This window comes from Mixophyes fleayi, chromosome 8, assembly GCF_038048845.1.
Source record: "Mixophyes fleayi isolate aMixFle1 chromosome 8, aMixFle1.hap1, whole genome shotgun sequence".
Taxonomy (NCBI): domain Eukaryota; kingdom Metazoa; phylum Chordata; class Amphibia; order Anura; family Limnodynastidae; genus Mixophyes; species Mixophyes fleayi.
In genome coordinates this window covers 66,803,024-66,947,202 of record NC_134409.1, presented here as the reverse complement: position 1 = coordinate 66,947,202, position 144,179 = coordinate 66,803,024, and the positions used below count along the sequence as shown (strand labels likewise).

At 40.3% G+C, this 144,179-nt stretch overlaps 1 protein-coding gene across 1 annotated transcript; it reads right to left on the bottom strand.

Annotated features, from left to right (window-relative positions):
- Positions 1-31,902: 31,902 nt before the first annotated feature.
- Positions 31,903-141,433, bottom strand: COLGALT2 (collagen beta(1-O)galactosyltransferase 2). The gene is made up of 12 exons (XM_075182669.1): positions 141,097-141,433; positions 86,425-86,535; positions 75,930-76,047; positions 75,451-75,585; positions 72,705-72,909; positions 64,047-64,166; positions 56,535-56,611; positions 46,851-46,957; positions 44,551-44,683; positions 44,061-44,188; positions 36,545-36,751; positions 31,903-32,620 (listed from the first exon to the last, which is right to left on the bottom strand). Exons 1-12 carry the CDS (start codon positions 141,423-141,425, stop codon positions 32,347-32,349), a joined length of 1,944 nt encoding a protein of 647 aa, XP_075038770.1. The 5' UTR covers positions 141,426-141,433; the 3' UTR covers positions 31,903-32,346.
- Positions 141,434-144,179: the final 2,746 nt, after the last annotated feature.

Here is a 144,179-nt window from a genome sequence, read left to right as displayed (position 1 = left end):
TGAGCGCAAACACGCCCCCGGGGCGGAAAGTACAGCCAATACCAAAAATGTAAAAACTGTAACTAGTAACTTGTATGTTGTTTTAAGTAATGTTAAAAGTAATGCTTCAGGACAAAGAAAAGGAACGATCCCGCCAGCAGGGGCAGCGGCTGAAAGTGGTGAGAATAATGTAAAGGTTAACACAGGGGAAGACATCCATTGTACTGCAGCAGCAATTTCAGCAACTAGTTATAGTGATTTGGTAGACTTACATCCTGTCTGCACAACAACAGTTCCAATGGGAAAGCGGACAGAGATGGTGATGTTCCCTTAAAACATGTAGCGAAGCATGATCCATGCACTAGGTCTGAAACATTTTCAATTTTGTCTGATTTCCCTGATCCTAGGAAAGATTTGACCAAATGTCAGCAGTTTATTAGATATTATGGTAATGTGTATGAGCCAATTAATAACAATTGGCGAGTATTATTGAAGACATGTCTTCCTCTCAATACTGATATACAAAAGTTCATTAAGGATTGTATGTTGGAGGAGGATGAATCCTTAACCAAGGATGATAATCAGGACAATATTAGACACATAATCACACAGTTGGCCATATATTTTCCAGAGATAGTGGACTGGAGTAAAATTTTTACTATCAGGCAAGAGGATAGTGAAAATGCAACAGACTATTTTTGCAGGGCTCTGATAGAGATGGCCAAATATACTGGGGTATCATACATAAAAGATAATGTATACTACAGGGAGGTTGCTATTTCAGTTCTAATGGATGGCCTCAGAGAAAACTTAAAAAGAAGAGAGCAGACTTCATTACCATACTGGAGAGGAATCACTGTAAGTGCTCTCAGGGAGTCAGCTATAGGACATGATAGAAGTATGAATAAACAGAAAGAGACACTAAGTGATAGGGTAATGATGGTAAGTATCCCAGCACTAGAGGGTCTGCACACCCGACCACCAGCATACAATCCACATAATAAGAAGCATAGAATAATCAGGTGTTTCAAGTGTAGTGAAGAAGGCCATTTCGGAAGAGAATGTAAAAAGGAAAAAACACAGAGTGATAGGTTAATGATGGTGAGTATCCCAGCATTAGAGGGACTGCACACACGACCACTGTGTAATAACACCTGGGTTAAAGAAAAGAAACAACATGAATTGAGGAAGTGTTTTCAATGCAATAAAATAGGACACCTAGCAAAATATTGTGCAGACATGACAGGGACGTGTTTTTACTGCAGTAAGAAGGGACACATGAGTAGGAACTGTGTAGAGAGAAGAATGGATACCTGGGTTGGAAATCACATAGACATCCACAAAGGAGGCGCACACTTCTCTCAGAGGTTCCCCAACAATTGATTGCACACCCTGTAACAACTAATACTTGGGGGGAGAACTATAGCCAACTCTAGAGTAAAGGTCATACCTGTAGTCCTACAACCAGACAAGGTAAAGGTTAAAACTGTGGTAAGTATTAATGTGCAAGTTTAGAAAAAAAAACTGATTTAAAAGGTAATCTTTGTTGATTTTGCTTGTTTTGTTTTATGTTGTAAAATGCTTGTTTTCCTAATCGCTGGCCGAGGGAAAAGAATGGAAATGTTTGTTTTGTTTGCTGTTTTGAGATAATTATCTTGTTTCCCTCTTACAGATAAAGGGTACACAAAAGAAATATAGACTTAATGTTTACAAGGGTGGGATAGAGAAATAGGAAAAATCACTCTTGAAAGACAAAGTAACAATAGACAATTGGAACACTCTTTGTTTTAAGCTGCAGTGTCTCATGATAATTTGTTTGGGTGAGAATCATTATCCAACAATGAAGTATGTACATACTTTGCTCCAAAATATCGTTTTATGTATCTCAGATGAGTCATCAACAGTTAATTTTTCCATTTCTCTATCATAAGTTAGGAAAGTCCGTTGAAAAGGTATGTAGTTAATGTGATACCGAGTTCTTAATGAACAAATGACGGATGACACTGGATTACACAGTTAGGACCCCCTAGTCAAGTATGGGGAGGGGTCATAGTTAGCAAATAGCTAAGGGGATTAGTGGAATGAATACAGCCATTTTCCCATAGAGTCCAATCCAGCTGTCATTTGTGTTGTAAAATCTCCCTTTCTGCATGTATGTTTGTATTCAAATCTTTGTATTCCCATTATTCATTGCTTTCTTATTTCTTATTCTTTACACAAATGCTAGTACCCCTCTATCTTTCTCTGTCTTTCTCTCTCTCTCTCTCTCTCTCTCTCTCTTTCTTTTTCTCTCTCTCTCTCTCTGCTCTGGTAGAGATAAAATCAGACACAGTCTCATCAATGGGGCTAAGACATATTTTTTTTTTTTTTACATAAGACAAATTCAGAGATACACACACTAGATTGACATGAGTTACAGAAACAGTCAGGGGTTTTGTTTTCATGTGTATAGAAACTGCTGATTTTAAGCAGAAAGGTTCTGTTGTGGAAATACGATTCATGTTTTATAGATTGCATATCTGTTTCGTTTTTTTTGTTTTTGTTTTCGTTCGTGTCTCCTGTACAAAAATGTGCCTTTATATGGATGCACAAAGGGTGGGGAGGACAGAAGGACAGAAGAATGCTAGAGGTTAAGCATACAGATATGCATCTCTGTATAGAACATTGGAGTAGGATTTGTGCCACAAGATATGACATAATGTGAAACCCTAGAAAATTTTGAATTTTCGTGTTTTATATTTTTTTACTGTTAGACAGACATGTACTGGGTACTGTTATATTTGAAGAAAGTGTTATAGAAATAGACTCCTTTGTCTTTCTCACTTAGTCAAGTAGCTGAATATGAGGTACTGAGAAGGGCATGTGAGTTGGCAGAGGGAAAAATCGATTGATATACATTGGCCTTCAGGATTTTTCTAGTCTAGGGGGGTGATGTTGAGGTAACTGTGAAATCTTTTTATAGCAATACCAGCACATGATTAGGACACTACATAGAGGACTTTATACAGTGACACAGTTACCAACTGAAGTAACTGCTAGTTAAGTCCACACTTACACACACAACCATACATGGCTATCACACCAGGGCGAACATAGCTGTCAATTAGACAGCAGGGTTTTATGTGACAGCTGACAAATCTATGTTTTGTTTTGTTTTTTCGTTGCATTGTTTTAGTTTTAAAATGTGAACACACACACACAAACATGCACACATACACATATTGGTTAATATATGAAGATTTGTGTTACCTGAGGAATAAACTGTCTGGAAGGTGAAGAGATGTGGTGAGGAGTCTGGTGGACTCTGGAGAGATGGACAAGGTAGACCAGAAGCTCCCAGAGTGTATTTCCCAGTCCCAGAGGAGGCAGCAAATGGTCTGGCTCAGCTGGGTACAGAAGGTATGTGCAAGCTGGTAAGAGTATATTGGGGTGTACCAGATATTTTGTCTCAAGCTAGTAGGACGGCAACGTCCTATCTTGATTAAGAGAATGTCAGGAAAATGATACCAATAGAGCCATCCCATATCCCTCCTGCTGATGGGTTTTCCTCCAGGTAAAACAAATACACGTCATCCAATTACCACCATGCAGGATCCTCAAGTATACACTGGTGTAACAATGAAATATGTCTGGGTAAAGGTATATTGAAATGTGTCCAATGTATTACTGTGTCATACTCAAAGCTTTTGTTATTCAATGTGATAGTCCTAGAGTTATAATAGATAATAGGGGTATTCATGTTATTAATAACCGATGTATGATGTATGAGTAGTGGTAACAAATCACATACTTTCAATTAGCCATAAATCATTGTGAACATAAAGTAATGGTACTCGGTAGAATGAATTGAATAGAATAAGAGTTGGAACTGGATTGAAGTGACTGATAGCTTCGGCCACTAGTCCTGTCCCGCTACCAAAAGATCACTCCTGGGCAGACTCTTAACCTGTCAGTTTTTGAAATGTTCTTGACCCCTCGTGAGATGAGATTGTAACTGGGAGGCTAGGTTAGACCTTGAGAGAAGGTAAATAGTGAGACAGCAACCGAGAACGTCCAAAACACTGTTTCCTGAAAAGTCACACTAACTGTCAGGATGTTGGATCGGGAGAGTAAGTTGTGGAGCAATAATTTCTTAGGCTCAGGTTATTTGACAGACAGGTACTAGGTGTAGGCTACCAGCATCACGACTTCAAGGGTAGCAGAGACACACTGGAGCCCATTCCACTGCAGAGGGGCCAACACTCAGAGAAGGGTCCAAGGGCACTCATGAGTCTGTTCTGGAAGGCCTCGAATTCAGTTAGCAGCACCTGAGCCAAAGGCTAAGACAGTTGTCCAGCATGAAGTTGTAGTTTTCCTGTTTTGTGTTCTCTCATTTCATTCTCTTCTCAGGACGGTTAATTCTTTTGATTATTAGCAGGTGACAGAGGCTGGTTCAGGTAATGATAAGGAGGTATTGGGGATGAAAGAGAAGTTAGTAGCATAATCGGTCCAGCCAATTACTCTATTCAATTCAGGGGTAAAGGAAAATCTGGAAACCTTGGAGCTTGGAGAAAGTGCGAGGGTCTATTGTCTGAGTAGCATTACATCTGTAAGTACGGCGACCCCATGGTTAAAAAGAGGTACACCCAGCGATGCCAGTCTAGTAATATTCGGACTTGAGCAGGCATCCTTGAGAATGATTATCATTCTTGGGAGGGTAAGGTTTTAGACCAAACAAAGTGCTGGGCGTGCTCACACATGCCTCAGTGATTATATCAACTAGGACTAGTTCTCTTCCCACTAAATATTCTTGAGGTACCCGAATTATGGGTGGGAGGCCACTAGGGGAAAAGTACAACACCTAGGTCCCGTAGTCTGGAGTCTCCCAATATTAAACGAGAGTATTGGGAGACTGGGAAGAACGAACAGACAATAGCCCGCCCACAAATGTTGATGAAAATAACTGATGACATTATTAGATGTGTGTATATTAACGCAAGCTGAAGGAGATTGTATATGGCATTATTCATAGACATAGGATGATGCTATTTATGAACATGAAGTGTTTAAATGTATTCTGAGCTTAAAGACATGCGTTGGACTAATGAACCTGTTAGACATGAAGAACTGTAGTAGAGTATTCTGTATAACTGATACATGTTCTATTGTACTTTGTACCTTTCCAAATAATGTATTAAGTGTTTTACTGCACCCTTAAAGGGCAATACAAAAGGTTATCTCCAAGCTCCAGAAGTGTACGGTTTATAGTAAAAGCAGAAGTCGTTTAGAGGATTAAGACTCTATCTTATGATAACTTGTTTAGATCTACAAACAGCGTGGTCATACACCAAGGGGAATTTGCATTACTTAGCAATGAAACGTGGTACTGAGATCCTGCATATAACATCTTTAAGGTGATAGTTTATTGTACTATCAAAGGGTGGACTGCCGAAGTCGTATAATTGGATGAACGGAAGTATATTGGTTAATATTGTTTTGCCGTACGATTGCGATCCGCATGCCACGTAACACGTGGCATGATGCGATCGCACGGTAAAATACGCACGCACACACTCGCATTACAACATTTAGTTATTTATATAATTCATATTCATATTGGTTCCGTTACACTGTAATTTATGAGCAGATAGCATTTGGTTTATTATTAGTCTATATATATATATATATATATATATATATATATATATATATATATATATATGTATATATAATGATTATATGTACATTTTAGTGTTATTAAAGGTTTAGGTTATAGGAAAGGTGTCATGTCTGATATCATATTGATCCCCTAATCATCAGCAGCTGTCCGGTGCAGTCGGCGAAGAGATCGCACATTGCATACTTTAGTTATTGATATTAGGGAATAAACCTTTGTATGATGCTGGCTATGAAAGGAGCAGACCCCCCTGGAGAGATGACCCCCACCTTTCGATTCCTTAGATTGAATCAGCCTATGACCTGTTTACCTTGGAGCCACCCTTTGTCTGGACCTATAGAAACAATCTACGTCATCTCTATTGTTCTCTGTAACACTGAATGTGTATATATGATCATAGTCGGGCACCCAGTCTGCAGTCAACTCTGACACAGTATTCTAAGCAGATATACTGTCCATTGGGTCCTGTGGATGCGCAGTGAATGCATGCAATAAGAGCGCGGTATGTATGTATCTTTTGGTATTGGCTGTGCTGTACTGTACTGTATTATTTAATAATGTATTGAATTGTTAACTTTTTACATCTGCTAAAATAAATCACTTTGTGCGTTGGAAACACATACAATCGATTGGGCAATGCTTATTTGAAAACGATAAAAGTACTTTAATACTACATTTTGGCAACGGTGCTAGATCCTAGGTTTAAGATCTATGTCTTCTCTTTCTTTCCAACTGACCCAGATCTCAAGAGATGCAATGAGCTCTTGGTGTGCAAGTTGACAGCTCAAATGGTAAATGACATGACAATGTTTCCTCCTTCAGAATCTCAGGCAACTGCTGCTAGGAAAAAACGTAGCTTTTCCCAAGAGACCCAGGGATGATGCAGATGAGTCAGCACAACATTTTGACATCAGGTCTGGTCTGAAAGAATTGCCCAAAAATCGTGATATCTCTGCTGTAACTCCACTTGATTATACTATTAACATTCAAAGATTGGTGGAGGATTATTTTAATTACAGCATACAAATAGACAGAAAGTCCCCTTTCCTATATGGGGAGGAAAAGAAAGCAATTTGAAGACAAACTCACGTACAAACTCACTTTGCAATACCTAAGCTGCCCACCCTCCAGTGTTTACTCATAAAGAGTTTTCAGCACAGTCGGGAACCTTGTCTGCGATCGGCGTAGTAGATTACTTCCTAAAAATGTGGTTAAGATGATGTTCATCAAAATTAACTACAAATTCCATGAGGAAGGCCTTTACCAACAATTACATCAAAGTACAGAGACTTCTGTAATGGTGAAGTCCAGTGGGGGTGAATTGTGAGGATGATGTACACACTGATGAGGGTGAGGATGAGGGTGAGGTTGATTACAACATCTTGCCACTGTTGAATTCATTGATAGCACTGTTAGCCTACTTAAGCCCATTGTTAGCTTGTTTTGTGGGGGCCCAAACAAACCAAGCACTTCAGCCACAAAGGTGGCAGTCCTTGTCGCTGAATTGATTGGCTTGTTAAACTGTACATGTCCTTTTTAACATATTTCTAAGGACAATTCCATCTTGCACTGTTTGACATTTTGGCCTTGGTCTAACAGCTTGTGTAACATTCAACAATTCAGGAGTCAACAGTATTATTAGGTCACCATTTCACATGGTGGACAATATGATTAGGTAGACTATTCAATGTGGACAGTATTATTATAGGGCTAGGGATATGGATAAGGACAGGTCTAGGGTTAGGGATAGGGACAGGTCTAGGAACAGGGATAGGGACAGGAATAGGGATAGGAACAGGTCTAGGGATAGGGACAGGTCTTGGGCTAGGGATAGGGCCAGGGCTAGGGCTAGTTTTAGGGACAGGTCTAGAGATAGGGACAGAGTTAAAGTTAGGGATAATACTGTCTACATTTGAATTGTCAACTTACTAAATACTGACTACATTTCAATTGTTGTCCTAATAATATTGTCAATGTCATTATATTGTCGACTTTATAACCTCAATCAAACGTAAGGGTGGGTTGGAGGGCCCAAGGATAATTGCATCTTGCATCATTTTTCTTTTCTGCCACTTCTGTGTGGCAATTTTTCCTGCATGTGATATAAACTGCCATGAGTCTGTGTCATTGCTCTGTCTCTTAGTAACCAGCCATCTCGGTACAGTCTAAGGGGTAAATGTATTATCGTCCGGTTTTGTCAACTCACGGGAGTTCGGCGAGTTGACAGCTTAAATTTAAAGCGGCGCTGCCTTGTAAAGGGAAACTTTATTCATTCACAGCAATGTCAGCTTAGCTGCCTTAAGCCCAGGGGCAGTCTGGGCTGGGGGGCAGGAGGGCATCTTCCCCCCGGGTTGGTCCCATAGTGGGTTACCTTGGGCTGGGCCACCTACATTTTTTTCCATTTAAATGTTCCTAATAGGCTGCTGAGCCGAGTCTTGCCCCCCAGGATAAAATTTGCCACCTCTCCCCAACTTAAGCCCATTGGTAACTTGTTTTGTGGGGATCCAAACAAACAAAGCACTTCAGCCACAAAAGTGGCAATCCTTGTCGCTGAAGTGTTTGGTTTGTTAAACTGTACATGTCCTTTTCAATATCCAATATAAGAGTGGGTGGGAGCGCCTAAGAACAATTCCATCTTGCACCACTTTTCTTTTCTACCACTGCTGTGTGGCAATGTTTCAATGTGCTAAAAACTGCCCTGTGTTTGTGTCGTTGCTCTGTCACTTAGTAACTAGCCAGCTCATTGCACTCTTTGGCCTAAACTGGATGAAAATAATGACTGGAAATTAGTGTTATTGAACTTAATAATAATGTAGGAACAAAAATAGAGCCAAATTATGTGATTTTAGCATATTTTAACAATTTTTGCAAAAAAATACAGATCAAAAACCAAAACCAAAACACTTGAGGGCGGTTTTGCCAAAACCAAAACCAAAACACAAGGGACCTGATTCATTAAGGATATTAAATTTTATTATTATTATTATTATTATTATTATTTTTTATTTATAAGGCGCCACAAGGCGTCCGCAGCACCGTACAGAGACAAACAAATTACAATACAATGGGAGACAGTACAGTACAGTAAACAGTAAGCACATCAACTCAGTAAGCTCAATGCACAGCTAGAGAGGACGGGGAAGGGGGAGGTAGGATCCGCAAATGACGGGGCCCAAGAAGGAAGGTGCGGAAGACAGGGAGACCCCCAGGGGGGAGGGGGAGCGAGAGTGGACGTGGAGTGGAGCCTCGAGGAGGAGGGCTAAGTAGCTGGAGAGCAGAGTTAGAAGTGGTTGAAACAGGAAGAGAGATGGCCCTGCTCAGAGGAGCGTACAATCTAAGGAAATTTAAATGAAGAGGTATCTTATTTCAGTCTCCTGGACAAAACCATGTTGCAATGCAAGGGGTGCAAACTAGATTTCTGTTTTGCACATAAGCTAAATACTGACTGTTTTTTCATGTAGCACACAAGTATCAACTTTAAATTTCAGTGTACAAATAAGCTATCAAGTATTTGTGTGCTACATGAAAAATCAGGGAAAACATATTGTATCCTGATACTAAAAAAACTTAGGCGTGTTGGGGTTGGGGAGGATTTGGGGGCGGCGTTACCCCCTGCCTGGAGTTATGTCAGAACTGTTTAAAAAGTGGGCTGTCTGAGCGTGTAATGTTCATACCATCTGTACTTTTCTGGATGTCACTAGTACCTTCAACTGGTGACTATGAACTGTCCTTGTTAGGACTAATTGAGCTAATAAAACATAATTTTGCTTCAAGTACCTGCTTTGATGATTACTCACTCTGCTGTAAATTCCTGTGATTTACAGATTAGACCCAATTCTAATCCTTTCTCCAGTTGTTCTGAGGTGGACCCAGCATTCCAGTAACAACGTTTTGCCCACTACCTGTAGCTCTGGCCAGTGTGATAGATCAGGGGGGAACCATCCAAGAAAAGAGGTCAGGTATACCAGCCCAGTACCAGCAAGGGGGTATCCTAGCAGTGAGAGTTACACAGAAGGAAGCGGGATCTAGGTGCCGGTGTAGGAGCCTAGTGGTCTCAGTCCTTACTCTGGTCAGTTATGCTCACCGCCAAAGCTGGCATACTGCTAAAAACAGAAGCATCACCGGACACCTCCATAAGATCAGATAGACAGGAGACAACATCTTCTACGTTGCTAGGGGACGCAGTCTTTCCAGAGGCAAAGAGCTGGCTGCTTCCTGAAGAAATAGCAGATGGAGTCTTTTCCTCTGGGCTGGCTGAAGCTGTGGATGCTGGCAATGGATGTTGTCTAGCAGCTGTGATCTTTTCCACTGGGCTGGGTTGTGCAGGTGTAGATCCTGAAGCCTGTAGTAGGGCAGCTTGGCTCCGGGTAATGGAGTTGAGAAATGCGGTCACAATTCCACCCCCAACATCATTGCCCAAGATAACATCAGTCGGGGGGCCTTCCATAACTGCAACATCTTTCTTCTCCTGGACATCTCTCCAGCCACAATACATTCTTGTGACAGGCACTTCCTTCTCCAGTTCATCTGCCACAGTTTCTTTGGCAGTGCGACCCTGAAATACTGCAACAGAATCAATAAGATTGGGGCTCACTACAGTTATTGAGGCCCCTGTGTCTCTCAGCCCTTTCCCTGCAGGGGTCCCACTTGGACCGGCTGCAGGTTCCTCCACATGTTTTGGGGGGTCTTTGGATACACAGGTGACTCTTCCCTCCAAGTCACCATCAGACATGCCACACTCCATTGGGCTGGCTGGCAGGGATGGAAACAGTCTCTAATGGCTCACCTTTGGAAGTGAAGCAGGTCAACTGGGCCCCAGGACTCAAATTAGGGGCACAATTCTGGGGTGCAGGCGCTGTGGGACTGTCCATCCTGAGGTGAGCAGTCTTCCCACAGTTGTAGCACTTCCTCTCCAACCTGGGATCTGATGGTCTCTGATAACTCCCAGAGACAGGGCAGGATGGTGGCTGGCGAGGGGTACCTGATTGGTTGAATACTTGTTTTTGGGGGTGAGTAGAAGAGGGGTGCCCCCCTCATTGTACTGTCCTTTGGTGTTGGCTGTTAACCTGGTGCTTCTGCCAGTGTGGCCTTACTGCCACATACTGATCCGCCAACTGGGCGGCTTTTTCCAGGGTGCCTGGATTCCGGTCCAGCACCCATTTTTTCACCTCCGGTGCACATCAGCGATGAAATTGTTCTTGGTACATCATGTCTATTACCTCCTCCACGGTCTGGGGACCTGCTACGAGCATTCACTTCCTGGCAGACTCCAGCAGCAGGTTGGCAAACTCCTTATGGGTGGCATGGAGGTTCTTGGTAAGGTCCTGGAACAGACGATAGGTCTCTGGGGTAATAGTGTACCATTTAAGAAGTGCCCTTTTCGTTATCTCATAGTCCGCACCGTCCTCAGAGGGCACTCCATGGTAGGCCTTCACTGCGCTTCATTTTAGTGTGGGCATGAGATGCTTAACCCACTCCTCTCTGGATACAGCGTGTAGCCTGCAGGTCCTTTCAAATACCTGCAGGAGCTCATCAATATTCCCAACACAGTTCTCAAATTTAAGGCAAGGTAGAGATGACAGTCCTTATCCCCTAGGAGTTGCCTCCCGCCCCTAAGCTGCATGGCTGGAGCCCTTTCCACTTGGCGCCATGCCTCGATGACTTGTGCCCACTCAACTGCAGTTGCATTGTCCCCTAAGGCTGCCAGCTGGATCGTTAGCCCAACAGCCCTGTGTTCATCATAGGACAGAGGGGCTGGTTCCGTGGATACAGTCTGTTGAGAATAGGTTGTTGCTGTCTTTGGCTCCCGCTTGTCAACTGGGTGGCTGCCTTGGCCACTGCCGCCATCAGTTTCCTCTGCTTGGGTACCATGCTGTTGGTGCCATTCAATCAGCCTCTCTCTCATCTCCTCACTATTTGGTGAATGGCTGATGTCAATTCCATTGCCACTATGCAGAATCTCAATGTCCACACTGTACAAGTTGGTGTAATCAGACATCTTGTGCGTTCTCCTGGCTGTAGTTATTCCTATCCTGAATAACTCAGCTTTCCTGACTGGTGCACGAAAAGCCGCCTGGGGTTTTCCCACCGCTTGCCACCAAATATCTGTGACAGGATGGACCACTTATGCGCCCTGTCTGCTGTCGCTGGGGACTGGCTGGGCTTACTTTGCCACATTCCCATTTCTTTATCACAAATACGCTATTCCTGTCGCAATAGGAGGGGCCTGATGCCACCACTAGGCTCCTACAACGGCACCTAGAACCACTTCCTTCTGGGTAACTCTCGCTGCTAATGTACCCCCTTGCTGGTAGTAAGTTGGTATACCTGATTTCTTGCCTTCAGATCAGGGTTGCTGTCGATGGTTCCCCCCTGGCCTATCACACTGGCCAGGTAGTGGACAAAACTTTGGTAGTGGAATGCTGGGTGCACCTCAGAACAATCAAAAATTGAATTAGATTTGGGTCTAATCTGTAAGTTACAGGAGTTTACAGCAGGGTAAGTAGTCGTCAAAGCAGGTTCTTGAAGAAAAATTATATTTTATTAGCTCAAGTAGTCCTAACAAGTTACAGCAATTTGTTGAAAGTACTAGTGACATCCAGAAAGGTACAGATTTTATGAACATTACATGCTCAAAAAGCCCACTTTTTAAACAGTTCTGACATAACTCCTGGCAGGGGGTAACGCCGCCTCCTGATCCACCCTCACTCCAACACGTATGAGTTATTTTTAGTATTAGGATACAATATGTTTTCCCAAACATGGATTTACATGGAATGCAAAGTTAACAATATTTACACTACTCTGTTATATGCTAAAAGTTGCTGCTTGCATTATCTGAGATGCAGCCAAACCAGACAGGAAGGCAGCGCCCCCCTGTTGCGTATACAGGCTAAACAAACGTGTTGGCCACTGAGGTGAAGAGGGCTAATTAACATGAGTTTACCTGTCTCTAGACAGTTTCAAAACACATCCCCTCCATTCTATTATTAAATTGGGAATTTCCAAAGAAATGTTACAACTTTGTGATTTCCACTGCATTTTGATTTCAAGTGCATTTGTTTAAAGTGTGGAGTTAGATCCAGTAAGGAGTGCTGTGCTGTGATGTGAGTGATATACACTGGGGGAATTATTCTGAGTGCTTATTGAAGGGGATTAGCTTTTCTCTGTGCTTATTAAGTGTCTTTTTTTCTGTTAGAGCTAGTGGGTGTAGTTTAGTTGCATTAGTTGGTGCAGCTGGTTAGTGCAAGCTCTATTTAACAGGTGGTGGTAAGCAATTTCATTGAGTTTGTGATTTCCACTGCATTTTGATTTCAAGTGCTTTTTGTTTAAAGTGTGGAGTTAGATTCAGTAAGGAAATGAATCGAGGAGGGGTTTTAATCTGGTAAGTGGCTAGCAAAGGTTAGTACTTTCAAATTCACTGTAGGCTATAAGAAGTTAAGTTAGTCACAGTAAGATGAGTGGTAGCAGGCCTGATGATCTCACTCAATGCATATCTTGTCATATGTATGCACACCTGGAGCATTTGTTCCAAGGTTTATACCTCTGTGAGAAATTGGCCTCTTTGTAAGCCAAGGAAACTGATCTAAAGCAGACCATTGCAACATTGAGAGAGATAGTCAACCATTGAAGCGTTAGCTGAGCAGTGTGGAACAGAGACAGAGGAAGATGCACAGGTAGGCAGCTGGGTAACAGTTACTAGGGATAGCAGAGGGAGGAAGACGCAGGCCAGTTCTGAGCTAGGCAATCCCAGAAGATTTGCCAGATTGGATAAAGATACTGTGGAAGGAGGTTCAGAATTGGTAGAGTTGGGTGAGACTGCTTCCTCTAGCAACCAGGAGAACGGTCTCTCCAGCATAGGGGGGACCAAAGTTACTCAGGGACCCAGGCATACTGTGGAGGTAGGACATTCAATTATTAGGAAGGTAGATAAGGCAATCTGTTACCGGGACCGTGCATGCCAAACAGTGTGTTGTCGCCCGTGTGCTCGGGCTCGGCATACTGCAGATCAGTGGACAGATTGTTGGAAGGGGCTGGGAATGACCTAGTGGTTTTGGCACATGTTGGTACCAATGACCGAGTTAGAGGAAGATGGGGTGTCCTAAAGAATGATTTCAGGGACATAGGTCACAAACTTAAGGTAAGGACATTCAAGGTAGTATTTTCGGAAATACTACCTGTGCCACTCGCTAGTCCAGGGAGCCAGCGTGAGATTATGGAGGTTAATGCGTGGCTTAAAAATTGGTGTAGGAAGGAGGGATTTGGATTCTTAGAGCACTGGACTGATTTATCGGTCAATTGCTATCTTTATTGTCGAGATGGATTGAACCTGAATGAGGAGGGGGCTGCTGTGCTATGGGAGAGGATGGTTAGAAGGTTGGAGGAAATTTTAAAGTAGACTTCAGAGGGGGGGCAAGCAAGTATTTATGAGATAGACAATGAGAGTAGTAGTGAGGAATTTAACAAGTGTCAAATGGTGGAGATGGGGGACAGGGAAGCATAGTCGATGAGGAGAGGTCCCTTTTAAAGCAAGAAGAAATAGCCAAGGGAGATGCCATGAACGCTCAGCCTGTCCCAGATACAGCAATCTCAACAGCTGGCCGTGACTGGTGTCACCTTAGTCAGTTAGCAATGAATACACCTTTCCTGCTACCACAAAGGATTTATTATGGTGTCCTTTTGTTCATCTAAACCACTTATTAATGTTTCACACTTAAATCACATACACATGTATAATGAGCCTCCCTGGGCTTAATCCGAAATATGTTTCCAAGGCTGAGGTTACAAAAAGTTAATGACAAGACATGCAATAAGTTGCACAAGTAAGTTTCAGAAAATAAAATAGGAAATAAAACCAGTCACTACTTACTAGTTAAGACTTGGCGTGTGTGTGAGGGAACACAATTGAGAAATATGTGACCTTTCAGTCTTGATAGACCCCTTCATGAAAAAGCACACTGTGATGTCTAAAGCAGAAGGTTTTAAACGTTTTTCCAGATAGCTCTCATGCCCCACCTTTGGAGTTTAGCTGTCAATAAGGACAGATTGATCTCCCAAATGTCACAGGGCTTTTGAAGAGAGCTAGGGATGTCCTGAGATCGGGAATGTTCACAGGACCTGAGTTCTCTCCTCTGCTCGTTCAGCTTGGATGGTCAGGTCCACATCCCAGGGGCGCACGCAGGATTGTCAGGGGGGGACCCCCCAAAAAAACCCAAACCATGCGAGAGCTGCTGCGCATGCCCCGCGCATGTGCAGCAGCTCCGTTTCGGCTGCGCTGTCCTATACAGCAGCCGCGGCGCTGTCAAAGAAGCGTCCGTGGCGGTGCTGTATACAATACAGCACCGCCGCGGACGCTTCTTTGACAGCACCGGGGCTGCTGTATAGGACAGTGCCACTATGGTGGGCACTTAGTTAGCGGAGGGTGGGGTTCTTTAGACCCAGAAACCCCCCCTGCGTGCGCCACTCCATCCACTGCATGCCAAAAAAGTTATTTACAAGAATATTGGTGATAATATAGAGGCATTGTGGGTGGAAACATCCAGTGGAGGAAAAAGTTCAGAGAAGTTGCTGATAGGAATATGCTATTAACCACCAGATATTAGTATGATTGAGGAAGCCAAACTTCTATAGCAAATTGAAAAGGCTACACAACTAGGTCAAGTTTTAATTATGGGGCATTTTAATTATCCGGACATTGATTGGAGTACTGAGACCTGCGGTACAGCTAGGGGAAATAAGTTTCTGAGCACGCTAAGGCCATTACATGTCCCAATTAGTAGAGGAACCAACTAGGAACCGGACTATACTGGACCTAGTAATAACAAATAATGTAGACGTAATATGAAATATTCAAGTAAGGGGAACAGTGATCACAATATGGTCTCATTTAAAATTATTTTCCAGAAGCAACGGTATAAGGACTAGGATAACTAAGACTTTAAACAATCGAAAGGCAAATTTTAATATGCTGAAGAAATCTATAAAGTGCATAGACTGAGATAAAGTTTTTGAAGGAAAAATACGGAAGAAAAGTGGGCTGTCTTTAAAATGTTGTTGGAAAGATACACGTATAAGTTCATTCCTAAAATCCCTGAAAAAGAATTAAGTCTAAACCAATGTGGTTAATTAAAAAGGTAAGGGAAGAAATGCAAAGGAAGAAGCGTGCATTTAAATTGTTTAAGTCTGAAGGGTCTGAGGAGTCCTTCCGTAGGTTCAAGGAATGTAATAGAACATGCAAAAAGAAAATTAGATTAGCTAAATTAGAAAATAAAAAACAAGTTGCAAAAGAAAGTAAGATAAACCCCAAAAAGTTTTTTAATTATATAAATGGAAAAAGGATTGAAAAAGATAATATAGGACCCCTAAGAAGTGAGTTGGTTGATTTGATAAATCATACAAAGAAAAAAGCAGATGTATTAAATACTTTCTTTTCTTCAGTATTTACTACAGAGGAACAAATGGTAGAAATAATACATAAAAACGGAAATGAAACCGTACCATTTATTAATACTTAGCTGACAAAGGAAAAAGTCCAAAGGCGAATGAAGAATATTAAGATAAATAAAGCTCCAGGTCTAGATAGCATACACCCAAGAGTTCTTATGGAGCTGAACTCAGAAATAGATAGACCGCTATTCTTAATTCTTATAGATTCAATCTCATCAGACTCAGATCACAACCAGGGAATTATAGACCTGTAAGCCTGACATCAATATTGGGGAAACTACTGGAAGTTATATTAAGGGATAGTATTCAGGATTACTTGGTGCGCAATAAGATTATTAGTGGGAATCAGCATGAATTTGTGAGTGATAGGTCATGTCAAACTAATCTAATTAGTTTCTACAAGGAAGTTAGTGGGAACTTAGACCAGGGCAGCACAGTAGATGTGGTCTACTTAGATTTTGCAAAGGCCTTTGATACAGTGCCACACAAGAGGTTGGTTTGCAAAATAAGGGAACCGGGTCTAGAAAACATTATTTGTAGTTGGATTGAAAACTGGTTAGAGAATAGGGAACAGAGAGTTGTGATAAATGGAACATTCTCTAATTGGTCAAAAGTTTTAAGTGGAGTACCTCAGGGTTCCATGCTGGGGCCACTTGTTTTTAATATATTTATTAATGACCTTGGTGATGGTTTACAGAGAAAAGTTTCCATTTTTGCAGATGACACTAAACTCTGTAAGGTAATAAAATCAGAGCAAGATGTATCTTCTCTACAGAAGGAATTAAATAAACTGGAGGATTGGGCGGCCAAATGGAATATGAGGTTTAACACAGATAAATGAAAGGTTATGCATTTAGGAATCAAAAACAAGCACGCAATCTATAAATTAAATGGGATTAATTTAGGGGAATCTATAATGGAAAAGGATTTGGGAGTGCTCATAGACAGTAGGTTTAGCAATAGTGCTCAATGCCAAGCAGCAGCTGCAAGGGCATATAAACTATTGGCATGCATAAAAAGGGGCATAGATGCATGGGAAGACAGTATAATTTTGCGACTGTATAAATTGTTGGTAAGACCTCATCTTGAATATGGAGGACTGTTCTGGGCACCACTCTATAAAAAAAAGATATTTTGGAACAACTAGAAAGGGTTTTATCGAAAAGTGTATTGAGGGATACGACCGTTAATTAAAATGAATGATATTAGTGGATATAGGGAAAAAATAGGACTTCAATATTTGGTCTTGAGGGATTTTTCCAGATTTAAACAGATTGGCGATGCCTAATCTGGATCAAATTTAAATATAAGTGAGGGATCGCAGGAGATCCAAAATAGGTTGAACGTGATGAACTGGTGTCTTTTTTCAACCTCATCAACTATATTACTATGTAACCCCAAACAAGACATTTCCATACAAAACACATTCCAATGTAACACGATAAGTGCATTTGCAATTATATACATTGGTGCCTGCACCACTAATTGAAATACATTTCTACAATAAATTATTTCTACATTATCCAGCCACAAATAAGTTATTTTTAAGTAATCCAGCCACAGTCTCAGGTTCTCTAAGCAACATCATCCTCTGGGCCATAATGAGGCAGGCTTCCATTATATCTACTTGTATGAACAGCAATAAGGATAATATATGTATAAAAACCTTGGAGGTGTATGTAATTTCTGAGCATTGTGTTATATACTGGATTGAGCAGTAACTAATAATGATTGCATAAAACCTAAAAATATAACACAGGGAATAATAATAATAATAATAATAATAATAATAATAATAATAATAATAATAATAATCACCAAAGACACTGGCGAAATGGCATTGCATAGGTGTCCCAGAAATACTTAGAACTCTTTTAAGTATGAGGGACATTTGAACAAATAAGGAGACCCCAGATCCTACGAGGAACAGATATAAATCTTACCCTTGGTACTGTCCCTAAATTGTCCCAAAGAGTTTCCTTTCTTGCTGATAAATATCAAAATTGCATGTACAGTCATGGCCAAAAGTTTTAAGAATGACACAAATATTATTTTTCAAAAAGTCTGCTGCCTCAGTTTTTATGATGGCAATTTGCATATACTTCAGAATGTCATGAAAAGTGATCAGATGGACTGCAATTAATTTCAAAGTCCTTCAAAAACAAAATTTCCACTGCATTTCAGCCTTGCCACAAAAGGACCAGATGACATCAGGTCAGTGATTCTCTCGTTAACACAGGTGAGAGTGTTGATGAGGACAAGGGTGGGGATCACTTTGTCATGCTGATTGAGTTAGAATAACAGACTGGAAGCTTTAAAAGGAGGGTGGTGCTTGAAATCATTGTTCTTCCTCTGTTAACCATGGTTATCTGCAAGGAAACACATGCAGTCATCATTGCTTTGCACAAAAAGGGCTTCACAAGCAAGGATATTGCTGCTAGTAAGATTGCAACTAAATCAACCATTTATCGGATCATCAAGAACTTCAAGGAGAGATGTTCAATAGTTATGAAGATGGCTTCAGGATGCCTAAGAATGTCCAGCAAGTGCCAGGACCGTCTCCTAAAGTTGATTTAGTTGCGCGATCAGGGCAACACCAGTGCAGAGCTTGCTCAGGAACGGCAGCAGGCAAGTATGAGTGTATCTGCACGCACAGTGAGGCGAAAACTTTTGGAGGATGGCCTGGTGTCAAGAAGGCCAGCAAAAAAGCCACTTCTCTAGAGAAAAAACATCAGGGACAGACTGATGTTCTGCAAAAGGTACAGGGATTATACTGCTGAGGTCTGGGGTAAAGTCATTTTCTCTGATGAATCCCTTTTCAGATTGTTTGAGGCATCTGGAAAAACGCTTCTCCGGAAAAGGAGCCATGAGCGCTACCATCAGTAAAACATCCTGAGACCAATCATGTGTGGGGTTGCTTCTCAGCCAAGGGAGTGGGCTCACTCACAATTTTGCCTAAGAACACAGCTATGAATAAAGAATGGTACCAAAACATCCTCCTAACCATCCAAGAACAGTTTGGTGACGAACAATACCTTTTCTAGCATGATGGAGCACCTTGCCATAAGGCAAAAGTGATAACGAAGTGGCTTGGGGATCAAAACATTGAAATTTTGGTTCATGGCCAGGAAACTCCTCAGACCTTAATCTCATTGAGAACTTGTGGTCAATCCTCAAGAGGCGAGTGGACAAAAAAAACCCACAAATTCTGACAAACTCCAAGCATTGATTAGGCAAAAATGGGCGTCCGTCAGTCAGTATATGACCCAGAAGTTGATTGACGACATGCCAGGGAGAATTGCAGAGGTCCTCAAAAACAAGGGTCAACACTGCAAATATAGAGTCTTTGCATAAACTTGATGTAATTGTCAATAAAAACCACTGACATACCGTAGCAACATCTAACAAAAAGGTCTCAAAACACTGAAGCAGCAAACTTTGTGAAAACCAATATTTGTGTATTTCTCAAAACTTTTGCCCATGACTGTAGCTACATGTCTTATGTTCCATTCCTTGATGAATTCGGGAGTATGCAAATCCTAAATACGTTCATCTAATAATGAACGCAGGTTGTGCTCAGAATGCGTGACTAGATGAATTAGGCCCTATGAGTTTATTAGCTCACTTCAAATTCCAGTAACCGGCTAATTTAACATTCATTAATTTAATTTTATATCCTTGGTCAGACTGTCAGGTATATGGATTATCATACATTGTTTCTGTAGTGTCTGTGTATGTGCTCATTCATACAAGCAGAGCATTGAGACCAGGATATGCTTTGCATTCTGTAAAAATGTTTTACAGCAGACTGCAAAACAGCACAGTAAAACAACACAGTGGTGAAACATGGTACTGCAGGCATGAACAACAAGATGTATCTGTCAAAGCCAGATCACAATATCTAACAGTTTCCTTCACTATTCCACTAATCATTTTTATTGTTTATATTATGGTCTATGAAATAGCTTATCACAACATTGTTTACAAGATCTGCTACTTGTATATACATGATTCAAAAGATGCATTTCTAGATTGGATTATTGTTGGATTATCACTCCTTATGAACTATTAGGAATGACATGTCCTTTACGTTCTCATTAAGTTGTTAAATAATTGTACTATAATAAGGACAGCAAATTGACTAGGCGCTATAGTATTCTGACTAGTGAGCCGGGGAGTAGGGTGGGTGGAGCAAGTGCTATGGGCTCCAGCAGTGGGAAGGGGTGCCAGCAGGGGCGAATTGCCTGGAGGATATTTTCATTTTCTTTTTTTCCCTACCTTTTAATACAGTGACAAAAAATACTGTTTCCAATCCTGTTAACTATCAGCATGTGCCTACTATTTACCCAGGGGGCCTAGCCTCTTCCTGTGCACAGTGCACAGCACGACCCCTGCTCCTCTTCCAATGGGTGCTTACATCCTGAGCATCTCTGCTCTCCCCACTGCTGCCCTTATTGTTAGGCTGTCTGCATTCCTCCCTCCCCCAAACCACCCCCAGTGTGTATGTCTCTATTACTCCCTGTCTCTATTTCTCTCCTATTTTGTTTTCCTCTCTGTCTCCAGTTTTGTATGTGTAACCTTCTCTCCCATGTGTTCCTCTGTCGTGTGTGTGTGTGTGTGTGTGTGTGTGTGTGTGTGTGTGTGTGTGTGTGTGTGTGCGCACCAGGGTCATAAGAAAGGCGGAATAAATAAATATATGCTACATTAGTAAAATAAAAACATAAGTAAATAAATACTTTACTGAAAAAGACGGAGATGTGTTTATTATTAATAACACATTAATAATAATAATTTCTATTAAATGTGGCGGAAATTTGTAAGTCATTCATTTGATTGTGGGGCTGGTGAGGAGTAAAATGGATAGGTTTAGTAAACGTGAATGCTATTCATTTAATGTTGGGGCTGGTTTGGGGGAAAATAGGTCTGTTAATTAAATGGGAATGCAAGTAATTTAATGAAGGGAGTGATGCGGTGCAGGTATGTCTGTTTACTATATGTAAATACTAATCTTTTTTTTTTTTTTTTAAATAAGTTTTTATTGAGGTTTGACAACAAACACAGGTTATACATATGTATATTCAACAGTACTCATTTTGGATGGCGAGTGAAAAAGAAATTATAACATCATAACATCACGACGCTAGGTCAAAGAAGATTAAATGTTTCAAAGAGAGTATATATTCCCATCCACGAAAGGTGGGTATTGCTAACCTGTCACATAGAACACAAAGACAGACAGGGGGGTAAGAAAAAAAAAAACATAAGGAAAGAATGGGGGATGGCATGATGCAAGTCCTCATAACAAAAGGTCTACAGCATACACAAAGCAGTTATAAAACATAGCCTAATCCAACAGTCATACGTGGCTGATACACCCCTTGCACCTAAAGATACATGGTTCAGGTGGGTGTACCCAAGGCCGCTAACTCTGGTGAATCAATAAAGTTTAACCAAGGTTCCCAGATAGTAAAATATGTTACAAAAGAGTCCATATCTGACAAATATAATTCCTCCATGGACCTATAATATTCTAATCCATTAATCCAGTCCCGATTATTTGGAGGCGTGGTTGATCTCGGAAATACTAATAATTTAAACTCATGGCTAGTTGGAGGTAGGGATCCTTATTTATTAAACTTAAACACTATTTAATTTCGGCTGGTTAGGAGGAAGAAGGACTAATTATTAAATGTGGGTACTATTAATTTAATTTAATGTTGGGGCTATAGGGGGAAAAAATACGCATATTTATTAAAAATTAATGCTATAAATTAAATTCTGGGGCTGATTGAGGCCTGGTTATTGAGCAATAAAAGCTAATGATTTAATTTCGAACTGGTTGTGGTTATGGTGGCCCAGTGTTTAGTCATTGCTCGACTTTCCAGGAGGTGAATAGTAATTATTTTCCAAACAGGGGCCCAACATTCCAGGACACAACCAAGAAGCAACTGAGCTTATGACATTGGAAGCAGCACCAGGTAGCCATGTCCCTTCTGGCGGTGCGTTCCCATGCATGTGCAGGAAGGGGGGAAGCCAGTGCTGTCTTGACCAGTGCACTAGAAAGTCTAGCTATAGCTCTGTGTCTGCCTGTGCCTTTCTTTCCCCCTCTGTCTCTCCATCTGTCTCTCTTTGCCTACTTTGTGTTTGTGTCTCTGGCTCTGTATTGTGGGTGTCTGCCCTTACTTTCTCCCCTATGTGTGTCTCCCCATACCCCATATCATATCTATTCACCACCTTCTGCTACCATTTGACCCCACCACCCACTTTTCTGCTTGCCCTGAACCTTCTATGGTTACCCGCTTCTTCCACTTCTGCCTTCTTAAAGCATGTACCTTCCTCTTCCTCTTCTGCCAAAGTACATGAAATCCTGCTGTCTGCTGATCAGAAGCGACGTGGACAAAGCTGATGATGGCAGGTAAGCACACTCTTCTGATTTTAATTATTTATGCTCTATTATGGTAGAACTTGTACCCCCACTATATCTATTCTTTTAACAGATAACATATTAAAAATATTTAGTCCTTTAACAAATGCCTTCTTTCTTGAATTCATAAAGGTTTTCAAATATTTTTTTAAATAAATGTTATCTATTTTTTATTTATTTTTTCATTTTAGTGGAATCTGGTAAGCTGCCATGCCAAAGTCGTAGATTAACCCTTTCTTAGGAATCCCAAAATGGTTGCTGTGTAAAAAGCCATGTGGATCGGCCATTTTTTAGACAAGCATGGTGGAGATGTAATAGTATATTGTATAGTGTATGAAAAACTTTTCCTTCTGTTGGCATGTTTGATAAAGATATATATTTTAAAGTATTTTATAGAAATGAGAGGTAAAGTTGTGATATCATGGAAAAATGCAAAATGGTGACTAATTAGGAGAATTTTTAATAGATTAAGAACCTAAGTAATTTAAAATGGTTCTAAAGATGTATTTTTTGTAAAGTTTCAAATAATCTATAGGCAGTTGCCTATAGATTCATACTGATAGGTTATTTCTATAATCTCATAGTTAGCAGGCTTACAAGAGAGCTTTGCAGAGAAAACCTATGTTTAAAATCTGATTTTTTTTTTTTTTAAAAGGTTGTTTGTTTGTAACTATAAAAGAGAATTATACCTTGTCTTTGGAGGGTAGCTCAGTTAGTGTGTTTATTTCAGTTACAAGGTAAATTGGCAGTTTCTACTGTTCATTTAAAAATGTGACCATGTGGCAGATCTGGAATCCTGTAATCAGCATATCTTTGTCTTAAAACCAGTTTGTCCTCGCATAGAGGTGTACTGATTAGTATGATAAAAAAGGGTATTTAACTTAAAAGTAGCCTTTTCTTGGTCAATTGGCCATAGGTAAATATTAGTGAAGTCATGTTTAGTCTTAAATTAACAAGCTTTTAGCAACATATCTGTTAGGAACATTTTCCAAGATTTTAAATTGTTTTACTTAAATGTATCTTATTATTAAGATTTTAGTCAATTGTCTATTTCAATGCTAATTAAGTTAGTAAAAGCTTGTTAATTTAAGAATAAACATGACTTCACTAATATTTACCTATGGCCAATTTACCAAGTAAAATCTTACTGCTTTGTGCCAGTATTTTGGGGCAGCTGAGTATCACTGAGTTGCCACAGCAATATTTTTTTGATAAATTGTGGTTATAAGCAGGGCCGGATTTACCACTAGGCAACCTAGGCAATTGCCTAGGGCCCAGCGGTCCCCAGAGGGCCCTCCCAGGGCCGGTGGTGAGACCAACCTTTAAAAATGGGCCGCTACTTATGAGCCAGTGCTATGTGCTTGCCCCCCTGGGCTAAAGTCTGCCAGCCAGCCCCTGAATAGGGGTATATGTTATGCTAAAAACTATAGTGCTATGGATTTTTTTCAGGGAGGGGACCCAAACCAGTATCTTGCCTAGGGCCCTATGAGGTCTAAATCTGGCTCTGGTTATAAGGGATCTTTTACATATGCTACATATCACCACAAAAGGACTATTCATTAAAAATAGATTCCCATATCCTTTATGGGAATATCTTGCTTTAACCAGAATTTTAATTCATCAAGATTCTTGGCCATCTTGATAACATTACGTTAGACAAGCAAAATCAAAGTTAATCAATCAATCAATCATTTTTGTCAATATAGTTATTTTGGCATGTCCTTTTTAGTATAGTAAGATACCGTAAAATATCAGACTTGCATATTTACTTTGTATAGCAATACAAGCTTCCCACGTAGATGACTCCGCTCCCCTGCACTGCTCTGGACAAGCTACAAAGATGAAGCAGACTGAACTGAATACAAGCTGCAAGGTAGGTGGACCTTCAGTCAGTAACACTCTACTTTTATCCGTGCCTCTGGCTCTTCAGTGTTGAAGAACTATAAAGCACAGAATTTCCTGCCAGAGAACAAGATGGAATTTGTAGCTCCTAAAAAGCTGGAGAGCCGTAGATTACACTGGCATACAGCCAGCCACATAATGCACACATACTGTTTCATTGACATGCCCCCAGTGGGCCCTCGATGCATTATTCCAACGCTGCACCTTTTCCCACTTCCACCTGCTCCCACATGCTGGCCATTCCTCTCTTGAGCCTTTTAGTACTTGGGGGGGCAAGATGTGGGCACCATAGCATGCATTTTTCTGGGTGCCATAGTTCCAAGCAACACCTCTACTAATGAACAGCAGGTACAAAACTAATAGAGAGACATCTACAATTATTAATTGTATTTATGAAATTGACTAGGATTCATTAATCAGAACCCAGTCCAAAATTTAGAAGCTTTCAATAATGATTCAATCATAATTCACTCATGACACTGGGCAGGCTGTACTGAGTCTAAGGAGCACCCGGAAATTGATTGAATAAAAATGGCTGCAAAAAATGTTTCATTCAAATCCTTATCTCTAATTAACTAGTTGATAATTGGAGCTTATTTAACATGTTCACCATGTGAATATGATTATTTAATATACGAATACAATTAGGGCTAATGATGAACACTTTTTTCAACAAATCCTGTTGATAATCTCTGAGCAGGATTAAAGGTGACAGGGCTTTTATCCTATTTTACTTCTGCCAATGTTCTAGTGTATTAGTCTTATTATATGCAGGATTGCTTTTTATTAATGACACATTACAGTCAAATATTGGCCTTCTACTTTTATACTGAAGATAACACATTGATTGTTGAAATGCTATAATCTACCGTTAAATTTGTAAGTGCAATATATATGGATTGTGTCTGTTAAAATAAACAAACATGTGATCTATTGGAGGCGTCCTCCTTATTCCAGCAGTCCCCAGTACCTAAGGAAGCAGCATAACAGCAGTGATTGTATCATACTTTAAAGAAACTAGAATTGTAAGGGGAGGTTTTGGTAACCACTAACACGGCGCTCTATGATCCTGACTGCAGCCAAAATCTTGGAAAAGGGTATACAACCTAAAACAATCAAATAACAGTAATATGCCAAGACATTCAGCGCTATCTGGTTCTCACAAAACACAAAAAACAAAAAACAAAAACAGGTGCAGGTACACTCCACCCTAATCACAATGTGAACTTGTTCAGTCCTTCATATGCAAATATTGTGAAACAGTTCATATATTCATTCCTATCTTGCAGAGATGTTAATGGTGATCTTTTCACATCATAAGTGGTTTATTTCAAAGGAATAAGCACTTCCCCATCACCTTCGTGGTAACAATATAAGATGGACTCCTACCAGATTGTAGAATATTGTGGGCTTGTAAGTATTTAGAGGACTTCTCCCAACTTAGAATTCCTGTATATCAAAATATCTCGCTGTTCATCTCCTCTCCAACGTGGATGACATCAGTTTCTGCAATTCTGTGAATGAGCACAGTTGTCCATTGACCACCATTTGACTGAGTCTGGCTAAAGCCCACTTTCTGAACGTCCCATGGAAGAAACCAGGAGGAAAATTTGGGGTTCAGGGGAGGGCTGGTAAATTTTAGCCCCGGCTAAAATTTACCAGCCCTCCCCTGATTGAAGTTGACTAGACAAGGAGGACTGGCTGAAAGAGGAGGGAGTTCCCTTTTCCCTTGAGGCAAGCTGCAGACCTGTGAGAACCTCAGGAGTAGTATGAAAAATTTAGAAAGAGCCCTTGATTTACGAGAACATTAAATGCTTGAGGAAGAGGGGACTGAAGTTATTCTATGTTAAAATTAAGAATTGTATTAAAATCGTCTGTTACAATCATGTCTCCTTATTACAATGAGAAATTACAGCACAAAGTTTATGGGAAAGCGTATGTTGGTCTTGGGTGGGGGCATATATTAATTGTGTTCCTTATTCTTATCTCTTTATCCTCCTTTATACTGTCTCCCCTGCTTTCACCCCTTTCTCTTACTGACGTTTTTCTCTGCCCACCTCCCCTTTTTTATTTTTTTCCTCTATCACAGCGCCATTTTTAACTGCCGTTTTCCTGTCTAGATTCCCCCTCCACCAACCCTTTGTAAGAATGCCCATCCTAAAAAGACTGTCCTTTCCCCAGAACGCTTTTCTGATGGCTCTTTTCAGCCACCAGGGTGCCATCACTCCATTTAGCGTCCTACCCTCACGTCGGTGGCCATCTCCCCTTATGCAGTTACAGGCAGAAGTGCCATCCGGGGTCCAGCCGAACCTCATGCTCTCCTGGTCCTTCCATTGGATCGAGTGGGGTAGCAGCCATTGAATAAACCATTCAGCACGACATTCAAGAGCAAGGCGCTTCTATGGACGCAGGATCGTTGGCGTGTCTCCGGTGAGTATAATGTATGCTATGTATTTATATACACAGTACACTACAGGGCATGATAGTACAGTTACGGCTCTTCTGCAATTGCCCAGGGTCCACAAAATCTCTTGAGCCATTACACGGTAACCCAGCTTGGCTGGATAACAGATGCTCTAAAAAAGTGCACAGCCACACAGCTCAAGGCAGAGGCTTACAGGAAGCCAGACAGGCGGAAGGCTAAAACTGGCTTCATTGTCTCCATAAGAGGTGCAGCATTGTTATATATTAGATAGAATTAGTATGGTGTCCATAAGATAACCATTTTCTAGTCAGGCTTACCGATGACTTTTACAGATGTGGGCATCAGGTTATCCTTATTTTCACTGGCTGCAATTGCTGGGCTTCCCAGCATCCGGTCGACATTTCTCACACGAATGGTGGGCCTGATGCAGTTCCCCAGTCAAAATGTGTATTTTAATTTTAATACCCTTAATGATACTATGTCACCTCCATGCAATCAACACTAAGAGGTCTATGCATGAAGCATTTTTGACACTTAAAAGATGGGGAAACAGTAGTTTCCGCATCTATTAAATGTAGTTGCTATGCATTAATAACGCCATCTCAGGGTGGCGCTATCTGTCATTTCCTATGGGATTCTGCTGAAGCCTCTTCAGCTTCGCAGAACCTGGTACTGTGGAAGTGCTGTGCGCATACGTACAGCACTTCCTCCCGTCACCAGCAGCGCTAACCTGCCGATAAGCAGGAAAATATTTCGCTACAGAGGGGTCACTTTGCCGGGGCTCCCATAGTAGCCCCGGCATGGTGCATCTCAACGGTACATAAATATGCATCACTGCGATATGCAGCGATGCATATTTAGTTGTACCGCAGTCAATTGATGCATAGACCCCTAAGGGTGTGATTTTTGTAATTGACTATCTCGGGTGCAGGCATTTGCATGTTGTATTATTTGATTTATGGCGGATTAATATACAATTTCTCATACATGTTTAATGTGTGCACCTACCTTAAATGGATATACCCAGACAAGGTGGAGAGATGCATTTACCATTGTTACTCATAGATGGGGTGCTAATGGTAATAGGTAATATAGGAGGCAGGTACCCCTATAGCCTGCACAGGATTAACAGATTGGTTGATACAAGTGAAATCTACGCTGGCATCTCTGGGGAATTCCAGTTCCCATGTCAGACAGCTCAATTTGGTTAATTTCAATATATCAATCACTGGCAGAAGATACATTCACAGAAATGCACAGATTTTATTCTGTATTGGCATACAGGCACAGCTGAGAGGGATAGTTAGTTTAATATGACTACCCTCTGCTTCGGGGCAGGCTAACTAGGGAAAATAAGCAGTCTACGACTACGAGTATTTTTCTGTGTCTTCTTTTAGTAGTCTCTGCATTATAAATCAATCTAGACGCCAGTATAGATAATCTATAACCCCCCCAATGTTAGTCCTAAGGAATTCGTGTTAGCCATTTTTGGCTCAGTCTGATGTGGTTCAAATTGCCATGTATTCCGATTGTGTCAACCAATATCAACACTTTCGGATTTCATATTTTAGCTAGGGTCTATAACCAGTGTATGCTAAGGAGCTTTTCTCCGTTATTTAACCTGCACTGATTTCTTAACTTGTAGTCAGGCTTATATCAGTTTTGCTTTCCCTACACTGATTCCCAGTTTGTATTTATATGTTAACATACATTCTAGATGAGTACAGTACTTAACATTGGGATTGTTCTGAGGTCCGATTTTGACCCACTGCACACTGCGCATTTTTAAGGTCTTTGCTGGTACAAAATATTCAAGGGTTGCCAGTCTCTTTATAAGAGATAACTGCTTTGGGTTTTACGTGACCGCACTCAAAATCTTTAGCTTTTTGGGCCCCACATGGTATCACTTATATACAAACCCGTCCATAGGTTCAGTCAATTTAGGTGAGTGGTATGCTGCTTTAGTCCACAAGGGGATATCACAGCGGTCCTCTGCTGGCTGATCCGATTATATCTCCAGCCGCCTATAGACAGCTTTAGCTGACAGACCGCAGAGGGCTGTCATTGCTGCTTGGAGATGCGCCACCCCCCATTGAAAGGTTAATGTGGTGTCATGGGACAAATTATCGGGGTCCATGGGCTTTATCAGTCTTGACCCGCTCCACGTTAACACCCCTGGCTTCCATTGAAGAGTTACAGCACTTAGGGCGACGGAAGACCGATGCCTCTCTGAGAGGGGCATTTCCATTGCAGCCATTTAATCCCTGTGGTGATGGAAGTTGAAGGCCTACAAGAAGTACATCAGGCCTAAGCCCTAGGACACCGCTCAGCTCTAATGCTGCTCCTCCCTCGGTAACCTACGGCTTTGCTACTCATCCAAAACAAAGATCCAGATTTACCTGCACACTTATAACTTGCAGCAGACCACGGTATCTGAATGTCACCCTACAACATTTCCATAAAACATTATATATCTTTTAGCGGGGACATGAAGGGATTTTTTTCCCTGTATCAAGGCCTGATTAGCTATGTGTTAACTTCATATGGATATATTAGTATACAGAAATAGCCTACCCCTGACTGGAAGCTATTTGCTTTGGCCTGGGTTCCCCTGGCCACCATATTCAAAGTGGGTAATGGGCCATTTATACTGGTATGTGGCGCCAAGACATGTAAACCCAAGATAGGTCTTCTTTTATTCCTGCCCCATGGACATCAGGCAGGTGGGATGAAGGGGCTTAGGCTGGCCATCCCCTGTGCCCTTCTCATCTGCGTAGGTGGCTGTAACTGGTTCCCATGATATACTAATGTTACACCTTGGGGGTAATGGTGTAGGCGAGTACAAGTCATTGTACTTTCTGATTTCCATTAGGGAGGATCTAAGGGCCATTCAGGCAATGTGACCAGCAGTTAAATTGTACTGGCCCAACCTTATATCCTGACTCTCCTGGAGACCCACCATCCCCTGGGATGGGGGGAATAGTTATTGACCACCCCTTAATATTGGTGAAGCAGGCACACTTGTTTAGTGCGGTTACTTGGTGGCGGGCTATGAGTCCTTTAAAGGATCACAGTTATTGGCAGGAGAGCATTGCAGAAAGCGACTAGTAAGCATATGGTTCTACCACTGATTGGCCAAAGGTCACTGCCCCTTTTGAAGCAACCTGACTCTTGGTCCTTTTGTGTGAAGAACCTCTTGACCTGCTTTGTGTGGGCACATCATTGTTTAGTCTAGAAGGGACATAGTCACTTTGACACCAGATTTTAGGACCGGCCCATCATAAAGGATTATATCCTGGGACCAGTGGTTAGTGCTAAATGGCATACACTGTTTGGTTTTGCAAATTGCTTAGCTGTCTGGTTTGCTCTCACTACCACTATAATATCTAAATAAACAGTGACCTTTTGCCAAATTTATTCTTGTTTCTGTGTGGTTATTTCTGATATTAATATAGTAATATAAAATATGAATATTCGAAGGAGGTTAGGTGCATGAAAAAGGGACATCAACAGTATGCAATGTATATAAATGCAATGTACAGTGCTGTGCAAAAGTTTTACACAGATGTGGAAAAACATAGAAGAATGTATGCTGTTTTGAAGGCAGAGTGGTCACACCAAATATTGATTTGATTTAGATTTTCTTCTGTTCATTCACTTTGCATATTGTTAATTGATCAACATAAACTATTAACACTTCTATTTTTAAAAGCATTCTTACTTTGCAGCATTTGTTCCACACCTGCCTAAAACGTTTGCACAGTATTGTAGTGTCATATATACAAGACAATATTGACAGCTTTTAATAAAAGCCATATTTTCCACATAAAATATTCAATACAAACATTTCCACATTTGTTGTTTTCCCCTTTAAAAATCAAACTAGAATCATCTTTCCTACAGTATTCCAAATAGAATTGTCGATCAAATAATGCGAATAGATGTCCATGACTAATACAGTCACAACACTAATGATATAAGTACTATAAGCTAAGGGGGTCAAGCCGCAATCAGCCAACCAGAAGTGGCAAGACAGTGCCGAGGATAGTCATCATCATCATTAGTCATTGCACCATCTCTCCAGTACCTACAAGTGATACTCCTAAAAGACATATCTAGGTATGTGTCCATGTCTATTGTAACAAAGGGAGGCATTTATCTGACAAGAGGCAGAGAAAGTATAGAAACAGAATAAAACATTGGCACAGTTATGCACCTAGGTTGAGATTAAACCAGGTAATAACGTATGTGTAGTTTAAAGTTTGTTAACTTACATGATTTCCTATCGGCAAACAGACAGGGTGTGTCTGGACAAACAGAGCCACTGATGGGTGTTTTCTTTTAAAGAGAAGGTGGGTGTGTCACCTGTCCATCAAGCTAAGGCTGGGGGAGGAGTAACATGTATAAAAGCTTGATTGTGCCATTTTGTTCAGGGAGATCAATGCTGGGGAAGCTGGCTGGCCTTAAGAGAGTTAGCTATGTCTAGCTAGCGTTTAGGGTCTACAAGAAATGCTGTGAAATCTGTACGGTGTCAAAACATTTACCATCCTGACAATAAAACTACATAAAAGGAAGAAGTTGTTCGCGTGTGCTTCTGCAGTAGCGGGCTTTTGCCACACTATTTATGTTGCATTTATGTAAACACACCCACAGAATACCCAGCCTAAACTTGCCTTTCTAGTCAACAATATGAAAAAAATCTATTTACAGACATATGTCATTATTGGTACATATGCACAGTGCGGAAATTAGTATCTTATGCAAAAACAATGTTGTACATCCAATTCTAAATGAGCCCCTTAGTCCTTTGAAACCAGATTTTTTTTCTTTAATTTGCCTTTTAGCATGATGGGGAGGTTACCATGGACTATTGGCTTCTGTTTACTCTGTGGAGAGATTGGAGCTGCAAACACAAACTTAATAAAGTGGGTATTGTGAAGAAATTGCGAAAGTTCCCAGAGTTGGTGCATGTGACCCCCCAATGTTCTTCTCTATTAGAGAGCTTCTCCTTCAGTTTGATTTCATAAATCCTTCTTCTATTAACAGCAACAAATAACATGACCATTTCAGTAAAAAAAAATAATTTTATTCATATCTGTTTTCACTCCATATTTTACCTAAAGATCCACATAATCTACTTACATAATATGCACAATAATATGCACACAGATTTGTTCAAATAATTACTGATACTATTCCTTGTATCAAAGTCATTTTTTTTCAGTTTAAAAACAAATTCATTTTTCTTATTATCTGCAATCATTTGGACACACAGAACATATATTATTTTGTAATATACATAAATACAAATATGAATATATATTCTACAAAGGTTTTAACTGTATTCTTATCAAATTATTAATGGAGTAAGTCACTCAGGGAATTATTTTTCAAAGAGAGTTTTATACGCAATGTTCTATACACACTTATCTATATAAAATCATTTGTCATACTAAAATATTCACAGTAAACAACATTTTCTATACAAAATCTAGATGCTCTGTTTTTCAGTAATCATAGTTCATCCCGAGATGATGTGTCAAGTGTATTCTGAGGAGACAACGCATCCGTATTCTGTGCGTCAGTATGTATTTGACCCTGCTGCCTAGTTTTTCCTGAATATTGTCTGTCCCAGTCAGTTGTCACAGTTTCATTGTCCCAGATCGTGGATGTTTCCGTGTCACTAAAATATCCTGGTTGACCTGTATAGTGAGTTGGGTAGATAAGTAGGGGCTCCGCAGAGAAGGCTTTGAGATCCCGTGAAAGATAATAATCCTTATATTTCTCACTGTAAAAGTTAAGATAAAATTAATTTGCATGCAAACTAATATTAGTTTATAACACACACATAACATATATAACTTAACTAAAAGATAATTTTCACCAACACAGTGGAAACAGACAATTTCTTGACTTGACCAATATTCACAATAGTACAGATTATGAATACACTAGGAACCAATGGCAGTATTCACTAGCCGTTGGCTCTTATAATATACAAGTTAACCCGTGCATGATACTCATGCATTCTAGTCAAATCAAGCTACTTAAGGTGTTAAAAAGGTTCTTGTCATGCATTTGGGCCATAGCCCAGGCCTCCTCAAGGGAAGAGCGTTACTTCCTGACGTAAGCGCCCTTTTTTAACGTGGTTTTGTCCACATGTCACCACCTCATCATTCTTCTCCATCACCTCATCCTTGATTTTCATCGCCACATCTATCCAGATGTCTATCCAGACACAGGGATCTCTCTCAGCGGTCCTGAGTATCACACTCCTCTCACTCTGTCACCCCCGGCAACCACCAACCACTTCCCACTGTCACCCCCGGCAACCACCAACCACTCCCAACTGTCACTTCTCCTTCAAGAAATATATATATATATATTTTAAATCTTTATAAACACTTTTAACAATTAACAAATTAAATTAACAAATTAAAAACATCTTAATATACCAAATTTCAGCCCTTTCTGAATTTTTTTTTCCACACACACTAAGAATTTAGTAGGTCAGTGTATAACTCTGCCCAGCAGGTGGCGCTGCAGCTTGGTTTTATTTTTTCCACACACTCACACAGACAGACTAACACATGCCACTAGACATTTATATTATAGACAATCACGGTACATATTTAGATATTAGTTCACTTTCATGTGTTCATTTTCTATCTGAATAAAACAGTATGAAGAAGCCTTTATACGGCAATATTTTTTTACACGCATAGTTAGTTTTGTTGCTATACTTAAAGGATGTAATGTATGCAAGATTATATTTACAAGTGTTATATTAATTCAGTGTCATGTGGTGTGTTCTGCTCTATTTAATAGAAGCTTAACATTTTGAGTGTGTGATGAGTGATGTGCTTAAACCTTTCTCTGCCACCTTTATAGATTCTAAGTGCGCTGATAACAGGTCACACAGTGTTCTAAGCTGCGGTGTTGTCCCATGCATCTCAATGCTCCTCCAGTGATAGGCAGAAAAAATAAGTGAGTTGTAAAATCCAGATCATTTTTCCCGTAGTACCCCTGGGGTTAAAGCAAGTGTTTACATGCTCTAACATGTCTTTGAATGCACAGCCTATGGTATTGTATGTTAATAGATACCATGAAAATAGTAAAAAATAAAGAAATGAATTTCAGCTATGAGAAGAGTCACGAAAGAGCATTTTTTTTTTAAATAAAAAACATAAAATAATATAACACCCCAAGATCAAAAAGATATTTACTTGACCGTGGTACCAAAATAAAATTATTTCTAGGAAAAAGACTGTAAAAGTAGCTTTTGGTAGAGTAAAAACCATGTAGCACACAATCCTAGGGTGCAATTTTGGCACAGACCTAGCAGTAACAAACTAAACTATGAGAACCTCATGAGAGATAATGTCACACTAATTCAGCTGAAAGAAGAGTAGATTTAGTGAGCAGATTTTTTGAAACAAACATTGCAAAAGCTTTTGATATGTTTTCCACAAGCTACTAAAGAAATAAAATAATAGATCTGGGAAATTGAATTGAATCTTGGCTTTATATAGCACACACTCGAGCTGTTATTGAACAATATTCACTACTGAGAGCTAAGGATGTAAGCAGGGAACCACGTTCGTAGTACTTTGATATGTCCTTGTTTTCCCAGGATAGATCTTTTCACAAAAAATATCTAACAGTGCTCATTTTCAATATATTCTCCTCCATAACTGCTGCACAAAAATGAACATTATAAGCTGGATAGGTTCCTTTAGTTATTTTCAATTTTTTTAATTTTAGGTGGTGTCACAGCATGAATAAATAATTAGGTTTTGTGGTTTTTAATTGCAACATTAGCCTGTGTGTGTCAAATTTAGCATTTGCTAGCTATTCAACCCACTGAGCAGCTGATGATATTTAATCTGTAGAAAGCACAGTCTGATGTATCAGCAAAGCTTGAGAAGTTTGCCTATCGCCAGCACCCAATCCAAGCTGGTGACAGAGGATGGCTTTCCCCAAACCGGGAGACCCGCTGCTCTGATTTACCTGCTCCTACTTTAGAAATTGGATATGAATGGCTTTAGCATTTTATCAACCAACAATCAAAGATAATCATCAAGTGAACATTTATCTCATATCTGAAATGAAAAAAACACATGAGAACAACCACAGTAGGCGGATTCCTGGCACATTGTAGCCTCACGTTGCTGGGGCATAGATTCTATTCTGACCAGAGCTGTGATATACCGTAATCAATTATAATAATGGTGTTCAAGAATATATGTCTGAGCTAAAGGCCCAAATGACACAGTATCTCTGTCATTAACAAAGAACTATGGACAGATTTAAACTTCTCCCTTCCCCTTCCAATTTTATATTAAAGTGGGGCATGAAATCCTCATATTACTCTTGTACCTACATAATGGTTTTTATTGATGTATATTCGTTTAGCAACATGATGCAGAAATCGTATTCTAAACTAATTTTATGTTGGTATCACACTTATCTGGTCTTGAAAGCTACCTTTCTAGGGTAATTTCATCTGTCCTGAATAAGCAGCTTTAAGAGAGGAATAGTCTTCAATCTATTGGTCAGCCGATCTACAGGCAATAGCATAATATTATGGAAATGTAGATCTCAAATTTACATTAATACCTTTTGGCAGCTAATGATCAATGATTAATACATAAGTATATTTAGAAATATATTATGTCTTAATTTTAATATGAAAAGTATTTGCCCACAAGTGATATTGGCTGAATGGACGAAATAGTTTGAAATCAAATTCCAGTGAATGGCAAACCACTTGTGCAAGTGAACAGATGGTTTGTGTCTATGTACAGTTACGAGTTGATCAGATTTGTAGGCACAAGCCCTGTAACATATATTTTTGTACACCCAGCGCACAGCACTCCTTAAATTCTAGAATGTAGGATGCAAATTGGTACCAATAAAAATGTAATTGTTTTATTAACACAATAGATAAAATCATGCTATTTGTGTGAATAAAAGTCCCACCCTATTCTGTAAAACTCATTCTGTCAGTACATAAAATTGCTTCAATATTGACTGCAGTAAGACTGGTGATTACATAGACATGTGCAGATTATGATAGTAGCAACTCAGTAGATATCATAGATATCTGCTGCTTTGCATCTCCTATCGTTTTACTGAGCACTCCCCATAACAATGTATGGGGTGTGCTCAGTAACGATATTTAACAATAAATGTAATTAACTTTTCAAACATGTTTATGTACATCAGCTGAAGCTGGCATACATTATCATTAATGAAAAATTTCAGTGCTGTCAGCTCTGCTCCGAAGAGCAGAGCTGGACGGCGGATGTGTGGAGGGATCACATGATCCCTCCCTGTCACTCACCGCTCACTCTCTGCAACTATAGTTGCAGAGCGAGAGCAGAGATGTCTGTGCGCATGCCCGAGGGTTTCACTCGGCGCATGCGCACTGGAGTCAGAAGAAGAGCCCCGTTGACCGCATACTGCTCTGGGAACGAAGCAGCAGGGGTAAGTATGTTTTCCACTTCACAGGAACAGCAGTTTTTCGGAACTACTGTTCCTGTGTTGCTTTTTTAATAAATATGAGAAATAGTTCAATCCTTATCAATGCGATAAGGATTGAAAACTATTTTTCATATTTTGATTTTAACTAATTAAAGAAACATAGCCTAAAGGAAAAAGGAGTTTAACATTCACTGTTTTTATCTTTGAATAAAATGGATATACTTACACTGGATGCTTGTTATACATAACTGGGAGGAATTCATCCACTGGCAACATCTTGGTCAGGGGTTTTGCATCAAGAAGTTTCTGGGCTCCCTGCTGAGATATGGCATAACCCAGAGTCCAGTATGAATAATCTGCTTCAACTAAATTCATCACGTTTGGAACAGCCTTTTCCGGACGTTCCACCTGCATTCTTTTCCGTCCAATGTAGCTAGAGAAACCCAATAATAGGCAACAATATTACTACACATAAAACACTAACATGAAGTATCCTAATAAAATAATATGGCAAGAAAGTAATAATAGTTGCAAACTCAAATAGAAAATATATTTTTATTAATGATGATGAATTATAAAGTCGACGTCTGATTGGACATATGCGACGCTCCGGCGAATTGAGAGCCTAGTGATTTTGATGTGTTAGCCATGCCCCAATTACGCATTTGGCACGCCCCCAAATGCATGACCACACCTCCGAAAAATTTTGCGCCGCCGTAAGGCAGCGCAATTTTTTTTAGCATACTCGACTATAAGGGGGGCCCCATGAATTTGTTGTACCGGGGCCCTGAATTCCTCTTGGCAGCCCTGACTGCCACCTTAACTTCAAAAATATATATGTTTGTACAGATAATATAATATACATGATATAGTATATATAATGTACCTAGGCAGTTTCTTGGAAGTAGTTTCTATTCCAAATAAACAAACTTGCCACTTACTAAAATTGTTCAAAGTTTTTCATAAATTACTGACCTGAAATAATCATAACCTTGTGGAACCAGGAGTTTGTACTCGTGGTTTGATTTTTTTTTTATTTGATTTTTTACAGAAACCAATCTGAGCATCTTCTATGAATAGAATAACTTGATGCTTTCAGAGGTGTTTTCTCCGGGGTGCTGGTGGGAAGGTGGGTTACAGTGATCTGTGTTATGTGTAATCTAAAGAATGGACTCCAGTTTTACTGTGTAAATTCATCAGTGCTATTGTGCTGTACCCGGCTAATTTTATTATTTTTCCTAACCATAGAGGAAATAAACAACATAAGACCTGGTATCAGGAGGAAAAAGGCTTTGTTGCCTGAGACCATTATCCTCTGATTTATGCAATTTATTAATTCCTTTAGGAACAATATGTTTCTTTGTGTCTACTCTGGGCTTGCTCCAAGGATCTCTTTTCTTTTGTAATTTCATTACATAAGGCATAGTTATATAACAATGCCTTAAATTTACCATAATTGCTTGTTTCAACCATTACCTGTAGTAGCATTTCATCATTATCATCATCACCATTTATTTATATAGCGCCACTAATTCCGCAGCGCTGTACAGAGAACTCACTCACATCAGTCCCTGCCCCATTGGAGATTACAGTCTAATTTCCCTAACACACATACACACACGCAGACAGATAAACACACAGACTAGGGTCAATTTGTAAGCAGCCAATTAACCTACCATTATGTTTTTGGAGGAAACCTGAGCACCCGCAGGAAACCCACACAAACACGGGGAGAACATACAAACTCCACACAGATAAGGCCATGGTTGGGAATTGAACTCATGACCCCAGTGCTGTAAGGCAGAAGTGCTAACCACTTAGCCACTGTGCTGCTCACTGCAGAGCCGGAGTTAGACCTCATGGGGCCCTAGGCAAGATACTGGTTTGGGGCCCCCTCCCTGAAAAAATCCATAGCACTATAGTTTTTTAGCATAACATATACCCCTATTCAGGGGCTGGCTGGCATACTTTAGCCCGGGGGGAGGGCAAGCATATAGCACTGGCCCATAAGTAGCAGCCCATTTTTAAATGGTGGTCTCACCGCGGGCCCTGGGAGGGCCCTCTGGGGACCACTGGGCCCTAGGCAATTGCCTAGGTTGCCTAGTGGTAAAACCGGCCCTGGCTCACTGGAATGTACCTTGTGATAAGAACATAAAACTTAAACGTCCTTGGGAAAAAACTGGGTTTCTTGTACTTTAATATGGATTTAATTGTTTGAAGGTTAGTACCATGTAAAAATAAAACTGACCAAAATACAACTTGCTAAAAAAATAAAAAAGGGCTTTAGTGTTCTCCATTTTCATAGTGGAATTTTTGTTTCTTATATACATATTCAATATTGCATTTATAATTGAATGTAAAGATGCAACTTTTGTGCACATAATATATGATGTCTCAAAGATCCCTTATCCTTTCTATTAAGTATGTTTTTTGTGTGCTGTGTTTGTTTCTAGACTGTCTGTCTTCTGGTCCTGGATGGCCATTCCCACCACAACATCTGAGCTAAATACACTGTATTTACCTCATGGTGCATTAGTATTCTGGTATTTCCTGCATCATTACTGTACATCTGCTACAGTTCTGTTACTGTTTATGTATGTCTGCAAGCTATTCAAGGTCTACATCTTCATTGTTTTCATGTAAAAATCATTGTTATAGAGAGAGCCTCTATTTTGCTACGTCCATGTCAAGAAACTTATTGTTCATATTCTAAAATATACAATCACAAACATTAAATCCTGAAACAGTTGTGGCCAGGGGTGAATTGGGCAGAGGCCTTATGAGGCTGTAACACTTTTTGTTTTTCTCATTCTTAGAGGGGAACGGGGGGGGGGACTAGGGGGCGATCAAAATCATTGGTGGTCAGTGGACAGCAACAGACAGTCAATCGCTAGGCTACCTGTTGCTCTATGGGGTCCCAGAGTGCTGTGCAGCAGACGGGAAGTCTCACTTCACATCCGGTCTGCCTGATCTGAGGAGCGATGCCGGCCAGAGCAACTGAATGTAAGGGGTGGGGGGTGCTGCCTATTCTAAACTATAGGGAGGGAGGTGGCTGTCTATACAAAAACATAGGAAGGAAGATGGGGGCTGTCATGCAAAACTATAGGGACGGAGATGGGGACTGCCATACAAAACTATAGGGAGGGAGATGGGGACTGCCATACAAAACTATAGGGAGGGAGAGGGAGATTGCCATACAAAACTATAGGGAGGGCCTGCTATAATGTGTGAGGGGAAAAGGGATGTATATTGCTATAATATGTGAGGGATTGGGGGGGTTTGATATATTCTGTGATATGAGGGAAGGGAGGGGGCTGTCTTAATAGTACTTTGGTGGGAGGTAGGCTATTAATATAATGGTGTAGTTTAGATGGGGGCTAATTATTTAATGGGTGCTATTTTATTTGTGGGATGATGGTGGGGCAATTTAATTTATTGGTGGGGCCTATTAAATTAAGATGGGGTGACAGGACCTTTAATTTAATGCTGGGGTGGTTTGGGGCTATTAATTGAATGTGAGGCTGAGGTCAGGGAGGAGGGCTATTTATTAAATGTGAATATTAATTATTTAATGCCGAGGATGATTCTGGGAAATGATTATATTAAACGTAAATGCTATTCATTTATTGCTGGGGCTGTTTGGAGGGAGGCAAATCGGTTTATTTATTAAATGGGAATATTATTGCTTTGATGTCAGGGCTGGTTTGAGGGAAATAGATCTATTTATTAAAGGCAGAGTTGCGGGCAACTAACATTATAAGTATAAGGCAAAAAAACATTAGTCTTGCAAACTCAATTTAGCCCAAAGTCTGCAGTTACCATCTGCCTATATAGGCAAGATGTTGCTGAGGAACATTCTATAGGTACGAGCAACGTGGCAGTTTTGCCTGTGTATTTGTCTTAAATGTTTTTAAAATGATAACCCTCCTGTCTTAAGTGCCTCAGGCCCCCCAGAGCCTCATTTCAGCTCTGGTGATACTTGATTGGTTCTTGCATTGATTCCATTACCTGCCTTCTACCTTGCACTAGTCCCATTTCTAGATCACTTTGTAAAACATATGACCAGCCCCCATTGCACTGACAATATTATTAATCCTTCCACCTTTGTACTTAGTATATCACCAGCAAACTCTTGGAATAGCTATTCCCTTCACTTATACCATTGTCTGCCAAATCTCCCTGCACTGTTATTAATTGAAGCCACCACCAATCCCTGGGCACATTTCGGACTCATACACAATTGTTACAAAATAAGTGTTTTCTTGCAGATGTTTGCAAAACTTCTCCTTTGTGGTGATCACACTGGATGGCCATTTATTATAAGAATTATTTTTAATGTCTTTTTTTGAAACACACAGTACACATATTCATATATTATATATAGAGAAATTTGTCTGGTGGTTTGCATCTCAGGACATCAGGGAAAGATGCAACAGTGGGGTAAGGTGCTCATATGCTGCTTTGGCAGACTGATCAAATACAATTGTGCCAACATGTTTCATAATCGTTAAACTTATTAAACAAAGTCAGATATGTTTCTAAGAAGAGCATTATGGAAGTATATGTTAGTAGTCAACTAAACAGATCACCCAAAAAGGATTCATGTATTTTTATAGCAGAGGACTAGCAGCTTTTTCCCTGCATTGCTTTAGAGATGACCCACTGTCTCTTAAGTCATCACATCCAGGTTTTCCTAAATGTTACTACAACCAAATTCCAGTAGTTCTAAATCCCGCCTACTTTTGTGTTCGCCGCACCTCCAGTTGACTTGGTTCCACCCACATGAGGCCACTTTTAAGAATTTTTTCCAGGGCCACTTTAAGTTCCCAATCCGCCCCTGGTTGTGGCTCTCTTTAATCCATATTTCAGACAAAGGGTTATTTCCTGTGGCGACACTACCACCACGACCCTTCCGGATATGCTTTTAGAAAGTTGAGGCATAGATAACCCCATAGTGTTTGGGCTTATTGCATGAACAATGTCCAGCTGTTCAGCACTCAGGCGAAGGGGCAGGTTCGCTTTCTGTATCATCTGGGCCTGTTAGCGCAGTTGAAACGTGTCTGCAAACACTGTTACCAATAAACTTGATCATTTCCCTATTGATGGCCAGTTGTGTGCTATGTCACAGCATGTTGGACCATCATTAGTATCAGCTAGAGCCAGGGGACAACATAGCCTAAGGGAATAAAACAACAAATGAATAAATACCTTCTGCTTTCTGGCTGTGCAGCAAAAGTCATGGTTAAGCCTCATGAAAGTATCCAACAGTTACAACACTCACTAAACAGAACAGGTGTGTTTAACCAGAAAGCCGTAGCAGAATGGTAGACTTCAGTTAGGTAGCACTAAGGGCCTTATTTAGAGTATGACCCATTTTGACCTCAGAACATACACGTAAAGGATCTATTGCAAAAAAAAGTACTTGTGTGAGTGTGTTGAGTCCCACGTATCTCCATATGTCTTCAAAACTGAAGTATTTCTGTATGTGCCTTACAAATGTGTATACCCCCAATGACAGTGTACAAGTGCGACTTGACTGTGTAGTAGTAAATCTGCAAATCACATTACCCAATTTCTACACAATATAATAATGTAATGAAGTGAGTATATTGTCTTGACAGTTATTAAATGGTAAAGTTGCATTTTCCATGTTAAATGTAATTAAATACAAATGCCCCAACAATGTGTTATTTACCCCTTTAAAAATCAAAAGGGAATCTTCTTTCCTGCAGTAGTTCAAATGGACATTGGAAATGTCAAGTAAGTAATGCAAATAGATCGCCGTGACTTGATATAATATAGCCACAACGCTTATGTTTATATTATTAGCTGGAGGGGTCCACCAACAGAAGCGGCTAGTGCTTGTCATTATCATCCTTGTATATCACTGCACCAGTTTTTCAGTACCTGCAAGACATACTCCTCCTAAGAAACATATCTGGGGATGGGTCAAAGACAAATTATTTTGTATCTCCAGTAGGCATTGCAGGCCCTTACTGTACTCAAATAATGCTTACCTGCCCCCTTTCTGCCTCTCCAGGCATAAGGGGCCACAGGTCTAAGGTACATACAAAAAAATTATTTTTATGACCATGTGCAGTATTAGAATATATATATCAAAGCTACAAAAATTGATGTACCCCCAAATCTAAATGAGGCACTACACCAAGGTTGCTACACTGGACTCTCAATGTCATCACCACACTGAAAGTGCAATGGAGTCACAGCCAGAAGTGTGACTTGAATTTAGAATGTAAATCTGCAGGGTCAAGGAAGGAAGCAGAGTTCTGTGGTCATAAACAAAGTGACTGTCACCATTGTAAGCATTTACAGCAGCCCTGTTCTACAAGATCACTATAGTGTGAGGGGACAGAAGATGCTAGGAACACATTTTCATGGGCAGCAGAATCAATATAAATCAGACGTTTTATATGTATGTATCAATATAAATGTATCAATATAAATGTATTTACATGTTGATAGATGCTTCAGAGACCTCCTTTTATTCACCTAGCTTGATTGTTTGCAGAGATGGCTGGGGTCATAGAAGGCAATTTAATTGCACAGCCCACAAATGCTAAAATACTGGAACATTTCTTTAGGCACAAAGGCCAATAGCTGTGTCCATCCAAGGGCCATCATATTCACTTTAGGGGAAAATAAATCAAATCAATACTTTTCATAAGCCATGTTTGGGAGACATCTTTGTAGCCAGTGGAACCAGCCACATGACAGGTGTCATCAACATATACCATCCGAATATATGTGGAAAATGATACCATGCTTGGTGGACTTATCATATTTCTGCCATGTTTTAGAAAAAAGTTATGATGTTTATAGACTTCAGTATAAGAACTGTGTTTGAACAGAAAGCAACAAAACGTTTGTAAAACAAAGTAGCATACTAGCACATTTCTTTCAGTGATGTAACAGAGAAAGGGGGTAGGTGGGCAAGTAAGATGTTTTTTAAAGGAAATTTAATTATTTTAGAAATCAGTCAGTTTCCTACTGAGGATCTGTCCACCTTCTAACCTTCCCCCAAGTGTAAGATTACCTGAAAAGTATGCAAGTGTAGTTTTTCTGTTTCTCTGTTTAATTTTTGTGAAGTGAAGACTTCCTAAGAGTGTCAGTTCTTGAACTAAATCTTAGTGACTGAGAGATGTCATTTTCTGGGATTTTAATAATTTTTAGACAAACCGGGTTGTTTTGCTTTGATTAACTCTTTCTCAACAACCTGTGACACATGCCCAGGTAGATTTTGTTGTGACAGTCATTGATATGAATGAAGCTGCACTGACTAATAATTGTTTTCCCCCACATCAGTAGAGGCTAAGTTAATCCCTATTAATGTGTGGTCAGCCAGGGAGTCCCCAGGTCTCCCCTTATATCAGCCAATCACATTTCAGACATTTCATAACACAGCTTGTGACTGGCAGTGTCAATCTATTCTCCAACCAGGCCACCAAGTAGAGCAGTATGTGTAGTCTCGTATGAATTTTTATAGCCAGTGGTTTACAAGAAGATTATTTTCCCAAGGATTAAAAAAACAACAAGATTTATCTGTAAATTAAAAGAAAAAGATGTTTACCTTTGTAATGCAAATGTGAAACATTCCCCTTTGGATTACAAGGACAAAAGTTTCCCCTTTTGATTACTCACCTTGAAATACATGAATATATATATATTTTTATTAAAAAATTGGTGAACAATGTTTTTTATTTTAATAAAAGTGTATCACTTACATTAAGTCCCAGTCTAGCTCAGTCATTTCGATATCATTCATCAGCTTTATTAGTTTGCTCCTAAACTGGAACTCAAATCGGACATCATCCTCTATAACCAGAGCTTTCTCAAGGCCCCTTTCAGTTACCTGAAATGATATGGTCAGACAAAGGGTTATTATCAAAGTAAATTATATCATGTTGAATGTCTTAGACTCAATAAAAAGTTAGCAGCAAATGTAGATGGTCTGATGCTCACTGTAGCAAACAATAATTTTGTGTAGAATTTCTGAGCTGCTTAAGGGACAGTCGTATGAGTGAAAGAGCCACAGGAAAGACAGATAACAAAAAATAAATATGAAATAAGACTCACATGAAGCTTTAGCTAAAATATCGTAGCAATAGCTATGAAGTCCAAAAATCCTGTGTCCCAACTATATAATATAAATATAATAATTTATTCTGAATTCTGCATTATTGTCAGTGACTTATCAGAACTGAATGAATTTACCTCTTTCCATACATAATAATGGCTGAGGAAGCATCCAATTTCCCCCCTTGTCAGCGTTCTCCCAGAGTACGGGTCATGGTATCCTGGTATCATGTCTATATTCATAGTTTTTAGCTGACTTTCATTCAGTGCCCTGAAAATATATATACAAAAAAAGTTTAGTAATCAAAACACTTATTTGTAGGTGGTGAAAGTACCTTGAAGGAACACTTAAAAAAAGACCTCGGCTCTATTGAGGGGGGGGGGGGGGGTGGTTGGCGTGACCTGGCATTACTGGGCCGCCTAGCTGCACCCCTTCAATTTAATTTTGGGATAATGTGTTATATAATTTGCAGAGCAGAAGGAAATGGAGATGGACACAATTAGGGGGTGGTGTGAGCAACAGATGGACAAGTGAGAGATCCAGGGATGTGGAGCACACCTAGCGCAGACAGGGGAAAGAACACCAGATGCTAAAATGATTAAATCAAACTAATGGAGGGTGAGAAGGAAGGTGCAGCCTGAGGATGTATCTTTCTGGCATAGTGAGCATGCTAATGCACAATGTTATTTACTTGTCTATTTCTACAGTATTGTGTAAAAGGATGGTATATACATATTTAGTTATATTTAGCTTCCAAATAATATGTGCTACTTCAAATGAAATTAATAGGGTGATAGGCTAATTGTTATGTCACAGTAATAAATTAGTTTTATATATCCATTATCATGTCCTGGATAAAATGGAATTTCTCCTTATATATTGGTTTTGCCACAGTCTCCCAGGGTTCACTGTAATGAGTCAGCATGGGGTTCCCACAGCTGAATGGGGTTATTGTATGCAGGGGCTGGCTGTGCTGAAGGGGGGGGGGGGCATGGGGGCTTCTGCCACGCGGGCCGTTCCCATAGTGCGCTATCTTGGGCTGGGTCACTGGGCCACCTGCATTTTTCCCTTTAAAATAGGCTGCTGAGTCGGATCTTGCACCCAGGGTAAAATTTGCCAACCCTCCCCTGCTTATATGACATTATTTATTTCTGTAGGATGAATCAACATAAATAAACTCACTCTTAGATAACACCCTTTCTATTTGCTTGTTAATTTTGCTCAAAATAGCAGATAATTCAATTAAATCCTGTTTCAGAAGACATGTAGGACAAAGTGGCAGAGTGATGTGGTACAAGGGAAAAAACAGTGTTTGCAGTATAATGAAATGCTGAAACTTTACCTAGGACTCCATTTGGTCTTAATGCAACTGTTTATCAATTTCATATATATATTCTGTCTAAAACATGGATATTTTTACAAAATGTTTCTTTTTTAATCATTAAACCACCTCGCATTTGAAGTTTACTAGTATTTAAGAAGAGTGAGAAAAGATTTTCGCCCTAATTCATCTTCAAACTCACTGTGAATGCAAATTGCTTTTTTAAAATGAGTACGAAACCTGCGACTGCATTTTATATCCCAGTGATTGTCAAGATATGTTTCCATTGGAATCTGGATATAAATACTCCTTGCTTAAACAGTACTTGTCGTATGTTAACAGACAGAACAGGACACAGGATACACACAATCATATGTGCAATATCAAGTCCCATCAGAACGTATGCAAAAATAATTTTTTTTGCAAAAAAAAAAATGACCAACTCATAATACTATATTCATTAATATAAATATTGTGTTTTTTCTTTCATTTTTTTTACATTAAATACATAAGTAAGGATGTTTTTAATTTGTACTGTACATACAATACATTTTTAGAGACTTTCTTTCTTGCAAACACATGTCCTATACTGTGCTATCAATCGACACTCAACGTGTCATTTTTAAAGCAAAGAAAATGCCGTGACAGTCATCACTATCAGTCGGCTCTTACACCTGCCCTGTAGCTGGTATAAATGATTTGGCTAAAAATCGCATAGTTAAGAGATACCAGACCTTGAATCGGCCGCATCGGCACACCCATACTGTACAATGCCTATGTTCATCCACCCCTTTCCTCCCCGTTTCACTCTTCAAGTCGTAGGCAGTAGTAAGTGTCATCTGCATTCAGACATGAATTGCATGTAACTGCGTCCAGTGGCGTAAAGTCAGTTTCTGAGCATGTGCAGAGCAATTTCACGCAAGATACGGCACATGAAGGGACTTAGGTCCGAAAATGAATCAGGCCCTCTGTGTCACCACAATTTACTCATTGATTGCTTTCCAATCCTTTCTGTTTTATAGACAATGATATATAATATATAAATATAAGAAATGTTTTTCAATATTAAGCATACTAAAATGCAATATGATATTAAGCAGCATTTAAAAGACTCACTTGCCATCAACAGCATCAAATATCTTCACCTGCATTTCTTGCTCATACAGACTACGAAGCATTCGGACTCGACGATCTTGGCGACGTTTTAGATTGATCATGAAAATCTACAGGGAAAAAAAAAGTTAACTATGAATTTAATTAAAAGGTAACTATTTGTGTATATTTAATGGGACATCTTACATTTAAGACCAGTGCATAGTACAATATTATAACATATACTGGTGTACAGCGCTGCGGAATAAGTGGCGCTATATAAATAGATGATGATGGAGAGAAGGGGTGGCAAGCAGGTCTAACTGTTATTTTCAATAATCTGACATTCTGATCTTGCCACACATATACTATATGGACAAAAGTATTTGGCCACATCTGTTAATTATTGAGTTCAGGTGTTTCAATCAGACCCGTTGCCAGAGGTGTATAAAATCAAGCACTTAGCCATGCAGTCTTCATTTGGAACATTTGTGATACAAAATGGGTCGTGCTGAAGAGCTCAGTGACTTCAAGCATAGTAATGTGATAGGATGTCACCTTTGCAATAAGATGGTGTCAGGCGCTGACTCTGCACTGACACTAGGTGCGAGAGACAGCCGCCTGCTTGCCCCGATCTTCACGTCTCCTTGCCTAGCAAGGGGACGCTTCTGGCTTCCATTGTTACACTGCGCGTACATGCTAGGCAATGGGCCATTATTCGGCTTCCTGTCGGCGGTCAGCTGGTCTGATCGCCAATTAACGCCCACCTATCAGGGTTAATCCCTGGGGTTAAATAGCAGCCTCTGGCAGCACTAGGGTGCCAGAGTATTGATTCTTACACCTGCTCCGGCATCTTTTCTGTTTACCTGAACCTGCTTCCTTGTGAATCAGCTTTCTCCTTGAGCTCCCTTTGGATTAAGGTGCCAAAACGCATCGCTAGTGCCGGCTCTCTGACTCCTGGCTTGCTTTTGACTCTGCTTTGGACCACCCCTTGTACCTCGCTTCCCGGCTGGTTCTGACCCAGTTTGACTGACTACACAGGAGGCTGTCTCGGAGAACCACGACCTGCGCATCCTCCTTCAGCAAAGTAAAAACTCCCTTGCAGGGGTCCCTGGTCAACACCGGGGGTGCGTTAGACTCCGTGCCTCCCTGACTTCTTCGCAAATCATGACAGATGGTTCATGAAATTTCATCCCAGCTGGAAATTCCACTATCAATGTATCTACAAACATGATTTATACTCAAGACAGATTGCTCTGCCACAACATTTTTAATTCGGCTGTGAAAACAGAGGGTCAAAGCATTTTGAACATAGCAAAAGCAAATTCACTAAGTATCATCAATTGTTTTCGCCCAGGATAGTTCTGCTAATAAATTAGTGTGGCCAATAGCAGCAGAGGACATTGCCCCAGGTTAAATGGATTATGTTGGCAGGAATGCTATTCATTTATTCATTAAAGTAATTGAAAATCAAAAAAATAAAAATGAGTTGGCATCTGCAAAATTAGTGAATCAGCAACTTTAAGTTTAAGTTTTAACCATGGATGCTTTTAATGTATAAAACTAAAAACTTCACAGTGATCATCTTTTGATCCATAGCAAGAAAGCTGCCTTAAGTTTTAAGTCTTCTAATTTAGCTTTGGAACACCTGGGGATAATTAGTACAAGCCTATAAACAGCAACTCTTCAATTAGTAGAATTACATTCTTGCACTGGAATCCTTGGAATTGTGTACTGCTCACTACCTCAAACAACTTTTTAATGTCTACCCTGCAGTAGCCCCTCCAGCTTCCTCTGACCTTTGAAATTTTAGACTAAGTTATCCGTGTTAATTCTTTATTTTAACTTGCAAAATTGGATTCTAAAATGAGGTGCCTCTGGGGCACACACACATCCTCCCTTTCCTCTTGTGTCTATGTACCCTGAGCACTAACATTAATATAAATGATCCCCATACTATAACTGTATGTGCCTTGTGCCTGAACAGCAACACTATGGAACATATATAATATAAGCAGTGGACACCCATCAGGATGCCATTTGTTTTTCAAAAAAATTATCAAATGGAGATTCTATGGGGTCTAATTTTCAAGACCTGGCATAACGATAATTTTCTATTACTGCTTATCGCAGTGTGAAAATCCTTTTTTGCCCAATCTATGTAGACAATGTTGCAGAGACAACTGAGTGATGGTCGGACCAGTGTAGTGTCCCTCTGTGGATGGGTGAGACAGTTTGCTGGCTCGTGCATTCACATTTGAGCTTTCCGTTCAAGATTCAAGAAGAAAAGTTTTAAAAAATATATTTGTAGTTACCTGGGCTAATTTAATACAAAGGTAACTCTCCTTATTAAAATCATTATCCCATGACACAAACTCCTGCATAAGATTATATTCTAGTTTCCCATTTATTCTCTAAATTGGAAAGAGACAGGTTTGGTGTGGAATATTATAAAATCCGGAAAAAAAGGCTTTACACCACACTTTATAATTACATTCTCAACTCCGGCAATACTCAAAACAGGTTCAATGAAGCCAAAATCAGTGCCTAGGCAAAGACCACACAGAAGTTCATACAGGCCAATTTCCCTCCTACATCAGAATTTTAAAATTCTTACGAAACTCTTTGCAAATAGGTTACAAATTATTTTGCCACTTCTGATATTGTCTATTCCACCAAGCTTTGTTAAACATAAAGAATTAATAATGGGAATTAAAGCAGCCATCACAACCACTCATTCAAATAAAGCCAATGACAATATCATAGTTAATCTAGATGGTGTAAAGGCCTTTGACAAAATTGCATGGTCCACTCTTACTAGACTTTTAAAATTCCAACTTTTGAAGCAATATTTTGGAACCTCATCCGTATCATATATTCTAATCCGATAACACATGTAATGGTCAACAGCATTAACTCAAGCACCTTGACCTTAAGCTAGGTACACACTACACGGTTTTCGTCCAATAATCGGCTCAATCAGCCAACATACGACCGCTCGTTCAAAAGTCGGGTCAGTAAGTGTAGTGACACGATGGTCGAAAGTCTGCCCAGATGGACGATTATCGCCTCATTTGGTTTGTCGTACCGTTTAATATTTTTGTTACAATCTCGTTTCCGTTGTGTAGTGTGTATAAACTTCCGACCAATCCAGTGAGTACGAAATTACAATCATTGCTCACGACAACATGGCTGTAAAAAGTCGCTAAAGGGACGTCCGCTCTTCCCTTTATCGTCCTAAACAAGGCTAGTGTGTATGCAGTCCATGGACAGAGCGATCGGACCATCGATCGCATGTAAAATCGCTCTGAATAAAAAGTTGGTGGAAATTTCTGTAGTGTGTACCCAGCTTTACAGAGAGGGTGCAAGGCAAGGCTGTCCACTTTCCCCACTACTCTTTAATCTGGTCCCTTAATCAGACAGTAATCCTATTAAAAGATTTCTATGGTTTTGGGTTGGAAGTAGAGGACTAAAAGGTCAAATCATCTATTAATTTTTACTGCAAACCGTAGACCATCCCTTCCTGTGAAAATAGACATAATAAACAAATGTACATCTCTTATGGGATGAAGCTTTAGAAATGACTGGTCACGCAAGGTCTGGCTGGCATAATACATTCACGTTCCTCTGGGCCCAAAAACATATAACCTATTTAGGCATAAAATCATCATCACCTCACATCATAGCAATCAATACAACTACAACATCAAACTGGTCGTTTAGCAAATAACGGAGGAATTAAATGCATTGCAATACTTGAGCATTAATTTCCCAAGCCACTGCAACCTGGTCAAAATGTCCACCTTTCTTAAAATATTATGCAAACCAATGCCCTTCTGTTAAAAAGAGCAGACCTTCAAAAATTAAATAGAAGTTTTACAAACTTTATATAGAAGGGGGATTAACATTATATTGATTAAATTACAGCAAATTACATAGAGAAGAAAGGTCAGCTTGACAAAAAAAAAAATATTTTTCTACTGTCTTTCAACATTGATTTGCTGTGGACTGTATTAGAAATAAAACACATACACGGATACGATGTTTGATTCGATGCACTCCTGTATTGCTCAGCTATGCTTTGCATGCACCTTCCAACAAACCCAAACAACACAACATAGACAATGTTCTAATAACTTCCACATGCAGAGCCTGGAAACTAGCTAACTCAACAAATAAATTGCATCATACACAAACACTACTCCTCAGATTCCTCGGAAATCTAGAGGTCCAGGCAGAAGAAGCGAGACAACTTTTTGCCAGATGAGCACAACAGGGACTCACTAAGAGAAGGAGAGCTGAAGATCAGGGTCACAGGCCTCCAGTTCAGTAACAGGAGATCACAAGGACAATTAGTTAACAGGAACAGGCACAGTCACTAAAAAGCCAGGTCTGTAATGGGTATGCAAAATGCAAATAGTTAGCAGGACATTTAAGCACACAATAAATGTTGCTTAGACAACACGGTATGCACTGATCTGTCATTTTATCTCTGGAAGCTAAATTTAGAAGAGAGAGAAGGTGCAGATGCATGCCTATACAGCAGTGGGGACCAGGAGTGAGGACAGCACTGAAGTAACACTGCTGAGACTGGCATGTTATGAGTAAAAAAGAAAAAGCTCTCCCACACTACTATTCCAATAATTCTGAAATCAAAAATTTAAACCACCATGTGTCCTGACGTTTGCTCAGGCTATAAAACCCACCCCTTGCTTCCATTTGTGTGACAAATAAGATAAAACAGTTAAAGGAACCTACACCTACTTATCCTGTGCATCACAAGTTTCTACATTACTGTAACACGGTTTGCATGTAAGGAGAGCACTTAATATACATGCCCTCTATGCTGACAGCTCAACTAAATTTCCAAATTGAGCTTTAGGCTGTGTTATGCTGTCTCTCCAAGATCAGCATCCTCAATTCCTCACAGTTTACCTGCTGTAAGGCAAATGTCTCACAGCTTACCCTGCAAGAACGACGGTACAGCGTAAGCCCCCTTTTTATTTATAAATACGTAGTTATTACATGGTGGAGGACTTACTGCAGCTAGAGGGGAGGAGTTTATCCTATTTATTTTGGTGAAAGGCAAAGGTAGGTAACCTGTAACTGTAACACTGCATGCTGTCAATTGTAGTATCACAACAGCTGTCAAGCTGGAATATGTAGAATCCTGTACCTATAGGGTTAACTCTGAATCATGATTGCAGAGAAGCAAAACATTACTGACATCTGACCTCTGAAAGTTGAGAAGACAGGAGAGAGGGAAAGCCTGCAGGACACAACAGACAGGCCTGAACAGTACCCTCAGTGATCACAGGTAACCACAGACATAGTGCTTTACTGTCCATTATGGAGAACGGTGGCTGGTTCTTTTCCTTAAAGCTTCTCTTGTGTGTCAGACAGGAGTAACTTCCAGGGAGATAAATGATGAATGTTCTCTATAATAAACCATCATGCACCAATTGTATTGAGATGATTAGAAGCATACCTCTCAACACTGTAGCTCTGCTAATCAGGACATTGTGTGCATGCCATTCATAAGGGACCTATTGCTTCTGAAAGGCTACACCACTGCCAACCCAACCCCTCCACCCTCACCCCCCCAAAAATCGGAACACTTGATAGGTATGCTGGAAGCATTTGTGGAAGAGGGGAGGCTAATAGGACCTAGAGGAAAGAGACACTGCCGGGGCCACCAAATTCCACAGGGACCCTGGGCCCGTTCACAACTGCAAATGGCATAAGTCCTATTACTACATCACTGACATGGCTTCATCACAGAGATGTCATCCTGAAACATTTAATCTGGGAAATGTTTGCCTGGTCCTGTGTCACCACTTAATCTAGGAGATGTTTGTCTGGCCGTGTGTCTCCATTTAATGTAGGATATGTTTGTCTGGTCCTGTGTTTAGAACTGATGTAACTGAACATTGTTCATTATGTGTTGTAAAAGGATTGTTTTACATTTTTTTTTATTTAGCTGAGCCCAGAAGATCAGTGTAGGAGTACACATATATCTCATTTGTGGTGGATCAAAAAAATCATGTTCTGTTGGTAGTCCTCAACCCATGGCCCCCAGCATGTATAACCTCATGAATTTGTAATACACCTCCTGGATCACTTCACACTTTCCTTTTTAAGATGAACACCCAGCAAGGCTCTAATCTAAATAAAAAAAATGCAACAAAAGTTCTCAAATTCCAAGTACTTTGCAGTGAAGACCAAGAATATATGTAAGGGTTATAGTTGTACAACTGAGTGTGAATGGGGAAGATCACTGCCCCTTTACAAGACTGGGCCCTGAACAACTACCTTAAACCTTGTAATATACAGTATACAATCACTGCTCTAAAATGAAACAGGTGAGGCTTACATATTTGTCACTGCATTTAGTTTACCTACAAAGTATAAACAGCAGTCATGCAGTCTGCATGTTGTAAACTAATTGCAATGAATATGTTCATGTGTATATGTGCCTATATTTGCATGGCTACACACATTCCCTCTATCGCTCAGAGATTCTAGGAGTATAGCATTGCACATTGCTCAAATTTACACCATAGCAACCAATCTGACATTGGCTTTCATCTGCTTAATGCAAGTTAGCCAATAAAAGCAAATATATGATTGTTTTTCAGCTTTGGGTAATGAAAATAAATATTCCCATGCACAGGCTAATAAAAGCAGTTGCAACATAGCAAAGGGGAAAAAAGGTATAACTGATTTCAAACCTATTATGTCTAGGTACCTGGGCATTTTTCATTAGAATCACAGCCAAATAAATGGACTGACAATATAAATTCATATTAGAGCATACTAAACTGTGCACAGCAACAGCACCACAAGAGTTCACGTCACGTTAATGTTATGGTGTTGCCTTCCATGGGAGATGAGGCACAAGACCAAATCTACCAAGAACATGTTTGCGTACAACTTCAAAAATGAAGCTCCTGTGTACTGCAGCAGCCAAACTGATGGGAAGAGATTATGAGCCTTTGGCAACATTTTTATTATTTCTCTATGTAACTTATATTAAGCAGATACTGTTTCCTCAACTACAAAAGACCTTGTGATTGGGGGATTGCTATAATATAAAAACAATGATGTCCCCAAAAGCCACCGATGTGCGGCACCTACTAACTAACGTGCTCAGCATATGAATAGCTTGATTGAGCTTCCAAGTTTGGCTGCATACAGCACTATGCACTCTCCCAGGTATCTTCTTCCATACAGCTTCCCTGCAGATGGGGCCAATATGGGGAATAGTTTAAAGGTACAGACTGTGGTCAACAGTAGGTATAGCCCTTGAAGAGTTTCAAGTCTGCAGTTGGTGCGTATGATCTAAATATAAGGGGTTGTCCAAAGGGTGGACTCAACATTTCTACCTGCAGCCCCCCACCACTCATGTAGCATGACTGGGGGACTGAATCCATACAGTCCTCTTCAATAGAACTGAATAGGAGCATGCATACAACAAATGTATGGTGGCACAAAATATATTTCAGTATTTAAAGGGGGCAGACCGTATTCTACTATACTCTTAGCAGACAATTAGCAGGCAGGAAATTTTCATCAGCCCGTTCTTGACCAACTACAATTTGTGCGCAGCACTATAAACTATATTCAAAGACATTCTTCAATATCTACAGTACAAAGCTAATTATTCCCAGACAAAGATAAAGCAGGAAGCATTTATTCTAATTAGATCAACTAACAGAATAGCTAACTAGGTGATATTTAGGATGAAAAACATTACTTCTAATAGAAGAAGATAGGGCTTTTTTTTCTTTTTACTCTACCAATCAATGGGGTTAATAAGATTCACTGGGTATCCCTGGCGATTGCCTTTCCATGGAAAGCATGGGGAAGCCTGTTTAACAAGGATTGCGGTATTAATCCTTCTTCTTCTATTGCCATCTCAGGATGAAAAATGTTTTATTATTTAAAAAAGCATCTTTAAATTCTCAATTTTTAAAAATATTTTATTATATTTGTAACATCTTTTAACCTATTTTTCAACATTTGTTTTTACTGCTTTTTTTCTCAGTTCCACTGTGCATACGTGAACTGGTCAGTCGAATCACGCATGCGCTCATCCCCCATGACCGTCCCAACAAAGTGGTAAGTTAAGCCTTATCGTTCCCGGCATAAATGTTATTGATAAATTGCATCAATAACAGATTTTCTATTACTGTGATAAGCGACAATAGAAAGTCATTGTTAACATCGCACATTAATAAATAGGCCCATGAGTATCTATGTTCTATGCAAAATAACTATCTTAAGTTACAACTTTTATATAAAATTTTATTAATGTTTGAACAAATAAGGCACTGCTCATTTCTACACATGCGCAGAGCTGGTTATTTAAGTAAAGCTCTGGGGCTAGATTGATTAAACTACTGGTTTGAAAAAGTGGAGATGTTGCCTATAGCAACCAATCAGATTCTAGCTATCATTTATTTAGGACATTCTACAAAATGATATTTGATGGATGCTATAGACAACATCTCCACTTTTTCAAATATACCCCCTGGTGTTACTGAAATAATTAGTTCTGCTGCGTACATGGAACCCTTTAAATAATGGCAGGGAGTTACTTAAGGAGAACATCAGTTCTGTATATGTGCAGAATTGATTTCCTCTCCCTTCTCCTCAAGCGCACAAAGAAAAGGGCTGGGATGTCCTTGTTTCATTAGGGAAATAGGTTCAACTAAATATACTATAAGGAAACCTTACTGAACTGAATGTGTTTCTAAAAAGCCTGTTATGAGCTATATTGACATATCTACATGGATTAAAAGAGAGTTTTAGCTACTAAAGTGTTAGCACTTATTGTATCAGACCAATTGTATCCTCTCATCCTTACATTCTCTTTAAGTGTTATGTAATGCCAAAGCGCTACCAAAACAGGATTTGGGGTGACCTCAGTTATCTTACTGTAGAGCACAATCTTTAGTGTTAAGGAGACCTTAAAGGCATTATTGTCCTATTATTCAATAAGAGTTGAGATAATCATTGTTCCCTATAAAATATAAGCCATTCTATAATTAGCATTAAATGCTAAAACAAGACAAAGTTTGACTGCATGCACTTTCTCACATTGAATGCTTCTGTGCCAACACTTGAATCCCATATCAAATCAGGTAAGATGGTCTTCTGTTTAGGAAAGCCTCTATTCTGATGCAACCAACTACACCTCAAAGCAACTAAATATGGGTGTAGGGAAACTGCACATGTGTATGTACCTTAAAGCCAGTCTAGATCTTCTTGGCCATTGCGCTCCAACCTAACACAGAATATCATCTGTAAATACTGAAAACTACAGTGCCTGAAATATTCCATGGATTCCGCAAGTACAGTATGCATACTGCCATTTCTAATGACATTGCACAAAGACCCCACTGCAATGCACAGAGATCATATTGACAGTCACATTGCACAGAGTACCTAGCACAATAGGTGTAGTTCACAAATGCTCACATTGCACTGCCAATCAATGTGCTGCCTCCACATTGTCTTAAATTTCAGATCCGACATACTCCTGACATATTACCAGTTCAGTGAACTGGTCACTTTTGCGACTAATTATAATGGTATTCTATATAAATTGATTAGTGGTAAAAAAGAAAGAAAAACTTTGGACTAGTTTAACATAATAGTAAACTTTGTATATAGCAAAGAATAATGTAAAAAAAGAAACCAAACCTCGTCAAAGCCCATCTTTGTCAAATGTTTTGGTGGCACATAGACATATCGTGAGGTCTCCAGAGGAGGGCGATCAACTAAAAGACATTAAAGGTTGTATTTATGCACTTACACCATGTAGGAAAAAGGAAATCCATAAACTGTTGTAACATTACAAATAATAAGGTTCACTTGCACAGAAGGAACAGTGATAATTAGTGAAATTAGTTTGAGAGAAGAAGTATGAAAGTAGCTGTATCATAGAGCAGTATTTTGGCTTACTGACATCATATTTTTGCTTTTACCTTACCTTGGTGGTAAGGAAAACAAGATGTTCTTATACTTTTAACAGTAAGCACACAGTATCTCCTTTTAAAATGCTATTGTCACTTTACATTGAGGAGACGGTTTAATACATTTGGAAAAAAGTAGCTAAATACTTAGGTTAGTAAATGACATTCCCAGGGAGCAGAGATAAAAATAGTGAAAGCTCAAATGGCAAAATGTGTTTTCAATGATACACTTGTATACACTTACAGTGATGGCACCCACATGAATTTAAAGCTCAACATATACTGCAAAATGCCTCCATGAAGATCCCTAGCGATAAAGAATGAATTTATCATCTCATATTACAAAGTTATCTCACCAATAATCTCATTCAGATCTTGGTTCTGATAGATGAGGATTCCACAGCAAGTTGAGAATATTTGTATTTTAGAAATGCTTCACATGATTATGTTCCTGTGCACTTATCTTATGGAAGCAGCACTTATAACAGTTAGGCAGACCTAAAAATATATACTTTATATATTTTAACATTAAACCTACCAAAAAAACGTAAAAGGCCTTTTTTTAGTTGATATTGATTGACTGACATTGATTCAGATCAATCACTTTAAGGGGCATATTCAATTGTTGCTCCGGGCGCCGCTGGAACGAGCGCGTTAAAACTATTACCGTTTATACGGTAATATTGCGCGTAATTACCGTTCATACGGTAATTTACTCGCTCAATTTCAGCTAGCTGCTCAGGGAGCTGCGAGCTGAAATTGAGCGAGTAATTACCGTATAAACGGTAATAGTTTTAACGCGCTCGTTCCGGCGGAGCCCGGAGCAACAATTGAATACGCCCCTAAGTGTCTTTATGTGAAAATACATGGACACTTGTTTGTAAACACAGTTGTCTTACTTTATTTATTCATTCATTATAATAAAACACACCGTGACCTGTTTAAAAAATATGGTTTATTTGTAATGGCTATATAATTGAATTATGACATAAGCTATGTGTGATTAAACTTATTAGGTGTAGGGATGAGCGCGCTCGGATTTCTGAAATCCGAGCCCACCCGAACGTTGCGGATCCGAGTCGGATCCGAGACAGATCCGGGTATTGGCGCCAAATTCAAAAGTGAAACTGAGGCTCTGACTCATAATCCCGTTGTCGGATCTCGCGATACTCGGATCCTATAAATTCCCCGCTAGTCGCCGCCATCTTCACTCGGGCATTGATCAGGGTAGAGGGAGGGTGTGTTAGGTGGTCCTCTGTGCTGTTTAGTTCTGTGCTGTTTAGTTCTGTGCTGTTTAGTTCTGTGCTGTTTAGTTCTGTGCTGTTTAGTTCTGTGCTGTTTAGTTCTGTGCTGTTTAGTGCTGTGCTGTTCTGTGCTGTGCTGTGCTGTGCTGTGCTGTGTTCTGCAGTATCAGTCCAGTGGTGCTGTGTGCTGTGCTCTGTCCTTCTGAGGTCAGTGGTGCTGCTGGGTCCTGTGCTGTGTCCTGTTCAGTCCAGTGGTGCTGTGTCCTGTGCTCTGTGCTTCTAAGGGCATAGTTATTTCCCCAATATTCCCCTGTGTTTAAAAAAATAAAAAAATTTTTTTTTTATAAAATACCAAAAACTACTTTAATATTTTTTAATTACCACAAAATTTTCACAACCAATCCTGCAGTATAAGCCCATTGGTACTGCAATATTACCAAGTTCACACATTCAGCAGTAAAAGTCCAGTGGTACTGCAATATTACAAAGTTTACACATTCTGCAGTATCAGTCCAGTGGTGCTGTGTCCTGTGCTCTGTCCTGCTGAGTTCCGTAGTGCTGCTGGGTCCTGTGCCGTGTCCTGTTCAGTCCAGTGGTGCTGTGTCCTGTGCTCTGTGCTTCTAAGGGCATAGTTATTTCCCCATTATTCCCAAGTTTGTAAAAAATAAAAAAAAAGTAAAAAAAAATAAAAAATTAAAAAAAAAAAAAAATATATAATAATTATAACCAAATTTGCAAAACCAATCCAGCATTATAAGTCCATTGGTACTGCAATATTACCAAGTTCACACATTCTGCAGTAAAAGTCCAGTGGTACTGCAATATTACAAAGTTTACACATTCTGCAGTATCAGTCCAGTGGTGCTGTGTCCTGTGCTCTGTCCTGCTGAGTTCCGTAGTGCTGCTGGGTCCTGTGCCGTGTCCTGTTCAGTCCAGTGGTGCTGTGTCCTGTGCTCTGTGCTTCTAAGGGCATAGTTATTTCCCCATTATTCCCAAGTTTGTAAAAAATAAAAAAAAAGTAAAAAAAAAAAAAAAATTAAAAAAAAAAAAAAATATATAATAATTATAACCAAATTTGCAAAACCAATCCAGCATTATAAGTCCATTGGTACTGCAATATTACCAAGTTCACACATTCTGCAGTATCTTGTGCTACATATAATGGAGAGCAAAAATTTGGAGGATAAAGTAGGGAAAGATCAAGACCCACTTCCTCCTAATGCTGAAGCTGCTGCCACTAGTCATGACATAGACGATGAAATGCCATCAACGTCGTCTGGCAAGCACGATGCCCAATCTCCTAGTACAGGGCATGTAAAATCCAAAAAGCCCAAGTTCTCAAAAAACAGCAAAAAAAGAAACTTAAAATCATCTGAGGAGAAACGTAAAGTTGGCAATATGCCAATTACGACAAGTAGTGGCAAGGAACGGCTTAGGCCCTGTCCCGTGTTCATGACTAGTGGTCCAACTTCACCCAAGGATCAAAGCCCTCCTCCCCCCCCTACAAAAAATTTAAGAGAGTTATGCTGTCAGCAACAACAACAAAACAGCAAAGAACTCTGCCTTCTAAACAGATGACATCACAAATCCCCAAGGCGAGTCCAAGGGTGTTGTTGGTTGTGAACCCTGACCTTCCCATCACTGTACGGGAAGAGGTGACTCCATCCAGCATTTGCAGCACGCCCTCTGCATATGCTGGAAGGATCACCCACAGTCCAGTTACAGATTTGGCTAATGAAGGTGTGAATGTTGTGCACTGGGAGGAGGATATTGATGTAGCTGGCGCTGAGGAGGATGTTGATGATTATGATGCAGACAGATACCAAATTGCATTTCTCAATTTCTATTTATATTCTAGATTATATAACGGCTGAAAAGTTTTCTGTTTTACTCCTAGTGGAGAGGGGATCTGATGCAGACAGATACCAAACTGCCTTTGTCCATTTCTTTGTATATTTGAATTGCTAGTTCTACAGTCTATGCAGGCTGCTTTATTTATATTCAACTACAAGTGTAGGGCGGGGTGGGGGGCATAGATAGCCACCAAAGTAACGTGGTCCATTTAATTTCACTTTCTAGCTCCACAGTCTGTGCAGCCTGCTTTTTTTTATCTTCAAAGTATTTATATTTACAAGCCTTGCAATCTAAATTAACTAGAGGTAGTGACGTGGTAGAACTCCAAAAGGCAGTTTGGAAGCCCCTGTACAAACTGGCTCTATTTTACCTGAGTTGTCCCCCCTCCAGTGTGTACTCGGAAAGAGTTTTTAGTGCAGCGGGGAACCTGGTCAGTGAGCGGCGAAGGAGGTTGCTTCCTCACAACGTTGAAAAAATGATGTTTATAAAAATGAATAATCAATTCCTCAATGAAGTACAGCACTGCCCTCCAGATACTACAGAGGGACCTGTGGTTGTGGAGTCCAGCGGGGACGAATTGATAATGTGTGATGAGGAGGAAGTACACACTGTAGGGGGAGAGGAATCAGAGGTTGAGGATGAGGACGACATCTTGCCTCAGTAGAGCCTGTTTAGTCTGTACAGGGAGAGATGAATAGCTTTTTTGGTGTGGGGGCCCAAACAAACCAATCATTTCAGTCAAAGTTGTTTGGTAGGCCCTGTCGCTGAAATGATTGGTTTGTTAAAGTGTGCATGTCCTATTTCAACAGCAGACCTCTCAACTGCAGCTCATCCCTCCTCTGCGGGGATAATGTCTCCTGTGCTCTGACACGTCACTCTGTGTACTCTCAGCCTCAGGATCTGACACTACAGCTACCATGCCTCTTGTAGCAGCCCTCACTCCAGGGCCTCTTCCATGTGCAGTGTCCCCCTCTCTCTTGGGTTCACTATAGTGGCATGGAGTTCTCCCCCTCATCCAGGGCACACATTCCTTGCCCTGGCTCAGTCACCACGCTCAGACTTCCAGGCAATGCTGGGGGAGCCTGGGAGCTTCCACCCCAGGTCCCCAGCTACAACTCTCCTCTCCTGTGTCTTCTCTCTCTTTCTGACACTTGAAAGATCGTGCCTTTAAATGAAAAAGTCAGTCTTGATTGCACGACTATGTGCAAGTGCAACAGGGACATTTTTTTGGGTTTACAAAGTCAAACAATAACACTACGACCCTGTCTGTCTGGGGTCTGTCAATGACGAATTGTCCGGAGCATGTTTTGAGGAGGTATTGTGGCCCCGGTATCAAATTGGGTACCGGGGCCACCCCACTATGCAGTCCAGATACTTGTTTGGTGGAATTCCGACACGTGGAGGGTTTTTTAATTATATTGTGGCCTCGGTACCAAATTGTGTACCGGGGCCACCACACTACGCAGTCAAGATACTTGTTTGGTGCAATTCAGACCAGTTGAGGGTTTTATTATTATATTGTGTGGACCACTCTATCTATACCACACTACAACTCTATACCACTATATTTCCTACTTTAATTCTATTTAATTCTATTTCCTACTTTAATTCTATTACTAATTAATTACCATAAAGAGGAACCAAAAAAACCAATTTTACCAAAAGTATAATATGACTTAGACTTACAAACACTACACTTGAAAGATCGTGCCTTTAAATGAAAAAGTCAGTCTTGATTGCACGACTATGTGCAAGTGCAACAGGGACATTTTTTTGGGTTTACAAAGTCAAACAATAACACTACGACCCTGTCTGTCTGGGGTCTGTCAATGACGAATTGTCTGGAGCATGTTTTGAGGAGGTATTGTGGCCCCGGTATCAAATTGGGTACCGGGGCCACCCCACTATGCAGTCCAGATACTTGTTTGGTGCAATTCAGACCAGTTGAGGGTTTTATTATTATATTGTGTGGACCACTCTATCTATACCACACTACAACTCTATACCACTCTATTTCCTACTTTAATTCTATTTAATTCTATTTTCTACTTTAATTCTATTACTAATTAATTAACATAAAGAGGAACCAAAAAAACCAATTTTACCAAAAGTATAATATGACTTAGACTTACAAACACTACACTTGAAAGATCGTGCCTTTAAATGAAAAAGTAAGTCTTCATTGCACGACTATGTGCAACAGGGACAGTTTTTTTCTTTACAAAGTCAACTAATAACACTTGGACCCTGTCTGTCTTTAACATACTTAATGGGATCTCAATGACGAATTGTCTGTAGCATGTTTGGAGGAGGTATTGTGGCCCCGGTATCAAGTTGGGTACCGGGGCCACCCCAGTACGCAGTCCAGATACTTGTTTGGTGGAATTCTGACACGTGGAGGGTGTATTTATTTTATTGTGGCCCCGGTATCAAGTTGGGTACCGGGGCCACCCCACTACGCAGTCCAGATACTTGTTTGGTGGAATTCTGACACGTGGAGGGTGTATTTATTTTATTGTGGCCCCGGTATCAAGTTGGGTACCGGGGCCACCCCACTACGCAGTCCAGATACTTGTTTGGTGGAATTCTGACACGTGGAGGGTGTATTTATTTTATTGTGGGCCCGGTATCAAGTTGGGTACCGGGGCCACCCCACTACGCAGTCCAGATACTTGTTTGGTGGAATTCTGACACGTGGAGGGTGTATTTATTTTATTGTGGCCCCGGTATCAAGTTGGGTACCGGGGCCACCCCACTACGCAGTCCAGATACTTGTTTGGTGGAATTCTGACACGTGGAGGGTGTATTTATTTTATTGTGGCCCCGGTATCAAGTTGGGTACCGGGGCCACCCCACTACGCAGTCCAGATACTTGTTTGGTGGAATTCTGACACGTGGAGGGTGTATTTATTTTATTGTGGCCCCGGTATCAAGTTGGGTACCGGGGCCACCCCACTACGCAGTCCAGATACTTGTTTGGTGGAATTCTGACACGTGGAGGGTGTATTTATTTTATTGTGGCCCCGGTACCAAATTGTGTACCGGGGCCACCACACTACGCAGTCAAGATAGATAGATGCGTATCATAGATAAAGTACATTCAGTGGTGTGGGGCAAATTGAAAAATATTCAAAATGCACTGACATTATCAAAAACAAGAGGTTGTCACACGCTAAAACTCCAACATGTATATGATGGAGAGGATGGAGGAGCAGCCGTATGTGTAGTGTAATGCAGACCTGTTGAAGGTTTTTTATATATTTTATTGTGGTGCCCAGTGCCCACTCCTCTACGCAGTCCAGGTACATTTATTGGTGCGAATCAAACAAGTTGATGGTTTTCTTATTATATATATTGTGGTGACCCACTCCTCTACGCAGTCCAGGTACATTTATTGGTGCGATTCATAAAAGTTCAGGGTTTTTAATATATTGTGGTGACCCACTCCTCTACGCAGTCCAGGTACAATTATTGGTGCGAATCATAAAAGTTCAGGGTTTTTAAGATATTGTGGTGACCCACTCCTCTACGCAGTCCAGAAAGATACCTTTTTGCAACGTTTTGGACTAATAACTATATTGTGAGGTGTTCAGAATACACTGTAAATTAGTGGAAATGCTTGTTATTGAATGTTATTGAGGTTAATAATAGCCTAGGAGTGAAAATAAGCCCAAAAACTTGATTTTTAAACTTTTTATGTTTTTTTCAAAAAAAATCCGAATCCAATACCTTAAATCCGAACCGAGACCTTTCGTCAAGTGTTTTGCGAGACAAATCCGAACCTCAAAAATAACGAAAATCCGGATCCAAAACACAAAACACGAGACCTCAAAAGTCGCCGGTGCACATCCCTAATTAGGTGTCAGTGATATGATGATAAAAAGCATGTGTGATGAAGACAGGAATTTGACGGTGAACGTTCTTGTAGAATACATGGCCGTAACATGGTATTTGGAATGGGAAAGGCATTCATTTCATTCACTGTCTTACACACCAGGGTGTGTCATAGCACAACACCCACTATCTCAAACATTCTCATCTGCATTTATGATAACGATATGTTACCTAGTTACGAGTTTCCTGTTTGGTCTGATCAGATGAAGCAAATATTTCTTAAGCAAAGAAAGCAGTACTTCACTTACTCATTGCTTCTGTCAGTACATGAGTAAAGCTTTCAATGTCATCTTCTAGGGTCTGATGTGGTTTCAATGGCACAGCAAGATAGCCATAATGCTCCTTATTACAGATATACATCTGAATTCCTGGAAAAGACACAGAGCAAATCATTGGCAAACGATGCATTGTTTCAAACATGTTCAACCCTATTCCAGGACCGCAGCATAACGATGCTTCTAGGAGAGATTAAATAGAGCAATCCTGCCATTTGTATATTTCTAAGTCACAGATGTAGTTGTAAAATGTTCTGTCAATAGGTGACTTTGGATATGATTTCAGTCTTTTCTTATCCTGCACTAATAAGTTGGCTAAATCAGCTTAAATAAACGTACAGAAATATTTTCTGGTATTGCCATGTACGTATGCCACTATGACATAACTCTCACTTATTTTAATAAACGTAAACATCCAGATAATATCCTCCATGCAAAATAATCATCAAACATTTATTTATGAGGCGCCACAGATTCCGCAGCGTCATCAGTCTAGTTATAGTATAGAACATTTTAGGTGTAATTGAACAACAGAATTTGTGAGATTGACATTTTTGGGGCCACAAATTTTTTTTATACCCTGTGAGGCTACTTTAGAAACTGGGAATTTAGTTACGCCTTACTCTGGATCAGCACAATTAAAAATGATGGAAGGTTGAACTTGATAGACCTGTGCTTTTTTTAACCTTAGAATCCATTAAATTGATATCATTTTGGAGGTATCATTACTGTTTTTGATTGTAATTGTGTGTTTCTATTATGGTGGTTTTTATGTAAATATTTTCATAGCAGTGCTTATCATATATGTAGTGCAGTGGCGCACGCAGGGGCGGTTTCTGAGTCTCCATAAACTCCCCCCTGTGCTAACTAAGTGGCCGCTATAGCTGCACTGTCCTATACAGCAGCCGCGGCGCTGTCAAAGAAGCGTCCGTGGCGGTGCTGTAGTGTATACAGCACCGCCGCGGACGCTTCTAAGACAGCGCCGCGGCTGCTGTATAGGACAGCGTTGAAGAAACGGAGCTGCTGCGCATGCGCAGCAGCTCTCGCAGGGGGTGGTTTTTTTTTTGGGGTGGGGGGGGGTACAATCCTCCGTTCGCCCCTGTAGTGGGAGGAAAGGCCAGCCTATTAAAGGCTATATCCACTTTCAAACAAGTGTCTTTCATTAAATCTATTAGCCCATTCATGATTTATACATATATACTAACATGACATGGAACCACAACATGGTACATCTGAGCTTTTAGTTTAGAAGATAAAGCCTTCAACCCTGACATGCAGGGCCGGATTTACCGCTAGGCAACCTAGGCACCTGCCTAGGGCCTAGCGGCTCTCGGAGGGCCCAGCTGGGGGGGACAGGATCAATTTTAAAAAAAATGAAAAAAAAAAATTCGGCCCCTCCCCCGCCTCGCGGCACCCCCCCCCCCTCCCCCGCGACTCGTGCGGGGGGGGGGGTGCCGCGAGTCGGGGGAGGGGGGGAGGGTGCCGCGAGTCGGGTCCCGGCAGCCTCTTCTCCTCTCAGTGTCTCAGTGATAGAGAGAGGAGGAGAGGCTGCCGGGACCCGACGAGCGATCACGTGACTCTCTTCTTTTTTTTTTTTTTTTTTTTTTTTACATCTGGACTGACCGAGGAGGAGCAGCGCGCAATAGAAAGGTAAGTAAAACAAGGGACAGAAGTGGTGATGGTGAAGGGGCACAGAAGTGGTGATGGTGAAGGGGCACAGAAGTGGTGATGGTGAAGGGGCACAGAAGTGGTGATGGTGAAGGGGCACAGAGGTGGTGAAGGGCACAGAGATGGTGATTGGCACAGAAGTGGTGATGGTGATTGGCACAGAAGTGGTGATGGTGAAGGGCACAGAGGTGGTGATGGGCACAGAGGTGGTGATGGTTAAGGGCACAGAGATGGTGATTGGCACAGAAGTGGTGATGGTGATTGGCACAGAAGTGGTGATGGGCACAGAGGTGGTGATGGTGAAGGGGCACAGAATTGGTGATGGTGAAGGGGCACAGAGGTGGTGATGGTGAAGGGGCACAGAGATGGTGATTGGCACAGAAGTGGTGATGGTGATTGGCACAGAAGTGGTGATGGGCACAGAAGTGGTGATGGTGAAGGGCACAGAGGTGGTGATGGTGAAGAGGCACAGAGGTGGTGATGGTGATTGGCACAGAAGTGGTGATGGTGAAGGGCACAGAGGTGGTAATGGGCACAGAGGTGGTGATGGTGATTGGCACAGTGGTGGTGATGGTGATTGGCACAGAGGTGGTGATGGGCACAGAGGTGATGGTGAAAGGGCACATGTGATATTGTGAAGGGGCAAAAGTGACAAAGAAGGGGCACAGTGTGATGATAGAGGGACAAAAGTGACAAGAGCACATACTTGGATTTATGCGTATTATTTTTGCAAACACCTTAAGTAAGTATTTCTGCCCTGACTTCAATATTTATTATGTTGTTTTGACCCAACTACTTAAAAAACAGGACTGCTTGGTAATTATTTAGGGGTGCCTTTTTCTGCAGCAGGATGGCCTTGCTCTTTTCACATGTTAGGTACGCCCCCAAAGATGCAAGCCACGCCCTCACCTCCTTTGGCGGCGTGCCGCCGCTGCGCGGCGGCACATGCTTTCATGTCTACTTAACTATAGGGGTATATGGTAGGCATGCGGCGGCACATGCTTTCATATCTACTTAACTATAAGGGTATATGGTAGGCATGCGGCGGCACATGCTTTCACTTCTACGTAACTATAGGGGTATATGGTAGGCTGCAAAAATATAGTGCTATGGATTGTTTCAGGGAGGGGGCCCAAAAACAGTATCCTGCCTAGGGCCCTATGAGGTCTAAATCCGGCTCTGCTGACATGCATGCATTTAGGGTGGTTTCCAGTCCCAGAAACCCTTCCCCCAAAAGGAATGGGGTGGTCGTATATGCAGGCCAGGCCATTATCCCAAGTATTGGTATGGTTCCTGGTGGCTAGACCCTCTCTCGTGACTAGCCACCTTAGCGTATATGGCTCACAGACTTTCTCCATGTGTCCCCGCCTCACCCCTGCTGCCCCACTTCCCAACCTTTCCCCTGACAGCAGGTTACACACCACCTGACATGTGCGCAACATACCATTTGTGCAGGCAGCATTTGAGGCAGTCAGAGTTTGCCTCTGCAACATTCAGCACCAAATGGAAGAAGGTACATGTGGATACAGTAAGACTCTTAATGTAATGTGGGCGGTGGTGTGGACTATTAATTTAATGGTAAAGTGAATGGACGGGCTAATTATTTAATGGTGAGGTAGGGCAATTCATTTATTGTTGGGGCTATTCATTTGATGGTGGGGAATATTTATTAAATGGGAACGCTATTAATTTAGCGTTGGAACTGGTTGCAGGAGTGGTGGCCTAATTATTAAATGAGGGTTCTATTGATTTAATGTAGGGGCTGTTTGGGGGGCGATAGAGGCATAATGTGTTCCATATTTCATGCACCTATGTGCTGGCCCTAGCAGTTTATAGGCAGCTTGGTGATGATCTAATAAATGACATACTATTAGGCTGAAGGGTAATACATAATTGCAATGCATGATGGTAGGTGTAGTTTTCAGCCACAATGATTGCACCCAGATGTCATTGAATTTGTCTTCACCCACCAAGACTGAATTTTGAAAACATACAAAGCTGTAAAACTGTTGATGGGATTCACTGAAGTACCAACAAATGTATTTGGGATCTGGTTTCATAATTTTAATAAATAATAATAATAATAATAATAATAATAATAATAATAATTGCACACATTTCTTAGGAAATTATTAGTTTAGATACTATTAAGTAAATTTTAGTTACATTAGTAATGACTACTGGTATTTATCCCAAGACCAGTTCCATATGTTTTTCTCAACTTGGGAGACATGCAGCCATCATATCTAGCTGCTGTAAATATATACAGGAAGAGAGCCTAGGAAAACAGGCTCAGGGGCAAATATATACTAAGCTCAAAAGTTACAATGCAATACAAGTACATTTATGATAGGGTGGCCATACACCAATATACTTTGATAGTACAATTAATGTGGCAGATTGAGGCTTGCAAAAAAAATAAAGATAATAAAACGCAAATATGTTGATAACTAACTTGTCTGTCCATTATAGCCTAGTCCAGGCCTGGCCAACCCCTCACACTTCAAGAGTTGTGAAACTACAAGTCCCAGCATGGCATGCCAGTTATTGGCTGGCTATTATATGGCAAATCATGCTAGAGCTTGTAGCTTTACAATACTTGGAAAGCCACAGGTTGGCTAGGGCTGGCCTAGTCAGAGTATATTTTCCTGAACATTATATTATTATTATAATATCAGACCATTAATTATTTATATTAATGTTTTTCCTTTACCCATTGCAATATTTGCAACTCAGACACATATATGCCACTTCAAATCTGCAGTAACATCAACTGCCATGCTCTTTAATTTAAATCCATTATTTTGCATAACAGCTTATTTTTTTATTTTTATCTAGTAGGTTGCAACCATCTTGTCCAGACTTCTATAGCATGTCCCTCTCTCAAGCCAATTTCATAGTGACCAAGGCAAGACAGGGAAACTGAAAGTGCACACAGTGTGACAGGAAGCACTAGGGAAGAATACAGTAATTCTCACAACAATGGCTAAAAGGGACACTTTTTTTATCCATCATAAGCACACAGATAAAGCTTGGCAGACTTTGGATTCAAATGATCAAACAATTCAACTTATTGTACACAGCAAAACATATAGCAGAACACTAATCTAAATGATACATTTATAATAGCATTCGCCCAGTACTATTATGAGACATAATTTTGGGAGTCAGGGCTACAGACATTAAATGGGACATGTTCTGTGGGACTCAAGACAAGTACAGAGAAACTCTTCATATGAGATTATTTACCACTTCCTAGAATTATTGATGGTGTATTGCAAGGTTTCACAAATCTCCCTATCTTTGTTCTGATTAAAAAACATTTACTGCCATGTATAAATTTGCACTGGTGTTTTAGCAACATACTGTATAAACACAAACCACCACAAGATGGCAGTGTATTTGATTCTTAAAAGATTCTGATTCAGATAATTATTATTACTGTTTCCATTTTTGGGCATTCTCATGTTTATCATTTACGAGTAAGCTCTGCACCAGAAATGAAATGCGATAGATGAATATTCAGAGGTTAAAAACAGGAATAATGAAGACCTAATACATGATAAGTGATGATGATCTCTACTAAATGAGAAGAGATATACGTGGAAAAATCTGACTTGATAAAGGTATTTCTAACAATATCTGACAATGAAAATTAGAACGTGATATGTAAGTAATTTATCATTTGCAAACAAATTTGTCAGCTGTAAAAAGTCAAGATTAGTTGATATGAACTCGTTTGTGAACAAAACTATTTTGCACCTCAGGGGCCAGAATAATGTTTTCATGATGTATTGTTCTCCCAAAATAAACTTTTTTATTACTTAGATAATTACAAATATGTACAATGATGCCTTTCTATATGAGGTCACCTTCTGGCTGGATATTATGAACTGTGTGCCTCTTTGCTGAGTAGAGTGTACATCCATCCCTCATGTGGCATTGTCTGTGGCCCCTACCCCTGGATATTATACCACTAGTTCGGTCCCTGTGCTATTCCTCCGATGTTTAACTACTGACATTGTGCTGCAATCCGACTGATGCATAATTGACCCTTCGTCTGCTCCTTGGGCTCTCTCTCCTTTGTCTCCACTTCTCAATTGTCTTTGCACCTCTTTCAGTGGCTCTAAACCCATGGACAAAGGTTTCAGCTTGCGCTCAATATAACCCTTGCACCCCATTACCCTTCCAGGCTCTCAGTAGCTGTGTTGTAATGTTAGTTGCTTATTGTAATGTACTGTTATACCTTGTACTGTCTTGTTATTGGTCCGCTGCGGACCACATGTGACGCTCTATAAATAAAGGCTAATAATAATAAATAATACTCATCTCCCAACTTACTAACTACATCTAAGTTACTTCCCATAATCACATGCACTCCGTCTTGTGCAATAATAACACTATTATCTTTCCTCAACGTTCACATTGAATTCCTAGGAAGCCAATCAGATTTCAGACAATGACTTTGAAGAACTGTAATTGTATCTTATACCCTTTTATGCTACCCGTCAGCTTATGGTCTATCATTTCTAATTTGTTTTCCATTGTGACTTATTATAATACCAAACTCAACATGTAAATATATAAGCAGTGTAATTGTTGCAAATGCCTAGATGCTATTACCTTACTCTACATTACCTTTTTTAAAATCTTTCTGTAATAGCAAATGCCAAACTTACACTATTTGATTATAGCCTCATAAACACAGGATTACAAACAATTACAAAAGGCTTTATTTTGATTTGGGTGCAAATCCAGACATAGGGTGCAAATGTGTACCTGGATAAAACCATGTTGTGATGTAACGGGTACAAATGCATTTTTTTTGCATGCAGGGAAAATACTGGCTCCTGTTGCATGTAGCACACAAATACTGGCCAGCTCTACTTTCTACACTGTAACTTAGAATTGAGCTAAGAGGCGCCCTCTCACAACTCTAATTCTGTCTGCACATTTACCCCCCCCCCCCCCAAGCCCTGCAGCACAACACAGTTTTACCAAGATAGAAAATTGCACCATCCAGATGGATTTACCCTTAAAAGAGGCCCAAAGAGTATATCTCGCCATGCCTCTGTTAACATTCCTTAATAGTGGGTAAATGTGAAGACTCACATGTTCACATTTTATATGCCCTGATTACTGAGGTTAACCCAATTATAGTACAAAATATCCTTAGCGCAGTGTACAGCCAGGAATGTAACAAATGTTTCCACTTGCAGGTTAACTAAAGAACGGGAAGCTGCAGAAGACAATGTAATATTATTATCTAATTTCACAGTAAGGGCATAGAGTGTGGCAAGTGGGGTATAATTATATATGTCCTAACATTCTAAATTAAAATGCTGGGACAAATAGGCAATGCCACTGGTCCACCCAACAACTCACCCATGCATGGTTCTTTTACATATTTGAAGATGTGACAACAAATTATGTAGCTACTATATAAGTACACATATATTGTAGGTTATAAATAATCTTGTTTGTCCTTTACTGTAATATAAATGTTTTTATAAATGTAGATGTATAAATCCCATGATTGCAAAATAGCACAGGCAATACATTTTAATTTTGTCTTTATGTCAATGTACAGTAATCATGTCTGCATGAACGCACCAGTATAAACACTCACTATTTCTAGAGTGTGATGGTTTGTGTATGTTGCTTGGCTTAATGTTCAATGGGTAGAACAAATTGCTGTGACATCACAAAGGTATAGATTTAAATACATAGAGTAATATATATCACATCTGTAATCCTTCCTGACAAATTAAAATGTATAGAGATACATATAATATAGAAGAACCAGAAAGGAGGGAATCAAACCCATGATATGTCACACTGAGGAATAAAGTGGTTGAAAACTAGGGCTATGAGATGCTGCAGAAGGGGGGGTGGACATGCCGACCAATACAAAGCCACAATCATGGACCTTGTAGCTTCATTCTGGTCTGCAGGATGATCACACCCATATCAGCTGACATTTTAATATGGTGAGCCATAACCCCCATGGCCATAACCCCCCATGGCTGTCAGGTGGGACAGCTTTAGGAGCTGACCTGATAAATATTTGTACAACATACTCTTCCTACACAGAGCTATGCACGTGACATGAGAATATCTGTCTATTTGTCCCATTGAAAAATTCAGTCAGCATCCAGAAAGATGCACCCAGGCAAAACAATATTTTGTACACTACTCGACCACATCTGCATTTGTACATCCAAGTGGGGATGCGCTTACTTTAAAGTCCAAGTTTCAGTGTATAAATAATGTACGATAAGTAAAAATGATAGCTCTAATGCCAAATGTTCTCTGGCAAAATATTTTGGTATTTTAGTAACAAGTCACATACTGTGATTGCACAAGTAGGGATGGACCCGAGTTGAAGCCCCCTTGGTGTCTGTAAACCCCCCCTGCCCCCTTAGTGTGTCCTCCTGAGCAGTGATCCCAGAAAGTAGTACAGTGAAGTATTAAGCTTGTGTAGCGGACTGCCCAAATGTATCAATATTTAAGTAACTGCACTATATGATTATAAGCTGAGAGGCACCACCCCCCCCCCTCTGCTAAGGGGGGGTGGTGCCTCTCCCTCCTGCCAATGTTAAGAATACCTGGAAAAGGCCACCTTCTGTGAATACAACCAATGTAAGGACTCTGTGAACTGGATCCTTGCTAGATTCTTGATGTCACCAAAGAGGCTGCACAGCTTCTCTTAAATATTATATTAGGCATCATCATCCTTGAGTGTGCGTCAAAGTTTGTATCTGTATAGACCATCACTTCCTGACTGAGCAATTAAGAACTTTGTGGTGCCTCATTCCTGCAATACTTAATTGCGTAGACTATCCTCTCTTGCTTGTGATGGCTTCGTACAAACCCATATAATGGTGGTGTCTCCAGCCCTACAATATCCAAGGAGAGGAGTAGCTGGCATCTGTAGCCAAACAACGATCTATATATACATACCTGCTTGTCTACAGGAGAATGCAAATACAATGATGTCATCAAAAGTCCAAGTAAAGTCGTCATGTGGAGGATAGAACTGCAGATGCAAAGATGCTTCTTTTCGAAGATCTATGAGCATTGTTGAATGAATCATTGGGACTGGAAAACAGCCCAATCTTTTCCATTCTCTTATGAGAATATAATCAGGAGTCCTTTTATAATAACCCTGAAAATAAAACAATAGGGATATTTTAGGAAAAATAATAAATTAACTCAGCGGATTCAAAGAGCTAAATAAAAGAAAACAAACTGCAAACACTGTGTGTATTTTGTAAACATATATACATATATAGTATTGATCTACTTTCTATTGATTTGCTAAACGAAAAAGCTCTGTCCTCAACATTGTACTTATAAGGGAGCTTGAAAGTGGTAAAATAATGTCTCAAAATTAATAGAAGAACAGCAGATTGGCAGGGAAATAGACCAAGAAAGATATGAAGGGACAATGCGTGTAGGAGTATAGGGTAGACAATCTAGGAATGACACTAATGGGAGCTAATTTCCAAGCCTCAAACCATCCGAGGCTCAGCGTAAAATCCTGTTTGGTTTTTTTATTTGCAGAGATGGCAATCCATGGTAAATACAGATTTAGTGCATCACTGTGCATAGCTTTGTAGAGCAGTACCAAAAATATAATTTATTTTGGCTTGCAACCATTTGGGATATATTTTATAACATGTAATATAGACAGTCCTGATGCCACCTCACACTTATGGTTAATTTAAGACATGAATGACTGCCAGGATTTCTGAATGGACAACTTGAATTTCATTAAAAAGGTGTTCTAAAGCAGTAGGAAGGTAGACTTTGACCTTAAGTGTACCTCTTTGTATTGTTTCACCTACCTAGGCACAGTTTGGAGAGGCGTCTCCTTAGTGCGGAGCGTAGGCGTGCACCTTGAAGTGCGGTAGGTGGACCATGAAAGTGAACCAATACAAAATCAAGGCCATTCGCAGTATATATACAAAGCAATTAATAAATTAGGTCCAGAAGTTTAAACAGATTAGACTGCAAAACCAAGAACCGGGATTCTGGCAGAACATCATGGAGGCAATGGACAAAGGTGAAAGGCCATGGCAGAATAGTCAAAGCCAGGGGCTAGCTGACAAATTTTATCCCGGGGAGGGGGAGGGGGAGGGGGGGTGAGACTTGACCATTTAAAAAAAAAAAAAATGCAGTTAGCCCAGTGACCCAGCCCAAGGTAGCTCATTATAGGACCGGGTGCTCCCCTGCCCAGCCAGCCCCTGGTCAAAGAATGTCAGGAAGAGTTGATGGTACAGGTGGAGGAATCAACAATCAGTACATTTCTAAGAGCTAGTGACTAGTGTGACTGCTTACAGGAAAGAATGTACTTTAACATAGTGTCACCTGCAGGTGAATATGAAGTACTGCGTGTGTCCACTATTGTGTTAAACATGTAAGCTGTGTAAATATGATGGATCATCCATGAAAAATAACAAATGCACAGTAAAATAAAATGTTAACTTGAGAAAAAACAATGTAAACTTACTGTCCTGTGCGAACACTTGCAGAAATACAAAAAAACAAAAACTACCATACGATGACAAATAGTGTGTTGTAAAATGTAGGATATGGGTCCATTGAAATATAGTGAGTGATAAGGGGACCATGAAAAACAGAAAAGAGTAGAATTAGGTAATTTAAACTGGTGATTTGACTGTTTCCAAACACGTGACAGGAAAATGTATAAACAAAATATATTGGCAATAGTCAATCTGCAGAAATCAAAGACTGCTGCTTGCATTAGACAATGAATTGAACACTGGGATGTCCCCATGTGGCTGGGCAGGTATCAAGTAGGGGACATTTAATTCTGCCATGACATGCAGACCACAGAAGTAAGGAGTTGAATTGCTGCCAAGGACAGCTGGCTGGAGTGTATGCATATCTTTTGTTTAACAAATTCCACACAAAAGAAAAATTGCTTTGAGTGGAAAGTGAATTTAATATAAAGTTAATCACTAGCTATGAACCTTGATGAAACATTGCCCCAAGACCAAATTGTGATATACAATTGTGGAACAGCTCCTTAGCTAGGCCCTCTCATAAATTCTAATTGTGTTAATCCATTTGAAAGCAAAACAAAACCTTCAGTGTGACAGGAAAATATTTCCTTCTGGACACCAAACATGTCAATCAGATACATTCCCTGAATCAATCACCTGCATAGTGTCCTCTACCAGGGCCATAACTAGATATGTGTGGGCCCCATAGCAAAATGGTGTAAAGTCCCCATGTACTGGCCAATGGTGAACCTCTCCCATATAAACATGGGGTTTGACAGGGAAGGCTGAGGACCCCAAAGCAGCTGCACTCCCTGCACCTATTGTAGTTACACCCCTGTCCTCTACTAATTGTAGCTACAGATACCACTAATTGTAGAAAGTAATCCAATCAATTTTAGTGAATTTGTCATCACCATCTCATGTGAAGCGTAAAACGATAAAGAACCCCTTCCTACACTGATGGTGAAATCCCTTCTTCCATTCACAATTTATAAGTCCTTGTCCTCTCTATAACCCTCGGTATGGAAAGCTGACCTAAAACTGTACTTGCTTTGACTAGAGGAACAGTCCCGGGGAATTCTAACATGAGGGCTGATACAGAATTTCAACAGGAAACAAAATACATGATTTATTCATTTTGGGACTAATATTCATTTAAGATGATTTTTAATACTTGCCTGAGGTGTCATACCACACCAGAAATTTGAGTATAGTGTTCGCGATTCCAGCATTGGGGCTACAATTGTTTTGTTTTCTTCAATCAGCAGATTTAATGTTTGAGGATTAGTAAGAAAGTTGTCTGCATCTATGTACTGGATAAAAAAAAAAGAATAAAATAGCATAAAAAGGTTACCTATAGAACTATAAAATATTAGAAAGCTAATTAACTCTTGTAGTATGTCCCATATATTCCAAGTATGCCTTAAAATATTGTACTTGTTTGGTTTACACATATTTTACCTTAAATTCAGAAAAAGTTCATATACAGACAAAGTTCATATACAATATCACATTAGTACAGGATCATTGTGAAGAAGGACAACTTCTGTGGTAGATCTGAATAATATTTGTCTCAGAATGAAAACTAAATCTAACCAAGATATTTGTGTTTTTGAAACATTTATATTCTTGGCAGGAATAATACTTTTCCCCTTACAAAGATATAATCAGACCACTTCTCCCTTGCAGTCCGCAACGCAGCCTGACGAAGCTTCATCATATGGGCGAATCTGGATGTTGGCCAGTGTTTTGGTCCAAATTCATCAGAATAGTATCTAAGAAAAGAAAACAGAAAGATAATGATGTATGTTTCTGTTGTTTCATAGTTTGCTTTTGGCTAATCATAGTTAACAGTACATTTTTTCCTATGAAGAATAAGTCTGTCCATTACATAAGAACATTTGTTAAAGTGGTTTGGGTACATATATAGTGTACTAGTAATATACAAATGCTGATATCTTACACCATGGAACACTCTCTATAGACTATAGTGGTTTTTTTCTGTAATTGCCATCATGTGCAGATGAATACAATATTCAAAGAATAGAAAAAAGTAGAGTGGCACTTTAGAAATAGTATGTTACATCAATATCAGTCTATTTTGGGCCAGCCAGGAAATAAATACAAAGCAGTAATTGTTATATTGTATGCAGCACAAGCAAACAATATAATAATGAGGAATGGCTTTTGTCAGATGATTGTACAGTCCACTGATGCATTGCATGGTGAAAACACAGTGGGCCTGATTCATTAAGGAAAGTAAAGGAAATAAATGAGTACCTTTGAACCTTGGCAATACCATGTTGCAATGTAAGGGGTGCAAATGAGTTTATTATTTTGCACATTAGGAAAATACTGGCTGTTTATTGATGTAGAATGCAAATACTTGATAGTTTTATTTTACGCTAACATTAAGGGCTAGATTTACTAAGCTGCGGGTTTGAAAAAGTGGGGATGTTGCCTATAGCAACCAATCAGATTCTAGCTTTCATTTATTTAGTGCTTTCTACAAAATGACAGCTAGAATCTGATTGGTTGCTATGGGCAACATCCCCACTTTTTCAAACCCGCAGCTTAGTAAATCTAGTCCTAAGAGTTGATCTAGGAGATGCTCTACCCCAATTATAAATTTGTCCCCACATTTTAAATTTACCTTCCCCTCCAATATAACATGGTTTTGCCAAAGTAACTCATTTTTTTTTTTGCTTTACTTTTCTTAATGAATCAGGCCCAGTGTGTATTCACTGCAAACCAGTGTGGCTGCATAGATGGTATAATAGTCTAAGAGGTATATTTACTAAACTGCGAGTTTGAAAAAGTGGAGATGTTGTCTATAGCAACCAATCAGATTCTAGCTGTCATTTTGTAAAATGTACTAAATAAATGATAACTAGAATATGATTGGTTGCTATAGGCAACATCTCCACTTTTTCAAACCCGCCGTTTAGTAAATATACCCCAAAGTGTGTTAGTTATGAGTTTATTAAGATTGATATAGCATAATTCAAAGTTATACATCTTAGTTCTCTTTACACCTGACTAACGGTTATGAGAAGTGACTAATCTCTTCATCCTTTCTTTCACCAGCAGGAAACTTATACCCAGTTTGCACCAGTTCCCTGATCCTGAATTGCTCTAACAAAATAGTTTTTTTCTAATGAATACATGGCATGCTACTTTTGCATTATTTCTTTGTTTTTTGTTTTTATTGCTAGCTTCCTATGTGGGAGATTGCTTTGTACTGCCTGCTTATCTAGTGTTTGCTGCACACAGGGCCGCCATCAGTTGTAAGTGGCCAAGATAGATGAGCGGGCGTGCTGTGACATGCCTGCTCCACTCCTTTTTTTTCTCCTGTGATGAGGTAGCTCCCAGTCACTGATAGTCTGGGAGAATGCCACCAGGGCCATCCATTAGCACTAGCTGCAGTGGGATCTGCAGAGGAACGGATACAGATCATTTTCTCTCTTCTCCACATGGGTCGGCCCCTCCTCCGCAGCCGTCCTAACCTGTGCAACCTCCCACCCTGGGATACAAGAGCTAGCCTGCATGACCTTCCACCAAGGGTTGGATTAAAAAGGGGCTGCAACCCAAGGCCGCCCATCACAGATAGGCCCATGGGAGCATCGTGCCAGACACTAAAAGGCCAGTAATTAATCCATTTGCTTGTGACTGGCCTCTCCCGAGGGGCCAGTCATCTCATTACATATACCCAGAAAGCCCTTTGCTGAACCATGTCCTCCACCACAGAAGTATGTGTGGACCAAACGAATTGGGGCTACTGTCCACTGGAGGCACCCGTACAGATGGTCTTTCACATACATTTAGCACACTCGGAAGAGCTGCTGTGCGTTCCACATGAAAGATGCAAGTGCGCAGCTTGATTGCTGCAAGAAACGTAATCATACAGGTATAGCACATTACACTAAGGCACGGTTTTAGTTTTGAATTACATCTCTACTGACTGGTAGGTCTTACCGTAAGCTCACTATTAAGGACATTCCTAATTATTGACTGCCTTTGCTTTGATGTTTCTGAAGGGGCTCACTAGTCTCCCTTCTCCCAATTCATTTTACTACCTTCCTTTACGCCCAAATTCCTCTTCCTCCATTACCTACACCCATACCTCTTTCCCACTTTTCCCTACTGCCGATCCCCTTTCCCACTTTCACCTACCCCCAACACCCTCTCCAACCACCATTAGTTTCAAAGCCCGTCTCCCACCTCCTTGTTTTTTAATCTAAATTCCTACTCTAGAACCCCAGAAATGCCTCCTCACCTCTAGCAGCTACTGGTCTGTCATTACTCATCTAGGCTGGAGATTTTGACTGGCAGCAATGTGAGTAAGCTGAATTCACAGATTTAGTTTGTATTACCTTGCCTCCTTGATAACCCAAATAATCCTTCACAGTAGCTTAGTGATTGCAGGGTGTTATCTTGGCTTTGGGGAATGTTGACACAGGAGACAGGAGCAGTATGAAGGAGGAGGAAGAAGGAAGGAGTAGGAAAGTAACTGGGACCTTGCTGAGCACCTTCCATGGCGCGTATGGTGGGGCCTACGGACTGATCCATTGTAATGGAGAGTAGAAGGAGATAATGACATGTGTATCAAGGGCAAACACAGGATTTATATAGGGAGGTTTCCACACCAAGCTGCCAGTGGGTGTGACAAGCATGCATGGGGGCATGGCTATAATTTTAGACAGTGCTTGGCTGCTCTCCAACTCTTCCTATCCCCATAATATACATGGGCAATGCTGCATACACTACTGTTAGGTGCACACAGCTCTCCCTTATTCAAGCAGAGCTGTGTCCAGCCACCTCAATTATACACTACCCCAGGCTTGGAGGGGGGTTTCCAGGCACTAGAAAAAAAACCTCAGTTTGCCTATGCGTATGAAGCAGAGAGAAATGGCGGCTGGTTTCAGGTACCTGGAACAGGTGTGTAGTCTGTGTCTCTCCCCTGGTGAAAGGGTGGAAGAAACCTATGTGAAGTACAGCCTTAATTTATTATTTTATTATGCATAAAAGTATAATAGCTGTTTTGTGTTACTTATAATACATGCCTGTTATTTCTTCATGAGGATACAATGTTCAATATCCTGTCTATTCTGACACCATTTACTTCTCACTAATGATGGGTACCATGTTTATATGCAGTCTCCTGTCTATATTGTTTGATACCATTTATATGGAGCCCCGGTTTTGGAAGACTGTCTTGCTCAGCCAGAAACTTGAGGAACAGTTGCCAGTCTTCATTTTCCTTGCATGCTGCATGAACCAGCTAGTGGTGCGTACACCGTGTAAGGATAAAGGAGCCTCCATTGCCCTTCATGTTGCTGGCTACACCTTCTCCCACAGCATAATGTTGTTCACAATAGGCCCTTCATAAATTTCAGCTCCAGATCCCTGTGTCCCTTAATCTGGTCCTGCTCCCACCCCAAAAAACAGAAAAGTCTGCCTCTGGAAGAAGGTAATGGTGGGGCAGGGCTTCTATGTGGTCAGTACTCCAAGTTTTAAGCATGGCACCTGGTAGAAATACTAGGCTGTGGTTCCCTTGCCAATGCCACCATCCTTAATCACTCACTGATAGGTGCATCATATTGAAATTTCTTAAGAAGCAATGAGGGGAGAACTTAGCAAAAATTAAACAAACAGGAGTCTGGGAAAGAGCAGTATAGAAAGGGAATAATGACTGAAGATAGAATCAGGAAAAATGGAGGGAGAAGAACATGGTTGAGTACTGCTTTTTCTGTAATGGGGTGCGCCTGTTCATTTAAAGTGGCGTGATGGGACTATTTATTAAATGCTAGGGTAGTTCTGGGGCTATTATATAATAATATTCTGCGCTATACATAAATGGTGAAATAATGATGATTGTCCTAATGTGGTAAAATTATCTTTATCAACTGGTATTAGGTAATGCAGTCAATGGACTACAGAACATAAAAACATAAACAATGGTGCAAATATACATCATGTGTACATCATAATGTGAATTTAAAGCATAAATCATGGGGGTTAATGAGGTGCCATGTTCCACTGATGCTGGGAGATAGTGAAACAGACAGATGGTTGATCAATACTTTAACGGAAAAGTCCTGGAGATGTAAGATGTCCAGAAAAAATCAATAGTGTCCAAAACAGGGGGAGGAGGAGAGAAACATTGGTACTTGCATATGGAAACAGTCTCAAGTAATCCAGCAGGTTAAAATGTCCAGAAGGGGAAAGAAAAGAGAAAGAGGGTGATTGTACTTGCACTTGAACCAATCCGGGATATAGCGATGATCCGCAAGATATCTGATATAGTCCGCGTGAGGTCCAGATGGAAGGTAGGTAATCCTTGCGAAGAATATTCAATGCAGGATGCACGGGATCACGAGAATGATGAGCTTGGGGAACAGAGTGGCGAGCGGAATGTCGGCGTGCGTGCCAACCGTGGAACGCACGCTTCCTGAATGTCCACAACCGGATGTGCACAAACCGGAAGTGGTGGGTGATAGTCCGATGCGTTTCGTCACCTAGGTGACCTTTTCAAGGCAGTGGTATACGTGTAGAGGGAGGCGGGTCTTATATACGCTGTACAGGAGTATTCAAACATTCTGAGTCACGTGCTTCTTTGTGATTAGTGTTCAACATAGTATGTCCTGTCGCGTTGATAGTTGTTGATTGAGTCAAAAACGGCAATTAAAACATTACAATGTACATATATACAAAAATACACATATATACAAAAAACTGATTGTATGCGTTACTGATATATGTCAGAGTCCAGGGATAACCTATATACATGGCAACTTGAGTGAACTGACACCACAATATTGCTATGGAGTTCATGGAAAGTGGAGTGCCACATACTAGATATAAGGAAAGAAGGGGGAAGGGGGAAGGGAAAGGTGACTAATCGGAACATTTGGGGTGCGGTTTGGGTCATATGCCTCACATATCCCTACATGTGGACTTGTGTATATATACATAGAGATGCATCCATAAAATGTACACACGTATACAGATATATATATATATATATATATATATATATATATATATATATATATATATATAACAAAAATAGACATCTATGTCTATATATATATATATGGGTAGCATACAAATGGTACATATGTCTGTGATTTTTCACGTTGTTTTGGCTTCTGACGGGCAGGTTACGGGGCGAGTTGCCTGCTCTTACAGGAGTCCGGGAGACCTACATTAATTGGGGATTCTGCCACACATATTGGAAGAGTGGGCAAGTATGTGTTAGAGGACCCTGCCTGCGAGATCTTACATTCTAGAGGGAGGGGGTAAAGGTTTGTCCACTCTCTGTTGTCCTTGTTTGTAATTGTCATGTCTTAAGCCGAGTTGTTTCTGTATGCTATGGGGTTTGCTTCGTTATTTGCATCCATGCATTTACATTCTTCTCTGTAAACATGTAAATGTTATTATGTTTACTGTTTTCATGCATGTCATATCTATACTACTATATCAGGCACCACAAACTCTGTGCTATCATACAAATAAACATAGATGATGAAGATGATAATGAGTTACATAAAGTACAGTCACAATTTAATGCCTCTAGCTCTGGTGCTGCTTCTATCACCTAATATGGTATACATGTATCTCAGTGGCCGTATGCCTTTCTCACCCTTTAAGGCAGGGTTGTCCAACCCGCGGGCCGCATGCGGCCCAGCACGCCTGTAAATGTGGCCCAGAAGGAGTTTTGGTTGTGGCAAGGGGGCAGCGCTCTTAATGGAAAAAAAAATCCTGCAAAAAAAAAAGAAACTACTTACCTTGCGGCCACGTCAGCTGGTACTCCGGCTCCCTCCCTTGTCTCCTCCTCCGTGCGGCGCTCACAGTGAATGTTGGGCGTGATGTCATCACGCCCAACATCCATTGCGGAGCGCAGCACAGAGGAGACACCCGCGCGAGAAGAACAATCAGCAGCACAGAATTGGAGAAAAGAAGAGAAGAGGACAGGAGAACAAGCCGATTAAAAGGTAAGTTAAGGGGGATTTTTTTTATTATTTCAAGGGACGCTGACAAGTGAATAAAAGTCACCTGTTCCTGGAGCATCATGGACCTTATCTCCCTGCTACATACTTCTACTTGTAATACTAATGGGGCATTATATATTATTCTCTTTGGCCCATTATAAGTTGTTATCCCTTAACTAACATAGTGGTGTAATTATCAAAACAGGGCACAATTTGGGGTCACAGTGGTGTATATGTCAGGTACCGCAGGCCTGGTCAGGGCACCCTGATATACAATGCCTGGCTTAAATGATATTGCATCGAAACAATACAAAAAGTGATTATAGTATAATAACTAGAGAGGATTTTTTGAACAGGGCGATTGAAAGGTAAGTATAGGGAGGATTTGAAAAAAAAGTGATATCTATATATATATATATATATATATATATATATATAATCACTTTTTTTCTCATATATATATATATGTTAACTATGTTTTCTATGGTTTTTTGGATGATCAGCTATCGTTATTGTTAGTGTATCTTATGTGCGGCCCAAACCAACTCGTCGTCTGCCAATGTGGCCCAGGGAAGCTAAAAGGTTGGACACCCCTGCTTTAAGGTGTCATATATCAAAACAAAAATATATTAGAGGTTACATGCTTGCTTTGTAAAATGGCTCTTTATTATTTTCATATCCATCAGTCTGCAACTGCAAATTATATATTGAAGCCAACTACTCAAGGTTGATTAGTAAAAATACTGATAAAAATCAAATCAATTACCTAGTCGCAGAATCTATTAAATGCAAATAGAGCTATAAATCACCATATAACGAAAGCTGAGAAAAAAATCATTACTATCATCATAAAATTACTGAATCAGATGATTTGTCAGTGATTAGCACAGAACAGGGGAATCTATGAAGGGTCTGTTTAGTAAATCAATCTTGGAAATCACCAAAGATCTTTTCACAGGTTTCAGACAATCAAGTTAAAAATCAGTGACATGAAAAAAAAACTTTTATGCACCTCCAAGCATTGAAATTTAAAAGTTTATTCATTTCAATATTGTTTCCATAAGGAATGTGAAAAGTTCTGTCTGTGGAGTTTTCCATTCTATAAGTCAAGTTATAGAATAGTCGGACATATAACACCCCTCTGGAGTTGTCAGATGAATTCCAAATGGCCTTACTTTTTTGTGTATTCCCATGGCCCCTTAGCACCCCAGCAGCATAGTTTTTCCCCACATAAATAGATATTCAAAATACTTTAATTAAGTGGTTACTTTACACGTTTGTAGACTGAGTTTAAATCTTTCTAAAAAGTGCCTACTTTACAAAATTAATTGAACTGAAAAAAACCCAAAAGTGAACATTTCAACAAAGTGTGATTGTATGAGACTGAACCAATCAGAGCAAACATTTGTAGTGGAAAAATGATCAGCTTAGGTGCATGTGTTGGGTGATTGGCCAATCCAGACAACAGAAACAAAAGCAGGAAACTGTTATTTGGTTAAGAAACATAAGATCAATTTTTTATAACAGGAGTGCTGTCAACAAAGTGTGTAGCTTTTATGCTGAATACGTTCATGTTTTCTCACTAAACACTTTTGTAATGCTCTAGAGATGTGCACACTCTCCTGATGTGGTAATGAATTCCACCAATTAATGTTTTTTGTTTTTTTTATATTTAAAGGATGAAAAATATGCTCACATTGTGTAGGAATGGAGAGAGAGAGAGAGAGAGAGAGAGATCAAAAAACAATGTTATTTACCCTCCATATGAGGACCTGCAGACACTGGAGAGGAGAAACAGCAGAACTAGAGGAGAGTGCAGACACAACGCAGCGGGGCATGGCAGCGGAGACTTTCAGTCAAGATGTGCCTTTGACTTCTGCAGTGGAACGCATTTGCATTCCACAGACAGGAAGTTCGGTATTTGGAACGCAAATGCCAAAATTCCTGTCTCTGGAACGCACATACGTTCCACTGTGGAAGTCAAAGGCTTTTCTTATCAGTGGCTTTTCTTATCACTGACAACAGAGCTAGGTAGTGGGCGGCTGCTGCGCCCCTTTGGGCTTGCACCCTGGGCGACGGCACCGCCTGCACCACCCTAGTTACGGCTCTGCAGCAAGGCGAACAAATGTCTGACTATTTTATAACTAGCCTATCTGTCTATTAGTGTAGTGGCTAAGCATATCCAGCGAAACGCGCGTCGGTGTTTCACTGGATGCTTTTTGCCTATTGCTTTAATTTTGAATGGAGGTTTTTCCCATGGACTTGTGAATTTGCTCAATTAAGCCCAGAGTTAGTGGAGCAGTGTTGAGGTAGTCAGCAATACACCCCCCATAATTTGATTGAGCCGGGTGCTGTTCCTCCACTTGATTAACAACAATAGCCAAACATCATTTAGTTTGGTGGTTTATGATTATCCAGATAGAAAGGCTGTCTGGTTTCGTATCAGGATTTTTCTCCACTACTCTATATACAATTGAAGGAGGGTTATTATAGTGGTTATCCATCCATGGTTCTCCTTTTTAATATATAACAAGGCATGCATCCAGTTAGTTTTAATTATACATTGGTTTTAACTTTTGATATTTTATATATCTCGCTGTTTTAGTGGACTAAATAAAAGTTATATTTTAAGTTATTTCTGAACCCACTCTCTGAATTGGTGACATCTTAGCGAGCTTCAGTGCACCTCATTATTTCTTTCGTTTTCTCTCTCACTTTTTCATTATTAGTGTAAACCCCACAGAAAGTGCTGTTTTCCCATCTACATACAGTAAATGATGTTCCCATTCATTTCAAGTAGCAGACACATTGTAATAAATTGGTATACTGAAATGAATGGGCGTATCTCTAATATTTTTAAATTGATAAGTGGTGGATTCACCTGTTTTTAAATCAACAGAATTGCTAAAAAATGCTGCTTTGTAGATTAGATTGTTGGAAATTCCACTTGTGTTTTGGTGATTGCTAGCAATTTGAATTTTTTTAAAAAGTTTGAAAGATACACCTTCAATAGATCTCTTCATTGTTTCAAATTATTTTGAAACACTGTTAAAAAAAATAACAAATCTGTATTGATTTGGAGTAAACCTGGTGCTTATCAATAAATTTATGGGAGTATAATTGTAAGGCTGGGATTTATTTTCACTAAATGTGACTGTTACAACCACATGGAATGTACTGGATCCAATGTGGTCAATCTGCTTTTGGCGTATAACATGGTGTAGGTTTTTTACCAGTGACCCCCCCCCCCCCCTTTGCAATTAGGTATGGTCTTCACTATTTTCAGATGTGGCCCACATGTAATCCAAGGTGACTGAATAAACAACAACTGGAGAATACAGATGAGTATAGAAATAATACTGGAACTAACACAGAGGTAAGTATAGGAGGAGAAACTGGAGCTCTGGAAATGAGGGTACTGGAAGCTGGAACAACTATATAGATACCAAGTATCAGAGAGCCAAATGCTCAACGTAGTAGGGCTAAACATAGACTATAGATATGGCCCCTAATGGATGCTCTGATCAAGTTTAAATATTCTGCATACAATGGTGAATAATGGAGGTAATGGAGGTCATGTGACTACATCTTTTAAAGACAGGTATGCACTCGCAATCCAATATGGCGCTGGGCAGCATCAGCTAGCACCACCGGGAGGCTCCAGGACCATGCATTGGAAGGTCTGATGTTTGACAGTGACTATGCTGGTTCTTAGAGTCCAGAAATATTTTCCAAAATCTTGAACAGTTTCAGAAGATTGTTGCTAGTGATATGGAGATACAAATGACCATATATGCTGACAGGTAAATCACAAATGTTTTCCCACATTTTCCGCAGCTCTCAAAGCCCTTACCCACTAGGAATAAAATAGAGTGTTTTTTAACACTAGTAAAAGCATGATAACAGGAATGGAAATGGAACCCATAGATATCAATGCCGCAATATCCACTAACATTTGATACCAATTATTAGACATTGCCTACTCCAATTACCTGGGTTTACTGCAAGTGAAACTAGTGGAATCCCCCATTGACCCCCACAACTACCACATCCGACTTTAAGTGAAAGTGCTTGTTCAATGGTAGTGGGTAACCAGCCTTAATGCTCTCAAAACAGATACTGGCCAAAGCACACTTATAAATGTATTACGATACTTACTGAGGTTCAGCCATTGGCCTCCATTCGACGTAATGGTATAATTTTTGAACACTCTTTAACCATTCTCGTAAAATAGCTGTAGTGTTATCTATATTGTGATCTGTTGCTGCCCTAGAACAAACAAAATAAATATTTTCAGAAATGGTTAGACATTTTAAGATGTTTTACCTGAAGTAATAGGCATCACATTAGTTGATTGCATGATATGAACTGAATACTGATCACACAGAACTATGCTTATTTGGTTTCCCCTGTTTAAACCATTTTTCTATCCACTGACATTTTAGACACCACTATTATGATAATGATTAATAGTTAGACTCACCTAGATATAAATTCAAGCACTATAACACTATTTGCTCTGGATTCAGTAAGGCTTCCAACTCATAACAGCATAAAAACAGTTTTAAGGATTAGCAGCACATAAACTGAGGAGTTTGAGAAACCACATCTACACAGGATAACATTTCCTTTAATTATTGCACTTTGGGAATGGATATTTCTGGTAAACAAAAAAAATTGGTACAATTTACTGCAGGTGTGGCTGTATTTTGTTAATATTGTACAAATTTGGTTAAAGTGTTACATGTCCTATGAAAGGATGAAATACCCCTGGGAGGATTAGACTCTAACAAAGACAGACTTGAGCACACCCCTTTTCCAGGAGGCACTAGATACTGGCTCGTTACAGCAGTCATGGCCAAAAGTTTTGAGAATGACACATGTATTGGTTTTCACAAAGTTTGCTGCTTCAATATTTCTAGACAGATGTTGCTATGGGTAGCACAGTGGCTTAGTGGTTAGCACTTCTGCCTCATAGCACTGGAGTCATGAGTTCAATTTCTGACCATGGCCTTATCTGTGTGGAGTTTGTATGTTCTCCCGTGTTTCCTCCGGGTGCTCTGGTTTCCTCCCACACTCCAAAAACATACTGGTAGGTTAATTGGCTGCAATCAAAATTGACCCTAGTCTCTCTCTGCCTGTCTTTCTTTCTGTGTGTGTGTGTGTGTGTGTGTGTGTGTGTGTGTGTGTGTGTTTGTTAGGGAATTTAGACTGTAAGCTCCAATGGGGCAGTTACTGATGTGAATGAGTTCTCTGTACAGCACTGCGGACTCAGTGGCGCTATAAAAATAAATGATGATGATGATAATGATAGACGTAAAATATATAAAACATAAAAATAAAACAGACAGTGTAAATTAATTCCCATTTGTGCACATCAGAACTCTACAATTCATGTAACTTGGTATTTGACCACATAAATAGCCAGGGGCAGGCTGAGCTGGGGGGCAGGGGAGCATCTGCCACCCAGGCAAGTCCCTTAGTGAGCTACCTTGGGCTGGGTCCCTGGGCCACCTGCATTTTTTTCCTTTAAAATGTTCATAATAGGCTGCTGAGTCGAGTCTTGCCCCACGGGCTAAAATGTGCCAGCCTTACCTTGTAAATAGCATATAAACAGTAAAAAATTCTCATAAGATGTATAAAACCACTGAAGACAGTACAATGAGATGTATAAAACATACTTGCCAACTTCACTACTTTCTTAGAGGAGAAGTCAAGTGGCCAGTGATGGAGGCTGTGGCGTTGTGATTCACATCATTTTGGCCTTGCCCCCCGTGGCACAATGTTATGACTGCATAATCAAGCAGCTGGGGCAGCAAAATGACTAATCAAGCCATCGAGGCCTGCGTCTTGCCCATTTCATTCTGGGGCAAATAGTTACTGTACCTGGGCCCGATATTACTCATGGTGGCGCTGAATACATATAAAAGGTTGAATGTCCTAGTTCCAATATGGGGAACAAGTGTTCTGGCTCTATTTCCAGCAGAATCATGATGCTAAAGAAAAACAACACAGCTACTCTAATTTGGTTGATAACCACAAGATTGCCCATACAGCACAAAAGAGACAACCTTTTCTAGAACCAGTAAAAGAAGGAGTCTCAGATAAGCTAATTGGTTAAGAACAGTTATGGTTGTCAGCAGCTGATGGTTTTAAAATTTCTCCAATGACTAGTTCATGTTTCATGTCTCCATGTCACATTGGTTCTCCACTTTCCAACCATACCACACAATTGGTAGCTGCACAGATGTGACAGTTGCCAATGGCTGCTTTATTATTGGTTGTGGAAAATGCTTCTGCCTTACAGCAGCCACACACACTTACCCCACCAACCGCTGCAATTCTTATTCCGCTACCTTATGTACCACGTGTTCCACACCCCTTTTACATTGTAAGATCATTTGGGCAGAGCTTCTCCTGTTTCATATCATTCTATGTAATCTGTGCCATAGTCCCCTATATAGCACCACATAATAGGTTATTTACTTTATAAATAAAGGATGATATAATAATAAGATTGCAGTTTAATTTTTTTCTCCCTGGACAATACCCTTTTTGGCTTCAGGGCAATCTAGGCATTTTTAATTGCCTCCTAAACATCCCTGAATGAAATATGTTTAAGCGACAGTTAACAAAATGTAGTGATTATTATTTGTACTATATATTACTTTTTTAATTATTCACATTGTATATGACATTGTAATTTTAATAAGTTTAAAACATTAATATTATGAGTGAAGTGTCACAAAAAAAACTGGTTGAGAACCATTAAATTAGATATTTTCAAGAATCTGAATACTTGGTCCCAAATATAACTGTTGATTTTGATTTGTGGAACCTTCTGTTAACCTTTACAGCTTTTATATTATTATTATTATTATTATTATTATTATTATTATTATTATTGTTACAAGTGGAGGTCGTGGATCAACTTTACTGTTAGCGGTTAGCACAAGCTCACCTGGTGCACAAAGCATAAATGAGTATTTGGTTTTCAGCAGGGTTCCCCAGGAGAAAGTGATGCACTGTGCCCCGGCACACTCACAGGTTGCAGACCCCAGGTTTGCCCCACTAGGAGGCAACTTGATGGACCAAGTGACAGACATTGAGACAAGATCGTTGATAGGGACTGTCAGGGCAGCACTGGTTCAAGGCAAGGAAACAAACTAAAAGTGAGGTTCACTAGCAGGGGTTATCCGGAAACAAGCAGAGCTGGGAACAGGTGGACAAAACAGCAGTAGAGTCAAGGGCACTAACAGAACTAATGATACCTGCTGCAAATGCACAGTGATATGCACTGGGCGATTTATTGAATTTGGCATCTGCTGACAAAAACCCAATCTGCTCGCGCAAGAACAATGAACAGTTGCAGAAATAAGCAAAAGACCAGAGATGGGAGCAAAATACCAAAGATGGGAACAAAAGACAAGAGATGAGAGCGAGGGGCAGAGGAGAGCTGCAATTTTCTTCTTCATATATATGATTCTTTCTACATGTCTGACTACAAATTTAATATCTATTTTATCATTCTGCATTCAAACACTCCATCCAACCTGTTTATAATAATAGCAATAGTCATTTACTGTTAACACATAGTACATTAAACAGTCCATGACAGCAAGCCAGTCTCCATCTTTCCTGATAATATATAATGTATGAAACCCTATTAGATTCATGTTTATTCTGTTCATATTAGTAGATACATCTGGAAATTTGCTGGAAAATTTCTAGTAACTGTTAGTTCCAGCTGTTGGCTGCTACATGATCAACCATTTTGTTTAGATCTTGAATGCTGAAAATGTATTTCCTAAAGCTGGGTCGTGTTAGTTCAATTGTTTACACCTGGAGAAAAGATTTGTGTCTCTTCTACAGGAATGGCAATAAATAATGGGATAAAGTGAAGAAAATATGGTGGGATAATAGTGGTTTCTGAGAACAAGAAAAAAAATACTTAGTTGACTACGTCAACACTAATATGAAAGAGAAACTTTATGAAAACATAAATTAACTACATATGTACAGACAACATGCATATGTTGCCCCTTGTCTTTATTTTATAAATCACTCTAATATGAAAGAGAAACTATGAAAATAAACTGCACATGTACAGCCAATACACAAATGTTGCCTCCACTAAGTTTTATACACAAGTACCTGGCTCCTAAATTCAACCGTAAGTTATACAGCTATCAGCATATTGGAATCAGTGCTGCAATTTGAATTTGGGAGGAGCAGAAGGAGACGCAATATACAATTTAGACAATCCATACATTGTGACCACAGATCTAAAAGTGAAGTTTCTACGCACACTGATTTTTACATTAATATATGTTTTAAAACATACAGTAGAGAAATATTACAGAGATTCGGAATAAGGCGCAATTGGGAAGGTAATGAAATGGACGGGTTTTCTGAGTATCACAAAGTAGATTTCATCAATGGTAACATATATATATACAATAAAATAAAATAAATGTAGCAAATTGTCCACAGTCACAATATAAAATAAATAAGATCCCAATATACAGTCTTTTCAGGTCATCTGAATACAATTCCAAATGGTCCCTCGATATACTCCCATCCGTTCCTCCCAGGATCCACCATATAGTTCACATATATGCGGAAGACAAGAAGAAACAAGGATTTCCTTGTAGTGTAGTATTCCAATATAGAGTTAAATTGTGCAAATAATAATCAAATGCACTTACATTTGGTAAAGGTAACAATCCACATCAAGGTATCTTTCATCTTTCACAAGCGATAAGACTCCTGCTAACACTCTAACATCACGATCATATATCCATACAGTCCATGGTGCTCAGGTCTCCTGGTGAAGTCTCTGTGAAGGGCAGAGACTTCACCAGGAGACCTGAGCACCATGGACTGTATGGATATATGATCGTGATGTTAGAGTGTTAGCAGGAGTCTTATCGCTTGTGAAAGATACCTTGATGTGGATTGTTACCTTTACCAAATGTAGGTGCATTTGATTATTATTTGCACAATTTAACTCTATATTGGAATACTACACTACAAGGAAATCCTTGTTTCTTCTTGTCTTCCGCATATATGTGAACTATATGGTGGATCCTGGGAGGAACGGATGGGAGTATATCGAGGGACCATTTGGAATTGTATTCAGATGACCTGAAAAGACTGTATATTGGGATCTTATTTATTTTATATTGTGACTGTGGACAATTTGCTACATTTATTTTATTTTATTTCTATATATATGTTACCATTGATGAAATCCACTTTGTGATACTCAGAAAACCCGTCCATTTCATTACCTTCCAAATTGCGCCTTATTCCAAATCTCTGTTTTATTTACTGTAATTTTGGGAATTTTAGTGGGTATTCCCAAGAGAATCGGGCTGCAATCCCCATCCCTCCCCCCTTTCCTATAGGAGCGCAGGAAGGATACCTATTCTATGTTCTTTAGTAGAGAACTATTGTCTAAAACTTGTGCTATAGTTGCTGCTGGCAGATTTAAGTACTACAGGCCTAATTCATTAAGGAAAGTAAGTCAAAAAAATGAGTAAGTTTTCTCCTGGACAAAACCATGTTACAATGCAAGGGATGTATATTAGTTTATTATTTTGCACATAAGTTACATACTGGCTGTTTTTTTCATGTAGCACACAAATATTTGATAGCTTTATGTTTACACTGACATTTAAGGTTATTTTAGGACATGCCCTACCCTAACCATAAATTTGCCCCCACATTTTAAATTTCGCTCCCCCTCCAATGAAACATGGTTTTTCCAAGGTGCAAAGATACTCTTTTTTTTTTTGCTTCACTTTCCTTAATAAATCAGGCCCATAGTGTCTACATGGCTTACACATTAACCAACATTTTTGAGATCTAATTGGTATACTAGCCACTAGAGTTGGTGTCCACATAGAATAATAGCTAAAATATAATAAAGAAAATCCCACCGCACAAGATAGATATTGATCTCTAAAACAACTTTAGGCACATGATATTTGTCCTTAATTTTTTTAAATGACTGTACTGTAATTAGTAGTATATTAGACTACTTAGTACAAAGGAAATAAAATAACTACTAATTGAATGAGGCATTCCCAGGTTGTGCCTCATACAATTAGTGGTTGTTTTCTTTCTTTTGTATGGCATAAGAGCTACCAAAGTAGGGGTCTGACTGGCAAACTAGTTACCACATATGGGACCTCATTTAGAGTCGGACGCAAAGTCGGTTTTAGGCGCATCCAACAAAAAAACACTACCACGCCTGTGCAGAAAGCTCCAATTCCTCCTGCATCTTGGACGCAATTAACACTTGCGACAGCTTGCGACTCACTACAAGAGAATGGGAGGAATGCGGAATTGTGAAGGCGTGACCATGTAATTACATCCTAGTCGCAGTGAGGAGCAGACGCAACACACGTCAAAACAGGGCTAAAACTGTGCGGCAGGAATTAGGTGGCACAAGCGTTAGCTAGCTGCAGGAACTGCTCGCAGCTCCATAAGGTATTAAGAGTGGGACGCAACTGGGGTTTCTTGCCACTGGTAATACCCTACCAAGCTGCGGCACACTCCCACTCCTACACTTCTTAAACGGACTTTGCCTCCGACTCTAAATGAGGTCCATGGAGTCTACATGAAATACTAGCCACTAGAAATGACACACCGAGGTGTGCATGGTATACAAGCCATCCATTTCTTGCTACAAGAGTTGGGGTCTAAAATGGTCAATTATACCTGATTTTTAGGAGCTGCAAGAATCCTGATCAACTCACACACTGGAACATAAAATAGCAATGACTCCTATTTCTGTAATCTTCATTTTTAGCTCTTGGTAATTTTAACAGCGTATATTCAGTCATTTGCAATGTTAGGAGATACAGTATCTACACAAAAACAAGTATAATGTTTGCACTGAAAAACATTTAAAATATAATAATGTTATCCCTATTAGTTTCATAGTAGCATCAATGAGTTGAATAAGGTAACGGATGTACAGTATATACTACACATATTGTACACCTCTCCACTGCTACAACTGTAAAAGCATTTGGTATTTTCCATCGCTGGGAGTTTTCTTTTGGTTGTCACCATTTTTTAATGAAACGTGTCATACTGTTTTTCACGATGTGGTCTAAATGTTTAGCTAGTGTGGAATCTAGACTTTGTTTACAAATGTAACACTAAAAAAAGGTTTAGCTAATTTTACTCAATCTGCTTTTAGGCCATATATTCTTATCCAAGTCATCAATTCAACAAAATTACATGTTTTTTTTCTTTCTCTATTTCATTTTGTCTGCAAACAAGAGAGGCTTTGGAGAGAAGGCAGACAGACTTCTCTTTCTACATCTTCAGGTTACAGGAAATATCTGTTTATTTGTGCAGACTATCCATCCCCATTTGTACATGTGTAGAATACAGTAGCCGTCTTCTGTATCTAACTCAAACTGAGAAGTATGTAATGTTTTTGTTTTTTGTGTTTTTTAGAACAAAACGTATCAACTTGTTGCGCTATAAAGATGCCTTGTGGTCGATTTGAACAACATGGAAAATCACAGGAATGTATTAAAATTTCAGAGCACACTTTCATACCGCTACACATTTCAAATGGGGAAAGACGGACAGCTAAGACTTGTGCTTAGGACAGTTTGGAAATAAATTGTACCAGGGAAAATTTAAGTCTAAAAGAGGGACTGTCCTTCTAAATTAGGGACAGTAAGTAGACATGGCCATTTCAGCTGAAAGCTGTATTTCTTGCCAAGTGCACTGAAGGACAACTAGAATATAACAAGATAATATTACATGGATACGCTCCTTTTATACATACAACATACTGTCACAATCAGTAATAACTGACTTTTTTATGATTCACAGGTAGAGGCTAACTGAAAGACAATTGTTATGGCAATATCTTTCATCTGTGTAAACTTGAAGCTTCCACAGCACTGGGGTTGAATACTTATACAAGCAGCATTTTTTCAGGGTTTTTTTTAGTTGTTTTTTTTAAAATCTGCAAACAAATAAGAGTTTCACAAGTTACATTACGAGCCTACTGGTTCGCAATAAAAATACTGTCTGGAACAATCTATGTTAGCGTCAATTATAATACAGACAAATCTGTTGACTTTTTAGGGTGTGTTTTTGCAACTAATGGGTGCCCAGTACATCAAAATGTGTTATTTTGTACAAATGGATGTCCAACTCTTAATGAGGCACAAAATGCCAAACTCAGATCTTTTTTTTGCAGGTGAGCTAAACCGTTTTAAAGAGGAACTAACAGTTCTAATTTTAACCATTCAACTATATAAGAGCTCTATGAAGAGTTATGTATTAAAAGTGTCATTAATATGCAATAGCATATTGCTGGAAAAATTTAGAAAGTTGTAATAAACTCTAGAAGTGGAATGAACATTCAGGGATGCCACCTTTTGCAGTGATATTGCTAATAGCAATACATTAGAAATAGTGCCAAGTGCAAACTATTTCTTTGGAACCTGTGGCTGGCTCACTTATAAATAACTTGTTGTATAAATATAGTTGAATTATTAGAGCAGTGCGCCAATTTATGTAATTGCAAATGTACTGATATTTTTTCATATTGTGTGTATTTCATATTGTGTGTATAGGAAATGTATAGATTTCTAATGTATTATGCTAGGCAGTTGTTCGAGGAAATCTGTTGTGTAGCTTCGAGAGGAAATCCTAATTACGGCTAATTAGACCTTTTTCATGTGAAGTGACAAACACTTGCTTTAGCCTAAATGCACCGCAAAAGGTTGTTAACTTCCTTTCATTTGTAGTTTTCATCCTTAGAACCGGTCTGAATATAGCAACCACCAAGTTCTAGGATATATCAGATTGGTGTCAATTTAGTTAACTTTGCATTGCATTTAAATCCAAGATTGGAAAACATATTGTATCCTCATGTTAAATATCTGATGTAATATCTTGGTCTTTGCGGAGCCATCTAGAATCAGGGGGCAATGTTACCTCTTGCTAACGTGTGTCAGTATGTGTATAAAAGGAGCACTGTCTTACCATTTAATCTTTTTTTTTTTATAAACATTTTTATTGAAGAAATTCGGATATATATAACATAATAATAGCTGTTACATATTGACAATCATTTTCAGGTATGATCAACAGACATGTACATATATAGTATTACATATTTTGTGAGCACGATCGGGGAGACTCTTCAATGTTGGGTCTTGTTCTTGTCTACATAGATAACATCTTAACTTTCTCAAATACAAATATTCCCAGCATAGGTAAGTTATGAATTTTTAGCAAAATTAAGTTTACTATTTTGCAGGACATTGTAATTATAATATCCCCCAGGGCCAAAAACAAACAAAAAAAAAACATTTTCTCCATTCCATACCAAATAACTACCAAAAAACATCAGACATCAAGGTGCGGAGAAACCAGAAATAGAAGATAGCCTTACATTAATCTCCTATATGGAGATTGGAGGGTCTTTGAGAAATACTCTAATTTCAAACCAAAGCGTCTGGTAGAAACAATCACGGAGCTGTTCTTGCAGTGGGATGGGTAGGATGTTAATATAACTTTTCCAGGTATCCTTACCATGTAATGTATCATTTTCCATCTGACCTCTGGTGATCACCAGTACCACAAACTGGTGTGTAAAAGTCCTTGTCAGGATTCTTGGGCAATAAACCATCACTGCTCGAAGATTCTGCCTGCTGTATCCTGTGACCAGCAGATAAGAGCGTACACTCTAATCCGTTCTCTGTGTCAATGCTCTGCTTACTCCCCAACAGTACTTTATAGTAAGCGGTCAGGAGGTACCAGCCAGCCCACAGCAAAGAATCATTACAGCAGCTATACCAGCTGCCCCAGAAGTACACGGTTCTAGATGCAGCAAAGGAGTCCAGTGGTGGCAGCCAAATTCTCCTACAACCATTGTGCAGTTGACATTCGCAGTCAGCAAGTGTCTGGTGGCAATATGACACCAGTAGGAGTGATCAATAACAGTCGGTTACTGACGGTGAGAGGGAAACCAAGATAAACTGTGCAGGAGATACATCCCTCCGTTCCTCCTTCCCACCTACAGACCGGATGGCAAAGTCAGCCCATCCGGTCACAGAGCCATATAGAAGATAATGTTTAGTTGGGTGGCAGCCCTTTTATGCAAAATATGCATTTTTGCACTTTTGACTGGATCACTTATAAATAACATATGGTATAAATTTATATAAAGAAAATAGCGCAGGGCCCTTATTTATATAATTGCAAATGTTCCTATTTTTGATATTGTGGGTATGTTGGTAAAAGAGATATCTTTATTTCTGAGACCAGGGGAAGAAATTCGTTTGTTTTATCTTTGCTAGAGGAAATGCATGATTTCTGAGATATATATCTGATACAATAATCCTTTGTGGAGGAAGTCTTTTGTGTATCGTGATGTGGGGAAATGACTTGTTTGGAGGTTTGTACCTTTCTTTGGGAATGTGTATTCTGCGACTGTCTGAAGTAAGGACCCATGTTAATCTCATGTTAATTAGACCTTTTGATGTGTGAGGGTCTAGCACCTGAAGGCACAGGAAGGTTTAATTAGACTGCTGTTAGATTTCCTGTGTCCAAAATAAGATGCAGGAAATCAAAGCAAGTTTTAGGATATCACAGATAAGTGTAAATATTGTTAGCTTTGCATTGCATGTAAATCCATGTTTGGGTTAACAAGTTATTGAAAAGTACTTACCTCTATCCCCGCCCCCACACAAAACAAATTAATATTTACAAATGATGGGCCTGATTCATCTGCGGATGCAACACCCATTGTGTGTCATATCTTGTGTGAAATTGCTCTGCGCATGGTCAGAAACTGACTTTATGTCAGTGAGCGCAGTTGTATCCAATTCATGTCTGTGCACACACACTGGTCTGATTCAAGCTCTGGTCAACTCTGAGGTAGATGTTTCTTAGCCGTATCACTTGCACCAGCTACAGGGCAGGTGTACGTGCTGACTGATAGTGATGACTGACACGTGTGCATGCCAGAACATGTGTTTACATGTATAATAATTTTATACATATTACTCATTAAGAACATAGTGATTTATGTATTAAATGTAAAAAAAAATTTTTTAGAAAATGGATTTTTATTAATGATTATAGTATTAAGAGTGGTTAATGTATTTAATATTGTTTTTCATGCGTTCTGTTAGGACTATATTTCCCATATGCATTGTGCATATACTGTAGTGTGTTCTGCATATCTGCATACAGAAAGTACTGTACAGCCAGAAGGTACTTATACCCAGATTCAAATGGTAATGTTTCTTGAGATCCGCTTTTACTTGAATACGGGCGTATGTATGTGCAATTTACGTCCTATTTTAAAGAAACGCAAATTGCGTTCACATTGTGTTTCAAGCTGAACCATGCCTGCTGTGAGGTGACCAATTTTTTCAATGGATGCCCTTTTCTCCAACCAGGCACACTGCCAATGTGATAAACACATTAAAATATACGTGACAAATCAAATAATGATAGCCCTGATGCCTACTTGCTCTCATGGCTCATCTAAGAGCTAACCCCATGTTTGGATGGCCTTTCTTCTGAATATTACATATGCCTACAGGTAGAATTACTGCCCAGACTTCTAGAATTATTTCGCACAATATATAGGATTCATCCAACTTACCCATCTTTCAATACTTCTCACACTATCCTAATGCCCAAACCAGGCAAGGATCCCCGTCTTGAAAACTTGTTTCGTTCCATTAGTCTACTTCAATTAGATTTTAAATTGCTGGCAAAAATCATGGCTAAGAGATTACAGACGTTGCTTTCTTCAATATTGAATGTACATCAAGTTGGATTCGTGGCAGGATGTTATTCGGTAATGGAGGTTAAGGGTTGGAGTATTTTGTACCTGTCCTATGGAGGTAGGTCACACTTGCTTAAAATGATCATATTTCCAAAACTACTTTATCCTCTTCAGATATTACCCTTGTTGTTGAAATGCAAAGACCGCATACATAGTGCTTCAACATTCCGGAAGTTCATCATGAATTCTATATGAATTCTAGAATAGGCCTGACCAAACTACAACAATCAAAATTGCATTGCAGGATTAATTTTCCCAACTGGGTCCTACACAGCCAAACGGCACAGTTGTGCTATTTAGTTGGATTCAAAATACTGAAATATATACTAATACTTCACTTGACAGAAATGTTATACCCGGTATTAATCTACTTACTTTTTTTTGCACCTACATTATCGGGAAATACCGGAACACATACAGAGCAACCCACTCCTAAGACAACTTTGGCCCAAGTTAAGCTATAGATTCCATTTGAACCCTTATGCCTCTGTACATTTACCTGTTTAAAGGAAATCCAGATTTCAAAGGCTAAAGGTTTCCTACCTCTTTACGATGTGGGACAGAGAGGGCATTAGCACTTTAACATCTGACAAATATAAACAGTAAAAAACCTTTAACTTTTTGTGCAAGCAAAAGAGAAATATGATATAATAATCCCATTTAATTTAGTGTTTTTACAATGCCAACATTATGTTTGCTCAGTAATGCCGGGTACACACTACAGTGTTTTCAGACGATTATCGTGCCAATCACATAATAAATGACCGTTCGGCCCGATATCGCATTAGGGTGTATGCTGCAACAATGAATGATTATCGTTCCAAAGCTCATCGTATCGTTTCATTTGTTCTATAAACTGGACTAAAAATCTGGTTCAACGATGGAACGATGTTGCTCCAATTCTGCATTGTGTGTGCGCTCACGACTAGCAGTGTCCATAGATCTCTACGGAGTGTGCAGAGTCACAATCTTTTCAGCTGATGATAATGACAGATGAAGATCACAGATCCGAAGGTAAATCGTGTAAAATGTGTTTACCGTGTACACATAGATCGGCTGCTGACCGAGACTTTATTTTTTTTTAATCATTGATAAAATCGTTAAGAATATTGCATCGGGAGAAATTTTCTAGAGTGTTTACCCAGCCTAATTAGAAAGTCTTCTCCATATGATTAGGATAACAAATTAGATGCTATATTACCTATAACAATTCCAAAACATAGGGCAATTTCATCTCATTATCATCATCTATGTCAATATTTTGACTATGACAAATCAAACACAGGTTTACCTTGTATGTCCGTTTTATGTATGCACTGTGTTCCCTACTGTACGGCTGTGGAGCATTGTGGCGCCTTACAAATCTACGATAATAATAACAATAATAATATCACAATGGACCCTTCATTTCCAGCCCCAGCAGTTGAGGATTTATAAGATTCTCTGGCTAATGCAATTGAAACTCTTCCAGCAACGACATACACTGAAATATTTTCTCAAAATATAGCACAGGGCATATTAGTCACCCTTTCACAGCCACCAAACTGGTTGGACAACAGATCATTCATGAATTCACGCCCGAATTGTGGTTCTCCAAGTGCTGCTTTGGTACACTGTTTTTGGGACTGCCCATTGATCAATAGATTTTGGACCCAGGTCTGGAATTCCCTAATGACAATTTGGTGAATTGCTCCTGAATTAGCAATGCTTGGGATTTACCTGAAGAAAGGGCTATAGAAAGCTACTTCTTGCAGTTTCGGCAGCGGCTAGGAAGAGTATACTACAGGTCTGGATTCAACGTTTACCTCCATCTCCTTCATTGTTTAGAGAGAAATGTTTCCATTTGTTTTGCATGGACTGTTTTGAGCCTTTTACTTCATAAAGAGACACAGGTTAAAACATTTTTTTACCACTTGGGAAAGCTTTACCGACATTTTATCAGAGCCAGTTAAAGCACAAATGTGGAAATGTTTACTTCCAATTATATGGTATGAATTAGGAGAATGTGATCATGACCCTCCAATAGTTTTGCAGTTAGCTGAGCAAATCTAGTTTTGTTGGTATTGCCTCCACACGCTTCCCTCTATGTAGCTAAATTTATATTTTGATTTAAAGTAAGATGAACGACAATCACATAAGCAATATATTAAAGGAAACAGAAACGTTGTCATGAATTTGGTGGATAGTACAGAAGTGATAATAGACAATAATTTGAAGTGACTTTTTTTTTTGCAACTTTTCCTGGCATGCCTATACCTATACTTTTACGATGAGTTAGATGACACAAGTGATGGATTTTTTTTTTAGGTATGAAAATACATTAAAAAAAAAGTTTCTAAGTTCTAAAAGAGTTTTTGTTTTCTAAGACATACCTAAACCAAGAAGGGGTAGATTCAATTCCCAGTGTTGTTAATTAAAAGAGAAAGAAGAAATTATAGAATTAAAGTTTATGATCTTGGGGGAGATTACTGTGGTAATTGTTGTGCATTATTACCATTACTTCAGTAATTTGCTCAGGGAGCTGCGAGCAAAAATCAGCATTGAAAGTACTGTAGTAACTGTAATAATGCACAACAAATACCACAGTAATCTTCCCCTAGGTACATAAACGATAATTCTATAATGTCTTCTTTCTCTTTTAATTAACAAAGTCTATGGGGGGTATTCAATTGTTCGTCCGGACCTCAGAAAAACTCGCGCTCTAAAACTATTACCGTTAATACGGTAATATTGTGCGTAAATACCGTTCATACGTAATTTACTCGCTGCTCAGGGAGCTGCGAGCTGAAATTCAGCGAGTAATTACCATATTAACGGTAATAGTTTTAGAGAGCGAGTTTTTCTGAGGTCCGGACGAACAATTGAATAACCCCCTAAATGGTGGTATTGAGGCTCTATGGTGGCATATAAAGGGAAAGTTGGAAAAAGCACATTATATCCTTTACAATAACACACATGATAAGTATTCATTATTATAATACAAAAAGTACACATTTTTTACACAAAAGTAAGCATATCAGAAAAATATCTATTCGATGTGCCAGCCATGCTGACATTATAGTTTTTGCTGTAACATTGTGTCATTCTAAAATGTAGCCAGAGATAATTAAATTGGCTCTTTTAGCAGGACCCTTGTTTATTTAAGAACAGCCACACTTTTCAAATTCATCACTTTGATTATTTAATGGGGTGGGTAGGGAGTAATGACAGCCACTGTTTATAATTCAATAAGCTTTGTTTAGGGTAGTCAAAATAATAAAAGTAACTGAGGTACTGATGTATTGACAGACCCCTCTTTGTTAAAGTACATTAGTGCTCACTGGAATTTCAAAAATCTACTTTCCAGGACGGTACATACATCTGTATGTGAAGAATAAATATCTTTACAGGTCTCTGCTCATCCTGTGTCCAATTAGGACATAACCTCAGTACTGTGTAAAACGTCAAATCTAAACCCAGTGTGTAGGTTAACCATTTCCTGCCTATATTTACATTTACACATGGACGGGCTAACCTAAATGACTGCACACAAAGCCATCTTTCATAGTAAAAGATACAAAAAAAGTTTAAAATAATGTTATTTCTTATTCTGTTATTTCTTATCCAGATCCATCATAATTAGTGTAATGTTATGCTAAATCCCTTCTATGACCAATGCCATAGAATCCTATGATGATACCAGAAAAGCAGTGAGTGACTGGTCCAATAGAATCGTGGGGAAGTTCCTGGTGAGCCCTACTGCCCGGGGCTGAGAAAAGTCAATGGTCCACCTGCAGACAGGCCCCTGATCAGTTCTGATGTCCTCGTTCAGCCACTGTCATGGCTGACAGTACATGGCAGAGTCACTGCTAGGAGGCAGTCTAAAGCGATCGTAATATCTTATATCAGAGGAGAAAAGGAAAGTGGATATACATACTGTTATTTCCACATAAGAGTATGTATACCTTTGTCAACTATATATATATCTTAATATATTTCATCCAATCACAAATCTTATATAACCTTCTCCTATATTTCCAATGCTATGTCTCCTCCACCTAGATCTGGAAGGTGCTGTCACTGAAGACCCCCCCCCCTCCTCCCAGTCTATCAAGCCATTATTTAATTAAAAATAATGCAGGATAAAAAGGCACTTATAAGTCACTGGCAGAATATTGCAGCAGTAGAAATCCCCAGGTAACTCACAGCATCACTACTTGGCCTTAAAACGGCTTTCACAGTACTTGACAGGACAACAGAGGAAAGTGTGTGGAGTTCTGGTATTGTTTGGTGGTGGAGATGGATGTTTGTACTGGAGTGGAGGAGAAGGATAGGCTACAGCTTCAACTTAGCCATGGTCAGAGGTGAGTGTCATCTGAATGGGAGAACTGGATGCAGAGTGGGATTTATAGCTTGGGACTGAAAGGGAAAATGAAGCAAACAATGGAGATTGGTTAATGAGAGTGGTTGCGGAAGAAATTAAGACAGAATCTTAGTATTGGTGCACAGTATAGGTGGTGGTGGTAGAAAGCAGGACATATGTGGACTAAGGACAGGGGATTTCTGTCATTTCAATGGGGTGCAGGAGCATAAGAGTGTGAGAGTTGGATGAGGGATCAGAATTTATTAGAAGCTGTAGGCAGCAGAGGATATCTGGCATGAGTGATGAAGTGGACACAGCAGAGAAGAAGGCAGCACAGTAGGCCAAGGTAATAGGGCAGAAAGGCCCGGTCTGCATTATCGAAGATTGTGAATGGATATTACTCCTTTGAGAAAAGTTACTCTCATATGGGTTACCTAATTAAGCAGTATATATATATATATATATATATATATATATATATATATATATATATATAGCTTTAGTAATAAAGATTTAAGAAATCAACGTACTAACACTAAAGTTAAATAGAGTTGATGTTAATATTACAAGGTTTACAGTGTAACAAGTTTGAAACATGTATATATGCCAGTGTGCTTCTAACAATCATTGATGCAAGTAATGCCAATGAACATTGTTGTAATTTCATATAAACAAGCAACATGAGCAGAATGCATCCTTAAATGCAGGCATTGCAGATACATGTACCATTAGTCCACAAGAGAATAATATGTATTATACAGACACTTCCTTGCTCTAGATGTTTAACACTTGAATAAAACCGTTATGCTATAATCACATAATTACAAAATCGATACATCTTAGATATTCATGGGTGCATTACAAAGAAAAAAATAAAAAGGAATAGAATATTACAAAGTATAAATTCTCTTTACAAATGTGATTGATCTTGAAGATCTGTTTTGTGTATGCTCTATAGATTCCTATCTTATTTCACTGCACATAGTGATATTTTAGTTTTGAATCCATAAACAATTTCAAGGGACATTAAGAAACGTTTTTCAACAGTATGACAGGTCTGTTTCTCAGAAGGTAAATACTGAGGGAATAACATGCCATGTTTCGCAACTTAGAGAAATAAATGACAGAATAAATCCTGGCAATTATTTGGATGGAAGAACACTCAAGCTGTGCTTGCTGCCAAGTAGACAGCTATGACTTAACAAAACTAAAGAAAAAATAACTTATTGAAAAACAAGACACATCTTAGGTGTCATATTTTCCTTGAGCAGGGCATGAAATTGGCACACAATTTCCCTGGGTGGCAAAGTACAGAAATGCTCAAAAATACATCATAATGAGTCATTTTAAATAGGCTGTTATTTTTGTATACATATATATGCACTTATATATTATGCTACATTCATTATCTTGCAAACAGGATATTAACTAGTATTTAATATTACAAATCCCACTATTAACTAAATATTAAATAAGCACTGGCAAATTTAACCCATTAGTGAGAGTGAATATTCAAGACAAATTTCACACATCCCATTGCACAGACCATTATAGTTAGGCACATTGGGCCTGAGTCATTAAGGCAAAAAATTAGTAAATGTTCTCTGGGACAAACCATGTTACAACTTAAGGGGTGCAAATTAGTTTATTATTTTGCACATAAGTTAAATACTGGCAGTTTTTTCTTGTATCACACAAATACTTGATAGCTTTATTATTACACTGAAATTTAAAGTTGATCTAGGACATGTCCTACCCCAACTATAAATCTGTCCCCACATTTTAAATTTAGCTCCCCCTCCAATGCAACATGGTTTTGCCCAGGTGCAAATGTTACTCCTTTTTTATGCTTTGCTCTCCTTAATGACTCAGGCCCATTGCACGTGTTTAATTGGCAGACATATAGCACAACCCACATTAGTGGGTACATTGCACAGAACTAATTGGCAGTTACATTGTGCAATTTCTATTTGCAGTGAACCCACTTGAAGGCACTTTAAAAAAATCTAATTTTGCAGACCGCATGGCAGGAACATTAAAAGTCCTCTTTAGTGCCAAGGCTGGTATAATTATGGGAAAATACACAGAGGAAATTAGAAGTGGTGACAAAAACTTGTACTAAGCTTAGGGGCCCATTGGCAGGCCAATTGGACAGTGCCACACAGCTTAGCACATTGTATGACTTCCTGAATTCCACTCAAGTGGCACAGACAGAAGATATTGGCTTGCAAAGGCCATATTGCACAGAACTCGTTAGCACTCTTACACTGCCCACGCCCGTTCCTTGCCTTACACATAAAATGGGAAAATTGAGATGGAAAAGGATAGTAGATCTATAGCAGAGCAGCAGCACACAGTGCTGGGCAGTGGCTGCAAACTTGAGCGCATTTAGGGAAAGGGGGACCCTTTTTGCACAAAATGCCCCGTCCTCCATACTTAAAGGTTACAGAGGTGCTGAAAATGAATGTAGAGTTTCTCTGTAAAAGATCAACCAGTTTTTCCCCCCATAAGCTCTGGCCACTGTGCTGTGCCTTGTGCAGAGTGGGACGTTCATGGAGCAGAAGAACAGATCAATCGTGTGCCGAGTGCTTTCCATATGTCATGAGGAGGCAGCCAGCACACAGTCCATTGAGGAGAGTAATCCATAGCTGCCTGAAACTCAGGAGAAAGAGGAGAAATAGTGTCAGTATGTATCCCAGTCCTGTCTGTCCAGTCAGTCTGTCTGCCATTTCTCTCAGTGTGTCGGTATGTCCCGTCAATCTGTGCCCCAATCCTGTCAGTGTTTTTGTCTGTCCTGTCACTATGTCTATCTGTCAGTTTCAGCTGGTACTGGTAATTTTGGGGGGACCTGACATGTTTTGTCCTCATGTGCTTTGGTAGCACCAGCTACTACTACCTCCTCAGCACAGTACATAAGGAGCATTATCTTGTCCTTACTGTACTATGCCTACACCATTCTGCTCTCTAAGGGGCCTATTTATCAAACATTCCCCCCCCCCCCCTGCAATTTAGTGTTTAATCCCCGAAAACAACAGTTTTCCGGGACTAAACACTAAATTGTTATTTATGATTGTAGCATCGCAGCAGATATCATAGATATCTGCTGCTTTGCATCTCTTATCGTTTTACTGAGCACTCCCCATAACAGTGTATGGTGAGTGCTCAGTAATGCTATTTAACAATAAATGAAATTAACTTTTCAATCATGGTAATGTACGCCAGCTCAAGCTGGCGTACATTACCATAAATGAAAAGTTTCAGTGCTGTCAGCTCTGCTCCGAAGAGCAGAGCTGAACAGCGCATGCGTGTAGGGATCATGTGAACTCTCCCTGTCACTCACCGCTATCTCTCTGCAACTATAATTGCAGAAAGAGAGCAGGGATATTTGTGTGCATGCCCGAGGGTTTCACTCGGCGCATGCGCACTGGAGTCATGCTGCTTTGGGAACGAAGAGGCAGTGGTATGTTTTCCGCTTCACAGGAACAGCAGTTTTTTGGAACTGCTGTTGCTGTGTTGCTTTTTTAATAAATATGAGAAATAGTTCAATCCTTATCAATGCGATAAGGATTGAAAACTATTTTTCATATTTTGCGTGTGTTGATAAATGTGCGTCTGAGAGTACAACAGGGAGATACATCACAGTCGGCTCTCAGACGGAGATGTAATTCTGTGTACTGCGCATACACAGTAAGTAAAAGTGTATTTGCGCTTACGTATGAGACTTATGACACTACATGAGCCCCTATTTTAGTAGAACAAAGTAAATAGATCCTTAGCAGAGTAAGTAGTTAGTAAAAGGAAAGTCGTGTGCAGAATATCACTATAAAGTTTGGGTTGAAGTGCTGCCAGGGCCGGATTAAGGGAATGGAGGCCCCTGGGTTAAGGGGGCCTCCATTCCCCGTGAGGGCCCCCCCCCCCCCCGTGATCCGAGCCGGCCCTCCCCCCCGGTGATCCGAGCCGCCCCCCCCGGCACTTACCACCTTCTCCTCCTCAGGGCCAGATTAACCATAGGGCTAACTGGGCTACAGCCCAGGGGCCTATGGCATCCAGGGGGCCCTTGAAAGTGCTCAGCAGCAGTATTGATCGGTCGGGGGCGGGGGCGCCCCCAGCTCGATCAGTGCTGCTGAGCACTTTCACTGCAGTACTTCCCCGGCGAGCTGTATTCTCCTTACTGAGGAGATCTCGTAAGTCTCACTCTCACGAGATCTCCTCAGTAAAGAGTGTACAGCGCGCCGGGGAAGGAGGAGAAGGAGGACTGCACACAGTTGTCCAAGTAATGTAGCACTGTCTACAATGCAAAGACTGTTACAATTATTTCACTATATTTAATATTTCTTATGAAAGGCAAGTTTGTAAATTAAGCCACAGCAAAATGTACCCATGGTGTAAGGTTGACCAAAAGAATTAAGTCATTGAACCTGAACTCTAAACTGCCAATAACTGAATTGGAATGCATTCCAAAAGTTTATTTGCTTCGCTTTCAAAGAGATACCATGAAATATAGTATAGTTTTAAATAGCTTGTACGAGTAGTCTGTGGGAAAACAGTCTCCTTTTATATATGTAAGTGTAAAATATTATATTTCACACTTAAACTTAATGGTATGCAGCCAATACAAATTTAGAAATCGTAATATATTTATTTGCAAAGAAAAATATTGCTGAACATACATGCCTGAATTTTAAGTCACTCTTATGCATAAATATGTTGTAGCCCATAGCAACCAATTGCATTAAAGATTTTTTACACTGAACTTGGGTATGAGGTTAGCATCCTGCATGTACCACCCCCTTCAGACAAGAATGCCTACTTCCTCAGTGGCTCTTGGCCAGTTGTGAGGATGCCAGTTTTAGCAAAGGGGTTTCCCACCCAATCAATTGTATGTTATACCAGGCAGAAAAAATGACTGAATTTGCACTTGAGAAAAGTTCTACAGCCTCTCGTGCATCAAGAGTATGTCTTCAGGTTTGATCTGAATGTCAGATTCAACATTTAAGCCATTCTGGTTTTCAGCCAGGAGAGATAGTGGGTGTTCCTGGCCAACAGAGAGGAACTCAAGACTTCATGCATATCCAATCACGTTACCCAGTATTCATGAACACCCACTACTTCAGTCTCCTTGGAGACAGATTGACTGCCCCTAGCCAGTTATGTTAAGAAGATGGACCACCCCAAACTGCAGTTGTAGAATTGTCATAATTAATATTTTGCTAAGTAGACATGAATGCAATAATATTACATTTACGAATTTACTAAAAAAAATGTTTCTTCTGCAATATGAAAAGTTTTACTGGAACTGACTATGACAGCAAATTGGCAGGTTTCTATTTAGGATGATTACATTTTTGTCTATATGCCAAAGAAACAATCAATGTTTATTTTGGAATATTTTGTATAAGGTATAGGCTATTCAGTGAAAACTGGCAATTGGGGCCATAGGTTGAATGGGGCCCAAGCTGAGTGACATCACAAAAGCCATTTATGATGTAAGGCAGTAACATGACCTAGTCAAAGCTCAATATCTCAACCTGTCTGCATTTAATAAAGTAATGGAAGCATATTATATTTCTGTTTCATGTTTCAATGGCCACTAGGACTTTTAAATATTAGTGGATACATTTAATTGGTTCATCTATAGTAGCATATGCGTTCTTTTAAGGATGTTGTACTAATACATTATACAAAGCTCTCCTCTTGTCTACTCAAATTCTAATAATCTATGAAAGCCATTGACAGAGTCATTTCTTTGGACCTGTACTACTCTTGAAATAATTCTGTGTTTTACAAATTTTAATTGGGGGCCACTAATGTCTCAAAAAAACATCTGTTTGGAGTCCACATAAGTAAATGCTCCAAAATAGAAGCACATTTCCCTAAGGTGTCTGCATTAAATGACAGCATGTTTTAGTACAATATGCAATTTATGTGGATTATTTAGTTACTTAGTACATTTCAAAGTAGTTTATGGTATACTTGTTAAGAACTAATGTCAGGTTGCGCAGGCTTGTCTTCTATGCAGAGTGATGCCAGCTTTCCACTGCCCTAGGGCTAGCTTAGGAACTTAATATGACTTTGATGTATGCAGAAAATGCTTTAAGATGTCTTTCCCTCTTCTTTTTGTATTTTAATTTTGCTCCAGCTGTGAGTGATGTAATAAACTCAGACCATATGAAAGAAGTTTAAGTGCTTATGAAGTATGTGAAGTGGCTTAATATCATAAGAAAGAAAAATGGTTGACATGTGCTATAGTTTTATTTCTTGCTATAACTCTTTTCAAGATGGTTCTGGATAACTATAGTATACATATATATTTCTTCTTCTTTACAAGAGATTAAAGTGTGACCTAAAGATTCTCTTCTGAGTCAAGGTCAGAGTCCATATGTGGCCATTTTACAAGGATGCTGATGTGTTCTAAGGGTCTGACTTATGTTAAAACATACGTCCTATTGCGTAGCGTATCTTGCATGAAATAGCTCTGCGCATGCCCAGAAACAGACATTACACCAATAAAAGCAATTGCATGCAATTCATGGTCAAACGCAAATGTCACTACTGCCTACGTTGAGGAAGAATGGGGTCGGGAAGGGGAGAACTAATGTAGGCTACGTACAGATAAGGCACTCTGGGGCTGCTTCAAGTCCTGTGTTTCTAGTAAGTACGCTATGCTGACTGATAGTGATGACCGGCGTGGCATAGTCTTGGAATAAAAATTTACCCATACGTGTGTCAATAGCTATCACACAACTGTAGGCAGGGCTGGATTAATTAAAGGCCTAATGGGGTTGCAGTTCCAGGCCTCCTCATTGAAATAGGCCCATGAAGATCAGTGGCGAATATAGTTTTTATTTTAGACAACTGTATAACTTTATAATGCTTTGCAATTAAATCATACTGGCTTGGAACAGCAAAGTCACTCTCTAGCAGGCGGGCCCTATAGTAACTGATGCGCTGGTTGGCTTAATGTACTGTGAAATGCCAGCCCCAACAGGGGACAGATTGATTACAGCGCACAAGTGACATCAAACAATTTTCATGTGACTGACGCGGGAAGAGAAGAAGACAGGAGCATTGCTTCATGCTATTTCTTCAAGTAGTAACTGATTTTGCATAGAATCCATCCAGAAGGATTTACTTCATTTTGTTTCCTAACTGCTCTATTGCTCTCTCTCTTTTCTTCCCTCTCTCCCTTACTGTCCTCCATCTCTCACTTTCCTCAATATCCTGTCCATTCACCTGCTGTGTTTCTACCTTTCATCTTACGCATCATCATCAGCTATTTATAGAGCACCACTAATTCCGCAGCGCTGTACAGAGAACTCAATCACATCAGTCTCTGCCTCATTGAAACTTACAGTCTAAATTCCCTAACATACACACACAGACCAAGAGAGACTAAGGTCAATTTGATAGCAGTCAATTAATTTACTAGTATGTTTATGGAGTGTGGGAGGAAACCAGAGCACCGGAGGAAACTCATGCAAACACGGGGAGAACATACAAACTCCAGGCAGATAAAGCCATGGTCTCTGGTTTACAATTTTAGAATAATTTTCTTACATAGAATTCCCTAGTGAGTCAGGTGATTAACTGAATGTACATCCTTTGTCACACTAACACTCATCATTCCATATAAAAAAGTAAAAGTGCATTATTAATTCCTAGGAGCATACTTACCAACTTTTTGGACCCCCACCCACCACCCCCCATGACACGTAATGACGCAAACGCATCATTTTACAGCAGGGGGTGGGGCCAAATGACACGATTCCCAGAGAATCGCGGCATTTGGGACCTAATTCTGCCCACTTCACTAGGAAGTGGGCAGATGCGGGACATTGCCATACTCTCCCGGGAGTCCGTGAGACTCACCCGAAATGTGGGAGTCTCACAGACATTCCAGGAAAGTTGGCAAGTATGCCTAGGAGTGATTTACTGTAGACCTGCAGCAGTAAAATAATAAGAACATCTAAACTTAATGTATTTTAACCAACAAATTGCTGGTATGAGGTTATCCATCCATACATACATCTAGGTATGTTTTGCTTTTATTTGTATTGGTGATTGCTCATTTTAAAGATGTTGATGAAGCCATGCAAAAAAAATGGGCTCTGAATTACCAAATAACAGGAGCTTTCTCTCACAATTTCCCAATCATTTGTGAACACCTCTGAGATACAGAATTTCACTGCTGACATACTTTAAAAGACTCACATATACTCAAAGCTATGTGTCATATGGGGAGGGGGAGTTAGGTGATTATCCTGATCAGCCAAGAGTTCATCTCAGCATAAGAGTTAGTTGGGACATATTCCCCACTGTTCACTTTACATATATGCTGTGTGAACCAGTTAGTGGTGTACTCTTTATATAAGGGAAGATGGGAGTGAGATATAGGTTGGTTTAAGGGAGGCGCTAGCCATGTTCTCCATGGTGTTTACCACGCCCACAAAGCAGTGGTCACACCTCCTCTGATAGAACGGTGCTTCTTAAAATAGGCCCTTGATCATTTTCAGCTTCAGGACCATGGGGCCCTTCATCTGACCCTGACTGTAGGCAACTAAGATATACTATAAAAATGCATTGTATGTACAGAACACATTGAAAGCATTAATGTCTATAAATTATTATATTGTTAAGAGTTCTTCTTTTAAGTTATGCTAAAAAAATATAGTTTTACGCCTTCTGATGTGAACTTTTATTTTATCTATACAGATGTGTAGCTGTAGTCTGTTCCGTGTGTCTATGTGCGACAAGTACTGTGTAGGCAGATTGTATACACCTGGATTTGAATATGGTCAGAATTACAGACAAGTTCTTTTTTAAAACGCAACTAACGTACAAGTTGCTTTTGGATTTGTATCGGATCCTAAGTATCTAGTTAGGTAGCTGGCCATGTTCACATACTAATGGGTCATCTAACCTGTCAAAAACAACACAAAATAGTTTAAACAAGACAGCACAAGCCTTTGTATAGTACAGTAGTAATCAGGGCTGTGATTTGCCATTTTGCTGCCTGAGGGGGCAGCTGAAATGGTGAACTTATTTTTCTTTACACAAACTACCATAAGCATTTATATACAGTTTGTGTTAACTTTAACACAAATATTCTAATTTGTAAACATTATTACGTCTCCCAAGAAGTTAAATACTACTAATATAGAGTTTAGTACCATTTTTATATTAATTCCTTTCATTTTTCTGCTCACAAGACAGCCTTGGGTTTGCTCACTATAGGTACACCACTGCTCATATGTTTATCATGTCAACTATTATGCAGCTAACACTACAAACTCAATTTGAAGAACATCATGATGATATGTACCAAAAATCAGATTTATGACAATAATGTAATTTAAAAAAATAAAAGAAATGTAATTGAATGTGTCCAGATGAATGGAAAATCTTAGTTTTTGAAGTCCTAAATAAAATATAAAACCATTATTAATGTCACATGCAATATTGTAACCTATGTAGCTCAAACTTGCCAACTAATGATCTCCAGGAGGGTGCTCCATCATGGGGATGGGGCCACACGGGTCGTGCAGTTAGGTCCCGCCCCTGTTAAATGTTATTCATTTCAGCTTATCACAACAGGGGCGGGCCAAGATGATGCATTTAGCCATGCCCCCACCTACTTCACCCATAAAGAGGGCACAATGCGGGAGGTTTCCCTGCTGTCCTGGGAGTCCGGGCGAACTCCCAAAAATGTGAGAGTCTCCCGGACATTCTGGGAGAGTAGGCAACTATGATGTATCTCACAGCAAAATATTTATAAATCGTAGTTGAAGCAGCAAACTGAGGTGTCCATGGAATGAAAAAATAAGGTGTTAACTAGACTACATCCTTTGTCAATCTTTATATGGAAAAATAGCACTCATTTTAATGGGAGATTTTATTTGTAGCAAATTGCAAGCACAACAACAGGGAATGAAAAAAACAGTTTAAAATGAGACAAATCACTTGTGACAAATCACAAGCTGTCACATCCACATGTGCGATTTTTTGCTTGCGACACTAGTTGACACAAAATATTAGTATGACCCTAGGCTTACCCAGAATAAAGGCCTTATAGTACTCTCTCCAACCACAAAAGATTTGTGGAAAGCACTTTGCAGTTGCAGAAGATAACACCGATATGCAATGTGATGGTTAATATCTACACCAAAGTTCAGACAGCAAAATGCCATGCACTGAATGGACATGGCCTACAGCATGAGTGGATGCTATAAAATAAAAATACATAGCCTACAAAAATTGGTAAAACTCATGGAAACTAACACACTTTAGGCACACTTTGGATTAGGGATGAGCGCACTCGGATTTATGAAATCCGAGCCCACCCGAACGTTGCGGATCCGAGTCGGATCCGAGACAGATCCGGGTATTGGCGCCAAATTCAAAAGTGAAACTGAGGCTCTGACTCATAATCCCGTTGTCGGATCTCGCGATACTCGGATCCTATAAATTCCCCGCTAGTCGCCGCCATCTTCACTCGGGCATTGATCAGGGTAGAGGGAGGGTGTGTTAGGTGGTCCTCTGTGCTGTTTAGTTCTGTGCTGTTTAGTTCTGTGCTGTGCTGTGCTGTGTTCTGCAGTATCAGTCCAGTGGTGCTGTGTGCTGTGCTCTGTCCTTCTGAGGTCAGTGGTGCTGCTGGGTCCTGTGCTGTGTCCTGTTCAGTCCAGTGGTGCTGTGTCCTGTGCTCTGTGCTTCTAAGGGCATAGTTATTTCCCCAATATTCCCCTGTGTTTAAAAAAATAAAAAAAAGTTTTTTTAAAAAATACCAAAAACTACTTTAATATTTTTTAATTACCACAAAATTTGCACAACCAATCCTGCAGTATAAGCCCATTGGTACTGCAATATTACCAAGTTCACACATTCAGCAGTAAAAGTCCAGTGGTACTGCAATATTACAAAGTTTACACATTCTGCAGTATCAGTCCAGTGGTGCTGTGTCCTGTGCTCTGTCCTGCTGAGTTCCGTAGTGCTGCTGGGTCCTGTGCCGTGTCCTGTTCAGTCCAGTGGTGCTGTGTCCTGTGCTCTGTGCTTCTAAGGGCATAGTTATTTCCCCATTATTCCCAAGTTTTTAAAAAATAAAAAAAAAGTAAAAAAAAATAAAAAATTTGAAAAAAAAATAAATATATAATAATTATAACCAAATTTGCAAAACCAATCCAGCATTATAAGTCCATTGGTACTGCAATATTACCAAGTTCACACATTCTGCAGTATCAGTCCAGTGGTGCTGTGTCCTGTGCTCTGTCCTGCTGAGTTCCGTAGTGCTGCTGGGTCCTGTGCCGTGTCCTGTTCAGTCCAGTGGTGCTGTGTCCTGTGCTCTGTGCTTCTAAGGGCATAGTTATTTCCCCACTATTCCCAAGTTTTTTAAAAATAAAAAAAAAGTTAAAAAAAATAAAAAATTTAAAAAAAAAAAAATATATAATAATTATAACCAAATTTGCAAAACCAATCCAGCATTATAATTTATAAGTCCATTGGTACTGCAATATTACCAAGTTCACACATTCTGCAGTATCAGTCCAGTGGTGCTGTGTCCTGTGCTCTGTCCTGCTGAGTTCCGTAGTGCTGCTGGGTCCTGTGCCGTGTCCTGTTCAGTCCAGTGGTGCTGTGTCCTGTGCTCTGTGCTTCTAAGGGCATAGTTATTTCCCCACTATTCCCAAGTTTTTTAAAAATAAAAAAAAAGCAAAAAAAAATAAAAAATTAAAAAAAAAATAAATATATAATAATTATAACCAAATTTGCAAAACCAATCCAGCAGTATAAGTCCATTGGTACTGCAATATTACCAAGTTCACACATTCTGCAGTATCTTGTGCTACATATAATGGAGACCAAAAATTTGGAGGATAAAGTAGGGAAAGATCAAGACCCACTTCCTCCTAATGCTGAAGCTGCTGCCACTAGTCATGACATAGACGATGAAATGCCATCAACGTCGTCTTCCAAGCCCGATGCCCAATCTCGTAGTACCGGGCATGTAAAATCCAAAAAGCCCAAGTTAAGAAAAAGTAGCAAAAAGAGAAACTTAAAATCATCTGAGGAGAAACGTAAAGTTGCCAATATGCCATTTACGACACGGAGTGGCAAGGAACGGCTTAGGCCCTGGCCCGTGTTCATGACTAGTGGTTCAGCTTCACCCACGGATCTTAGCCCTCCTCCTCCTCCCCCCCCTACAAAAAAATTGAAGAGAGTTATGCTGTCAGCAACAAAACAGCAAACAACTCTGCCTTCTAAAGAGAAATTATCACAAATCCCCAAGGCGAGTCCAAGGGTGTTGGTGGTTGTCAAGCCTGACCTTCCCATCACTGTACGGGAAGAGGTGGCTCGGGAGGAGGCTATTGATGATGTAGCTGGCGCTGTGGAGGAACTTGATGATGAGGATGGTGATGTGGTTATTGTAAATGAGGCACCAGGGGGGGAAACAGCTGATGTCCATGGGATGAAAAAGCCCATCGTCATGCCTGGTCAGAAGACCAAAAAATGCACCTCTTCGGTCTGGAGTTATTTTTATCCAAATCCAGACAACCAATGTATGGCAATATGTAGCTTATGTAAAGCTCAAATAAGCAGGGGTAAGGATCTTGCCCACCTAGGAACATCCTCCCTTATACGTCACCTGAATAACCTTCATAGTTCAGTGGTTAGTTCAGGAACTGGGGCTAGGACCCTCATCGGTACAGGGACACCTAAATCCCGTGGTCCAGTTGGATACACACCAGCAACACCCTCCTCGTCAACTTCCTCCACAATCTCCATCAGATTCAGTCCTGCAGCCCAAGTCAGCAGCCAGACTGAGTCCTCCTCAATACGGGATTCATCCGAGGAATCCTGCAGCGGTACGCCTACTACTGCCACTGCTGCTGTTGCTGCTGTTAGTCGGTCATCTTCCCAGAGGGGAAGTCGTAAGACCGCTAAGTCTTTCACAAAACAATTGACCGTCCAACAGTCGTTTGCCATGACCACCAAATACGATAGTAGTCACCCTATTGCAAAGTGTATAACTGCGGCTGTAACTGCAATGTTGGTGTTAGACGTGCGCCCGGTGTCCGCCATCAGTGGAGTGGGATTTAGAGGGTTGATGGAGGTATTGTGTCCCCGGTACCAAATCCCCTCGAGATTCCACTTCACTAGGCAGGCGATACCAAAAATGTACAGAGAAGTACGATCAAGTGTCCTCAGTGCTCTAAAAAATGCGGTTGTACCCACTATCCACTTAACCACGGACATGTGGACAAGTGGTTCTGGGCAAACGAAGGACTATATGACTGTGACAGCCCACTGGGTAGATGCATCCCCTTCCGCAGCAACAGCAACAGCTGCATCAGTAGCAGCATCTACAAAATGGTTGCTCATGCAAAGGCAGGCAACATTGTGCATTACAGGCTTTAATAAGAGGCACAACGCTGACAACATATTAGAGAAAATGAGGGAAATTATCTCCCAGTGGCATACCCCACTTAGACTCTCATGGGGATTTGTGGTGTCAGACAATGCCAGTAACATTGTGCGGGCATTAAATATGGGCAATTTCCAGCACGTCCCATGTTTTGCCCACACCATTAATTTGGTGGTGCAGCATTACCTCAAGAGTGACAGGGGTGTGCAGGAGATGCTTGCGGTGGCGCGCAAAATTGCTGGACACTTTCGGCATTCAGCCAGTGCCTACCGCAGACTAGAGGCACATCAAAAAAGCATGAACCTGCCCTGCCATCACCTCAAACAAGAGGTTGTGACGCGCTGGAACTCCACCCTCTATATGCTGCAGAGGATGGAGGAGCAGCAAAAGGCCATTCAGGCCTACACAGCCACCTACGACATAGGCAAAGGAGTGGGGATGCGCCTCAGTCAAGCGCAGTGGAGACTGATTTCCGTGTTGTGCAAGGTTCTGCAGCCATTTGAACTTGCCACACGAGAAGTCAGTTCCGACACTGCCAGCTTGAGTCAGGTCATTCCCCTGATCAGGCTGTTGCAGAAGCAGCTGGAGAAAGTGAGGGAGGAGCTGGTAAGCCATTGCGATTACACCAAGCATGTAGCTCTTGTGGATGTAGCCCTTCGTACGCTTTGCCAGGATCCGAGGGTGGTCACTCTTTTAAAGTCAGAGGAATACATTCTGGCCACCGTGCTCGATCCTCGGTTTAAAGCGTATGTTGTGTCTCTGTTTCCGGCGGACACAAGTCTACAGCGGTGCAAAGACCTGCTGGTCAGGAGATTGTCCTCTGAAGAGGACCGTGACATGCCAACAGCTCCACCCTCATTTTCTTCCACATCTATGGCTGCGAGGAAAAAGCTCAGTTTTCCCAAAAGAGGCACTGGCGGGGATGCTGATAACATCTGGTCCGGACTGAAGGACCTGCCAACCATTGCAGACATGTCTACTCTCGCTGCATTGGATGCTGTCACAATAGAAAAAATTGTGGATGATTACTTTGCTGACACCATCCAAGTAGACATGTCAGACAGTCCATATTGTTACTGGCAGGAAAAAAAGGCAGTTTGGAAGCCCCTGTACAAACTGGCTCTATTTTACCTGAGTTGTCCCCCCTCCAGTGTGTACTCGGAAAGAGTTTTTAGTGCAGCGGGGAACCTGGTCAGTGAGCGGCGAAGGAGGTTGCTTCCTCACAACGTTGAAAAAATGATGTTTATAAAAATGAATAATCAATTCCTCAATGAAGTACAGCACTGCCCTCCAGATACTACAGAGGGACCTGTGGTTGTGGAGTCCAGCGGGGACGAATTGATAATGTGTGATGAGGAGGAAGTACACACTGTAGGGGGAGAGGAATCAGAGGTTGAGGATGAGGACGACATCTTGCCTCAGTAGAGCCTGTTTAGTCTGTACAGGGAGAGATGAATAGCTTTTTTGGTGTGGGGGCCCAAACAAACCAATCATTTCAGCCAAAGTTGTTTGGTAGGCCCTGTCGCTGAAATGATTGGTTTGTTAAAGTGTGCATGTCCTATTTCAACAACATAAGGGTGGGTGTGAGGGCCCAAGGACAATTCCATCTTGGAACTTTTTTTTTTGCATTATATGACCAAGCAACAGTCGTTTGCCATGTTCAAAAAGTAAAACCAAATGTTAAAAAATTCAAGAAATTAAACCAAAAGTAAAATGCCGTGTCATAATTTAAAACAAGAGGTATTGACGTGCTCTAAAACTACTGTATTGTTGTTTATATTTTATAAACACTACACTTGAAAGCTTGAGTCTTTCAATAGAAAAGTAACTGTCCATTGCACGAATATTTGCAACAGGGACAATTTTAGGGTTAAGAAAGTCAACTAATAATAACACTTCGACGCTGTGTGTCTTTATAAACACTACACTTGGAAGTTGGAGGAGGTATTGTGGCCCCGGCACCAAATTTACTACCGGGGCCACTCCACTGTGCAGTCCATATTTAGGTGTATCAGATATTAAACAACGGTGACAGTTGATGCCCAATTTTTTAATTATATTGTGGCCTCGGTACCAAATTGTGTACCGGGGCCACCCCACTACGCAGTCCAGATACTTGTTTGGTGGAATTCAGACCAGTTGAGGGTTTTATTATTATATTGTGTGGACCACTCTATCTATACCACACTACAACTCTATACCACTCTATTTCCTACTTTGATTCTATTTCATACTTTAATTCTATTTCCTACTTTAATTCTATTACTAATTAATTACCATAAAGAGGAACAAAATAAACCAATTTTACCAAAAGTATAATATGACTTAGACTTACAAACACTACACTTTAAAGATCGTGCCTTTAAATGAAAAAGTCAGTCTTCATTGCACGACTATGTGCAACAGGGACATTTTTTTGGGTTTACAAAGTCAAACAATAACACTTCGACCCTGTCTGTCTGGGGTCTCTCAATGAGGAATTGTCTGTACCATGTTTGGAGGAGGTATTGTGGCCCCGGTATCAAATTGGGTACCGGGGCCACCCCACTATGCAGTCCAGATACTTGTTTGGTGGAATTCAGACACGTGGAGGGTTTTTTAATTATATTGTGGCCTCGGTACCAAATTGTGTACCGGGGCCACCACACTACGCAGTCAAGATACTTGTTTGGTGGAATTCAGACCAGTTGAGGGTTTTATTATTATATTGTGTGGACCACTCTATCTATACCACACTACAACTCTATACCACTCTATTTCCTACTTTAATTCTATTTCATACTTTAATTCTATTTCCTACTTTAATTCTATTACTAATTAATTACCATAAAGAGGAACAAAATAAACCAATTTTACCAAAAGTATAATATGACTTAGACTTACAAACACTACACTTTAAAGATCGTGCCTTTAAATGAAAAAGTCAGTCTTCATTGCACGACTATGTGCAACAGGGACATTTTTTTGGGTTTACAAAGTCAAACAATAACACTTCGACCCTGTCTGTCTGGGGTCTCTCAATGACGAATTGTCTGTACCATGTTTGGAGGAGGTATTGTGGCCCCGGTATCAAATTGGGTACCGGGGCCACCCCACTATGCAGTCCAGATACTTGTTTGGTGGAATTCAGACACGTGGAGGGTTTTTTAATTATATTGTGGCCTCGGTACCAAATTGTGTACCGGGGCCACCACACTACGCAGTCAAGATAGATAGATGCGTATTGCGTATCATAAATAAAGTACATTCAGTGGTGTGGGGCAAATTGAAAAATATTCAAAATGCACTGACATTATCAAAAACAAGAGGTTGTCACACGCTAAAACTCCAACATGTATATGATGGAGAGGATGGAGGAGCAGCCGTATGTGTAGTGTAATGCAGATCTGTTGAAGGTTTTTTATATATTTTATTGTGGTGCCCAGTGCCCACTCCTCTACGCAGTCCAGGTACAATTATTGGTGCGAATCATAAAAGTTCAGGGTTTTTAAGATATTGTGGTGACCCACTCCTCTACGCAGTCCAGGTACAATTATTGGTGCGAATCATAAAAGTTCAGGGTTTTTAAGATATTGTGGTGACCCACTCCTCTACGCAGTCCAGGTACAATTATTGGTGCGAATCATAAAAGTTCAGGGTTTTTAATATATATTGTGGTGACCCACTCCTCTACGCAGTCCAGGTACAATTATTGGTGCGAATCATAAAAGTTCAGGGTTTTTAAGATATTGTGGTGACCCACTCCTCTACGCAGTCCAGGTACAATTATTGGTGCGAATCATAAAAGTTCAGGGTTTTTAAGATATTGTGGTGACCCACTCCTCTACGCAGTCCAGGTACAATTATTGGTGCGAATCATAAAAGTTCAGGGTTTTTAAGATATTGTGGTGACCCACTCCTCTACGCAGTCCAGGTACAATTATTGGTGCGAATCATAAAAGTTCAGGGTTTTTAAGATATTGTGGTGACCCACTCCTCTACGCAGTCCAGGTACAATTATTGGTGCGAATCATAAAAGTTCAGGGTTTTTAATATATTGTGGTGACCCACTCCTCTACGCAGTCCAGGTACAATTATTGGTGCGAATCATAAAAGTTCAGGGTTTTTAAGATATTGTGGTGACCCACTCCTCTACGCAGTCCAGGTACAATTATTGGTGCGAATCATAAAAGTTCAGGGTTTTTAATATATATTGTGGTGACCCACTCCTCTACGCAGTCCAGGTACAATTATTGGTGCGAATCATAAAAGTTCAGGGTTTTTAAGATATTGTGGTGACCCACTCCTCTACGCAGTCCAGGTACAATTATTGGTGCGAATCATAAAAGTTCAGGGTTTTTAAGATATTGTGGTGACCCACTCCTCTACGCAGTCCAGGTACAATTATTGGTGCGAATCATAAAAGTTCAGGGTTTTTAAGATATTGTGGTGACCCACTCCTCTACGCAATCCAGGTACAATTATTGGTGCGAATCATACAAGTTCAGGGTTTTTAATATATTGTGGTGACCCACTCCTCTACGCAGTCCAGGTACATTTATTGGTGTGATTCATAAAAGTTCAGTGTTTTTAATATATATTGTGGTGACCCACTCCTCTACGCAGTCCAGGTACATTTATTGGTGCGAATCATACAAGTTGATGGTTTTCTTATTATATATATTGTGGTGACCCACTCCTCTACGCAGTCCAGGTACATTTATTGGTGCGAATCATAAAAGTTCAGGGTTTTTAAGATATTGTGGTGACCCACTCCTCTACGCAGTCCAGGTACAATTATTGGTGCGAATCATAAAAGTTCAGGGTTTTTAATATATTGTGGTGACCCACTCCTCTACGCAGTCCAGGTACAATTATTGGTGCGAATCATAAAAGTTCAGGGTTTTTAAGATATTGTGGTGACCCACTCCTCTACGCAGTCCAGGTACAATTATTGGTGCGAATCATAAAAGTTCAGGGTTTTTAATATATATTGTGGTGACCCACTCCTCTACGCAGTCCAGGTACAATTATTGGTGCGAATCATAAAAGTTCAGGGTTTATAATATATTGTGGTGACCCACTCCTCTACGCAGTCCAGAAAGATACCTTGTTGCAATGTTTTGGACTAATAACTATATTGTGAGGTGTTCAGAATACACTGTAAATTAGTGGAAATGCTTGTTATTGAATGTTATTGAGGTTAATAATAGCCTAGGAGTGAAAATAAGCCCAAAAACTTGATTTTTAAACTTTTTATGTTTTTTTCAAAAAAAATCCGAATCCAATACCTTAAATCCGAACCGAGACCTTTCGTCAAGTGTTTTGCGAGACAAATCCGAACCTCAAAAATAACGAAAATCCGGATCCAAAACACAAAACACGAGACCTCAAAAGTCGCCGGTGCACATCCCTACTTTGGATGCATAGCCATTTTTTTTAACAATAGATTCATTTGTACTGGTTGTGTGCACAAATGTTTTGTTCTAAAATGTTAAACACAGCATCAAAATATTAGAACGTCATGATGGAAACGAACCTATAAAAAAACATTCATCTGATTTTTAATGTGGTTTTTACATACTAATTAGCGGCTGAAAAATGCATTAACAGCAGATGTGTGAACAAGCCCTGAAAAGAAATGAAGTGGTCATTTCAATACTAAGTAAGATTACATGACTAGGTCTGTCATGGGCAACCTGATACACTTCATAAGTCGCATGTACAGCCCTCTTACCTTCAAAAGGGCTGCACATCAACCTTAATTGTAGTAATATAACATATCGTGTATTCTTGTTAAACTCTAGCAACTCTTCAACTTCCTACTCAGGAATCACCAATTTAAGACTACAAAAAAGAGAAATCAGGAACCAATAGTTGTAATGAAAGGATGAGACACCTCATTTGTCATATGGACATCTAAACGAGTGTGTACTTGGGTTGCCTGTGAGGTTATATGTTTCAATTGTGCTGTACCCATACATTATAAATGATAGATGTGCCAATTATAAACACCACTAATATTTGTTACATTAAACTTGGATTTGAATTTAGCTTTCTTCTGATGCTGAAAGATCTCTCTCTAAAATTTGCCAGCCAACCAAACTCTGCTTTTCTTTCTCATTGTCTATATGGTTCTTACCTGGGCCTTAATATTGGATTGTGATTTATACTCCTTTATGTCTCCTTCTTTTAGTCTGTCTGGTGCTATGAGTAACATCTTGGGGTATATTTACTAAACTGCAGGTTTGAAAAGGTGGAGATGTTGCCTATAGCAACCAATCAGATTCTAGGTATCCTTTATATAGTACATTATACAAAATGACAGCTAGAATCTGATTGGTTGCTTTAGGCAACATTTCCATTTTTTCAAATCCGCAGTTTAGTAAATATACCCCCTAGAGTTTTGTGGATAAAACTAGAGATGTTCACTGACCCCCGTGTTCTGGTTTTGGTTTTGGATCTGGATTAACTTCGTGCTTTGGGTTTGGATCCCTATTTTCTTTCTAAAATCCTTATTTTCTTTTGCTAAAAACATATAATTTTGCTCTTTTTATGCCTACATTATTATTACATTCAATAACACTAATTTCAAGTCATTTGCAGTCAATTTTGACCACCTCACAGGTCACAATATCATTTTCAAACACTTTCAAACAAAGACTGCAGCGACCTGGCTGGATGCTAAGCGAAAGAGCAATGACACAAACACATGACAGTTCATTGCACATCTAGGAAACATTGCCACACAGCAGTGGCAGAAAAGAAAAGTGGTGCAAGATGGAATACATATTTTCTCAGGTGAGTGAAAATGGATGTAGTGGTTGTTAACTATAAGAATGGGCTTTGTAAATAAAGGTCTAAAAGAAATTAAATACACACATCGATAGTACAGACTAATCTCAAAAATCTAACAAAGAATAAGAGGTTACTCACAGTTACAGTAAAAATACCATAAAGCACATGTGGACACCATAGAGATATGTTCACATTTGTGCTGTATGTTATAAATCCTGCTAAAACGAGGTTAATGATTATCAGTGGAAGGGAGTGTAGTAGGTAAAATGTTGTGTGTGACAGATTTTGGGCACATTATATTCATTTTATTAGGGCAATATTTATTTTCAGTGGTTTTTTTTTTTTTTAACAGGGCAAAGTACTATCATTATACAGCTGATAACATTTTTCCAAATAAAACTACATAAAGGGCTAGGTTTACTAAGCTGCGGGTTTGAAAAAGTGGGGATGTTGCCTATAGCAACCAGTCAGATTCTAGCTTTCGTTTATTTAGGACCTTCTACAAAATAACAGCTAAAATCTGATTGGTTGCTATAGGCAACATCTCCACTTTTTCAAACCCACAGCTTAGTAAATCTAGCCCAAAGAAGTGTGTAATATTTTACTACATCGCATGGAGTAGAATGTTATATTTTTCTGGTTGTCTCTCACAATCTATGTAAGCAAGCCACTCCAAAAGGAGAGAACACTTTTGTATAATGCCAGTTACACTTAAGAACTGATCAGCTCTACAAAAAAATATTTTAGAATATGTCTATACAATTAAATAGAGTTGAACATTATACTTTGCTTGAAAAACATGCTAAGTTTTGTTTCCATTTAGTGATCCATTCTGATTCTTCTCCCTATGTATGGTCATCTGTGGAAAGTATCTGCATGCAATGTTTGAGAGCTGAAGAGTTGTCATATGATGGATAGAGCGTTTCCCCTTCATGTTAATATGTCCCTATTGGAGAAAAATTAATGTGTCCCTTTTCTTCCTGGAAATAAGCATCGTTCAAATGCTGCAGTGTGCACCATATGAGATCACCCCAAGCCTTTCCTTTGGCAACAGTAACAATCTGCAGTAACCTGACATGTGCATGAAAATGGACTAACCAGGAGAATGTATATTTCACGTATATGTATTCAATGTTAATGTTTACCTGTTTTACTTTATTTTTTTCAATTGAATCAAAACATTAAAAATGATATTTTCATAACAATTGTCCTGTAAACTTCATAATGCATATTTACCTGGTTTGAGGCTGGGGGTTCGAGATAAATGGACGATGGTTGGGGGGAGGCACCTTAGGAAAATATTTTCTATTTGGTAATTATTATTATTATCCTTTATTTGTCAGGCGCTACAAGAGTTCCGCAGCGCCGTACACAGTACAAACAGTAGACTATACAGGGTGAGACATAACTAAACAGTAAACAATAAATACCAAACTTCAGAGGCTCCAGGCAGGCTGATGCAGTACAGACGGAGCAGAAGAACAGGTATGGAGACAGGAGGGAAGAGGGCCCTGCTCAAATGAGCTTACATCCTAAGGGAGGGTGAACAAAACTCAAGCACAAAGGGAGCCAGTTGACGTGTAAGGGAGAGAAGAGGGGCAGGTAGGACGGGTTAGGTGGAAGATTGGTAGGCTTTAAGGAACAGGTGGGTTTTGAGTGCCTGTTTGAAGGAGCTTAGATTGGGAGAGAGATGGATGGAGCGGGGGAGGTCGTTTCAGTGAAGGGGGGCTGCACGGGAGAAGTCCTGGATTCTGGAGTGGGATGAGGTGACCAGGGTGGAGGAGAGGCGACGGTCATTTGCCGAGCACAGGGAGCGGGCAGGAATGTGAATGGAGAGGAAGTTAGAGATATAGGGGGCAGAAGACTGGGAGAGGGCCTTGTACGTGGTGGTCAGGAGTTTGAACAGGATTCTGAAGGGGATGGGGAGCCAGTGGAGGGCAAGGCAGAGAGGGGAAGCGGAGAAAGAGCGGCGAGAGAGTAAGATTAGTCTAGCTGCCGCATTGAGAATAGAGCGGAGGGGGGCAAGGTGGGAGTGAGGGAGGCTAGTAAGGAGGAGGTTACAGTAGTTGAGGCGGGAGATAATGAGTGCGTGGATGATAGTTTTGGTGGCATCCTGAGAGAGGAAGGGTCGGATGCGGGCAATGTTGCGAAGTAGGAAGCAACAGGCATGGGCAAGGGATTGAATGTGGGGGGCAAAAGAGAGGGAGGAGTCGAAGGTAACGCCCAGGCAGCGAAGTTGGGTGACAGAGGAGATAGTGGTGTTGTTGGCAGTGATAGAGAGGTCAAAGTGGGAGGGGAGCCTGGCGGGAGGAAAGACAATGAGTTCAGTTTTAGAGATGTTAATTTTGAGAAAGCACGAGGACATCCAGGAGCAGATGGCAGAGAGGCAGTCGGATACACGAGAGAGGAGGGTGGAGGAAAGATCGGGAGAGGAGATGTACAGTTGGATGTCGTCAGCATAGAGGTGATACTGAAGACCGAAGGAGGAGATGAGAGCACCAAGGGAGGAGGTGTAGAGCGAAAAGAGTAGATGGCCGAGAACAGAGCCCTCAGGGACTCCAACAGGGAGAGGGGAGGGGTCAGGTAATGTAGCTTTAAACTAGTCTACAGCCTCTGGTCTACTTCCAATGACACCAATTAGTAAAATACCTAATAATGCTATTTATTTTGAAAGGACAATCCCTTTATTGGATTCATATCCACCTGTCTGTCTTTGTGTACCTATAGGTGCAGCCAAACTGTACACACATTGTAATCAGAGCTACCTGGTCATTTCAATCTGTTCAGATACGTATGTAAATGAGGCAAGTAAACACTATAAAGAGTTGCTGTCTGTCCAGATGAAGTCATTCTAATATCCATTATAGTAATAACTATAAATAGAAAAAAAAATCAGATACCAAAAATGTAGTAAAATTACATTCACAGTGATTTCCAGCTGTGCACATTGTCAGTCACTACAGTAGGAATATCCGCACATTCTTATGCTCACATCTATGGGGTGCAAAGACAAGTGAGCGGAGTTTCCTGCCATAACATCGGCGCAATGTGTCTCTATGGACACTTGCAGAGACACTCTGTGCTGAATCTCCCCCTTAGGGTGTTGCATTTTGATCAATTTACCATTCATAAGAGTTAGTCCTTCACAATGTAAAATGAATTTGCATTACTCATAAATATATCACCTATATTTCCCTTTTATGTTGTGGGTAAGTTGTGGTTATCTGTGGACTTTCAGGGTAGTTTTGTTATAAAACTCCATCCTTAGGGAGCGAGTACCAAAACTTTAGTAGAATATATTTTAAACTACTGCATTGTGGGCTGTATGTAATAATCAGTCTATAACAAGGTGTATATCATTAGTCTATAACAAGGTCTATATCTATATCTACAACAGTCTATATCATTCTTAGGGGTCTACTTATTAAAGTTCGATCAGCTATTAAAACGTAGAAAACAGCAGTTTTCTGTAAGTAGAATGACTGTGGCATAAATTATGATTAGCAGCGTTGCATAGCGATTGTCACCCCTGTATCTTAATAAATAGACTCCTTAAATTTTTTTTGTACAAAAATGGAAAGCTCTACAAAGAGGTTTTCTCTTTTAATCGCTAATAAACATAACTGTAATTGTCAGCCTCCTTTTCAAAATCCTCCTCAGTAGAGCAGTTTCAATACACCTTCAGATATTGCCCAACTGGGTACCTTTAATTAACTCCATGAGGTGTCAGCTTGTGCATGCAAGATGTTGATGCTGTTGGTTTGGTGTAGAGCGAGGACTCCAACCTCTTATCATCCCCTATACAAATGGTTGTGTCCCAAAAATGTAAAAAGTTGTTAATTATATTCTGTGTTTTGCCAAATCAGAAAAATATCAACAATGTATCAGCTCAACTCACATATTTGGCAAAGATATCCAAAAGAGATGGTGCACTCACTACCCTATGTCTAGATTTGCATAATATGGTACATTATCAAAAATAAAATAACAAATTGGTTGCCAGTTAAAACAAACGCCTACATTTGTAAAATAAACAAACTGTTTTCAGTCAAATTTCCATCTTCTTCCATCAAAAATATCTAACAACCGCAAGACCATTACTGTGAGGAATTTATGAATAGAGTCTCTCTACGTTCAAGCTGACCATGAGCATTCCAGGTGCCAGTGTAGTAGTTTCATTTAACAAGTGTGATGCTTTACTTGTATATGCAGGTAGTATAAGTAACATGGTGCTGTAAGTGTTTTTGCTATATATGTCTACACTCTTCTTCAGGCAGCTGATGACTGATTTCTGAAGTTTAGGCAATGCATGACAAACAAAAACCTTATTTGGAATTTGCAGAAAATCCTTAATATCACTTGAAATAACACTTTTTGAAATACATTTTCAACCCTAGCAATCAGTTCACTTTTTAAATCTTTTCCCAGGTGGTTGCTGTAATTCTGTATACCATGCTTCACAATAAGTTTACACATTCTTTGATACGGGTCATTATCCATAACAACCACAATACTGACTGTATCCAATGGTTTAGTCACAATTGCATGGATGCTCTCCAATTCATTCAAGGCTTGTTTTTGCATTAAGGTTAAATTATAATCCTTAGTTTTAGTAATTTCTGAATCCCACTAGTGGCATAAATAAATTATAATTTGGACAAATAATAGGTGCTCCTTTTGTAGAAAAATTGCATCTTGTAGCTGCATTTGGTCAAATGCAGCTCTATATATGGATTTATCTTACTTGCATTAATTAGAGGATAGTGTGGGAATGGAAACCAATAAGAAGTTTTTGCAGTTTCTCTAGAGAAATGTGGTAATTATTCTCCTTCACATAACTGTAAATTTACTTGCTTTGGTATATCATTTTGGATAATTTAGTGTATAGTTTATAGCATGTTTTTTGTTTTTTGAAAACTGCTCAAATCTCTCTGCAATGATTCATCCTAGATTGCAATGGAAACTGGTCATATACGTGTTCTTACTAATTACCTGTTTTCCTATCCTGCTGAATACAATATGATCATATTTAGATTTTTTTAGGATGGTAACACTCACTGTACTTTTGTCTGACAATTTGGTCAAAAACAAAGTGGCTGATGAAATCTTCATGTGTGTTTCCAGCATTAGGGACTGTTGTATAAACCTGCATGTACAAACTCAAACTGGCTTCAAAAAGTATTTGTTTGTTACAAAATTATGTCGAATAGCATCCACATCATGAATTTTGGGGGCATTTTGAGCTGTGTATATTAAGGTTTGACTGGCGTTAATTTGTACACAATATGGTGCTGAGGCACATTCTCATCTTTGAAAGTGATCAAAAGAGCATTGTTTTATACAAATCTTAATTGTCCCTCTTTGGTCATTTAAAATGTTTTAAGGCACAGAATCTGGACATCTGCAAACCACATTTTCACCACGCGCAACACACATGTTGAAAATTCAAAGTTTTATGTTGAATATATCTGAAGAACGACAGCAAGGTAGAACGTGAATATTTACTCAATTCCTAAAAAATTACAGCAAGATATCACTGGTAAAAATGACATTAAACAATGAAAAAGAACACAGGATGAGTCATTTATTATTATTATTATTATTATTAACTTTTATTTATAGGGCGCCACAAGGTGTCCGTGGCGCCGTACAGGGACAAAAACGAATTACAATACAAGGTGAGACAGCACAGTACAGTAAACATGAAGCACAGTAACTCAGTAAGCTCAATGCACAGCTAGTGAGGGCGGGGGGAGTATCCGCAAATGACGGGCCAAAAAGGAGGGCGCGGAAGACAGGGAGATCCCCAGAGGGGGGAGGAGGGCCCTCGAGGAGGAGGGCAAAGTAGCTGGAGAGCGGAGTTAGAAGTGGTGGAAACAGGAGGAGAGATGGCCCTGCTCAGAGGAGCGTACAATCTAAGGGGAGGGGCGGACAGACGGAGAAACACAGGGGAGAGAGGGAGAGTAGAGGGACGGAGGCAGGGAAGGGGAAAGAAGGGGGAGAGGCAGAGGATAAGGTAGGTAGTTAAGTGGGAGACTGGAAGGCTTTAAGAAAAAGGTGGGTTTTTAAAGCCCGTTTGAAACTGGACAGGTTAGGGGAAGTCCTGATGGAGGGAGGGAGCTTGTTCCAGTGGAGGGGGGCAGCGCGGGCAAAGTTTTGGATACGCGCGTGGGAGGAGGTGATGGGGGGGAAGATAGGCGATGGTCATTGGCAGATCGAAGAGGACGGGATGGAGCATGAGTAGAGAGGAGGGAGGAGATGTAGGGTGCAGTGGAGTTGGCGAGGGCCTTGTATGTAAGAGTGAGGAACTTGAACAGAGTTCTGTAGGGGAAGGGGAGCCAGTGGAGGGAATGGTAGAGGGGGGAGACAGAAGAGGAGCGGCGAGAAAGGAAGATAAGCCTAGCGGCTGCGTTAAGTACAGATCGAAGGGGAGCGAGATGAGAGAGGGTGAGGCCAGTAAGGAGGAGGTTGCAGTAGTCCAAGCGGGAGATGATCAGAGAGTGAATAAGGCACTTAGTGGCATCTTGGGAGAGAAAGGGCCGGATGCGAGCGATGTTACGCAGCTGGAAGCGGCAGGATTTAGCAAGAGAGAGGATATGGGGCCAAAGGAGAGAGAGGAGTCGAGGGTGACACCAAGGCAGCAAAGTTGGGGGACAGAGGAGATAAAGGAGTTGTCGACAGTGATGGAGAGGTCAACAGGGGATAAGGTATGGGGGGGAGGGAAAACAATCAGCTCGGTTTTGGCGAGGTTGAGTTTGAGGGATCGAGAGGACATCCAGGAGGAGATGGCAGAGAGGCAGGCGGACACCCTAGAGAGGAGGGAGGGAGAGATATCAGGAGAGGAGAGGTATAGTTGAGTGTCGTCAGCGTAAAGGTGGTAGTTGAAGCCGAAGGAGCTGATGAGATCACCCAGGGAGGAGGTGTATAGAGAGAAGAGTAGGGGCCCAGAACAGAGCCCTGGGGGACCCCGACTGGAAGGGTGGACAGGGGGGAGAGAGACTCAGTGGTGGTGACACTTTAGCCAGGGCAGTTTCAGTGGAGCGAAGGGGGCGAAAACCAGACTGGAGAGGATCAAGGAGGGAGTGTTCAGAAAGGTAGGAGGTGAGACGGCTGCAGACGAGTCTCTCGAGAATTTTGGAGGCAAAGGGGAGAAGAGATATGGGGCGATAGTTCGAGAGAGAAGTGGGGTCGAGATTAGGCTTCTTAAGAATGGGGGATATGAGAGCATGTTTGAAGGAGGAGGGGAAGATGCCGGAGGAGAGGGAGAGATTAAAGAGGTGAGCGAGGTGGGAGCAGGTGGTGGGGGAAAGGGAGCGAAGAAGGTGGGAGGGGATAGGATCCAGGGGACAGGTAGTAGGGGGGGGAGGAAGAAATGAGAGAGTGGACTTCCTCGCCCGTGGTGGGGCTGAAGGAGTGGAGGGGAAGGTGTTTAGGGGGATGACGGAAGACTGGGAGGGGTAGAAGAGAGAGTGGAGGTGGAGATTTCAAGTCGGATGGCCTCAATTTTAGAGGAGAAAAAGGAGGCGAAGTCGGAGGCAGTCAGGGAGGAGGGGGTGGGGGGAGGGGAGGGGGCCAGGAGAGTGCTGAAGGTGGCGAAGAGGCGGCGGGGGTTAGAGGACTGGGAAAAGATGAGGGATTTAAAGAAAGATTGTTTGGCGAGAGAGAGGGCAGAGCTGTAGGGTGAAAGGATGAATTTAAAGTGGAGGAAGTCAGCCAGGGAGCGAGATTTTCTCCAGTGACGTTCGGCGGTACGGGAGCATTTTTGGAGGAAGCGGGTAAATTTGGAGTGCCAGGGTTGGGGTTTGGAGCAGCGGAGGTGGACAGAGTGGGCAGGGGCGACTGCATCCAGAGCGGAGGTGAGGGTTTGATTGTAGAGGGAGACTGCCTGGTTGGGGCAGGCCTGGGAGGAAAGGGGAGAAAGGAGGGTATCGAGAGAGGAGGACAGAGAGACAGGTCCGAGAGCGTCGAGGTTGCGTATGGACAGAGTAGGTTTGGGCAGGGGGAGGGGAGCAGGAGAAGAGGAGAGGGAGAAGGAGAGGAGATGGTGGTCAGATAGAGGAAAGGGAGAGATGGAGAAGTCACAGAGATTACAAAGGTAGGAGAAGACAAGATCAAGAGAGTGACCAAGGCAGTGGGTAGAGAAGGAGGTCCATTGGGTGAGACCAAGGGAGGAAGAGAGGGTGAGCAGTTTGCTGGAAGCAGGGTCGGTGGGGTTGTCGATGGGGAAATTAAAGTCACCGAGAATGATTGAGGGGAGGTCGGAGGAGAGGTGGTGAGGAAGCCAGGCAGCAAAGTTGTCAAGGAAGAGGGAGGTGGGGCCAGGGGGGCGGTAGATGACAGTGACGCGGAGGTGGATGGGGTAGAAGAGGCGGATGGAGTAGGCTTCGAAGGAGGAGAAGGAGAGGGAGGGTTCAGGGGGAATGACATGAAAAGTACAGGTGGAGGAAAGGAGGAGGCCCACTCCACCGCCTGGGCGGGCACCAGGCCTGGCGGAGTGGGTGAAGGAGAGGCCACCATAGGAGAGGGCAGCGGGGGAGGCAGTGTCAGAGTCGGAGAGCCAGGTTTCAGCAAAAAGGTTAAAGGAGCTGGATAGAAAGAGGTCGTGGACAGCAGTCAGCTTGTTGCGGACGGATCTGGCATTCCAGAGGGCACAGGAGAAAGGGGGAGAGGAGAGGGGAGAGATGGGGATAAGGTTAGCAAGATGAGCAGCGCGCGGGGGAGGGCAGGGAGGAACGAGAGAGGTGTGGCGGGGGGAGAGTATGGGTATGGAGTGAGAGCGGGGAGGCATAGTAGGAAGAGAGAGTGACAGAACAGTGAGAAAATGGGGATTTATGGATGGTGAACCAGTTTTCTCTTTTTTTTAAATTGTGTGCACCACTGTATATTTGCCCATATATCTAGGTTTACAATGTTGCACCTAGATTTACACAGCAAAATTGTAACTTGAAGGGGCAAAATTTTACTATGAATAAAAAGTATAAAGGTGCATTTAATGTACATAATGATTTTCTGCTGTGTACAATGAATATAGCAGATTTTCCCATTTTTCTTCTCCACCTTCCCCCTCTTTCCCTTCAGGTACTCGGGATCAAAGAGAAGGTCGGAGAAGGAAAGCTTATAACACAAGTGATGAATATCTGAGACCACTTAACATTTAGTGACTATCATGTAGCTATCAGTTAACTATAACTTCTATTAAAGTTAGGGTTTTAAATATTTTAGAAGCATTCCAAACTCCTCCACTCCTTGTCCACTGAGAAGATGGATGTGGCATTTATTCAAGAGACACACTTTATAAATCTGCAGTCCCCGCCTTAAGTACCTGACAGTTTCCTGTAGCTTTCTAGAATGATAATCCGTAATGTAAATCAAAGAAGATGGCCACTTCATTTTGAAAACTTCTTCAACTGTTCTGATTGGTAACCATCCCCCTAGGGCAGGGCTTGGCAACCTTTTTCTATCAGTGTGCCAGAATTTTTTTTTTCAAGCCCAGGAGTGCCAGTTGTATGTGTGCATGTATATGTATTTCTTATTTTATCATGCTGATATCATGGTAATGTTAATAGTAAAAAGACCAACAAATAAACATTCATGTTATGCAGCATAGATGTGCCCCCATTTTATATTGTGCCACAAAGTTGTGCTTCAAGTTTATATTATGCCTCATACTTTCTCTCTGGAGACTCCGCACGCACATCCACACATCATTCGTTCCACAAGGGAACCATGGAACCGATTCATTAAAACAGCTGAAGATTATCAAAATGGAGCTGTTGCATTTCGACTATCTTTGGTTGCTTTAGTAAGGCAGCTGCAGCCCTCCGGAGTGCCAGAAAGAAGTGGTCCAAGTGCCACGTCTGGCACGCGTGCCGGGAGTTTCCTACCCCTGCCCTAGGGGAAGTGAGGGACTTTCTGGAGAAGGGGAAAATCATACATTTGTGAACCTTTATGCCCCAAACTAGGGTGAGTCGTTATACCTAGCTTGTGTAATGGATCAGATCCAGCCACACCACGAAGAGCATTTTGGAAATGGAAGGAAAGCTCAACTGACTCCCATGTCGACTAATCACCTGGTGAATTCCAGAGCCTCACAGTGTGATGCCCAACAGGTAAGATTTGTCCTTCATGACCACTAGCTGGCAGACGTCTAGAGGCTACTTCATCCAGGAGAGCAGGATTACACTTTCTTCTCACACATACTTTCACTATGTACCAGAATTGACTATTTTTTGGTGCTGAAAGACACCTCTACCTCTTGTCCAATGCTTGTAATGGTCAAATAACATGGTCTGATTACACTCAGATTTATATCTCAATTTCTGTAACTGAGCCCACCCACCAAAACAGGAATGGACATGACATTTAAAAGAACTCCTATTGCAAGATGTCCACTGTAAGTCACAACTTCAGTGGACTCTGGATGAATACATTTCCTTAAACAACAGTGGAGAAGTCTCTAACATGACTCTATGGGAAGCAAACAAGTGCGAGGAAAAGGGAAAATGTATTCAGTTTCTTAAAAAAAAAAGCCACCAAAACAGTAAAGATAAATACACCATGTGTAACTATATGAACATATACTACCAATGGGGAAACAAGCCTGAAAGGATGAAGGCCCTTAGAGCCAAGAGATCCCTTACATTCATTCAAATTATTAGGAAGGAGAAGGGGTTTCCCTCCACTTAGAAAGAGATTTTGCCAAAACTTACCACAAATATTTGACATCAAGTTATTCTTACAAAGCCCTTATAAAGACCTCCAATCTAAGCAAGATAAAATAGCTGACTCTTTCACACAGTACAGTTCCCCAGATTTTCAGTTTACGCTCAGCGGTTATGTCACGGCTCTTACCTCAGTCCCGTACCGCCGCACTTTCGGGTAGGTCCCGGCGGCGATCATGTGACTCGTGGGCGGGGAATTCAAATCCTACTTCAGCACTGCTCTGACACACTATCTATGTCAGAGCAACGTGTTTCCTGCTTCTGGCTCTCTCTCCTGTGTTCCTGTCTCCTGTGTTCCCCTGCGTTATTCCAGATTCCTGTGTACCGACACGCCTGTGTTCCTGGCTACTCTCTGTCTCATCCCTGGCACTGCGTATTGGACTGATTCCTGTGTACCGACCCGGCTGTGTTCCTGGCTATTCTCTGGTCTCATCCCTGGCACTGCGTATTGGACTGATTCCTGTGTACCGACACGGCTGTGTTCCTGGCTACTCTCTGGTCTCATCCCTGGCATTGCGTATTGGACTGATTCCTGTGTACCGACCCGGCTTCCTTTCCAGGCTACCATCTCCTGGATCTCACGGTTAGTGTGCTTTGGTTACTTGCACCCGGCTGTCCTATTTCTGCCTCAGTAGGCTAACCTGGAGGCCGCGACCTGCGATTCTCCGGCAGCAAAACTCATCCTGCCTTGCGGTGGTTCTTGGTGAAGGAGGGCCGTTAGACTCCACGCCCTAGGAAGGCCGGCGTAAATACTGACTAAGGTAAACCTGAATTGTAACAGGTTATTAGAACAAGCCTTTACCATTCAGGAGATAAAGGAAGCTATTAAATCTCCCACTGGTTCCTGGCCACAACAGATTCTCTATTTCTTACTACGAAGTTTTTAGGAAAAAAAAATCCCTCTCCTCCTAAAAGTGTTCAGTGATGTCTCTGAACAATTATATTTTTCTAGACAATCCTTAGAGAGACACATTACAGTGCTCCCTAAGGTGGCGAGGGACCCATCCCTGTGCTCCATTTACAGGCTGATCTCCTTGTAAAATGTGGATGTCAAAGTTTTCACACAGCTTTTAGTGAATAATCTAAAGCTACCTGTGACAGGATGGACCACCTATGCCCTGTCTGTTGCTGCTGGGAATCAGCTGGGCTTACTTTGCCACCGTTCCCTTACGTTATCCCAAATGCACCCTCTTGCCACAGTAGGAGGGGTATATAAATGCTGCCACCACTGGACTCCTTACCAGCATCCAGTACCAGGTTTCTTCTAGGTAACTGACTCTGCGAGTGTACCCCGTTACTGGTGTACCTGGGCTGGTACTCCTGACCTCTTACTATGGATCAGAGTTGCTGTGGACGGATCCCCCTGGCCTATAACATAGCTGCAGGGTAACAGGTAGAGCGGTGGTATCGGAAAAGCTGGGTCCAAACCTCAGAAACAGCCGAAAGCAGATTAAATTTTGGGTCTAAACTGTAGGTCACAGGATTTTCAACATATAAGATATTTACAAGCAGGTCTTTGAAGCAAATGATGTTTATTTGCAGTCACACTGATTGGAGGTACCAGTGCTAAGGTCAGATGAGATCAGAAGAACAACTTTTAATACAAAACAGTGCTGTTTTTATACACATTTGAACACAGCCTCACTGGGTAAGCCAGCCCCCTCGAGGTCTGAGCTATTTTTAGAATCAGGATGTAGCCTTTTCACCAAAACATAGATTTACCTGCAATGCAAAGCTAACAATATTTACACTTATCTTACCTGGTCTCAGAAATATAAAAATATACACAATATGAAAAATAAGTGCATTGGCAATTATGTAAATAAGCGCCCTGCGCTATTTCCTCTAAATAAATTTATACCATAAGTTATTTATAAGTGGTCCAGTCACACTACCCCTACCAGACTAAGTGGGTTTGTGCCTGGAAGGGAGGGAAGCTACAATACTATGAAGGTTATAGACCTTATCGACCACATTTCAGAACATAAGGTTCAGACTCTTTTGCAATCTACTGGTGTAGAAAAAGCCTTTGACCAAGTAAATTGGCATTTCTGGACTGGGTTTCTGAAGCACAAAGGATTGAGTCCTTCCTCTTTGAACACAATCTTAGCTCTAGATCGTTACCCTTCCAGCAGGATCAGGATTAATGGTAGCCTTTCTCAATCAGTAAATATATTTTATAGCACCCAACATGGTTGTCCATTGTCCCCGCTGACCTTCATGCTCTTCGTGGAGGCATTAGCTAGGACTATTCATTTGAACCCAAACACCGGAGGCCTGAGGATTGGTACAAAGGAGCTAGTTGGTGCTTTTCACTGATGACCTGCTAGCTATAATGACTGTTATAATTCTGATGAAAGAATTCAAGAAATATGGAGAATTGTCCAATTTAAGGATTAACTACTCTAAATCTGCCTTGAACATGAACATTTCAGTAGGTGTATCCAAAGGTCTCCAGTCCATCTTTCCCTTCTCATGGCAACCTACTCAGATCCGTAACTTGAGCGCCACCCTAACCTCTGACATTGCACAATTATATAGATCCAACTACTTTCCCCACTTTACCTGGAAGGACCTAAAAGAATAGATTACTGAAGTATTTCCTGGGTCTGGAGAATATAGTAAAAATGATATTAAGATTCTGTATATTCTCCATTCAGTCACGATTAAGGTCACCATGTTCTTTTTCTCAGAAGTAAAAGGCTGGTCTGGGGAGGGGGGGTAAAGGTCTTCAGTATAACCACAATGTCTTCCACAGCAATAGATACAAAGGTGGATTACAATTACCTCTCTTTCTGGGATACTATAGAACAGCAATGATTGGCAGGATCTTAGATAGGGCCAGATCTGACGAGGCAAAACAGTGGACAGGGGTGGAGAATATTTATATTCAAACACCATTAAACATCCTGCCTTTACTCCAAAAACATCACTGGAATTTTACATCTCATAACAGTACCCACACTAGATGGTTGGAGATGCTCTTAATCCCGCAAAGACATATCCTCACAATTATCTCCCTTCACTCACATACCTAACAGCTCCTTCCAAGATCCCTGGAGGCTTGAACAAGGGAGGATACCTTTTGCGTGGAACAGCTGGTGGGAAGTAAGAGTATATGCTCTACCTGGTGTTGTGGGAATACCTACAAATTAGAAACTTCTTACATAGTTTGGGCAGATTACAACATTCCCCGGAGAGAACCCATTTGAGGCACAGGTGCACCTCCTCCTCAGCCTCTAAACATAAATTATCAAACCTTTACAAAATGATCCGGGATGATATATTTTGGTCCACGCCCCAATATTTTGGGGCTTGGAATGGAGACAATGTTGTGCCGCAAAAACAGCTCTGAGCCGTCGAGGCATGGACTTTACAAGCCTTCTGAAGGTGTCTTGTGGTATTTGGCACCAAGACATTAGCAGCAGATCCTTTAAGTCCTGTAAGTTGCAAGGTGGGGCCTCAATTGCTCTGACTTGGTTTTTCAGCACATCCCAGAGATGCAAAATTGGATTGAGATCTGAGGAATTTGGAGGCCAAGTCAATACATTGAACATTCTGACGCTCATGTGCCCATTGTAGGCGCTTTTGGCGGTGGACAGTGGACAGTATGGGCTCTCTGACCAGTCTGCGGCTACACAGCAAGCTGCAATACGATGTGTTCTGACCCCTTTCTATTATAGCCAGCATTAACTTTTTTCAGCAATATGTGCTACAATAGCTCTTCTGTGGGCATGGACAAGACAGACTAGCCTTCATTCCCCATGTGCATTAATGAGCTTTGGGCATCCATGACCCTGTTAACGGGTTATACTTGTCTTTCCTTAGATAATTTTTGGTATGTACTAAGCATAGCATAGTGGGAACACTTAATAAAACCTGTCCTTTTGGAGATGCTCTGACCCAGGCATCTAGCCATCCCAATTTGGCCCTTGTCAAAGATGCTCAAATCCTTACACTTACTCATTTTTCCTGCTTCCAAAACATCAAGTTCAAGAACTGACTGTTCACTTGCTGCCTAATATATCCCACCCCTTGACAGGTGCTATTTTAACAAGTTAATCAATGTTATTTACTTCACTTGTCAGTGGTTGTAATGTTGTGGTTGATTGATGTATGGTGGAATTGAGCCATGATTACCCAATATTGGCAAACAGTCAACAGTATGGTACAAAAAATCTTTGTGAAGTTACAAATTCTATAAATAGAAATGTCCAGTCAACCATAATAACCTTAATGAGGGTCAAACAGATTATTAGAGGAAACCAGGAAATGATCAATTCAATGAAGGGGGGAGTCCAAATGGGTAAAGAGGCAATGTTTTGACCTAACTTTTGCCCCTTGTTGTGCATCATGCTAACGGTGAGATATCTGCACAAAACCACCTAAGCAAATTGGAAATTTTATTGGACTTTGGAGCTTGACCATAACTGCATTAGGCCAAAAGTGGCTTGAAAATGGCAAAAAACACATTAATTGTCACTGTTCTACCCCATGGTAATTTACCCCCATGTACTATGGTGGTAGGTAGTGCAAGTGGGCACAGTACATTGCATCATTCATATACAGCTGCTTCAATGAAACGCTGCCTGTCCATTTGAGCAGTAAGTCAATGAATTACAGTATTACCTGTGACATATACTTTGTGTATACAGACTTATTTAATACAAAATTAATTACATAAACTATCTCATTAGAATATGGCAAACTTAAGAAGTAAAAGTCGATATCTTCTCATAAATAAGATGAATTTTGAATTGAGAAACCATTATTGAAGTGAAGCTGTCATCCTTACATATTATTGGGGCTGCACGGTGGCTTAGTGGTTAGCACTTCTGCCTTACAGCACTGGAGTCATGAGTTCAATTCCCGACCAGGGCCTTATCTGTGAGGAGTTTGTATGTTCTCCCCGTGTTTGTGTGGGTTTCCTCCGGGTGCTCCGGTTTCCTCCCACACTCTAAAAACATACTGGTAGGTTAATTGGCTGCTATTAAATTACCCTTAGTCTCTCTCGGTCTGTCTGTGTGTAAATTAGGGGATTTAGATTGTAAGCTCTAATGGGGCAGGGACTGATGTAAATGAGTTCTCTGTACAGCGCTGTGAAATTAGCATGAAATAGAAATGAGTGAAGATTTTTACCCCAAACATCCTAGGGAACCTTGCGACTAATTGAATCTGCCCATTAGAATTTGTCTTGTTGACGGTGTCTTAAGTGTCTAGATAAATATGTCCCTATTAATTTGCATATAATGCTAGCACTACCATAGAGGTAAATAAGAAGGATGATAAATAATGCAAATTACTAAAATACATAACACTACTATATGCATTCATGTTATAGCTAGACAAAGCAGCAACATATAGCTCTGACTGCAATGCACAAAAAAACGAATGGCTGTACAGTAGACATGTTAGATGTATGTCAACTGAATGGCCATGTCAGATGAAAGCACGATTTGCATTAAACATGACCATGTTCCTCCAACCTTGGGAGAAATTCAGACAGCAATATTAGATATTATTTATTTAGACAGAAAGCTACACTTCCTGATATTGAAAAAGAAAAGTTATGGTTTAATAAAAGTGGGCATTATATATTGAGGGCCTCATTTAGAGTCGGACGCAAAGTCCATCTAAGAAGTGTATCAGTGGGAGTGTGCCGCAGCTTGGTAGGGTATTCAAAGTAACAAGCAACCCCAGTTGCATCCCACTCGTAATACCCTACCAAGCTGCGAGCATTTCATGCTGCTAGCTAACTACTTGCTCCACCTAATTCCTGCCGCACAATTTTAGCCCTTTTTTGATTTATGTTGTGTCTAGGATTACTTACGGAGTCACACCTTCACAATTCCGCGTTCCACCCTTTTTCTCGTAGCAGGCCGCAAGCTGTCGCAAAAGTTAATTGTGTCCAAGATGCAGGTGGATATGGTGCTTGCTGCACATGCGTGATAGTGGTTTTTTTTTGGTCCTTGCGACTAAAATGGACTTGGCGTCCGACTCTAAATGAGGCCCTGACTCATTAACAGCCCCTTCAACAGAATATTTTCAAACTGTTTGAATTTACCACGTGGTATCTTCTTAGGCAGTTGAGACTACACAAGTCCTGTCCTTACGATTGTTGACCACTAGTAATGTCTGATCTTTGGTAAACATGCTTTTTTTCCCTGTTGTGGAGGTCCTCCACTCTCCCCCTCCCCATATATGTATTTGTCCTTTAACTGGGGGTCTCACCCTCATTGACATAAACTGATGCTACCCTGGCGTAAAAAATTACCATTCCTTCAATATCCCCTGTTAATATCCCCTTATCCCATATTATTCTATTGGATCTTTTTATTTTATTTTTCTCATTTATGGATGCTCATTATTCCTATACATTCCATTATAATATAGTTATTGTTCATCGTTATGCACATAGGATGCCTGTTTTGACTAATATATCTAACCAATTTTTACTCTGATAAGTTAAACTGATGTTATCATTTATATTGTGATACCTTAATTTATGAAATCGTTTATATGTTCAATATCCTTATTGTTGTTGTTTTCTCTTCTTTAAAACCAATAAAGAGAATTTCAAACATGACTATGCAATGTTTGTACAGCTTGGAGTCTGCACAAGGTTACGATGGGAATTACTGAAGAGTCCTATTGCAGCATTTTGTAATAAAAAGAAAGTCTATTCCATTAATGTGGGTCTACCTTTGTATTACTGCTTACATATTTGTAAACAGAAATAGTAATATAAAATATGTATCCCATTACTAGACTGCTACCTAATCCTCCAGGTGCTCCAGTATCCTCCCACACTCCAAACACATACTGATAGGTTAAAGGCTTCTGACAAAATTAACCCTACTATGTATGTTTGGTAGGGAACAGATTGCAAGCTCCACTGGGGCAGCAACTGATGTGAGTGACTAAAATTCTCTACAAAAGTGATGTTATATGTACACACTATATAAATAACTGTTAAATATATAATTTGTTTCAGTCATCAAATTCTATAAAGCAACTCATTGTTACATTGCATACCATGGTGGTGGTACAGAGCAAATGTTCCCAATTTAAAATAGTATCTTATTCCTGGCCAGTCAGTTAAGATTAGAAGTGTAGTTAATGTGCTTTTTTATTTTAAATTAAACGTAAGAATCCAATTTACAAATACCACAAATGTCAAATATCATCAGACATGTAAGAACTGTGGTATCAGCAGCACAATCTAGTGTGGCTTACCTTTAAGAGGGATGGCATTATGCAGATGTGTCACTTCTCAATCTATCTAATAAACCAGCATTAACAAATGCAATGGTATATAACACAAAGCTCAACACAACACATTTTCTCTACTTTAGCTGTTTGATAGACAACAAATTTCCAATGAGTATCAAGTGCATTTTTGTTCTTGGTCAAACAACCAAAACTAACCTAACGGGCTCATTGCAAATTAAAATGGGTCAAAATCGGGATACCAATAAGCACCTAAATGGCTGTTCTTAAAATATAAACTACACCAAGGTTGACATATAACTGTAAACATCAGGATTAAGATACTGTTTATGCTGAACGCAGTATGAATATATAACACAGGTTAACTGATGTTGGTCGATGGTATAATTAATTCCCTGACGTTTTAATGACACCTATCAATAGGTTGTAGCATAACCTTGGACTTAGAACTAATCATGATTATGTGTTTGAGTATTTGACTGTGATGCTTTCTTACCAGATAGCGATTCTGTTTTGGGGATAATCCAGTTTGTCGATGCAATCCAGAAAATAAGGCAGTGTGTGTGCAGCGTTCCTCGCTAGGATGACAATTAGGATGCTCGGTTTTTGCAAGGAAGATTCAGGCAGAATTTCTTCTTCAATATGCAGCTCTGTCGCACATAATGAGGAAATGTAAAACAGCAGCAGAAGTAAGGAAGTATTGCCAGCTGTGACTGCAGCCATGTTACATACAGCTTGCCTATCTGCATACTGCCCTGTCTGTGTTCTGAGAGCAGGGACTCCACTAGCACTGGATGGGGGGATGGAGTTGAAATTTGAGAGCATGAGAGTGTAACAGTGGGGGCTCAAGGTTTTAAGTAGAGACGAGCCAGTTTGCAGCCATGCGGAGAGCTAGGTTTAAGCAATCGGTTAATAATGAATCCCATTCATGAGTATGTCACTCAATAAAATAGTTTCTCTTGTCAGTTTAATTTCACTCTAACTCGTAGAAGCAAAGAAAAAGAGACCTTAGAAAGTGCAAATAGCTTTTGGCAATATTTTATGCAAGTCACATACAGATAAACAGTATCCTGCTGGCATTTCACGTGTGCATCATCATAACAAGTTACAGGAGAACTGGGGAAATTGTGACGTGCACAGTAAGCAATTTATGAGCAACTAGTTTGGCACACGGCTTCAATCAGCAATACATAGTAAATGTATGTATGTAGTTAACATAGGCAAACGCATGATTTAGTCTTTCATGACAGTTGATCGGAACATTATTGATTAAACTTTTAAGATAAACTGTTGTAAACTCATTTATAGCACGTCCAAGCACTTGCACTTATTCTTTTCTTCAAAGCAGTGTGATTTGTATGCTTTTTCAGAGTTATTGAGATAAAAGAAATTTTCTAACACATCACTTGCTATTCTTCATGTAATTGAAATGTGCATGATCTACATAGTTTCCATTAAAAAAGTCTATGGTACAGACAGTATTGTGACAAAAGAACACATACAGTATTGGTTTCTAACTATTTTGTGCAATTATGGTATCCTACGATTTGACCTTATAAAAACAGATTTTAAAAAACCTTAATGTTAAGTTATGTGGCACAGTGCATCTACATTTGCATAATTGCACCTACGTTTACAGGTTTGTACACAAATAGATGCTCTGATCCAGGAGTACCTTATGTGCATTTCCATAACACTAACTGGGTATGGTGAAAAACAGAATGCTTGAATTATTTGGCTCCTTGCAGCACTTTCTGCTACTTGGGGGAATATTTAACAAACTGTGCACTTACTGTAAACTCCATGTGTCCGGCATTTTTAAGAAAGGTGCATCGCAGCATATATTTTTTTTCGGTAACTTGTCATGATAATGTACGTCAGCTGAAGTTGGCATACATTATCATAATTGAAAGATTTCAGTGCTGTCAGCTCTGCTCCGAAGAGCAGAGCTGGACAGCACATGTCTGGAGGGATCACATGATCCCTCCCTGTCAGGGCCATCTTTTCCATTGGGCATGATGGGCAGCTGCCCGGGGGCCCCACGGGCAAGGGGGCCCCATAGGCACGGCTCTTAATGAGAATTAATAATCCTGCAAAAGAAAAAAACCTGCAAAGAAAACCTTTTAAGGGTCACTGAGCAAGTACATCTATCTATCTCTATCTCTATATATCTATATCTATATCTATATCTGTATACATCTTTATATCTATATCTATATCTAGGGGCCCCGGTGCACTGCTTTGCCCGGGGGCCCATAATGTTGTTAAGATGGCCCTGCTCCCTGTCACTTACCGCTCACTCTCTGCAACTATAGTTGCAGAGACAGAGCGGAGATGTCTGTGCGCATGTGCAGTTCTTCGAACTGCACATGCGCAATTCCAGTGTGAAGAAAAATGAAGATGACCAAGAGGAGATCCATAGACATCGCGTTCCGAAGAGGCGGGGTAAGTGTGATTTTTTTTTATCACAGAAACAGCTGTTTATCGGAACTGTTTCTGTGATGCGTTTTTCATAAATGTGAGAAATAGTTCAATCCTTATCAATGTGATAAGGATTGAAAACTATTTTTCACTTTATGATAAGGTTGATAAATGTGCCCCATAGTGTCTTGATTGAAGTTTGCTGTGCTTTCTCTCCCTGAATAGTGCATTCTGTTCTGCTACAGATATGTTCCACTGTGTTTATAAGTCATATAAGTCTCCTATGTTTGGCAGAACTATTCCATGTATTATATTGTGTACATATGCTGATCAGCCACAACATAAAACCACCTGTGTTGGTCCCCTTCATGCTACCAAAACAGCACTGACCCATCGAGGCATGGACTCCACAAGACCTCTTAAGGTGTGTGGTATATGGAACCAAATGTTAGCAGCAGATCCTGTAAGTCCTGTAAGTTGCAAGGTGGGATCTCCATGGCTCATACTTGGTTTTCCAGCACATCCCACAGATGCATGATCGGATTGAGATCTGGGGAATTTGGAGGCCAATTCAACACCTTGAACACCATGTTCCTCAAACCGTTCTAAACAATTTTTGTAGTGTGGCAGGGCACATTATCCTACTGAAAGAGGCCACTGCCATCGGGGAATATCGTTGCCATAAGGGGTGTACTTGGTCTGTAACCATGTTTAGGTAGGTGGTACCTGTAAAAGTAACATCCACATGAATGCCAGGATCCAAGCAAGATTTCCCAGCAGAAAATTGCCCAGAGCATCACACTGCCTCCCACCAGCTTACCTTCTTCTATATATATATATATATATATATATACATATATATTGTAGCTATATATTGTAGCTATCCATTCTGCCTGCTGGTTATGGGTTCTGAGCTATTTAACCATCCATTCCGGGTTCTGAAATGGGGCTCTGAGTATCTTAACCATCTATTCCAGCTGTCAGAATGGGGCTCTGAGTACATTACCTATGCATTCTGCCTACCAGAATAGATGTCTGGATAACTTAATCATCCATTCACGCTCCCAGAATGTGGCTCTGAATACCGGAGCCATCCATTCTATTTGCATTCTACTTCCGTTCAAGTACTCAGAGCCCTATTCCGCCAGCTGGAATGAA

What these genes read in the sequence shown, in the direction of transcription:
- COLGALT2 (XM_075182669.1), bottom strand. Translation starts at nt 141,425, where the DNA reads ATGCTCTCAAATTTCAACTCCATCCCCCCATCCAGTGCTAGTGGAGTC. An exon ending in AGGCCAATGGCTGAACCTCA is followed by an intron (nt 76,048 to 86,424) that starts GTAAGTATCGTA and finishes TTCTTTTCTTAG; the next exon opens with ATACTATTCTGATGAATTTG. An exon ending in TTTGATGCTGTTGATGGCAA is followed by an intron (nt 44,684 to 46,850) that starts GTGAGTCTTTTA and finishes ATATATTTTCAG; the next exon opens with GGCACTGAATGAAAGTCAGC.